This window comes from Cervus canadensis, chromosome 21, assembly GCF_019320065.1.
Source record: "Cervus canadensis isolate Bull #8, Minnesota chromosome 21, ASM1932006v1, whole genome shotgun sequence".
Classification (NCBI taxonomy): Eukaryota; Metazoa; Chordata; class Mammalia; order Artiodactyla; family Cervidae; genus Cervus; species Cervus canadensis.
Window position 1 is genome coordinate 18,514,403 of NC_057406.1, and position 102,244 is coordinate 18,616,646.

The window sequence follows — 102,244 nt, forward strand, 5'->3', positions numbered from 1 at the left end:
TTTTACATAACCAAGAAGAGTTCAAAATACTCAGTGCAGCAGTGGAATAATAAAATTTTTCCAAATTTTTCCCCTTGTATTCTTTTGCATAGCAAAGCTGAGTATTGTAAAGGTAAAGTTACAAAGCCACAGAGCATGTTAAAAGGAACACAGCCATGTGAACACACATTCATAGTCAGCCATGTGTCCTGCCTTGGCTCTGTTACAATGAGCTGTGTTCCTTAAGCAAGTCCCTTAACCTCTTTATGTCCCTGTTTCCTCTGAAGAAAAGCAACAATCCAGACTGGGTACTTTCTAGTATTTTTTGTTCATATAGTGTTCTGTTAATCCTAAATAATTCATAAGGCAGAGTATTAATGGATATATGGGCTTTACAGTTAGGGTTAGGTTACCATCATGAAGCTATAAACATCCTCTGCTTGGCTGGGTGATACTGGAGAGCCCATGAGTTCATCAGTAGGGGTATTATGAAGATCAGGCCTGATACAGTGTTCTCAGTCTTCTTCCCACTGAGTGAAGCTCTGAATGAAGTCTGTCATGTCCCTCCCAGGTAGCAGATTATATATCTATAAAAAAGGGGGAAAAAAGGAGAAAAATTTATTCTTTCTTGAGTGATACCCATCAAAAAAAAAAAGAACCATTGTGATCACTACCAATCATTTCTTGAGTGTCCATGATCTATAAAAGAGATTTTGTATACATTTTGTTTTGAATAGTGTTTTGCTCTAAAGCTGTATATTCAAGAAAAGACTAAAAATATTCCAAGTACCTAAGACTAACAGGAGCATTAAGAGAGCACTCAGGACTTCCTTGATGGCACAGTGGATAAAACTCCACCTGCCAATGTAGGAGACATGGGTTGGATCACTGGTCTGGGAAGATTCCACATGCTGAGAAGTAGCTAAGCCTGTGCCCCACAACTACTGAGCCCACGTGCTACAGCTCCTGAAGGCTGCATGCCTGGAGCCTGTGTTCCACAGTGAGAAGCCACCACAGTTAGAAGCCCACGTACTGCAACCAAGAGTAGCCCCTGCCCATCACAACTAGAGAAAGCATGTGCAAAGCAACAAAGACCCAGTGCAGCCAAAAATAAATAAAATTGAAAAAAATGGAGAGAACTCAAAGACAAATTCTAGATCTTATGTTTGAGAGAATATTTATAATTTGATATAAAATATATATTAAACTTAATATATGCTTACAATATAGTAGCAATCTCAATAATAAAACTTTGCTACATGAAAGAATAAAATTAGTTTTGTAGGTCTCACTCTCAAGGTGCAGATCAGTTCATTTGTGTTTGTAATCTAAATAGGCAGTGGGTATCTTACCACTGGGCTTCTGTGGTAGCTCAGACGGTAAAGCATCTGCCTACCATGCAGGAGACCTGGGTTCAATCCCTGGGTTGGGAAGATCCGCTGGAGAAGGAAATGGCAACCCACTCCAGTATCCTTGCTTGGAAAATCCCATGGACTGAGGAGCCTGGTAGCTCACCTCCTTTTACCTTTCATGTAAAGCAGTAATTTTCTCAAGGTCCCTTCAAATGTGTAGCTATTTGTTGAATAACTTTTGAGTTATGCAAACCAAACCAACCAACCAAAAATTTTCTTGCTTTTCACATATTTCACTAAACAGTCTAGTTTGTGATCCATTAGTGTTATATAAACTTCCCAAGTGCAAAGAATAGTTGAAATTGTTCGCATTTCTACTTTTGAAAGCTGCAATGTCTACAAGTGTCTCTTTATATGATCTTTTTATTAGAAAATAGACATTTAAGATTCAAAGTATTTTATTCTTGTGAGGTGTAAGAAATTAGACTGTTAAAATAAAAATGAAAATCTCAAGAAACAAAACATTCAAAATAGATTACCTCCCATGCCTTTTTTTTCTCAGAAAGTTACTAAACAGGAGGAAGGAAACTAAGAAACAAGTCATGGGATCCAGGACATAGTGAATCAAACCAGGAGGGTTTTGAGCAACTGGCCTGGAGAACGGACAGTCCGGTAGAGAGCAAGAAGATGGAGGGCTCCAAAGAGAAAAGGAAGTGGAGTTAATAGAACTGAGTTGAAAACTGTTTACAGAATCATTAGAGGTGTAAAGACAGACAGAAAATGGGAGAACAAAAACCCTAAGCAAATATGAAAATAAGGCAATGATTAAACTCCAAGAAAAATAAAAACAAGCAAGAGGGGAAATATAATAATACACAATTTGGTTTAGTGATGAACTACATATGTTTATGTATATACAGTTACAATAAGGAAAATTGACAAAGGATTTAAGCTAAATTATCATGTAACTGTATCGGTAAGATGAGGTGAGGAGAAGAAATGAATAATGAGAGTTAAATGCTACTTTATTATAGTAAGAATCAACCCATGCATGCTCAGTCCTGTCCAACTGTGACACTGTGGACTGTAGCCCACCAGGCTCCTCTGCTCATGGGATTTCCCAAGCAAGAATACTGGAGCGGGTTGCCATCTCTCCTCCACAGGATTTTCCTGACCCAGGGATTAAGCTCGAGTCTCTTGCATCACCTGCACTGGCAGGAGGATTTGTTAACACTGTGCCATCTGGGAAGCCATGTTGTTGTTCAGTTGCTCAGTCATGTCTGACTCTTTTCGACCCCATGGACTGCAACACGCCAGGCTTTGCTGTCCTTCACTATCTCCCGGAGTTATAGATATCAATAGAAAATGTTAGAAAAAGACAAAGGATGAACAATCGTTGGAAAATTTTCTTATTTGGAAATATGGAAGTAAATATCAGAGGAAAAAACCAGAATGGTTGACTGTATGTGCCTCCAAGGAATGTAATGAAGAAAGGTGATGGGGAGACAGAAAACTGTTATATTTTTTTGGTTGTAACTCTTCTAACACTAACTACACTTTTAAACTAAGTGCTTATATGTATGTCTCAGATAAAAATAATTGCTCAAGAGATATCTTGTTATAAGGATATTTTGATGAAGTGAAAATATAATGGCAAAACTTTTTTAGTAATATTTTTTCAAAGAATTTGCTACATATGAGACATTCTTGTTATTTAAACTATAGTTTAAGTTAAGCACTAATTTAATTTAAACATCATTTAAATTAAACATGATAAGTTCCTAGCCTTATTCTGGCTAAATAATTCTGTAAATAATTAAATAGCTTTTAATAAGTAAAAAAATTAAATGAAATGCAATAAAGTTAAAAATTTATGTACAAACTCTGTTTTAAATCATGCTGCCAAATAATAATAATTCTTAAATTTCTTTAAAATTACAGCTGTCATACAGCTGGGCTTCCCTGGTGGCTCAGTGGTAAAGAATTCACCTGCCAATGCAGGAGACTCAAGAGACTTGGGTTTGTTCCCTGGGTCAGGAAGATCCCCTGGAGAAGGAAATGGCAACCTACGCCAGTATTCTTGTCTGGAAAATCCCACGGACAGAGAAGCCTGGTGGGCTACAGTTCATGGGGTCACAAAGAGTCAGATGTGACTGAGCACACATATATAGCTATTCTTCATAATTGTTGTTTTAACCCAATATGAAAAGTAAATGTAAAAACCAAGAGGGTTTACATTTTTGTTTGTTTGATTTTGGCTATGCCTCATGGCTTGTGGGATCTTAATTCTTCCTCCAGGGATTAAATTCAGGCCATGACAGTGAAAGCACTGAGTTCTGACTACTGGACTTTCAGGGAATTCTCCAGACTTTATGTTTTAATTAGCCTAAGTAAATAAGTGTTAGTTGCTCAGTCATGTCCGACTCTTTGCAACCCCATGGACTGTAGACTGCTGGGTTCCTCTGTCCATGGGATTCTCCACACAAGAATACTGGAGTGGGTTGCCATTCCCTTCTCCAGGAGATCTTCCAAACCCAGGGATTGAACTCAGGTCTCCTGCATTGCAGGCAGGCTCTTTACCATCTCAGTCACCTGGGAAGCCCTTTAATTAGCCTAGGTAAGACCACTGCAGTTAGTTCATGACTTCATTTGTGCTTTGAGAATTTTGAAAAGAATTTGAGAACCTCCTTTATTTTTATTTATTTATCTTTAATTTCATTTTCTCCCTAGTTTAGGAGCTCTTGAAATTTAGAAGGATCTGTTTTTATAAAAAGTTAACTTTGGTACCCAAAGACTAATGTTACTCTGATAGGCTCTATGCTGAGTATCTTAAGGGCAAAAGTAATTAAAATATACATTTGAGTCATGATGAACATAACAGTGATATAATAGGGGATCTTCCCTACCCAGGAATCAAACCAGGGTCTCCTGTATTGCAGGCAGATTCTTTACCAGCTGAGCTACAAGGGAAGCCCACATGGCAGGTATATAGACAAATGGCTTCTCTTGGAGCATGGGCTCTAGGGCATGCAGGCTTCAGTAGTTGCAGCTCTCAGGCTCTAGAGCACAGTCTCAATAGTTGTGGTGCACAGGCTTAGTTGCCTATGGCATGGCATGTGGGATCTTCCTGGATCAGGGGTTGAACCCATGTCTCCTGCATTGGCAGGTGAATTCTTTACCACTGAACAACTAGGGAAGTCCTAAAAATTACTTCGGAGTGAAAAAATTACATAGAATTATATAATATTAAAGTTGAAAGGGGTTGAGATTTTAGGGGAAAAATGGTAATGGAGAAATATGAGATAGAGAAAGATGGAAAAAAGAAATGATGAAATAGGGCCTTGCGTGGTACTCACAGTTTCCCCTAGACAGAGACAGCGGCAGGCAGGAGAGCAGCAAGGATTAGAGCAAGACCCGGTGGAGCAGGTCTGCCTTCCCCATGGTGTCGGGAGAAAGAGCAGGAGACCAGGGAATATGGTGTCCTCCTCCATGCACTCTGCCTGGCCTCAGAAACTCCCCAATCCACAGAAGTTTATTTATGACAGTGCTCTGTGCACATAGCAAGCCCCACTCCAAGGCTTCCTAACACTGTGTAGAATTTGGCAAGAATTCCTCAAAGGGGTCATTGCTCTCATGTCACTTAAAGGATCAATCTCAGTGGGCTCAGAAATGGTGTCAGCAGCATGGGGAGGAAAGGGTGGGATGAATTGCAAGAGGAGTGTTGGCATATATCCACTACCACGCGTAAAACAGATAGCTAGAGGGAAGCTGTTGTATAACACAGGGAGCTCAGCTTGGTGCTCTGTGATGACCTAGAGGAGTGGACTGGGTGGTGGGGGGAGGGAGGCTCAAGACAGAGGAGATATATGTATGTTTATAGCTGATTCACACCACAACCAACACATTGTAAAACAAATATCTCCCAAATTAAGAAATGATGACTCTTAAAGCAAAATGATAATGCAATAAATCATAAGCTCTCCCTTCCCCCCCAGAAAAGAAGTGATGTCAGAGTAGGTGTTGGTGGTAAAGAACACGACCACCAACACGTGAGTGGAAGCCCACATTATAGTTAGAATCCGCTTCCTTTGCCTGGGAACAGAGGCTCTGGACCTCAAAACTTTTGCCAGTGTGGAGCAAATAAATTTGTATTGTAGAGGTTTTGTCTTGTGATGGTGGGCTTCCCAGGTGGCTCAGTGAGAAAGGTTCCTACTGTATTGCAGGAGTCACAGGAGATGTGGGTTTGATCCCTGGGTTGGGAAAATCGCCTGGAGGAGGGCATGGCAACCCGCGCCAGTATTCTTGCCTGGAGAATCCTATGGACAGAGGAGTCTGGCGGGCTACACTCCATAAGGTCACAAAGAGTAGGACATGACTGAAAGCGACTTAGCATGCAACATTCTTGCTTATACCCACTGATGCCAATGGCATTTTCTCAGTTGTGACAACTGAAAATGTCTCCTCTTTCCTGGTTGAGAATCACTGGCTTATAAAGTTCTGGTAAGAGATTTTCAGCTTTCCTGCACAGACTCCAAAACTGTTACTAGCTACATGGCACTGCTTTCAACTTCCTCGTTAGAACAGTAAACCTCAAACTTTTTCACATTGCGGCACACATGGAAAATAATATTTGCACAGTATACTGGGAAGTCAAAGAGATTTCTTGCAGCTAAAGGTGACCTCTTGAGGGCTGAGGGGAATAATATTTGGGACATACCTTAATTCTCTCTGTATCACATTACTGTACTGGCTGGGAAGTGCCTCAGTGTTTTTCTTGTAGATAATGTGGGCTCTTAGTTTTTGCAGAGAACCTGTGAAAATACTCCTGGGAGAGAAGAAATAACATAAGCTAATATCAACTATAATCTTGAGGTATTAATCAAGCAATATTGGTAAAAGAAAGACAATGCTGGGGGAGTCTATGGTGGGAGTCAAGAGGATGGAAGAGTAAATAAAACTTTCTGTTGTTCATAGTTTTGCCTCTAAAAGCTCCAATCTCTCATTGGTAAGGAATGTCTTACCAATTCCTGAACTTGTCATTTGTCTCCAACTTGGGCTTCCCTGATAGCTCAGTTGGTAAAGAATCGGCCTGCAATGCAGGAGACCCCAGTTTGATTCCTGGGTTGGGAAGACCCTTTGGAGAAGGGATAGGCTATCCACTCCAGTATTCTTGGGCTTCCCTTGTGGCTTAGCTGGTAAAGAATCCACCTGCAGTGCAGGAGACCTGGGTTCGATCCCTGGGTTGGGAAGATCCCCAAAAGAAGGGAAAGGGTACCCACTCCAGTATTCTGGCCTAGAGAATTCCATGGACTGAGTTGGACAGGACTGAGTGACTTTTACTTTCAGCTCTTACAATAATTATATTTGTTCACCCATTCATTCAACAAATACTTATTGGGGGGGTGGGGGTGGTCCTAAGATGGCAGAGAAATAGGATTGGGAGACCACTTTTTTCCCCACAAATTCATTGAAAGAACATTTGAATGCTGAGCAGATTCCACAAAACAACTTCTGAATCCTGGCAGAGGACATCAGGCACCCAGAAAAGCAGCCCATTGTCTTCGAAAGGAGGTAGGACAAAATATAAAAGATAAAAAGAGAGACAAAAGAGGTAGGGACAGAGATCCGTCCCAGGAAGGGAGTCTTAAAAAAGAGAGAAGTTTCCAAACACCAGGAAACACTCTCTCCAGCGGTCTCCAGCGGTTCTGTGGCGAGCCTTGGAATCTCAGAGGGCAAAATAATTGGGAGGAAAAATAAATAAATAATTAAAACCCACAGATTACATGCCTAACAGCAACTCCCAGCGGAACAGCAGCCCAGATGCTCACATCGCCCACTTGCAAGCGGGGGCCGGACAGGGAGGCGTGGGCTGCATTGCTTTGGGTAAGGACTGGGCCTGAATGCCCTGAGGGCAATCTGAGGGAACTAGCTTGAGATAGCAACCCAGACTGTGGGATAGCTATCCTGCAAAAAGCCTTTACCTAAGACACCACCAGGCCTGCTCAAAGAACAAAGGACTGAGCAGAGCTAGCTGGCTGTGGACCAGCCCATCCCCCACTGGAGACAGGCAGGCGAGGGCAGCCAGAGCCAGAAGGGGGCAATCGCGGCCCCAGAGAGGCATCCTATACCACCACACTCCAGGTAGGCTTCGTTACTAACCAAGATTTATTGGAATTCTGGACGGTCGACATTCGCTGGGAGGGTTGCAGCCAGAGATCAGCTCCCCAGAAGAGACACATGGCACACCTGAGAAGGGGCGCTCGTTGTACACCTAGAAAACCCAGTGGCTGGAACGGGGGAGGCAATAAGTCACAGCCTTCAACTGGGGGCGACTGCACTCGCCAAGCACCTGGTTACCTGAGCTGCTCGGACCTGGGACAGGCACAAAACGCAGTCCCAACCAACTCTGCGCCTTTGTGGAGTACCCGAGAACCTGAACCTGAGTGGCTTAGACCTGGGAAAGGCATGCAACCCAGAGCCCGCCTCAGAGAGTTCCCAGAAGAGCAACCTAGAGCCTGAGCAGTGTAGACTGGGAAAGCACACATGCCGTGAGCAGGGGCAAACCCAGTGTGGCTGAATCACTGTCAGCACACGCCAGTGACATTTGTTTGCAGTGTTCCTCCCTCCCCACAGCATGACTGAACAAGCCTAAAAAAGTGACCACCATGGCTCCCCTTGTGTCAGGGTGGAAATTAGACACTGAAGAGACCAGCAAACAGAAGCTAAAATAAACAGAACTGCTTTGGAAGTGACAGGTGCAATAGATTAAAACCCTGTAGTTTGCACTGAATACATATAAAGGGGCTTATAGACCTTGAGAAGTACAAGCCAGACCAAGGAACTATCTGAAAATGAACTGACCCCACACTGTCCACAACAGCTCCAGAGAAAGTCCTAGATATATTTTTACTATTGTCATTTTTTAAATTATAAAAAATAAAAAAAAATTTTAAGCCCCCTATTACTCCTTTAATTTTCATTTTTATAACCTACTATTACCTTGCAAAAAAAAGAAAGACCCTATTTTTAAAGCAAACTTCATATATATATTACAATTTTTGTGACTGTGTGTGTGTGTTTTGTATTTTTAAGAATCTAACCTCTACTCTCGATTTTTAATCTTTGCTTTTTGGTATTTGTTATCAGCTTTGTACCTTTAAGAACCCAATCTTCAGTACCCATTTTTACTAGGGAACGAGATCACTGGCCTGATTGCTCTCTCCCCCTTTTGACTCTCTTTTTTCTGAACCAGGTTGCCTCTATCTCCCCCCCCCCACCCCCTTTTTTTTCCCTCTACCCAACTCTGTGAATCTTTGTGTGTTCCGGGCTGTGGAGAACACTTAGGGAACGGATTACTGGCTGGATCTGCTCTCTCTCCTTTTGATTCCCCCTTTTATCCTCCTGGCCACCTCTGTCTCCTTCCTCTCTCTTCTCTTCTCCGTGTAACTCTGTGGGATCCAGACTGTGGAGAGCACATAGGAAAGTGATTACTGGCTAGCTTGCACTCTCCCCTTGTGATTCCCCCTCTTCTCCTCCTGTTCACCTCTATCTCCCTCCTCCCTCTTCTCTTCTCCATGTAACTCTATGTACCTCTCTGGGTGTCGCTCACTGTGGGGAAACTTTTCATCATTAACCTAGATATTTTATCATTGGTGCTGTATAGATGGGGAAGTCTTGAGGCTGCTGTAAGAATAAGACTGAAAACCAGAGGCAGGAGGCTTAAGTCCAAATCCTGAGAACACCAGAGAACTCCTGAATCCAGGGAGCATTAATTGATAGGAGCTCATCAAACACCTCCATACCTACACTGAAACCAACCACCACCCAAGGGCCAACAAGCTCCAGAGTAAGACATACCACGCAAATTCTCCAGCAACACAGGAACATAGCCCTGAGCTTCAATATACAGGCTGCCCAAAGTCACACCATACCCTATGACATCTCAAAACTCATTACTGGACACTTAATTGCACTCCAGAGAGAGGAAATCCAGCTCCATCCACCAGAACACCGACACAAGCTTCCCTAACCAGGAAACCTTGACAAGCCAACTGTAAAACCACACCCACAGTGAGGAACCTCCACAATAAAGAGGAACCACAAACTGCTAGAATAAAGAAAGGCCACCCCAAACATAGCAATATAAACAAGATGAAAAGGCAGAGAAATACCCAGCAGGGAAAGGAATAGGATAAATGCCCACCAAACCAAACAAAAGAGGAAGAGATAGGGAATCTGCCTGATAAAGAATTTAGAATAATGATAGTGAAAATGAACCAAAATCTTGAAAACAAATTGGGGTTACAGATAAACAGCCTGGAGACAAGGATCAGGAAGATGCAAGAAAGGTTTAACAAGGACATGGAAGAATTAAAAAAGAGTCATTATATAATGATTAATGCAATAAATGAGATCAAAAACACTCTGGAGGGAGCCAACAGTAGAATAACAGAGGCAGAAGATAGGATAAGTGAGGTAGAAGATAGAATTGTAGAAATAAATGAAACAGAGGGGAAAAAAGAATTAAAAGAAATGAAGACAACCTCAGAGACCTCTGGAACAATGTTAAACACCCCAACATTTGAATCATAGGAGTCCCAGAAGAAGACAAAAAGAAAGACCATGAGAAAATACTTGAGATAATAGCTGAAAACTTCCCTAAAATGGGGAAGGAAATAATCACCCAAGTCCAAGAAACCCAGAGTCCCAAACAGGATAAACCCAAAGTGAAACACCCAAAGACACATATTAATCAAATTAACAAAGATCAAGCACAAAGAACAAATATTAAAAGCAGCAAGGGAAAAACAACAAATAACACACAAGGGGATTCCCATAAGGATAACAGCTGATCTTTCAATAGAAACTCTTCAGGCCAGAAGGGAATGGCAGGACGTACTTAAAGTGATGAAAGAAAATAACCTACAGCCCTGATTACTGTACCCAGCAAGGATCTCATTCAAATATGAAGGAGAAATCAAAAGCTTTACAGACAAGCAAAAGCTGAGAGAATTCAGCACCACCAAACCAGCTCTCCAACAAATGCTAAAGGGTCTTCTCCAGATAGGAAACACAGAAAGGGTTATAAACTCGAACCCAAAACAACAAAGTAAATGGCAATGGGATCATACTTATCAATAATTACCTTAAATGTAAATGGGTTGAATGCCCCAACCAAAAGACAAAGACTGGCTGAATGGATACAAAAACAAGACCCCTATATATGTTGTCCACAAGAGACCCACCTTGAAACAAGGGACACATACTGACTGAAAGTGAAGGGCTGGAAAAAGATATTCCATGCAAATAGAGACCAAAAGAAAGCAGGAGTAGCAATACTCATATCAGATAAAATAGACTTTAAAACAAAGGCTGTGAAAAGAGACAAAGATGGACACTACATAATGATCAAAGGATCAATCCAAGAAGAAGATATAACAATTATAACTATATATGCACCCAACATAGGAGCACTGCAATATGTAAGGCAAATGCTAACAAGTATGAAAGGGGAAGTTAACAATAACACAATAATAGTGGGAGACTTTAATACTCCTCTCACATCTATGGATAGATCAACTAAACAGAAAATTAACAAGGAAACACAAACTTTAAATGATACAGTAGACCAGTTAGACCTAATTGATATCTATAGGACATTTCACCCCAAAGCAATCAATTTCACCTTTTTCTCAAGTGCACACAGAACCTTCACCAGGATAGATCACATCCTGGGCCATAAATCTAGCCTTGGTAAATTCAAAAAAATTGAAATCATTCCAAGCCTCTTTTCTGGCCACAATGCAGTAAGATTAGATGTGAATTACAGGAGAAAAACTGTTAAAAATTCCAACATATGGAGGCTGAACAATACGTTGCTGAATAACCAACAAATCACAGAAGAAATCAAAAAAGAAATAAAAATATACATAGAAACCAATGAAAATGGAAACACAACAATCCAAAACCTATGGGACACTGTAAAAGCAGTGTTAAGGGGAAGGTTCATAGCAATACAGGCTTCCCTCAAGAAACAGAAAAAAGTGAAATAAATAACCTAACTCTACACCTGAAGCAACTAGAGAAGGAAGAAATGAAGAACCCCAGGGTTAGTAGAAGGAAAGAAATCTTAAAAATTAGGGCAGAAATAAATGCAAAAGAAACAAAAGAGACCATAGCAAAAATCAACAAAGCTAAAAGCTGGTTTTTTGAAAAGATAAACAAAATTGACAAACTGTTAGCAAAGCTCATTAAGAAACAAAGGGAGAAAAACCAAATCAACAAAATTAGAAATGAAAATGGAGAGATCACAACAGACAACACTGAAATACAAAGGATCATAAGAGACTATTATCAGCAACTATATGCAAATAAAATGGACAACTTGGAAGAAATGGAAAAATTCTTAGAGAAGTGCAACTTTCCAAAACTGAACCAGGAAGAAATAGAAAATCTTAACAGACCCATCACAAACACAGAAATTGAAACTGTAACCAGAAATCTTCCAACAAACAAAAGCCCAGGACCATATGGCTTCACAGCTGAATTCTACCAAAAATTTAGAGAAGAGCTAACACCTATCCTACTCAAACTCTTCCAGAAAATTGCAGAGGAAGGTAAACTTCCAAACTCATTCTATGAGGCCACCATGGCCCTAATACCAAAACCAGACAAAGATGCCACAAAAAAAGAAAACTACAGGCCAATATCACTGATGAACTTAGGTGCAAAAATCCTTAACAAAATTCTAGCAAACAGAATCCAAAAACATATTAAAAAGATCATACATCATGACCAAGTGGGCTTTATCCCAGGGATGCAAGGATTCTTTATTATCTGCAAATCAATCAGTGTAATACACCAGAGTAACAAATTGAAAAATAAAAACCATATGATTATCTCAATAGATGCAGAGAAAGCCTTTGACAAAATTCAACATCCATTTATGATAAAAACCCTTCAGAAAGCAGGAATAGAAGGAACATACCTCAACATAATAAAAGCTATATATGACAAATCCACACCAAACATTATCCTCAATGGTGAAAAATTGAAAGCATTTCCCCTAAAGCCAGGAACAAGACCAGGGTGCCCACTTTCACCTCTACTATTCAACATAGGTTTGGAAGTTTTGGCCACAGGAATCACAGCAGAAAAAGAAATAAAAGGAATCCAGATTGGAAAAGAAGAAGTAAAATCTCACTGTCTGCAGACAACATGATCCTCTACATAGAAAAAAACCCTAAAGACTCTACCAGAAAATTACTAGAGCTAATCAGTGAATATAGTAAAGTTGCAAGATATAAAATCAACACACAGAAATCCCTTGCATTCCTATACACTAACAATGAGAAAACAAAGAGAAATTAAGGAAAAAATTTCATTCATCATTGCAACGAAAAGAATAAAATATTTAGGAATATATCTACCTAAAGAAACAAAAGACCTATATATAGAAAACTATAAAACACTGGTGAAATAAATCAAAGAGGACACAAAAGATGGAGAAATATACCGTGTTCATGGATTTGGAGAAATCAATATAGTGAAAATCAGTAGACTACCCAAAGCAATCTATAGATTCAATGCAATCCCTATCAAGCTACCAATGGCATTTTTCAGAGAACTAGAACAAAAAATTTCACAATTTATATGGAAATACAAAAAAAAACAAAAAAAGCCAAAGCAATCTTGAGAAAAAAAGAATGGAACAGGAGGAATCAACCTGCCTGACTTCAGGCTCTACTACAAAGCCGCAGTCATCAAGAGAGTATGGTACTGGCACAAAGACAGAAATATAGATCAATGGAACAGAATAGAAAGCCCAGAGATAAATCCATGCATCTATGGACACCTTATCTTTGACAAAGGTGGCAAGAATATACAATGGAAAAAAGACAACCTCTTTAACAAGTGGTGCTGGGAAAACTGGTCAACCACTTGTAAAAGAATGAAACTAGAACACTTTCTAACACCATACACAAAAATAAACTCAAAATGGATTAAAGATCTAAATGTAAGACCAGAAACTATAAAACTCCTAGAGAAAAACTTAGGCAAAACACTCTCTGACATAAACCACAGCAGGATCCTCTATGACTGACCTCCCAGAATATTGGAAGTAAAAGCAAAAATAAACAAATGGGACCTAATTAAAATTAAAAGCTTTTGCACAACAAAGGAAACTATAAGCAAGGTGAAAAGACAGCCTTCAGGATGGGAGAAAATAACAGCAAATGAAGCAATGGACAAAGAATTAATCTAAAAAATATACAAGCAACTCCTGCAGCTCAATTCCAGAAAAATAAATGACCCAATCAAAGAGTGGGCCAAAGAACTAAACAGACATTTCTCCAAAGAAGACATACAGATGGCTAACAAACACATGAAAAGATGCTCAACATCACTCATTATTAGAGAAATGCAAATCAAAACCACAATGAGGTACCATTACACGCCAGTCAGAATGGCTGCTATCCAAAAGTCTACAAGCAATAAATGCTGGAGAGGGTGTGGAGAAAAGGGAACCCTCTTACACTGTTGGTGGGAATGCAAACTAGTACAGCCACTATGGAGAACAGTGTGGAGATTCCTTATAAAACTGGAAATAGAACTGCCATATGACCCAGCAATCCCACTCCTGGGCATACACACCGAGGAAACCAGAACTGAAAGAGACACGTGTACCCCAGTGTTCATTGCAGCACTGTTTATAATAGCCAGGACATGGAAGCAACCTAGATGTCCATCAGCAGATGAATGGATAAGAAAGCTGTGGTACATACACACAGTAGAATATTACTCGGCCATTAAAAAGAATACATTTGAATCAGTTCTAATGAGGTGGATGAAACTGGAGCCTATTATACAGAGTGAAATAAGCCAGAAAGAAAAACACCAATACAGTATACTAACACATATATATGGAGTTTAGAAAGATGGTAACTGCGAGACAGCAAAAGAGACACAGACGTATAGAACAGTCTTTTGGGGTCTGTGGGAGAGGGAGAGGGCGGGATGATATGGTAGAATGGCATTGAAACATGTAAATTATCATATGTGAAAGGAATCACCAGTCCAGGTTCGATGCATGATACAGGGTGCTTGGGGCTGGCTGGTGCACTGAGATGACCCAGAGGGAAGAGATGGGGAGGGAGGTGGGAGGGGGGTTCAGGATGAGGAACACATGTACACCCCTGTCGGATTCATGTCAATGTATGGCAAAGCCAATATAATATTGTAAAGTAAAACAAAATAAATAAAACTGAAACAACAACAACAACAACAAATACTTATTGGACAATACTAAGATCAATACACTGCACTGGCCATTGAGAATACATCAATGAACAATATGGACATTGTTTGAGTCTAAACAGGGGTCCTAAATTTCTGGAATGTAATGCCTGATGATCTGAGGTGGAGCTTATGCAATAATAATAGAACTAAAGTGGACAATAAATGTAATGCCCTTGAATAATCCCCAAATGACCCTCCTACCCTGGTCCATGGAAAAATTGTCTTCCACAAAACAAGAACTTTGGGGACCGCTTTTGTTGGGAGTAATGGATACCGAGCCTTGAACAAGACAGTGTAGTGAATAAAAACAGAGGACGTGTAGAGCTTCCTAAAAAGCACTGAGGTGGGTGTGTAATCCAGGCTTCAAAACTAAAGGGAAGACTTCTTTTAGGATGCTAGAAAAAGCTGGGCTATAATGAATGACTTAAAATTCTTCAGCTGGGTGGGCTGCAGTTCTTGGCTTAGGAAATACAAAACAACAGCAGGCTTAAACATAAAAGAAAGCTTGGTATAGTCTGAGAATGGGAAGTATTTCATGAAAATAAGGATGTGGGGTGAAGTTAGGACTTGAACATAAAGAGGCTTGTGGGAAGGAGTTTAGATCATATCCCAGGAGAAATGAGGAGTCCTGAGGAAATTTAAGCAACACAGTGGTATAATCAGGTTTGCATTTAGAAGGGCTACTCGTATGATGATTTGGAAGAAGGCTGGTGTGGTTATCTAGATATGCTGTGATGGTGTCCTGAACTAAGTAAGAGAGGGGTCATAAGAACAGAGAAGATGAAGGATTCATGAGATATTTAGAAGAAAAATCAATGTTGCTTGGTGATTGACTGCATGTTTAGGATGGAGAAGTTAAGGGTGAGATCCAGGTGTCTGCTTTAGTTAGTTGGGTGAATTATTAAACTTTTTGCTAAGAAGCACAGCAAGGAGATAGTGTGTGTGTGTGTGTGTGTGTGTGTGTGTGTGTGATTATGAATGTGGCTTAGACATGATGTGCCTATAGGTATCTACTATTGAGTTGGACATGAAACTCTAAGTCACAGATACACATTTTGGAATTTTCATGATATTTTGAGGATTTTTAGCAGTGGGAATAGATGAAAGCCCCCATGTAGAGAACATAGAACAAGAAGAGGTGTAGAAAGGGGTTCTGAGAAGCAAGTACATTTAAGGAGACCCAGAGGAAGGAGTCAGAGCAGTAGGAGAAAAATCAGGATAATGTAGTATCATGAAAAAGAAAAAACAAGGCATGAAAGTTTAAGAGGTATAAAAATATATAAAGATCTTTACAACATTGGGCAATTGTAAAATTTGTTTTATTTTCAGTTTGGGTCAGATTTAATGAAGGATTATTTACATATAGAAACTTAGTCCTTTAGCATATAGTTCTGTGTCACTCAGTTGTGTCTGACTCTCACGCAACCCCATGGACTGTAGCTTGCCAGGCTCTGCTGTCCATGGGATTCTCTGGGCTAGAATACTGGAGTGGGTAGCATTCCCTTCTCCAGGGGTGCTGGGAGCCAACACACGAGACCCTACCCTTGACAAGGTCATGAAGCAGAAAACCTGACCAGCAAGGCGGATCAGGTTTTCAGGGGTTTCGAAAAGGCCAGCTCACGAGATCCCACCCATGACAAGGTCACGAGGAGAAAGCCTGACAGGCAAGGAAGATCAGGTTTTCAGGGATTCCGAAAAGCTGCCCTTGGCGCTCACCTTAAAGATGATATCTGTCTTTCTGATGCCTGCCTCAATAGACTACTCCCTAATTTCTGTGACACAGGCAGAAGGCCTTCCCCGATCTCTTCCCAAATAAGAATCAATTTAGAACTTTAATCAATAAGTTTCCCAGGTGGTGGTATTTTATGAGATTATCCAGGGTGAAAGGAGTGTTTTAATTTAAACTCCTTTGCTGGTATTTTAGTTTGTTTGGCAAATGAGTCTATGCCCTTAGTACTAATATGCATGATTGCTTATAATACCCTAATCATAAAACAGCATAAGAACCTGATCATATAAAGGCCCTAATAGACATAGAGCCCTTCGGGGAGTGAGGAAGCCCTATTAAGAAAACACAAGAAAAATTATTCTAAAAGTAGCTATTGGGTTAACATTTGCTTGCTGTGTTTTGCTTGCTGTGTTTTTGCTTTTAATGTGCTAAGGTTGTGTTATAGAAACCATTGTTAATATAGTTAAAGATCTAGAGAAATAAGAGCTTAGCCCTAGTGTGGTAACAATGAGATGGTTGTTAATTGTCAGCCAGGAGTGCTAGGCAGAGGCTGCCTCACCAAAGTCGCAGAGTCAGTCTGGGGTAAACTTCTTAGATAAACACAACTGACAACTTCTGCAGAAGGATTAATTTTTATGTTAATAAGGTGATACTTCTACTCTGTACTGTTGCCCTATGAGACTGCTACCTTTCAGTTAAGGTCACCATAGAAACAGAAAATAGGTTTACATTCACCTGACTTGCATAAAATGTTAATAGGCCCCAAGGTCAGAAGATAATGTACAAGACCCTCATAAACAAAGAAGTATGCAGAAAACACCCTGGTTTTGTGAAGAACAAGCTGATGGAATGCTAAACTATCTTCCCCTTAGAAATGTACTAACTTAGGTTATAAAAGCCATGGTAAAAAATAAAGGATTGCCAGACTCTGCCAGACCCTGCAAACACCCCCGTCTGGTCATTATCTCTCTTTCTCTCTCTCTCCCTCGCAGACTTGGCCCTATCAAGGCTGGTCTCATGTGTCCTCTCTCTCTCTCTCTCTCGCCAACGCCCTTCATCCTGAGGGTACCCCCTGGATCCTGCCGAGGCTGGACCCTGGCACAGGGGAGCTTCCTGACCCAGGGAGCAAATCCAGGTCTCCTTCATTGCAGGAGGATTCTTCACCATCTGAGCCACCATAGGTCTTTTAATTTTTAATTCTTCTAATGCTTATAATTATTGTTACTTATTATTTTGGTAAAATATCATAAACTTTCTTGAAACAGGAAATTTCCTTGCCTGGAATATTGCTCTACCAAGTCAGACCTTCTCCTCCTTGGGGTGGAATACACACTGCTCTGAGTACCACACTGAACTGCAAGTCCAAATGGAGTTCTAGTCCTGTTTTTGCACTGGAAGGCTAATGTTTATTGAGCTCTTATGGTATGTTAAGCTGGTGTTACCTAATTTAACCCTTACAATTACTTCACCAAGTGGGTCTTATTATTGCCCCCACTTTAGAGATGGAGTACCCAGAGATTAGGTCACCCACTGGGGATTCATAGCTACTAAGCGCAGTGAGAAAATCTGAACTCAGGTGTAGTCTGGGCCCAGGGCCCCAGCTCTGCCTCACCATGATGTGGCATTGCCTCTTTCACGTGCTTCTGATGAAGTCACCTTTGCTTCTCACCTAAGCTACAGCTTTCTGAGCACTAACACTGGGATAAGGAGATTTTCATGAGAAGAAGCCTAAGAAAGAACACTGAAGAGTTCAAGACTCACATGATGATTGAGAATGTCTGGAGTTAGAATGCCAGGATTCAAATCCTGAGTTCTCTGGTTTACTTAAGATCTCAAAGCCTCACTTTTACAATCTTAAAATGTGGATACTAATAGTATCTGCTCATAGGATTACTGTGAGAGTGCAGAAAGAAAGCCGTGTAATATGTTCATGACAGGGCAGGATGCAAGGTGAGCAGGGTAAGTGTTAGGACACCTCCCTTTCCACACCCTTAATAATAATAATAATAATACCAATAACAATGATAATAATTACTATTCCCAAGATGTGTTAAGGGAAACAGTTATAAGTCTGCTACTTATGTGAATGATATAGGGAAGCAATTTACTAATCTTTAGACAATACAGCTATTAGCTTATCTTTGTAAAGATTCTGTGAGGAACAGAGCTGCTATGACTTTAATACAGATTCTACAGCTTTTCAATACTTATTTCATCATGTAGTTTCTGTAGATCAAAGACAAGGCAGGGAAGCCAGAGACAGGAAAATGCACACTATTTTTTCACTTTTTACAAGTTGCTGTGTAAAAGTGAGCCTCTCCTGGAGGCTTACCTGTTTAGAGCTGTAATCACTTTCCACTCATACTCACACCTTCTTCCCCTGCTTTGTTTCCCATAGTGGGAAACGTTTCTTATATGCAATTTGGCTTCCTCATTTATCTTGCTTTTTATCTTTCTCCTCACTCTAGAGCATATGCTCTCAGTTGTTCAGTTGCTAAGTCTGTCTGACTTTTTGTGACATCAGGCTTCCCTGTCCTTCACTCTCTCTTGGAGTTTGCTCAGATTCACATCCATTGAGTCAGTGATCTTATCTAACCATCTCATCCTCTGTCATCCCCTTCTCCTGCCCTCAATCTTTCCCAGCATCTCTGGATCCTTTCCAATGAGTCCGCTCTTACATCAGGTGGCCAAAGTATTGGAACTTCAGCTTCAACATCAGTCCTTCCAATGAATATTCAGGGTTGATTTCCTTCAGGATTGACTGGTTTGATCTCCTTGCAGTCCAAGGGACTCTCAAGTCTTCTCCAGCACTATCATTTGAAAGCATCAATTCTTTAGCGCTCAGCCTCCTTTATGGTCCAACTCTCACATTCATACATGACGACTGGAAAAACCATAGCTTTGACTGGACAGACCTTTGCTTGCAAAGTGATGCCTTTTCTTTTTAATATGTTGTCTAGGTTTGTCATAGCTTAAGTGCTTTAATTAAGCTTTCTGTTTTACTTCCTAGTGGGCCAGAGTGTAGTTGCTCAATAAATAATGGTTGAATGATTGATGGACATGAAGCAGAAAGCAAAAGAGTATTTGCAATTGGAGACAAAATAGGGATGATGAGCTAGAAGCCATGAACCAATTATATAAAATGTTAATTTCCCATAACAGTTACTGTATAACTGAAGAACTCACCTGTCTTCCCTTTACATCCCACAAGTCTTCTTCTTGTATTTGCACTCTATCCAAATAAGTTACACAAGAGTACATTTAGCTGCACTTTGCCTGAGTCCCACACCTGCTGACGACATTTCTTTTGCTTAAATATTAACCTGCTTCAAGTACAGGAAACCCACTTACTGGATATGACCAATTTTTTCTTCTCGGAATTCTGAGCCCCACTGTTTTGACATAACTCTTTTTACTAGTTTTTAATTAGAAACTATGGACATGGATTTGGGTGGATTCCGGGAGTTGGTGATGGACAGGGAGGCCTGGTGTGCTGCGGTTCATGGAGTTGCCAAGAGTCGGACACGACTGAGCAACTGAACTGAACTGAACTGAACTGAAGGGGTTATATGGGCTTCCCTTGTGGCTCAGCTGGTAAAGAATTCACCTGCAACGTGGGAGACCTGGGTTCGATTCCTGGTTTCAGAAGATCCCCTGGAGAAGGGAAAGGCTACCCACTCCAGTATTCTGGCCTGGAGAAATCCACGCACTGTATAGTTCATGGGGTCGCAAAGAGTCAGACATGACTGAGTGACTTTGATTACTTTCACTAAGGGGTTATATAAACTTCCACTGATTTTGCTGCAATTTTCTCCTTCCTTGACCCAACTGGGTAAAATCTGCCATTTATCTGTAAAAGATTAAGAATTTTATCTAGTGAAAGAAGAGTTTCTGTATGTTTTAATTCAGAGCCTGTTAATTTATTTTATCTGCTCTATAGTACTGTATTGCATAATATCACATTTTACACACTATTTTATTATTCAAACTGTGGTTTCTAGATTTTTCTGGTAACAATGCTGTAATGAATGTTCTTGCATAGGCTCCTTATTTACATGTGGGGTATTTCTTTATGGTAGATACGCAGAAGTGGAATTGTTACCAGTGTATTTATATTTTAGAATTCTAACAAATTACCCTTCAAGGTACATAATCCCCTTCTGCAAACTTGCCCAAGTTAATAGTACCAAACTTAAAAATGTTTCCTGATGTGTATAAATAATGTTTTAATTTGTGTGTTTCTGATTACTAAAGAGGCTAGGTAACTCCTGTGTTTACCAACCACTTCTATTTCCTTTAGTCTTTTGTCCATTTTTCTATTGATTTGTCTTGTTCATGATGTTTTATAGCTTTTAAAAGATATATTCTAGACAGTAATATTTTTAAAATTGAAATATAGTTGATTTACAATGTTGTGTTAATTTCTGCTGTACAAAGTGATTCAGTTATATATAGTTTATATGTGTGTGTGTGTGTATATCTGGAGAAAGGCATGGCAACTCACGCCAGTATTCTTGCCTGGTGAATCCCATGGACAGAGGAGCCTGGCGGGCTACAGAATATAGGGGTGCAAAGAGTCAGACATGATTAAGGTGATTAGCAGGCAGGCGCGCGCACACGCGCACACACACACACACACACACACACACACACACATATGTGTTCTTTTTCATTATGGTTTTATCCCAAGAGGTTGGATATAGTTCCTTGTGCTGTAGAGTAGGACCTTATTGTTTATCCATTCTGTATTTGTAATAGCTACATCTAGTAATCCCGAACTCCCACTCCATCCCTCTACCATCATATCTCCTTTGGCAACCACAAGTCTGTTCTCTGTTAGAGACTAATACTTAATTGTTTATTTGAATTAAAAATATCCTCTCCCAGTCTGTCTTTTGTTTACCTAAAATTTTTTTGACTCTTGTTTGTAAGTGATGATTAATCTAGGTATATATTTTTAGATTTGAAGATATTTTTTCTCAATGTTTTGAGATATTTTGATGTCTTCTGGCTTCAATTATTGCTTTTGAATTGCTGTTCATTCTAACACATGTTCTTTGTCTTTTTTCACTCTGATGTGCCTAACATTGGATTTTTGTTTGTGTGGTTTTACTATAGTGAAGTATATAAAGTATAAAAAGTCATTTCAACCATTATTTAAATTCATAATTCAGTGGCTTTAAGTATATATGCACTGTTGTATAATCATCACTATTTTATCTCCAAAACCTTTTTGTCATTCTTAAGAGAAGCTTTGTACTCACTGAGCAATAGCTCCCCAGTCTTCCACTTACCCCCCTATCCCTGTTATCCTCTAGTCTACTTTCTGTTTCTAAGACTACTTCTCTTCTAGATATTTCATGTAAGTGGAATCATACAATATTTTCCTTTTGTTTCTGGCTTATTTCACTTAGCATAATGTTTTCAAGTTTCATCCATGTTGTAGAAATGTCAGAACTATATCCTTTTTTTATGGCCAAATAATTTTCCACTGAGGGTACATACCACCACTTATATGTACATTCATCATCTGTTGATGGACTTTTGATTACCAACTTATTATGACTAATGATGCTGTGAACAATGGCATATGAGTATCTGGTTGAGTTCTCTTTTCCAGTTCTTTGGAGGTATATTCTTAGGAGTGGAACTGTCAAATCATATAGTAATTTTATGTTTAACTTTTTGAGGCTCCACCACACTTTTTCACAGTGGCTGCACCATTTGACATTCCCAGTAACTGTACAAAGGCTATAATTTCTCTACATCCTTGACAACACTTGTTAATTTTTAAAACAATTATAGCCATTTTTGTAGGTATAAAGTGGTAGCTCACTATGATCTCAATTTGTGTTTCTCTAATCAGTAATAGTATTGAGGTTCTTTCAGGTCAGTCAGTTAGTTCAGTCACTCAGTCGTGTCTGCTCTTTGCTATCCCATGGACTGCAGCACACCAGGCTTCCCTGTCCGTCACCAACTCCTGGAGCTTGCTCAAACTCATGTTCATCAAGTCGGTGATGCCATCCAACCATCTCATCCTCTGTCATCCCCTTCTCCTCCTGCTTTTAAAATCTTTCCCAGCATCAGGGTCTTTCCCAATGAGTCAGTTCTTCACATCAGGTGGCCAAAGTATTGTAGTTTCAGCTTCAGCATCAGTCCTTCCAATGAATATTCAGGACTGATTTCCTTTAGGATGGACTGGTTAGATATCCTTGCAATCCAAGTGTCTCTCAAGAGTCTTCTCCAGCACCACAGTTCAAAAACATCAGTTCTTCAGGGCTCAGCTTTTTTTATAATCCAACTCTCACATCCATACATAACAATTGGAAAAACCATAGCTTTGACTAAATGGACCTTTGTTGGCAAAGTAATGTCTCTGCTTTTTAATATGCTGTCTAGGTTCGTCATAGCTTTTCTTCCAAGGAGCAAGCATCTTTGAATTTCATGGCTGCAATCACTATCTGCAGTGATTTGGGAGCCCCCAAAGATAGTCTTACACTGTTTCCACTCTATCTCCATCTATTTGCTGTGAAGTGATGGGACCAGATGCCATGATCTTAGTTTTTGGAATGTTGAGTTTTAAGTCTACTTTTTCATTCTCCTCTTTCACTTTCATCAAGAGGCTCTTTAGTTCTTCTTCCCTTTCTGCCATAAGGGTGGTGTCATCTGCATATTTGAGGTTATTGATATTTCTTCTGGAAATCTTGATTACAGCTTGTGCTTCATCCAGCCTGGTATTTTGCATGATATACTCTGCATGTAAGTTAAATAAGCAGAGTGACAATATACAGCCTTGATGTACTCCTTTCCCGATTTGGAGCCAGTCTGTTGTTCTATGCCCAGTTCTAACTGTTGCTTCTTGACTAGCATACAGATTTCTCAGGAGGCAGGTAAGGTTGTCTTGGTATTCCCATATCTTTAAGAATTTTCCACAGTTTGTTTTCTTTCAGGTACTTATATGTCATTTATATATCTTTGGAGAAATGCCTATTCAAGTGCTTTGACATGTTTTAACAAGTCTTCTAGGTAATTCTGATGCACACTTAACTTTTAAAAATCAAGTGACTAGAAACTAATAAACTACTACCACAAACAACATATTAACATAATTGAAACCAACTGGAATAAAAGTGTTAGGTTTTTTTTAAAAAAAAAAAATTATTTATTTGTGCTGAGTGTTAGTTGTGGCACGTGGGATCTAGTTCCCGGATCAGGGCTTTGAACCTGGGCCCCCTGAATTGGAGCTCATAGTCTTAAGCACTGGATCACCAGGGAAGTCCCAAGTGTTAGGGTTTTGTTGTAAGATTATTTAATAAATCATGGTGAATATGTGCTATTCAATTTTCAAAAGCTTGTCTCTTGTCTTCTTAAGTAGACAAAGGCTGGGGAGAAATAGGTAAACATTTGGGGAAAGGAAGAGGAGAAATCGAAGAAGTGGAGGATAAACAGAAGCAAGAGCAGGAAAATACTTTCCACAAAACCAGATATGTGGATTATTTAAGACCAAATGAAGATTATGAGGTAAGATATCTTTAATTGTACTTTATACAGTAAGTATTCTTTTTTCTTGTACAGAAGGGCAGGTACTGAATTCAAGGACTTCCTTGTAGCTCAAATGGTAAAGAATCTGCCTGCGATGCAGGAGACCAGGGTTTGATCCCTGGGCTGGAAGATCCTCTGGAGAGGGGAATGGCACTCCACTCCAGTATTTTTGCCTGGAGAATTCCATGGACAAAGAAGCCTGGCGGGCTACAGTTTGTGGGGTCACAAAGAGTCAGACACTGCTTAGCGACTAACACACACCGTAGACTTAAGCTTCTTGTTCACCGGATTTTAATTTAATTTTTAGAGTAGTAAATACTCTCATGTGGTTCAATAGTCAAATAATTTTAAATGGTACTCACTAAGTGTCTCTTCCTATCCTTGAGAACCTCTGCTTACTTTTTCCTATTCCTGTAGGAAGGTAAGTACTTCCCTTTTTGACTGTGCTGGGTCTTCATTGTGATGCATAGGCCTCTCTAGTCAGGGTACTCAGGCTTAGTTGCCGGGTGGCATGTGGGATCCTAGTTCTCTGACTAGGGATTGAACTCGTTTCCCCTACATTGGAAGGTGGATTCTTAACCATTGGACCATTGGGCAAATCCCAGGTAAATACTTTTTTAGTAGCTTTTTTTTTTTTTTTACTTTCTGGTGGGCATCATTCTAGTCTTAGTTTATGTAAGTGCAAAAAAAAGGACACGTTATTTCCTTCCCCTCCCCTTATTATTTAAGAGCCTGTATTATGTAGCCTGTCCTTTGGTCTATTGTTTTCTCATAACAGTATAATCCTGGAGATATTTCTGTATTGATGTGTACAGTGTGCTCTCATGTTTCCGGCCACATATTTTGCCATTGTTTGATGTTTCCTAATATATTCTGAATTCTTGTGACCTCTTTCATGCAGTAAACTGTTATACTCTCACCTCCCAGTATTAACTTTTGATTTATCAGTGGAGTTTACATGAATATAAAAGACATTTATTCTTGCAAGGTAGATCAAGTATTCTATTTCTTTCTCTTTGAATTCCTGACATAACCACCCAATCAGCCTCCAACCTTTCTATCTCATTTACTGTCGTGTCTCCAGATACCGTTACAGAAAGAATAAATCTCAGTTGACGAAATTTGATGTCAAGATATGTCATTCTTTAAAAGTTTACTGAATTTTAATTCCAAGATTCCCAACCAGTAGGCTGGTGGCAGATCTACTTTCAACTATAATTAGATCCTTTCTTCAGGATAAAGAACAGGATGTAAAAATTCACGACTCAAGAGTGTCCAGGTCTCTCTGGTTACAAAAATAGTGTTCAAGATCCTCTTACAATGAAAAGAAAAGTGAAGCTAATTATAAAAGAATTCATACAGAGTGCCAGGTAATTACCAGAATATCAGAATTTGAATGTAGTATGTCAAAACTTGAGAAGCTCATTGTGTCTGGAGTCCATCCTAGTAATGAATTGTTTGCAATATTTATCATGCAGTATTGCAATAAGCCAAATATCAATCTGTTTCTTTTATTCTTCAGTGTAATTTCTCTAAGGAAGGAATCCCAATGGGATCATAGCATGGAATATAGTGCCTGACACACTGGAATGAATGAATAAATGTTTCTTGAGTGAGTCTTCTTGGTCCAAGGAGATGCAGTGATTGATTTGCAACAAGCATACCCTTCAAGTACATTTGCAGTCATGACTTCCATAAGAACAAAGGAAAAAGGACTAGACTAAGTGATAGAATTTGTTATAATCCTGTTAGTTTATTTCCTTTAGTCATACCCCTAGGAGAAGGAAATGGCAACCCACTCCAGTATTCTTGCCTGGACAATCCCAGGGACAGAGGGGCCTGGTGGGCTGCCGTCTATGGGGTTGCACAGAGTCGAATATGACTGAAGTGACTTACCAGCAGCAGCAGTCATACCCCTAATTTCTTTTATATTTCATGCCTTAGATGGATGCTTAATTGATCTAATTATAACATTTATTCAGCTCTGAAATGGTTTTTTCTTGGCCTTGTTGTCTGGTGTGTGTTGGAGAAGCAGTATGGTTTGAGGTTATGAGTGTAGACTTGGAAGCCAGACTTCTTGATAGTGAATTCTGGTTTAGCAATTTACTACCTGAGTAACTTGGGGAAATTACACCTCTCTGTGCCTCAATGTCCTCACTTGTTATGAAACTGAAAGTGTTAGTCACTCAGTTGTGCCCCTAACTCTTTGTGACCCTGTGGACTGTAGCCCGCCAGGCTCCTCTGTCCATGGGATTCTCCAGGCAAGAATACTTGAGTGGGTTGCCATTTCCTCTTCCAGGGGATTTTCCCAACCCTAGTCTCCTGCCTTGCAGGCAGATTTGTTTACTGTCTGAGCCACCAGGTAAGCCTCAATTGTTATAATAATACATGTTTCATAGGGTTGATATATTAATACCTATGAAGTGCTTAGAGTAGAATCTAGCACAAAGGCGATTAACTTTCTTTCTTAAAGATGTTTTTGATGTGGACCATGTTAAATGTCTTTATTGAATTCGTTATAATATTGCTTCTGTTTTATATTTTTTGGCTATGAGGCACATATGATCTTAGCTCCCTGACCAGGGATTGAACCCACACCCCCTGCATTGGAAGGCAGTGTTAACCACTGGATGGCCAGGGAAGTTCCAGGGTGATAGCTTTTAGCTTTTACTTTTGCCTAGCCTGGAGACAGAGCTAAGGGTGCTTGAACTTCAAAGACCTTCACAGTTCTTAGTTTATAGCATCCAGGCTCTGTCTGAATCAACCAAATGAAGACTAGGACTCCTAGGACTTTCCAGGGATCTTCTCTTCACACTCTGGAAGCTTCTACTCCTCCATCCATATGATGGATGATTTAATGCATATGAGTACCTCCTTGAGTTTATATTCATCCTTTGGTTCTGGGTCAAAGTTCCAAAAAAAAAAAAAAAAAAAGATGTTTCAATGTAACACTCTTATTTAGGCTTTGAGTCCTATGTATTCTTTCTTCTAGGAAAACTCACTTCTCTTTGAATCACCTCTTCAGTATTTTCAATCTGTCATCCTTCACTGAATCTGATACCCAAGGTTAACTAACTGATCACATGTATTGGTCAATGGCAGATTTGGTTCTCAGGACACATAACTTCCAATTTAAATCAAGTCCCAATTAATATGCTGCCTCCCTATGTTGGACAGTCAACTTTCTATTTCATTACTTCCCTTTAATATGGAAAGTCTTTCTTTCTCCGGGAAGCCATTTGTTCTCTCATAAATCCACTCTTTCACTTTTTCTTAGGGTATTGCCATAACCAAACACACTTTTCATACTCCTAGTATATAATCCAATACTTTCTTCTTTTCTCTGGAACGTTTAAAGGAATCCTACTCAGACTACCATCTCTGTAATATTTCTCAATTTTGAAATCCCTTAGCCCTTGGCTTTTTAAACAGTAATTTTATTTATTTATTTTTGACTTTGCTGGGTCTTTATTGCTGCACAAGGGCTTTCTCTAGTTGTGGTGAGTGGGGGCTACTCTCTAGTTGCAGTGTGTGGGCTTCTCATTGCGGTGGCTTCTCCTGTTGCAGAACATGGGCTCTAGTGTGTGGAGGCTTCAGTAGTTGCAGCACGTGGGCTTAGTAGTTGCAGCTCCTGAGTGCTAGAGCACAGGCTCAATAGCTGTTGCACATGGGCTTGGTTGCTCCACAGGATATCGTATCTTTCCTGATCAAACCCATGTCTCCAGCATTGGCAGGTGGATTCTTTAGCCAGTACAGAAACCCCTTGCTGTGAATTTTTATCTCAGGAGTCTATTGGGAATCACATAGAAGTGTAATAAACATTTATTGAGTAAATGAGGAAACAGTGATAGAGATGGACCAGAAAAAAAAAAGGTTTATTCAACAAGCCTTCAGAGATGTTAAAAATTATCTTTCTTCCATGGAGATCTGAGTCTGTGGAACAGGGACTCCAGCAAAGCAGTTTTCATCGACATGGTCTTTAAGCATTTCCAGTATCTGTGATAGTGGAAAGGATAGAAAGTTAAGATGGACATGGGTTTCTGAAGCAGTGAAAATTCCTTCCCTGAGATCTGGGTAGTATATTGTCTGAGGAAATCCAGTTAGTATAGTGGAAATGAGATTCATTACTTAAAATGATCCAACTTGCAGTTCTACGAACTGAGATTTGACTATCAGGGGCTCCTTTTCAATAAAGGTATTTTTCTACAATAAGTTGCACTTTGAGCAGTATGATATCCATGAAAAATATTTAGCCAGAATTTTATGGAGGAGATTTGAGAGGAGACAAAGGGGTTCTCACTCCATCTGGAAGGAGTTTTGCTTACCTTTGCTGCAAGGAGCACTGTACTCAGCAACTGCAAACTCATCTGAATAAAAACAAAAACAGTCAAGCAAAGTGAGAGGGAAAGCAAACATCAATGGGATACAGGTTAGTGAAATAATCTTTATTGTGGGAAGAATTGTATTAGGAACACCAGCATCATTCACTTGATGTGTTCTTACTACCTTCTGTCTTCAAATACTGTAGATTATGCTTTCCTTTACCCTAAACTCTTGAAGGGCAGCAGTTTAGATATTATACTTATTTAAATTTCATATTGTCTTATAGTTGATTTTATCTGAAGAAAAGAGAACTAGATATCCTACAAGTGCTTTGTATTAGGAATAGTACATTTACACAATAGGTAATTTCTACAATGTTTGTGTAGAAGACAAAGACAGGAGAAGCAGACTTGGTGGAGACAAAATGAACTGATGAGAGCAGTTAGTTTAATGAACTGGCCCAACATATCTCTCACAAATAAATCTCTGTGATCAAGATTTTAATTTCTGTGTGAACATTGCTCTCACTCACCTGTCTCATAATAGTCATAGACTTTCACTATGGCCGGTTTCAGATCCCTTACTGGGATGTCTTGCAGAACTGTGAAGGTCAAGGTCAGGGTCTCATTTGTCACCTATAAAGCAAAAGGGAATTAAATGATACTCCAGGGAGCTTCTGTCTTTTTCTTTGAGTGAGTTTAAGTATTCATCTATTTTGGGGAAAAACTTTTGTCAACTAAGAGGGTCCTTAAATTGGGTTAAAAGCTCTCAAAGTAGAAGAAAACTTCCCCAAACTGTTTCTTAAATAACTAAAACTATTCATACACTCCCATTAATGTGAGTTCATGGCTCTGTTCATAGGGGTGAATGATGTATGCCTTTTATTGTTTGAATACCTATGTATATTTTTAAGTATCAGAATTCAATATTTTCACTTCTCTATCTTGCAGAAATACTTGTTAACTTAAAATACGTGTCTATATATATATGGCTGAGTACTTTCGCTCTTCACCTGAAACTGACATAGTATTATTAATCGGCTAATGTGTGCAAGCTAAGTTGCTTCAGTTGTGTCTGACTCTTTGCGACCCTATAGATGATAGTTCACCAGGCTTCTCTGTCCATGGGATTTCCCAGGCAAGAATACTGCAGTGGGTTGCCATGCTCTCCTCCAGGGGATCTTCCTGAATGAGGGACTGAACCCTTGTCTGTTATGTCTCCTGCATTGGAAGGTAGGTTTTTTACCACTGGGCCATCTGGGAAGCCCAATTGTCTATACCCCTGTACAAAACAAAAAGTTTAAAAAAAAGGAATATAAAAGGCAGATCGCTGCAGACTTAAGTTTCATAAAATTGTGAGCTATAATATCCATCAATATATACTATGGGAATGAATAAACTATGCAACAACACACAACTATAACATCAGATTGGTTTATTGGTGGACTGACCTTATATTTTATGGTCTAAGTCCTTTCTGAGATTGATAGTATATTACCCTTTTGTTTTACTGATGTGATGCTGAAATGTGTGTGTGCTCAGTCACGTCCAACCCTTAGCGACGCCAAGGACTGTAGCCCACCAGGCTCCTCTGTCCATGGGATTTCCCAGGCAAGAATACTGGAGTGGGTTGCCATTTCCACCTCTAGGGGATATTCCTGACCTGGGGAACAAAACCCCTGTCTCTTGAGTCTCCTGCATTGGCAGGTGGATTCTTTACCATTGATGTCACCTGGGATGTTGATATAATAATTGACTAACCCCAATGGTTGCTTCCTTCTATTATGCAGTATTTGCAAAATAACTTGTGCACATAAACCAGCACCTTTTATGGAGAATTTATTGCTTTTGGGGGGTCCTAGAAATATTCATATCCCAATATTATATATAACAAGCCATTTCTTCTCATAGCCCCAGATGAAATTATAAATAGAGGAGAGGAGAATATTCATCGGAACTAATGCTAGAATGCTCAAATTTTTAGTATGGAGGTGATGTCTCCAAAAATGTCTTAATTCATTTCCTAAGTAGCTCACTATCTGTATTTTTTTGCAGATAGATTGGTAGGGTGCTCACCTTATCCAGATAAATCAAAACATGGTTGTTGCTAACTTCTGTTCGGCTCACATCAGATCTTTCAAGCTGAAGAAAATCAAGACATTGTAAATGTTAATAAACAGATGAAAGCCCTGGGGAACCAGAGAAAAGAATGTTTATTACCAAACTAAGCCTGAGGGTGAAATTTCTTGAAATGCTTCTTATAAGCAAAGACAATAATGTGGCAAAATTAAAAAGGAAAGGTAATTGGGATTCAGGGTTTAGTATTAGTATGATATAGGACCTATGTATAAAGTTGATTTATTTGAGGAACAGGGAACAAAAAGACTTAGAAATTACCCATATTTCAAGGTTCAATTCACATTCCATTCCTTTATGGAGGCTTTTTTTTTTTTTTTACTTTTTCTTATTCTCAGTTTTCTCTGTACTTCTGTAATAGTTCTAGTTTATGTCAGTCTTTTTCATATTTTTTCACTAGTTCATGTGCTTATGCTTTATTTTCTGAAGATTATAAGCTCCATTAAAGTAGGAGCTTGCCAACACTTTTTTCCTAGTAGATGTGGCTCCCAGCATAGTGCTGTTCATGACAGGAGACAGACTGTTGCTGTGTCACTAAAGCAGTGGACAGTAAGGATGCTGGAGCTGGCAAGGTCACCAGATCTGCCCAGGAAGTTCAGAAGACTAAATTAATATGATCTCTAATACCTGCCACCCCAGTATGATCCATGGTGAAAGAACAGTCTCAAAATTGTCTGAATTGACCACTGAAGTTAGTAGTGAAAGACTAGTTAATGATAACAATGCTTCATTAAACTAGAAGAAAATGAGAACGTTTTACAGACCATTTGTTTTTCATGGGTGGCAGTTTAAAATTAATATTTCAAATTAATATCTTAATGGAAACATGACCATCACAAAATTTTGAGACCCATTAAAGCAAAGTTTAATGAGAAAACAAACAAGCAACTCCCCACACAAACATGCTAAATTATATTTCTGCATTTGGTGAAAGTAATGTCTTTGGTAAGAGTTGATTTAATAGTATTTTATATTAATGTCTTAATCTAGAGATATATAAAACATTACATAAAATAGAGTCTCCTGGGCTTATTGTAAACCTACCATTTTCACTGTTGGTTTCAAGGGAATGAAGCCAGATACCATCTTCACGTCAACAATTGCCATGTTGGAGGCTGGACGGCTTCCGATATAACTAAAGATCCAGGGAAGAAAGGAGTTAGGATTTTCTGTGTCATTAAATATTCTTTTTCTATGTCCAGTAAGCACATAAGAGCCCTGAAAGGTGCCAGAAATCTTCCTAAATTTCTTATCAAGTAGCTCAAAAAACTGGCTGTGCATTAGAATCTTCAGGGGAGCCTGTTGAAGCCACAGAGACCAGGCCTTACTCCAGACCACATGAATCAGAATTTCATGGGTGTGACCTCTGAGCATCTGCCTTTTAAGAAAGCTCTATAAGTGATGCATAGTTGGGCAGTTCAGTTCAGTCGCTCAGTCATGTCCGACTCTTTGCGACTCCATGAACTGCAGCATGGCAGGCCTTCCTGTCCATCACCAACTCCCGGAGTTTGCTCAAACTCATGTCCATCGAGTTGGTGATGCCATCCAACCATCTCATCCTCTGTCATCCCCTTCTCCTTGTGCCTTCAGTCTTTCCCAGCGTCAGGGTCTTTTCATATGAGTCAGTTCTTCACATCAGGTGGCCAAAGTATTGGAGTTTCAGCTTCAGCATCAGTCCTTCCAATGAATATTCAGGACTGATTTCCTTTAGGATGGACTGGTTGGATCTCCTTGCAGTCCAAGGGACTAAGTCTTCTCCAACACCACAGTTCAAAAGCATAGATGGGCATGAGACTGCTAACCTATCCAGTTATTTGTTACATGTCCTTTGTCTTTTTTTCCTGAATAATATCCCCAACCAGGTTATAATATTCTTCTTGTTGTTGTTCAGTCGCTAAGTCGGGTCTGACTCTTTGCGACCCCATAGACTACAGAATGCCAGGTTCCCTTGTCCTTCACTCTCTGCCAGAGTTTGCTCATAATATTCTTGTGGACAGATACAAATAGCCCCGTAGTTATTTGAAACTGGCTGCATATGTATGTATTTCCCCTAGATTGATTATTTTATATATAATCTGAGATTTAATTATCACCAGTAGGAATTCTAACTAGAGAGTCACTACTCCCTTCTATTCATACTTTTCAAGAGGTCTCCACTTTTGTCCTGGATAAAGCAAGAATAATATCAGATTTCATGACAATAGAATGAAATCAGGATGAATCATTACATTAGAATAAAGTCAGGAATTCAAGTTAGAGGCAAGGGGTCAGGTTAGAGGCAAGGGGTAATGTTCTTTATGTAATTATTATTGAGGGGGATTAATAAGCTGTAAATAAGGAGATTAGACACTAACAGATCCTGCAGTGGGTGATATACAATGTAAATGCCATCACTGAGAAATTCTGTGTCAACATGGGAACAGGTTGCTTTTTCAATAAATGCAGAACAGACGTTCACCGTCACGCTGCTCTGCTTAATGCGGAGTTCTAGTGAGAAGATTGACTGTTATACCCAGAACTACATGATGCAGTCAGAGGTCTTACCTGACACTCAGTGAGATCTGGAAGCTGGTGTGGGCTTTGGGTCCATCACAAGTTTGGGGCAGAGTCTGTACCTCCAAAGCAAATGGGAACTCGTCTTTTTTCGGGAGAACATTGTATTTCAAAGATGTCTGTGGAACAGATAAAAATCTGTGATTTTCCCTTCTCCAGGACTCCTCCCAGCTTCCCCAACTCTTTCATTTGCCCCATCATTTGCCGAGTTAGGACTTTTCAGTGACCATGGTGACTCTGGACCTTCTGTCCGCAGAATCTCACCTGGAGGTAAACACATCCTTCTCCTGTGACTGATATGCTGTACTCTCCAGGCACCTCTGGCAATGAAACCTGCTGTAGTAACAGGCGGTTGCTGTTTTCCACTTGGAATTTTGTGGAAAATGTCCCTGAAGACTGGATGGTCACCTGTGCAGCCTTCCCAGTCCTGGTGAAAGTGGCTGCTCCGTATCTGGACAAGGCGTGGAGAGCTACCACTGTGTCCTAGAAGAGACAGGTGAGAGGACCCACTTAGGCATGACAACCCTTGGAAGACCCAAAAGCCCATGTTAGTGAATAGTGAAAGTCGCTCAGTTGTGTCTGACTCTGTGACCCCATGGACTGTAGCCCGCCAGGCTCCTCTGTCCGTGGAATTCTCCAGGCAAGAATACTGGAATGGGTAGCTGTTCCCTTCTCCAGGGTATCTTCCCAACCCAGGGACTGAATCCAGATCTCCTGCATTGCAGGCAGATTCTTTACTGTCTGAGCCACCAACGGAGCCCAAGAATACTAGAGTGGGTAGCCTATCCCTTCTCCTGGGGAACTTCCCAACCCAGGGATAGAACTAGGGTCTCCTGCATTGCAGGAGGATTCTTTACCAGCTAAGTTACCAGGGAAACCCACAATCTATGTTAGTTGTCACAAAAGGAGCTTTGGTTTCCTATTTCCTGTTCCCCTCACTATTTCAGTAGTAGAATCCTCATTTTAATATTGATTTTACTCCTTAGATAGATGACAGAACCATATCCTTTGCATATCTGCCTTGGAATGTATGGTTCTGTCATATATCTATCCTTATTTTTCACCATTCTCAAATACTAACATTTTTCCTCATTTCAAGTTATTCTTATCTTCATTTTTTTCTTCTCATACGGGTTTGTATCTTCTTCAAACATTTTGCTATCTGAAGGCAAAGTGAAAGGTTCTGGCTAAGCACAGACCTGGGTGGAGGAGAAGCCCCCCTGGGAATTCTGCTGCTTTGAGATCCACTTCACGATGCTCGTGGCATGGGTGAGGTCCTCCAAGGTCGGGGCAGGCTGGGCCGTGAGGTAAGTGAGGAGCACGTAGGCTGTCATCTCCACCTCTGCAGACGGAGCCCTGGGTTGGTAAACATCCTCTGTGAGCACCCTGGGTTTCTGAGGTCGTGTCCAGTGGATGGAATTATCTGGAGGTATGAAAAAGATTTGTAAGTGACCACATACTCATATTCAACTTCAAGTAAAAGTACAGGAGCCAGACCTGAAGTGAGGGCTGCCTTCCAACGATAGTCTGTTAAACCTTATCTAGATGCTTTTCCTTCTATGAAAAGCTGAACTTGACTTCTCATAGAACTTGGGCTAAGGTGGTCATGTTGCTGGAGTCCAAAGCCTACAGCCACCCAAGTTGTCAAATGGTTGCTGCAGTTGTGTTTGTGGAAGAAATAGCTGAGCAAGTTCTCTGATTGGTTGTAGTAATTTCCTGTATCTAATGTTATTCTGAACTTGTCTAGGGTTTGTTCAATTTTCTATAAAGCCTGTCTTTGGAGATTTCTTATGAGGATCACAAATCACATGAGATAATGGAGTTTTCATTCATTAGATTAAAAAAAAATAGAGTAATTCTCAAAATACCAAAGGCTGACAGGGTATGAAATAACAGGAGCTGATTTATACTTCTGTGGGAAGTAAATAACTCTTTGGAGAGTAATTTGGCAGTAATCCGGCAAAGAGGAAAATGTACTGAGCTCATGAATCCAGCAGTTATGTTTTCCAAGTTCAAATTAGACAAACTCAGGTACTACCCCCTCAAGGAGAATATGAGTATTCATTGCAGCATGGTTTGCAATAGAAGTAAATAAACAAGAAAAGATCCATGAGAAGAGACACTCTAAGTTATGACCTTTTAGTATATTGTAATGTATTATGCAGTAGTGAAAATTAACACACCCATACAAGGGACTCCTTTCAGCCTAATGTTGAACTTAAAATACAAAAGGCAAGTAGACAGACAAGAATCAAGTAGAAATATTTAGAAGGATGATAGTTCTTATCTAAAGATGAAAAATGTAAGCATTCTGAATATTATTTAGGATTACACATGCAATAAAATGATAAATCCATGGAGATTTTAATGACAAATTCTGGATCAACTACTTTTTAGAGTAGAAATGGCACCCCAGGGGTTTTTCCAGCATTGGTAATATTTTGTTTCTTAAGCTGAAAGGGAGGTATTAAAGGTATTTTCTAATTATTCTGTATGCATTTTTGTATATCTGAAATATTTCTCAGTGCATTATAAGAATAAACAACTAATAGCACTGTCAAGGGAGAAAGGCAGGATATGTTTTATTGTATATCTTATTATTTGCATCTTATTTATATTTCTTCTACCTCTCATACAGGCCATTATATACATAGAAATATTGTGTGGATAATGAATAGACTTGTCCAACATCATCAGTCTTGTGAACTGAGCATAAAATACTAGAATTTATTCGTGGGATTACTTCCTTCAGTCTTGTTTTTTTTTTCCTTTATTTATTTATTTATTTTTTCAGTGGATTTTGTCATACATTGATATGAATCAGCCATAGGATAAAGAACTTCCTTCAGTCTTATGTTTAAAATGATATGATACAGCCGCCTGGCTAGCTCAGTTGGTAGAGCATGAGACTCTTAAAATGATATGATACACTGGTTGAGGGTGGGGCATATATTGAGAACTGATATCTTAATCAATAGCTAATACTTGTATAGCACTTGCTCTGGGCCATATACTTTTTTAGCACTAGTCTTCAGAGGCCAAGCTTCTTACTATTACATGTACTGCCTTTTATCTTTGGATGTCTAACTTGAGTAAGAAACTTCAAGTCTGTAATGATACAGAGGGACTTCCTTGGTGGCCCAGTGGTTAAGACCCAGCAATCCCACTCCTGGGCATACACACCGAGGAAACCAGATCTGAAAGAGACACGTGCACCCCAATGTTCATCGCAGCACTGTTTATAATAGCCAGGACATGGAAGCAACCTAGATGCCCATCAGCAGATGAATGGATAAGGAAGCTGTGGTACATATACACCATGGAATATTACTCAGCCGTCAAAAAGAATTCATTTGAACCAGTCCTAATGAGATGGATGAAACTGGAGCCCCTTATACAGAGTGAAGTAAGCCAGAAAGATAAAGAACATTACAGCATACTAACACATATATATGGAATTTAGAAAGATGGTAACGATAACCCTATATGCAAAACAGAAAAAGAGACACAGAAATACAGAACAGACTTTTGAACTCTGTGGGAGAAGGTGAGGGTGGGATGTTTCGAGAGAACAGCATGTATATTATCTATGGTGAAACAGGTCACCAGCCCAGGTGGGATGCATGAGACAAGTGCTCGGGCCTGGTGCACTGGGAAGACCCAGAGGAATCGGGTGGAGAGGGAGGTGGGAGGGGGGATCGGGATGGGGAATACGTGTAAATCTATGGCTGATTCATATCAATGTATGACAAAACCCACTGAAATGTTGTGAAGTAATTAGCCTCCAACTAATAAAAAAATTAAAAAAAAAAAAAAAGACTCAGCCTTCCAATGCAAGTGGTGTGGGTTTGATCTCTGGTCGGGGAACTAAGATACCACATGCTGCGTAGTGTGGCCAAAAATTAAAAAATAAACAAAATGTAAATATAATGATATAGTTAAAAGAAGAGAGGGAAAGGGATCCTGAGAGGGAGTCATGGGAGACTTTTGGTGTGGAATTCTTGATCCCGAGAACGTGGGGTGGGAGAAAGTTCCCAGGTGTGCTCTCACCTTCCTTCACGGCTTCCTTATCCAGTGACGTGAGTACCTCTGTCCTCCTTTCCTGGTTACCCGCCAGGGCAAAGGCATAGGCCAACAGTGCCTTGGTGTAGACGTGGCTTCCTTGGGATCCTTCCTTGGCTGACTTCCACGCTGAGTCCAGGCAGAACAGGGCATTGCGGACGACAGGGTGCTGGTGAGGGAGAACAGGAAGGAAGTGAGCTGTGTGAACAGGGGGGCTGGGGCCCCCAGGTAAACACAGACCACAGTAGAGAGGTCAAGAAGTTGTTCAGAAGCATTTGTCCCTCTAGCCTTGTTCTTACGGATGGAGAGAATAGTATTTTTTTAAAGTAATTAATTAATTAATTTTACTTATCAATATTGTATTGGTTTTGCCATACATTGACTAGTATTTTTTAATCTGTTAGTCTACATTCATAATGCAATAATATAATCCATATCTTTAGAATTCATTCTATGTGTGTGTGGTGCTGGTAGTGAGGTTGCTATGGAAGAAATAGACTAGGGCCATCACTGGGAAAGTGTAAATGTTTCTTAGTGGTTTGATCAAACTCTCTATCGATCTGGGAAGCATTGGCATTGCATAGAGGGAAAGCTGAGTAAGGTGACATTTCAGACAATAAGTCAGCAGTTTCATTGCATCCAGAGCAATGCTTTAGCCAGGACACTTACTGTGACAGGGAGAGGCATCTCTAGAAGGGCGATGGTGATGTAGGCAGAGAGGGTCACTTCATCGTCCACCCCACCCTGTAAACATGAGACAGAGAGAGATTTGAGAAAGAAGGACATTTATAGTCATACAGCTTACCTTAGGAAACAAGAAAAATGTCAAATAAACAATTTAATCTTATGCCTGAAGCAATTAGAGCAAGAAGAACAAACAAAACCCAAAGTGTGTAGAAGGAAAGAAATCATAAAGATCAGAGCAGAAATAAATGAAATAGAAACTAAAAATTAAAAAACGGTCAATGAAACTAAAAGCTGGTTCTTTGAAAAGATAGACAAAGTTGATAAACCTTTCACTGGACTTGTCATGAAAAAAAAAAAAAAGGGAGCAGGCAGGCCCAAATCAATAAAATCAGAAGTGAAAAAAGGAGAAGTTACAACCGACACCACAGACATACAGAGGAGTATAAGAGAGCCTACCAGCAACTATATGTCAGTAAAATGGACAATCTAGAAGTGGACAAATTCATAGAAGGTGCCATCTCCCAAGACTGAACCAGGAAGGAAAAGAACGTTTGAACAGACCAATTACCAGTACTGAACTTGACTCAGTAATTTAAAAACTCCCAGTAACTTCTGAGAATGCTCTTCATCAGCTCCTTGTATTCTGCTGTCATGGGATTTGTCCTAATCCACATTCATCACCGTGGGGCAAAGTATCATAGTTACCCTAAGTTCCATCCCATCTTTCTGATGCTGCTATCCAGGTTTTATTTTCATCTGATACCTTCCTTAAGGAATCCCTAGGTTATCAATTCCTTTCCTTATCCTTGTGGACAGTATAATGGACAAACAGAAAACCAGTTCTGGGAACACTTCACCTTGATGGCATTGTTAAGCAGAGAACCAGAACTTCTGAAACAGCCATTGCTCTTCTGCTTTTGGGCCAACCAGGTGAGAGCTTCGGTAATATGTGCTTCATCAATGAAGATATAGCCTCGAGCCTGGGCAAAACTCTTCAGTACAAAGGCCGTGAGCCTGCAGGGGAGAGGAAGTGAAGATCACATCTATGTTGGTACAGCGATTTCATAACCACTTCACAGCAGCAGCCTGTATAGGACACGTCTCACACTGATGTGAGTCATCTAACAGACATACTTAAGTACTTAGAGCTTCCATTGTCTTTACTTGATGAGTCTGCTGGATTTAGTACAGTTGACTCTTGAACAGCATGGTTTGAACTGCACTAGTCAACTTACTCAATGGATTTTTTTTTTTTTTTAAACAAATATATACTAGAGTACTACATGATCCCCAGTTGGTTGAATCTGTAAATGGACAAATAGTGTAGAATTCTCCACTGCTGAAGGTCAGCACCCATAACCTGCATGTTTTTCAAGGGTCAGCTGTACTCCTAATGTTACTTTTTTTTTTCTATTTATTTGATTAAGGCTTTAAATCTTTAGTGATTTTCTTTTGCAGATGGTAGCATCTTCTCATACATAGGTCTTACATGCGGTACCTTCTGACACTGTTTTGCCTGAGGTATTTCTTTTTTGTTTTTTTCTGATGTGGGCCATTTTAAAAGTCTTTATTGAATTTGTTACAATACTGCTTTTGTTTTATAAGACTTGTGGGATCTCAGCTTCCCAACCAGAGATCGAACCTGCACTGCCTGTGTTAGAAGGCAGTCTTCACTTCTGGACTGCTGGGGAAGTTCCTACCTTAGAGATTTTAAAATAATGTTTGATATCACTGGGACCATCTCATTTCTTTCCTCCTATTGGTGAGTTTATTAGTGATCAAAGTGAATCTGATCTAAAAAACATAAACTGAAGTTAACACAATTTATCTGAAAGTTATGTGATATGGTCACTGGCTATCTCATTTAAAAAGTCTAACATATGTGTATTCAAATCTCAGCTTTTTTGCTTGTTACCTTGCTAGTCTTGTATATTTATCCAGTATAGCCAACTATAGGCTTAATGATAATATCTGATAGGGTTACTGGGAATATAATTTTGACTATATATGTGAGAGAGCTGACACAAAAATAGAAGCTCAGAAAAGCTGTCTTTCCCTTACCAGGTATTGCCCTCACTGTTGCTATGATGGTCCCCAAAGGTGCTGTAAGAGCCGTCGAAGTGCTTGTAGAGCAGCTGTCTCTGGTAACCTGGAGTGGAAGGTTAACGAAGCAACATGACAGATTGTACATTGCATGGCCGGATAAATCATCAAAATGCCCTGGCATCTGGTGCTATTCCCTAAATTTTGCTGCAGTGTGTGGATGGTTTTGAGTCCTAAACATTTTATTGGAGGTTGGACACCAGATAGGTCCCATGAAATTAACTGTCATAGTATTCTTATTATTGTAAATATCCTAAAATGACATATTTACATATCACAGAATGGATAAGTAACTCAAGCCTACTGGAGAATCCAATCTGTTGTTAAAAATTTAACACTGCAAAGTTTTCATGCACTTATTCAGTCACTCACCAGTGTTGAGGTAGAGGATAGCCTTGGACTTGAGCTCTGCAGTCAGCTGCTGTGTCTCATTTAGATAATCCAGAACATAGATGTTAGGGGCAAAGAGGGCCATATTCTGTTCTCCACAACCATACGGCATTTGGAGGAGATTTTGTGTGTTTCGCATGGCAGAGCCTAATATGTCTCCTAGGAAATGGGAGAGGTGGGAAGTCATAAAACTTATAGATTATAGTGTATCAGAATCATTAGGAAGAAATGAATAATTATCTAAGGTAAAGAAAGGAGCATTTTTAGGAAGGGTGAGTCTTTCAAGAACAGAGGTATGATTAAAAGCAATAAATAAGTCCAAAGGAGAAGAGAACAAAGAAATTAAAATTAGAGCTGTTATTTTGAGAAAATATTTATGGAAAAAACAGTAGATATTGTCTAATACAGTACACCAGTCCCCTATAGTCCCCTAGGGCTGGAGACTCACCCAAAACTGAGAAGGAGGCTCGGGCAGATTCTTCCACCACATTTGGTGGCAGCTTCAGAGATAATGGTTCAGACACCTTGGCACCTAGAGAAAGAAACAAATCAGCCATAATGAAAACGACTTATACTGTATATCTTTCTAAAGAGCCCCAAGACCCAGAGGCCAGAACTATGTCTTGAATCTAAACTTCTTCTGAAAAGTCATCCCTCTTTTAATATTCCAATTTTTTAATATCTTCAACATAAATGAATGGGATTCTGAGATTTCTAGAACCTTTCCTTTCCCAGCCTCCTTGTGTGTGGAATTGTAGCCAAAAGAAGGCTACACATTGACTAGTGCCTTTTACGTCGTGATTCTGTGTAATTCCCCACAAGGGAAGCCCAAAATCCAGTTTTTGGGGGCTTTCCTGATAGCTCAGTTGGTAAAGAATCTGCCTGCAATGCCTGAGACCTTGGTTTGACTCCTGGGTTGGAAAGATCCGCTGGAGGAGGGATAAGCTACCCACTCCAGTATTCTTGGGCTTCTCTAGTGACTCAGCTGATCAAGAATCTGCCTGCAGTGCGGGAGACCTTGGTTCAATCCCTGGGTTGGGAAGATACCCTGGAGAAGGGAGAGGTTACCCACTCAAGTATTCTGGCCTGGAGAATTCCATGGACTATGTAGTCCATTGGGTTGCAAAGAGTCGAACATGACTCAGTGAGTTTCATTAAGACCAAACTATGGTCGGAATATCTTGGTGGTGGTTTCAGCTGTCACTGAAAAGTTCCTGAATTCTACCTTAATGCTCAGTCTTTACTTCCATCAAATTTCACCAGATATGAAGATGGTATTTTTATGGAAACCCTAGACAGGGGGAAAGGGGTGAAGATGAGCAGTATTTGACTCACTGAAAAGAAATTAATAGTTGCTGATAAGCATACATTTGCTGGCATTTTAATACTGGTGAATGACATGAAGAAGAAAAGAAAAAAATGATTTATCATCATACCGCATCCCATCTTTATAGACTAATAATGAAACTTTTGTCAAAGGGCACAAAGGGCATCTTGTATCAGTTATACAAGATGAATAAATTCAAGAGGTCTATTGTAAAGTATAGTGCTTAGAGTTAATAATACTGTTACAAATTAATAATAACAAGTTAATAATACTGATACAAATTTATCAATGTATTACTTAAAAATGTACATGGATAATCATTAAAGTATTGAAAAAGATTGCAAGGTGGTGACAATAGCCTTTAAAATGAGGTTTTGGTTTTTTTAAGGTGAAAGTATTTTTGTATACCTAAATATTTGCTAATAGGATATATCTTATATTACAAAAACATAATAAGAGAGTGAGAGGAAACTGTTGGAAGTGATGGATAAGTTTATGGTATATAGATTGTGGTGACAGTTTCACAAGTGTATACTTCCTCCAAACTCATTAAGTAGGATACATCAATTATGTATGTACTATCAATTATATTAATTACATAGTCATGTAGTTAAATTTAATCCTGTAGTTAAATATATAATTGTGTGCTAAATATACAGTTATATTAATTATATATTACTTGTATGTCAAAAAATTCTCTTACATTCAAAAAACTTTTTGTAAGAAAACAGATGACATAAGCAAAACAAAAAGACAAATTACCAAATGAAAGGAAATATTTACTACAAATTACTCAATAGATAAAGAATCAATGTATACAACTGAATCCAAAAAAACCCAGACTATTCCAACATATTGAAAATGGTCAAAGGATATGAAAGCAATTCATAAGTGTGCAAAAATAAAGTCATCCTAATTTTCAACTAGAGAAATGTAAATTAAAGCAACAATACTTTTTTTTCATCCAGATTTTTGGTTAAAATTTAAAAACTTTGATGGTGACAAATGCTGGTGATCATGCAGGAAAATATAAACTGGTGGAAATAGAAGCATGTTTAGGTAATAGACTTTGTTCAGTTCTGTTAAGACTAAGAATATACATTACTGGCTCTTAATTAGGGGCTTCACGTTTTAGTATCTACCTTAGATATACTTGCATATATAAACAAGGAGGCATCTATCTATCTATCTAGTCCAGCAAACAGTTGGAAAAACCAATTCAGGAAATGCTATAAAACCAAGCAGAACTGTGATAGTTTGAAATTAAAAGGAATTATCTAAATATATAATTTAACATGGAGAGATTTCTAACATAAGTCCTTGAGTGAAAAAGAAAGCAAGTTATATGATTAAACTTATCCATTTATGTAAATCACTGTACAGAAATAAATTTATCAATGTATTATTTAAAAATGTACATGGATAATCATTAAAGTATTAAAAAAGACTGCAAGGTAGTGACAATAACCTTTAAAATGAGGTTTTGTTTTTTTTAAGGAGAAAGTATTTTTGTATTATGTGAGTAATTAAAATTAATTTCAATAAAACTCTGATGATTAGCTCTAGACACATGAGAGAGAGGTCAAAATGAAAAACTCAGAAATGGAGGAAAATCCATGTTGGATTTGGTAGTAAGCAGTAAGTTCACTTAAATGCAGAAACAAGGCTAAATAATAAGGCAATTATGTTTTTTAGAGTACATTTCACATATTAATTGTTAAGTCCTGACATGACAAAAATATAATAAAGAGAAGTGAGTATGAAGAGAAAGGCAAGAAATGGTGTTTTTCTTTCTGGCTTACTTCACTCTGTGTAATAGACTCAAGTTTCATCCACCTCATTAGAACTGATTCAAATGTATTCTTTTTAATGGCTGAGTAATATTCCATCATGTATATGTACCACAGCTTCCTTATCCATTCGTCTGCTGATGGACATCTAGGCTGCTTCCATGTCCTGGCTATTATAAACAGTGCTGCGATGAACATTGGGGATATACACCATGGAATATTACTCAGCCATTAAAAAGAATTCATTTGAATCAGTTCTAATGAGATGGATGAAACTGGAGCCCATTATACAGAGTGAAGTAATCCAGAAAGACAAAGACCAATACAGTATACTAAAGCATATATATGGAATTTAGAAAGATGGTAATGATAACCCTATGTGCAAAACAGAAAAAGAGACACAGATGTACAGAACAGACTTTTGGACTCTGTGGGAGAAGGCGAGGGTGGGATGTTTAGAGAGAACAGCATCGAAACATGTATATTATCAAGGGTGAAACAGATCACCAGCCCAGTTTGGATGCATGAGACAAGTGCTCGGGGCTGGTGCGCTGGGAAGAGCCAGAGGGATCGGGTGGAGAGGGAGGTGGGAGGGGGGATCAGGATGGGGAATACATGTAAGTCTGTGGCTGATTCATGTCAATGTATGGCAAAACCCACTACAATATCGTAAAGTAATTAGCCTCCAACTAATAAAAATAAATGGAAAAAAAGAACACATTGTATTGATAAATTTCTTAGTGTACTGTTTCTATAAATATTTTTGTCTAGATGAGAAAATTTTCCACAAAGATAAAGCTATATCTTTTACTGTAAGCTTCTTTAGTTCCCTCTTGAGTGACTGATAGATGTTAGAATCGACACCAAACAAATAGTGACGGACAAATGGTACAGGCTGTGGCAACCTTTTCTCAGGAAGTACCATGGCCTCATTCTCTAATGTGGTTAGCTATGGAAAACTCGGTGTTGCAGTGGCTTGAATTCAGCAGTTCAGCTACTCGTTCTGTATTGTATATTATAATTATATTACACATATGCTACCCATGTTGTATCCAAGAAAATATCCTCTTTGGCAATTTTCTTTTTGAATCTACCCACTTTCTTTCTTTTTTTTTTTTTGTGAGTTATTTATTTATTTATTTATTTTTCAGTGGGTTTTGTCATACATTGATATGAATCAGCCATAGATTTACACGTATTCCCCATCCCGATCCCCCCTCCCACCTCCCTCTCCACCCGATTCCTCTGGGTCTTCCCAGTGCACCAGGCCCGAGCACTTGTCTCATGCATCCCACCTGGGCTGGTGATCTGTTTCACCATAGATAGTATACATGCTGTTCTTTTGAAACATCCCACCCTCACCTTCTCCCACAGAGTTCAAAAGTCTGTTCTGTATTTCTGTGTCTCTTTTTCTGTTTTGCATATAGGGTTATTGTTACCATCTTTCTAAATTCCATATATATGTGTTAGTATGCTGTAATGTTCTTTAGCTTTCTGGCTTACTTCACTCTGTATAATGGGCTCCAGTTTCATCCATCTCATTAGAACTGATTCAAATGAATTCTGTTTAACGGCTGAGTAATATTCCATGGTGTATATGTACCACAGCTTCCTTATCCATTCATCTGCTGATGGGCATCTAGGTTGCTTCCATGTCCTGGCTATTATAAACAGTGCTGCGATGAACATTGGGGTGCACGTGTCTCTTTCAGATCTGGTTTCCTCAGTGTGTATGCCCAGAAGTGGGATTGCTGGGTCATATGTAACCACATCATACACTAGTCAGAAGGTCATTTTGATAGTTGGACAGGTGCTTAAGAAATAAAGACTCAGAATTCATGGGATAAGGATAGTTTCCTGATCAAATTACTTGGCTTCTTTAAGAACCAGTTTCCTCACTTACAAATGGGTTGATGGTTCTTCGGATCTTACCTCACAGGGAAAGTGTAGGAAGGGTATATATAAAATACCTTGAACTTCAAACATTATACTCTAGTCAATGTCATTTTAACTATGATGGCTGAGTCTTACCTGATGAACAAATCAGGGAGTTGAATGTTACTTCCTTCTCTAGTCCTTCAGGCTTTAGGAGGAAAGAAAAAAGTTAGAAATGAGAGACTTTCAGGACATAGGGGAACTACAGGTTTCTTGATGAAGAAAAGTATTGGAATGATTTTCAAATGTATTATATAAACAAATTGTTTAAGTGTAAGCAATATACAGAGACAAGTTGATAGATGGGAAAGGGAGGGGAATTATAAAGTTAAATCAAGAGAGACAGAGACGAGAGAGAGACAGAGAGAATAATATTGTGAAATATCACATGATCATATATTATTTAGTTCTTCTTACCCAAAAGCTGGAACTCCAACTGGGTTCACCACTGTTTTTCTTGACTCATTGTGAGCCATCAAAAAAAAAAAAAGAAAGAAAAGCAGGCTTACTTACTTCAACCAGCAGGGGCTTGATGATAGTGTCTTTCCTTCCATGCTCAGGGACCACAGGCACCTCATTTCCACACAGCTCTTGAGACTCCACTGCCTCTGCGCTCACTGTGAAATTCACATTCCCTAGAAAATGGGGACCAGTAGAGATGAGCGCCATCTCTGTCTTCTTCAGTGACTCCAAACCCCAAGGTTTATACATGTTTAATGCTCTGTGACTTTTTATTTTGGCCTATAAAAATATAGGAGCAGGAATAGAAGTAGCATAGACTAGAGGCTAATGATACTGAGAATCCAAGGTGGAGATGGAGGTGAGGGAAAGGGGGTATCCTTCTAGACATCCTAGAATTAAAGAAGGAAAAATATTCTACCATCTGGTGGAGTGGGGGGCACATTCTTTGCCTGGATATAAGGATCCCATAGATATCTTCAATTTTTAGGTAGAGAACTGCCTATAAGAGACTGTCTCTCACCTAAGGACTTTGGGGTCACCGCCCAGGACACGGTCTGCCGGCCATTCCCACAGATGCAGTGAGTCTCTTGTTCCTTGTCTTCTGGAATAGCTAGGAATGCAGGAGAGGCTTCTAGGTGCACACTGACCTGAAACCATGGGTGAGACAAAGAGACAAATGAACCAGAGGAAAAGGGAACCAAAGAGGGAATGGCTTAAAGTAAAGCACATTGGGGGATTAAGTAGATTTCAGGTTGCCTAACACTGAAGATAATTTAAATGAAGACTGAGCATCTTATGGGTGGATCTGACACCTAAATCTTAGTATGTGGGGGTAATCTGCTCTTTCACGTGGTAGGAGCAGAGGTGAAGAAAAGTCGTGACAGTAGGTTTGTTGCCTGTGGAAGCTCTACTCCTTTGGCTTAGGTTTTTTTAAATTTATTTTTAATTGGAGGATAATTGCTTTACAGTGTTGTGTTGGTTTCTGCCATACAGCAATACAAATAAGCCATAATTGTACACATATCCTCTTCCTCCTGAACCTCCTTCCCACTCTCTTGGCTTAGGATATCAACCACACCTTCAGGTCTCCCAGCAGAGTATATAAGATTTATAAACAGTTATGGCGAGATGTAAAAATTAAGTTTAATATAATTAATCCTATATGAAAAGTTAAATATTATGGGAATTCAGAGGTTGAAATCTTGGAGAACAGAAGACATGAGGATTATGATAAGGTCAGAACCTTGTTTTACATTGTCGTTTGGTATTTGGAGATATCAGAAACTGTGGTCATATAACATCCGAATATTTCTGACAGTATTCTCTCCTGGTGAACCCACTTTATACATAGGAAGTTTGTCAGTATTCCCAGGAATGCAGTTTTTAATTTACTGGATGGTTACTCGTGTTCAATTTAAGAAAAAGAGGTCATTACCCGGATGCATTTGGGAAGGTAGTTTAACACTGTGGCCTTGAGTGTGAAGGCCTCTCCACGGATCACAGAGTAGGGCATCGTAAGCTCCACAAAGAAGGGCTGGAAGACTCGGAGAGAGGCAGTCGGAGAGAGACCAAGTCCAGTGTCACTGGACAGGCAGAGGGCCCCTGCCTTCCACTCAGTGATGGTATCAGGGACTGTTACTTCTACTTCATGCACACCTGAGGAGCTGGGGAGGATGGCCATGTGAAGAACAAAAAGCAAGCAGTTAAAATACAGGCCTTGTTGTTGTTTAGTTGCTAAGTTGTGTCCAACTCTTTGAGACTGTATGGACTAGAGCCCACCAGGGTCCTCTGTCCATGGAATCCTTGAGGCAAAAACACTGGCGTGGGTTGCCATTCCCTTCCTCAGGGGATCTTCCTGACTCAGGGATTGAACCCATGTCTCCTGCATTGGCAGGCAGATTCTTTACACTGAGCCACCAGGGAAGCCCAAATACAGGCATACTTTGTTTTATTGTGCTTTACAGTTCTGTGTTTTTTAACAAATTGTTTGTGGCAATCCTGTGTCAAATGAGTCTGTTTGTGTCATTTTTCTACCAGCATTTGCTCACTTCAGGTCTCTGTGTCACATTTTGGTAATTCTCTCAATATTTCAAACTTTTACATTATTATTATATTTGTTGTGGTGATCTGTGATCAGTAATTTTTAGTGTTACTATTTTAATTGTTTTGGGGTGCCATGAACTGCACTCATGTAAGACAGCAAACTTGATAGATAAATGCTGTGTGTGTCTGACTGCTCCACTGACCAGCCATTCATTCCCCTAACTCTCTTCCTCTTCTCAGGCTTCCCTTTCCCTGAGACACAACAATACTGAAATTAGGCCAATAAATAATCCTAGGATGGCCTGTAAGTGTTCAATGAAAGGAAGAATTGCACCCCTCTCAATTTAATAAACCAAAAGCTAGAAATAAGGTTTCCCTGTTGTTTCAGTGGTTAAGAATTCACCTGCCAATGCGGGGGACATGGGTTTGATCCTGGTCTGGGAAGATCCCACATGCCCCAGGGCAACTAAGCCAGTGCACAACTACTTGAGCCCATGCTCTAGAGCCCATGTTCCACAATAAGAGTAGCCATTGCAATAAGAAGCCCACATACCACAACAAAGAGTAGACTCCACTCTCTGCAACTAGAGAAAACCTGCATGAAGCAACAAAGACCCAGTACAGCCAAAAATAAATAAATGCAATTTTTAAAAAAGCTAGAAATGATTAAGCTTTGTGGGGAATTCAAGTTGGAAGCTAGGCCTCTTGTACCAGTTAGCCAAGTTATGAATGCTCAGGAAAGTTCTTAAAGGAAATTAAAAGTACTACTTGGGTAAACACTTAGATGATAAGATAGAAAATCAGCCTTACTGCTTGACATAGAGAAAATTTGTGTGATTTGGAGAGAAGACCAAACCAGCCACAACATTTCCTGAAGCCGAAGCCTCATCCAGAGCAAGGCCCCAACTCTCTTCGGTTCAACTCTCTTCAGTTCTTTGTGGGGTGAGAGAATAAGGGAGCTGCAGAAGAGGTTGAAGCTGGCAGAGAATGGTTCATGAGGCTTAAGGGAAGAAGTCAACGCTATAACATAAAAGCTCAAGGTGATGTAGCAAGTGCTCATATAGAAGCTGCTGCAAGTTATCCAGAGGAAAATTAGTGAAGGTGATTACACTAAATTACAGATTTTTAAATGTAGATGAGACAGCCTTATATTGAAAGAACATGCCAACTAGGCCTTTCATAGCTGGAGAGGAAAAGTCAATGTCTGACTTCCAATCTTCAAAGAACAGGCAGACTCCCTAGTTAGGGGCTAATGCAGCTAGTGACTTGAAGTTGAAACCAGTGCTCATTTATCATTCTGAATATTGTGGGGCCCTTCAGAATTATGCTAAATCTACTCTGCCTGTGCTCTATAAATGGAACTACAGAGCCTGTATGATAAAACATCTGTTTACAACATGGTTTACTAAATATTTTAAGCCCACTGTTGAAACCTACTGCTTAGAAAGAAAAGATCCCTTTCAAAATACTACTGCTCATTGACAATGTACCTGGTTTCCCAAGAGCTCTGATGGAGATGCTCAATGAGATTAATGTTGTCATCATGCCTGCTAACACAATAATCATTGAAGTCCCTGGATCAAGAAGTAGTTTTGACTTCCAAGTCTCATTCTTTAAGGAATGTATGTTGTAAGGCTTTAGCTGCCATATATGGTTGAGTCCTCTATGGATCTGGACAAAGTCAATTGAAAACCTTTTGGAAAGGATTCACCATTCTAGGTGCCATTGAGAACATTCATGATTCAAAGGAAGAGGTCAGACTATTAACACTAAGAAGAGTGTGAAAAAAGTGGATTCCAACTCTCATGGATGACTTTGAGGGGTTAAGACTTCAGTGGAGGAAGTAACTGCAGATGTGGTGTAAATAGCGAGAGAACCAGAACTAGAAGTGCAGCCTCCCGATGTGACCAAATTGCTGCAATCTCCTGTTCAAACTTGAATGGATAAGGAGCTGCTTTTTGTGGATGAGCAGAGAAAGTGGTTTCCTGAGATGGAGACTACTCCTGTGGAAGATACTGTAAATTGTTGAAATGACAACAAGAGAGTTAGAATATTACATAAACTTAGTTGCCAAAGCCATGGCAGAGTTTGAGAGGACTGACTCCAATTTTGAAAGATATTCTACAATGGGTACGTGCTATCAGACAGCAGAGGAATTGCTCATGCACAGCAAGGAAGACCCAGCGGAGTCAATAATAAATAATAAATGAAAAGTGAAAATAAAATAAATACAAAATAAATAAGTAATTTAAAAGAAGTTGCTTACCTTACAACCACCAAGTCCCAGATCCATGTCTCAGGGAAGTACTTTCGTACAGTCTCTGTGGGAGGCTCTGCAGTATCCTCAAGATGCATAAAATCACCATGTCTTCCCATTTCAGCTACGACTGTGGAGCAAACAGTAACAATAACTATAAAGAAAAAGCTTATGAAAGATTGTAATAAGTGCTACAAAAGAAATAGGGTGATGAAAAAGATAGGAACTGGGAAAGGACACTTGGGTTAAAGGAAAGCTTCTTGGAGGAGGTGATATTTTTAGGTGAATTCTGAAGTATTATAGTAAGCTATAAGTGAGCTGGGGGAAGTGAGCCCCAGTCAGAGAACAGTGAGACCCAGAGGCAGAAAGAACCTTGGATAAACATTGGGGAACACGTGCCTCTTTCAATTCTGGTTTCCTTGGTGTGTATGCCCAACAGTGGGATTGTCATCACAGCACTGTTTATAATAGCCAGGACATGGAAGCAACCTAGATGTCCATCAGCAGACGAATGGATAAGAAAGCTGTGGTACATATACACCATGGACTATTACTCAGCCATTAAAAAGAATACATTTGAATCAGTTCTAATGGGGTGGATGAAACTTGAGTCTATTATACAGAGTGAAGTAAGCCAGAAAGAAAAACACCAATACAGTATACTAACACATATATATGGAATTTAGAAACATGGTAATGATAACCCTGTATGCGAGACAGCAAAAGAGACACAGATGTATAGAAGAGTCTTTTGGACTCTGTGGGAGAGGGCGAGGGTGGGATGATTTGGGGGAATGGCATTGAAACATGTATAATATCATATGTGAAACGAATCACCAGTCCAGGTTCTATGCATGATAAAGGGTACTCAGGGCTGGTGCACTGGGATGACCCAGAGGGATGGGATGGGGAGGGAGGTGGGAGGGGGGTTCAGGATGGGGAACATATGTACACACCTGGTGGATTCATGTCAATGTATGGCAAAACCACTACAATATTGTTAAGTAATTAGCCTCCAATTAAAATAAATAAATTTATATTAAAAAAAAGAACCTTGGAGAGTCTGTGAAAGGAGACCTAGAGGCAGAAAGGAGGCTCTGCAGTACTGCATGTTGTACTAAGTGGTAAGGGTTATGACTTGAAGTCTGGATTTGGTCTGCTCCTCTGCAGGAGCAAAGAAAAACCATACTCAGACATTATGACAGTGGCTTTGAGAAATAGTTTATAGGAGTGAGAGGATCAAGAATTTAAAAAGCTCTTCATTCCCCAATTTTTATCCATCCTATATATAATAGTTTGCATCTACTGACCCTAAACTGCCAGTTCACCCCTCTCCAACCCTTCCTTCCCTCTTGGCAACCCAAATCTGCTGTCCATGTCTTGAATCACAAGTTCTTTTTGGTTAATTTCATCACATTTTATCTTTTTTAAAGAATTGTTTTATTTGGTTCAATATATCAGGCAATTAGTTAATTTTTACCTGGAGAAGCTAACAGTCTTTGAGGCTGTATTCTATATTGTTCAGGCTGTGGACATATCTTGGGTTTATGAATCTTTGAGTTGGTGAATGCCTTCAAGCCCATATCCTGTAAAGGAAGTCATAACCGAATCAGTACATCAATATTTTAAAATATGTATATACCCATTCTTCTTTTCATAGAATTTAACAATCTAACTAGGTTAATATTAAACTTTTAATGTTCACATGAGTAAAAAGGGAATTGATAAAGAGATAATTTTATTCTGGCTTTAAACCTCTTTCAAAGGTAATTATTTTACATGTATGATATTTATAAATATCACAAGGCAATGAATTTCAGTAAAAAGACAAAACAAAATTCGCTGAGTAGTCCCAGAAGTTCCAGTCTTAGTTATGTTGCTCTCGCAGATCTGCTACTATTAGTAGACGTTGGAGAAGTTACTTGACCTCTCTATGTTCCATTGCCCTCAACTATGATACGGAAGCATTAAAATAAATATTCTTTCCATGGATAATATTTTGTGAACCTTAAGAAGTGACCATCAGCAGTATAAGGGACTTACCTGTAGGAAGCTATACATATCTTTTTCATTTGTATTTGCTACTGGGGAATACATGATTCCATTGATATAGACATTGTCACGACTGATGCAGTCTTCATTGTCTTCCTCCTGTTTATTTACACTTGAGGGGAAACTGCTGAGGTCCTTGACTGGTAGCAGGTTATAAACCTGTACAAATGCAAAGGACAAAAGGACAAAATTAGACTTCCGTGGAGGCCCAGTGGTTAAGAGTCCACGCTTCCAAAGCAGGGGGCTCGAGTTTGATCCCTGGTTGGGGAGCTAAGAACCCACGTGCTGTGCAGTGTGGGGGGCACCATCCCCTCAAAAAGGGTTAAACAATTAAAAAAGCCAAAATTATTTGTGGCTTATTTTTCTTAAGTTCAAGGAGAAAAGAAAAGACTAATCACTGCCAGATTTTCTTTGGGTGGCTCTGTTGCTTAGATAATTTATGGAGAAGATGATTTTGAAGATGTTTAACAGTGTTAGGGAAAAAAAAAATTCCTATCCAAGTCCCCAAAGATCATAATCCTTTGTTACAAAACTCAGAGACAAACCCTAGACTCTATGTTGGAATGAAATAAAATTTAATTAAGAGAAATTGAGGTTTGCTGTACTTGGGAGATTGTGTAACACTTTGGGATGAGAGAATTAAGTAATAGTTTTGTCTCTACCTGGTGGTTAGCAACAGACTCAGTGTATAACAAAGTAAATGGATGCATGTTCTAAAGAGGCACATGGATAAGCCTGTATCCTCTCTATAGGTCAGGATGGTATTTTATTAGTATTAATGATGGGAACAAAATGCTCCATATCTTTATAAAATACATGAACTTGATTGTAGAATACTGAAAATGATACTTGCAAACTCATTTCAACAGGAAGAATAAAAATCCTGTCAAAATTGTTTGACAAGATTAGATGAGCCCAATGAAAGTGAGTAGCACAATGAAATGAAACTCTCAAAGGCAGCTCCCTCTTAGCATCTCTGTCTCCTTGCTCTGCTTTATTTTTCTTGAAAGCATATAATGAAATTATTGTCTGTCTCACCTACAAAAATGTAAGATCCATGAGTGCATAGATTTTTTTCTTTCTAGTAGTTCACTATTGAGATCCCCAGAATTTAGGCATACAGTAGGCATACCCAGAACACAGTAGGCACTAAATAAGTTTGTGTGGACTGAATGACTTATGCTACTAGCTGCCCACATTTCATTACTGAAACATTATCACAGATTGAGAGGAACTCTTGTTCTAACCCAGGTCTGCTCCTAAATACCTGAAAGTGTCTGTTTTGTTATTAACAAACTAGTAGAATCTTCTGCCTTATCTATCCACTGAGGTTGTTATAGTTAAAAAATTTTTTTGAGAACTATGAAATTATGTTATATAAGCAAAAAACATTAATTTGCCCACATATTTCTTGCTTCCATTATGCATTTAAAATTAAGAAATGGGTAAATTACTATTAGGACACATTAAGTAGTTTCTTGTTGTTACACTCAGCATGTTCTTTTGTTATTTTTCCTATTAGGCCAATATTTTATTTCATTTAACTTATTTATCTATGTATTATTATTATTTTTTAGGATTTATTTATTTAGCTGTGTTGGGTCTCAGTTGCGCATGAGGGAATCTAGTTTCTGACCAGGGATCAAACCCCAGACCCCTGCTTTGGGAGGTCGGAGTTTTAGCCACTGGACCACCAGGGAAGTCCCCTAACCCAATATTTTAAAAGGTTTCATTTAATAATGTCATTTGTCACACAGCAATTAATTTTTCCTAATTTTTATTCATCAGAGACAATCTAGATCTTCCTTCAGAAACTGTGTTCATCATGGGAAATGCAATGTTACAACTGATACAATCTTATAAAAATTTGATATTTCGTTTAGCCTGTGCAGTCTTAGTGCAGGTATAAGTACCACTTCTGTTAGACTTTTTGAAATATTGAAACTAGTTTGAAAACTCTTATTATTGGGTTCATAGAGCTCTTTGATATCAGGGATTTGGGATGGTGCATCATTTATACCCATATATTCATATGTAATATCTTCCTTACCAAAAAAAAGTGCACATGAAAGAGCTCAAAATGATTAACTCCTAGATAAATATAACTTTAATAGAACCCACCCCACTGTCCTTGCTCTGAGTCCCCTGTGGGCCCTTCCTGGCCCCTGGGGCTCACAGAACTCACCGTGGCTGCTGAGAGCTCGGCTTCAGGCCTCATGAGCAGCACACTTTGGTCCACGGCACGGAGGGCACAGAGGGACTGAGGGGAAGCGGTGACTCGAAGGTGGGCCTGGGAAGCCGGGAAACTTTGTCTGGGGCTGAAGTTCAAACCCACCTGTGGAATTGGGGACAAGGTCAGAAGAACAAATTTCCTGATTGATCCATGGATTCACCAGCCTTTCCTGGGTGTTCCTCAAATTTGGTGCAAAATCACTCTGACTTTGTTGATATTTGACGCCATGTGAGTCTTGAGGCTTTTGATTCCCTATTTGTCATTCTGATATTCATCAGTTGAGCTATTATAATGATATCTATTTTTAAATTTCAGACTCCACTTTCCACCTTTGATCCATAATGAGGTGTTCTTTAACTGTGGCTGGAATACAAATGGTTCTAGACACTCTTGCATTTTTCTTTGGCGCTTTCGTAGTCTTATCAACTTGGTTACATATGTCCCAACACTTCACCGTAAAAGAAGGGAACAAGGTACTGTGAACTGTATTATATGGTAAGAGGTAATGCATGGGAATTTTGTCCTAGCAGTCAAGTGACATGGCTTCTTTCTTTTCTTTTTTTTCTTTAATTGCGTATAGTTCCTTTACAATGTTGTATTAGAGTCTGTTGTGCAATGAAGGGACTCAGTGATATGTATACATATATCCCCTCCCTCGTGGGCCTCCCTCCCACCCCCCTCCCCCAACACCCATCCTGGTCATCACAGAGCACCAAGCTGAGCGCCCTGTACCTTACAGCAGCTTCCCACTAGCTGTTTTACACATGCTGGTGCATATACATCAATGCTAATCTCCCAATTTATCCCACCCTCCTTACCCCCTCCTTGTTCACACATCTGTTCTCTACATCTGCGTCTCTATTCCTGCCCTACAAATAGTTCATCTGTACCATTTTCCTAGATTTCAAAAATATGTGTTAACATATGATATTTGTTTTTCTCTTGGCTTCTTAGTGTGATCTGCTGTTACCCTGCTGAAAATTTCTGGAGGATTCATTTAACCCCTTTGGCCCCAATGCTCAAGTGTAGAAAAGAATTGATAGTGACAGTAACTTCTAGTTTTAAATGTTGAAAATTTTACCATATAAAGCACTCACCTTGTTGGTCAGACAGTGTTCAACCTCATATCTTGCAGAATCCCCTATCACTTCCCCGTCAGGTAAAATGGCATAGATGAGCAGCCTAGCGACAGGAGCGATGTCTGACTCCACGGGGACTGACACGGAAAAATGGCCTTGCACTGGAGCACAGAGACAATAAGGAAGTGATCATGGGTTAGAGTTCAAGGTTAAAATAATGCTTTTCTGTTGTATCAGTATAAAGTCATTTCAGGAGCCTGGTTTGTTCAATGACTCTATTAGTAATGTAGTGTTGTTTAGTCACTAAGTCCTCTCTGACTCACTGCAACCCCATGAACTGTAGCCCACCAGGCTTCTCTGTCCATGGGATTTCCCAGGCAAGAATACTGGAGCGGGTTGCCATTTCCTTCTCCAGGGAATCTTCCTGACCCAGGGATCGAACCCGAGTCTCCTGTTTGACAGGTGGATTCTTTACCACAGAGCCACCAGCAAAGCCCAGTAGGTGTAGCAGATATAAGAAACAGATGCAATAAATGGATGACCACCTTTAAGAACCCTGGCTTAAAAAGAACTTTATCAAAGTCTTCTCGTCTCTGAAAATGATCCTCCACAGTTTTAAGCTTGAGTTCATCTGTATAAAATTTTGATGCTATCTAAAGATGTGGCTTGGCTTCCATTTGATTTAGACTTCACAGTGGAGAAAGGAAATAGAACTTGCAGTTGTGAGATATAATAGTAAGAGTTTAATGCATTGTATTTACCCTTATATCCTCTGTAACTTTCTATGAACCAAATATTCTATTTTTCATTCTTAAGAGGAGTACTGAGCTCCTTTGAAAGTTGTTTCTTGACACATACATAGATTTGTTAGAATCAAGCTTCTCCAAGTCTACTGTAGCACTTCTGCATTGCTACAAAGAAGCAACAAAAGAGTAGTTCATGGTAGTTCACCTATAATTTTCTAGTAAGGGATCTTTTAGATTCCCTTAGGATAAGCAAAAAGTTCAGAGATTATATTGTTTCACATTTGTTTCTGTGGAAAGTCTGATTCAATGTTGGAAAAACTCAATTTATTTCTTCATAAGTCATAAATATCTTCAAAAGGGAAATATAATGTGAAAATGTAAATGACCCAGCACAGGACCAATATATAAAAGACATTGCAAAAAAAAAAAATAAAAAAATAAAAAAAAATAAAAGACACTGCAAAGTTTTAGCTTCTTTCCATTGTCTAAAACAATTTTGAAATGTCATTTTGAGAAGGTTCATGAGTATTTATTTTGGAAAATTTGGAGTAAGCATAGATTATGAACCAACTCAATATTTTAAGTTTGAACAGATTAACCTGAAGGAAAAGAAAATAAACATTTGATAAAGGGTTTTTAAATAAAGAAACATTATTGCTTCCCCCTTTCAACTTCTCTTTTTTTCTTTCAAAGATTTTTTTTTTGATGCTTACCATTTTTAATGTCTTTACTGTCTATTACAATATTGCTTCTGTTTTATGCTTTGGTTTTTTTGGCCACGAGGCATGTGGGATCTTTGCTCCCCGATCAGGGATCGAACCTAAACCCTCCACATTGGGAGCATGGAGTCTTAACCACTGGACTGCCAGATAAGTCTCCCTTTTCAACTTTTTTTTTTGAAGGTGGGATGAACAGTCTCTCTCTATTTGAGACTATTCCTGGTATCTTTGCAGCGTAAGGCTGCATGTGACAGAGGAGGGCAAACATGAGAAATTATAGAAATACTCACTGTCTCCCTGCTCCACGGGCAGTGTGTGAGTCCCAGATCGGACAATGCCTCCTTTTGCCATTATCTGTAAACAAGGACATGAAACGGGATTTAATTTGCCTGAAAGAAATCTTAGCCCAAGTTCTTGCCCTCCATGTAATATGCCTGTTTCTTTAAGCCCCTACTGGCAATAATTAGCCTGGAGAGAAGTCAAACTTTCAAAAGGAACATGGGTAAGAGATCAAAGAAGTGATGTGTGAAAGTGGAAGTTGCTCAGTTGTGTCCGACTCTATGCGACCCCATGGACTGTAGCCTGCCAGGCTCCTCTGTCCGTGGAATTCTCCAGGCAAGAATACTGGAGTGGGTTGCCATGCCCTCCTCCAGGGGATCTTCCTGACCCAGAGATCAAACCTGGGTCTCCCTCATTGCAGACAGATTCTTTACTGTCTGAGCCTTCAGGGAAAGAATGTAAAGAGCTTCATAAATGCTTGCCCACACAGTGCTTTTATCTACAGACAGTGAAGGTGGCCCTCCTTCTCACCAGGTAATAGAACACGAGTTCCTTTAGCTCCTTTAGGACCTGTCCCTTCAGCACATAATGTGCCTGGACTGTCTGAGTTTGGCCACAGGGCAGTTCACGAGGCAAGGGCTCAAGGTAGACAAAGCTGTTGCTTTGGGAGAACACAAGATTAGCATTGTGATAAGCGTCTTCATGTTCTTCTGACAGCCACTGGTAGCCGTAACAGGGGCTGTGATCCTTGTATTTGACCTGATGAATTAGAAAACCAGGATTAGTCTACGGCCATACCACCCTGAACACGCCCGATCTCGTCAGAAAACCAGGATTAGCTTATAGATTAAATATCAGAGAGAATGGCAGTGTGCTCACAGAGTTGTAGTTTAGTATCCTACCTTAACTAGTGTACCTAGAAATCTTTTGTTCCACACTAAGAAGTGAGAGAGAAGTGCCCCTTATTTTGTTCATCTGTATTGCAGACCCTTTACATGGCAGAGGCTTCCTGGGTTGGTATTTATATTTCTGAAGAGCATATGAGGAGACATCCTCGACTCTGATTAGCTCCCTTGTGTTTCTGTAGCCACTTTATGTATTTAGACAGAGACACTGGAGCTATGAAACCTTACTGGGGAGACTAGCTGATCCTCAGAAACTGAAGAATTGCATTTCGGAGAGGAGATGCCTCATTTAGGATGGGTTTCAAATGGATATTATGAATAAATGTAATATATATTGCAAACTTAGAGGTCTGAGAACACTTTCTGTAACTAGCATTTGTTCAAGAGTTGAGTTTATGTTTGTATATGTTCAGTAACTCAGTCACGTCCAACTCTTTGCAACCCCATGGACTGCAGCACGCCAGGCCTCCCTGTCCTTCACCATCTCCCAGAGCTTGCTCAAACTCATGTCTATTGAGTCAGTGATCCCATCCAACCATCTCATCCTCTGTTGTCCCCTTCTCCTCCTGCCTTCAATCTTTCCCAGCATCAGGGTCTTTTCCAGTGAGTCACCTCTGCGTATCAGGTGGCCATAGTATTGGAGCTTCAGCTTCAGCATCAGTCCTTCCAATGAATATTCAGGGTTGATTTCCTTTAGGATTGACTGGTTTGATTTCCTTGCTGTCCAAGGGACTCTCAAGAGTCTTCTATAGCACCACAATTTGAAAGCATCAATTCTTCGAGTGAAGTAATTGATGCCTGCCTCTCCCAGGCTGTCTTAGGCTGCATGTATAGAACCATCCCACTTTAACCACAACTCTGTGCTGCCTCCTTTTTAATCAACTGTTTTAAAATTGACCTTAAATTAGTTTCTAATTTCTCATTTTTTCCCCTGTCTTCTTTAAGACTAAACACAACTTGGAAATGCCATCACTTTTCAGTTGCAACCTTTTTTTCTAAGACTTCTTCATGTCACTGGTAACTTCCTTACAAACTTACCCTGATACTGAGGGAGGTGCCCTTGATGTTGGTGGTGGTGATGGAGAACTCTGCCAGGCCGTGCTCATCAGTGGTGGCATTAGATTTGTGGTTGGCTTCATTTGCTGTGATAAAGATGACTTTATTTGGCATGGGGACACCTTTCCCGTCCACTAGGAGCACCTGAAGATAAAAGCTGCAGATCAGTTATATGGCTAATATCCAACAGGCAGCAAACATTCATTTTAGCACAGATATTTATTATGTCCAATATGTTGAACATGGTTCCAGGCATTGAGGCTACAGCAGTGAACAAAACAACATTTCTTCTGTCTTCGAGCACCTAGTCCAGGAAAAGAGATAGCTGCTAAATAAATGCGTAAGTAATGGGTTTCCCTGGTAGCTAGGCTTCCCTGGTGGTTCAGTGGTAAACAGCCCGCCTGCTAATGAAGAAGACATGGGTTCAATTCCTGGGTCAGGAAGATCCCCTGGAGAAGGAAATGGCAACCCACTCCAGTATTCTTGCCTGGAGAATTCCATGGACAAAGGAGCCTGGTGCGCTATAGTCCATGGGGTCACAAAGAGTCATACACAACTGAGAAACTAACACTTTCAATTTCCACAAAATCTGACTTTGCCAATGAAATGTCAGTTGCACGTATGAAGACCAGAACACCAAAATTCTTTCTCTTTTGATTGGAAATGGGACTAATGGGATAGTTATTTAGCAGGAATAAAATCTCAAAAAGTACAATATATCTCTGAGAAATCTGAAAAAGTGAACTTTCATTTTAGGAAGTGACCAAAGTTTCTGAACATGTGTGCTGTCATAACATAATCAAAACATCCTAAATATCCACTATCTAAACAATCAAAACATCCACCACTCCTCTATAGCCTGATCCTTCTGTCTTTTACACGCTCCACAGCTGACACAGCGTTTCTGTTGAAGACGAGATGCATGGTGATTATACTTGGAGGTACATGTGACTGTTATCTTAGACTTCTGGAGTCTGGAAACTCCATTAGCACTTTTGCATATAATAGAAAAATAACAGGAGAAGACTTTTTTTTTTTGTAGATTTGAGAGAAAAAATTTGTATCTTTAAAATCTTGTGAAAGTGAAAGCATTCGTCACTCAGTCGTGTCTGACTCTTTGCAACCCCATGGATTGTAGCCCCCGCCAGGCTCCTCTGTCCATGGAATTCTCTAGGCAAGAATACTGGAGTGGGTTGCCATTCTCTTCTCCAGGGTGTATTCCTGATCCAGAGATTGAACCCGGTTCTCTTGCATTGAAGGCAGATGCTTTATCTTCTGAGCCACATAAGCAAATATTTTATAATATTTCATTAAGTCCAGGGGATCTTCCCAACCCAGGGATTGAACCTGGGTCTCTTGCATCTCCTGCATTGGCAGGCAGATTCTTTACCACTGGCACCACCTGGGAGGGGTAAACCTTAATAGCAGTATTTTATTCCTCCTATGTACTGTTTTTAAAATATAATTGTTATTAAAGAAAAAGTAACATAAATACAAAATCCATGAAAGAAACAACAGGTACAGTGATTGCCATGTGCTCAGTCATGTCCGACTCTTTGCAACTCCATGCATGGACTGTAGCCTGGCAGGCTCCTCTGTCCATGGGATTCTCTAGGCAAGAATACTGGAGTGGGTTGTCATTTCCTCCTCCAGGGAAGCTTCCTGACTCAGAAATCTAACCCCGATCTCCTCCTGCATTGCAGGTGGACTCTTTACTTGCTGAGCCATCTACTGTTTTAGTAGAACCTCTTATATTTCAAAATAAAAACAAAAGCCACCTACCCATCATTTCCATGCAAAATTAATGTAGGAAAGATAATATAATTGGCCAGCATGAATTTTGAGATGCTTATGGAAAAAATATAAAAATCTGAGACTGCATGGTAAGCCATGGGAAAGAGTTTGAATGATAACACACAGGGCTGTTTTAAAAACCTTCTAATTTTAGCGTGGTTTTTATATATTTGATATACAAATTTACCGAGGAACAAATCTATTTTATGCAGTTTTACACCTTTGACTGGGGGCTTCCCAGGTGGTGCTAGTAAAGAACCCACCTGCCAATGCAGGAGACATAAAAGAAGCAGGTTCGATCCCTGGGTTGGGGAGATCCCATGGAGGAGGGGATGACTACCACTCCAGTATTCTTACCTGGAGAATCCCCATGGACAGAGGAGCCTGACAGGCTACAGTCCACAGGGTCGCAAAGAGTTGGACACAACTGAAGTGACTGAGCACAAACGCACACATGTTTTTGATTATATTAATCAACAGATAATACCAGCCAAATGTGGTTTTAGCAAAATATGTTGTGCATATTAGGGGAGAGTATGTTTTGACATGTGAATTGAAAAATACTTCACCTGCCCAGTGAAAGGAATCCCTCGTCTAAGGTTTGAGTCCACTGTGACAAATGAGAGTTTGGTGATGGTTGTTGTTATTTCAGTGGCCCCCTTTCCAGTTAATTCCACCTCTGAAAAAGAAGGAAAAAATAAGTTCTCATTTGGAAGAATTCTCTCCCTGAACTTACACCGCCACCTCCCTCTCATAATTTGGCAAAGGAGCTAAATCAGTGTCTGTTGTTCTTTTCCCATACCCGGGAGGTATACACACCTGTTCCTTTTTCTTGAATCTTGGCTTCCACTTCGATTTTCATTTCAAACTCTTGTCTCTTCATCTGGAAGATCTTGGTGTTTACTTGCTGAGAGAAGCAGCCGTCAGTGTTCAGCTAGGAGGGGATGAAATAAAACACACAAACATAAGACTGGACAAATGGGTGGTCAGGCAGTCTGGTGGGATTTTTTTTTTTTTTTGAGGCAACAAGACTTAGGAATTTTGCACGATAACACAATAAATATTCTCTAGGAATTAATTATTATTATATCTCACAACAATCTCTGGCTTATAACTGACAGGTGTATTCCTTAGTAGCTGATAATCCCTAGAGTGAATAAGGTATAGAAATTTAAACTGTTAAAATGGGAGTTTGATCCCTGGGTCAGGAAGATCCCCTGGAGAAGGAAATGGCAACTCAGTTCAGGATTCTTGCCAGGAAATCCCATGGACAGAGAAGCCTGGTGGGCTACAGTCCATGGGGTTGTGAGAGTTAGACTCGGCTTAGAAACTAAAGGTAACAACAGTCTTAGTGTAGGAGGCAGCTAACTCTTCACTGAAATCTGGCTTCCCTTAGTTTACAGCTGTGGCTGGAAAGTAGCTGCCCATGTGGGGACTGTGTTTCCTCAGGTGGGGCCATGTGACAAACTCTTGCTCATAGAAAGGGGGAAGAACTGAAGCCCTTCCCAGCCAAGGTGGTTAACATGGGTATATTTTGTCTCCTTCCTTCCTGTAGATACTCAAAGGGGCTTTAGATATCAGGTTCTGGGTCCTTGGTGCACAAAGAATACCTACAATTGACAAGAAATAATTCCTATTAGGCTAAGTCACTGATTTTTATCAATAAAAATATTATAGCTAGCGTAGAACTCTTTTATAGATTGGCTTGTTCTTGAATTATCACCATGTTATAACTCACTGCTTGTCAATGGTGCCTAGGCTGTTAGTCCCTAGGAGTGGCTTCCCACGTACCTGCCCACTGAACTTCTCACAGACAGCATTGGATTCTTCACCATAACAGTTAGAAGGGTTCCTGTACTTTCTGCACACGTTCATAGTCACATGTCCTGGGACAGGCTTCCCATAAGTGTATCTGTTATAAGAGCATTGCCACATGGATCAAATCAGACATTGAACACCCTCATTTTCGACCTGTTTATATTTCCCCTTGAGCTATAGCATATTTTTACTCTCTGTATTTCCTTCTAACTTCTGCAGGGCTCATGCAGTGTTGAGGGCAAGTAAACTAACTGGTATGAGCCCCCTAACATACATAACAGCAAATTCCCACTGGCTATCTATTTCATATATGGTAATGTAATTGTTTCCATGCTACTGTCTCAATTTGTCCAAGTCTGTTAAAACCTTCTCCTTTAGAAATTTACAGTGCAGCATGCTGAAATTTACTACCGTCTTCTTTTACTATGTCTTTTTCCCCCCTGATATCTAATTTTCAGTTTCACCTTTTAAAAAATATTTTTCTTATTGTCAAACCTACACCAGATCTTAAGAGAAACAACCATACCAACAAAACAAAACAAGAAACGAGTGCTTCAATTCTACCTGGGAATATAAACCATCAGTATGATGGTGTCTTTCCTTCTGCCATCCTCTTCCTATGGGGAGCTATCTCTGTTTATGTCGAATTTTACTTGTTTACTTTTTACAACAACTGGTGTTTAAACTGTGGTGTTAGAGAAGACTCTTGAGAGTCCCTTGGACTGCAAGGAGATCCAACAAATCCATCCTAAAGGAAATCAGTCCTGAATATTCATTGGAAGGACTGATGTTGAAGCTGAAACTCCAATACTTCGGCCACCTGATGCAAAGAGTTGACTCATTTGAAAAGACCCTGATGCTGGGAAAAATTGAAGGCAGGAGGAGAAGGGGACAACAGAGGATGAAACGGCTGGATGGCATCACCGACTCAATGGACATGAGTTTGAGTAAACTCTAGGAGTTGGTGATGGACAGGGAGGCCTGGCGTGCTGCAGTCCATGGGGTTGCAAAGAGTCAGACACGACTGAGCGACTGAACTGAACTGAACTGAGCTTTTTACAAAAATGGGATTGTGCCACAAATATGTCATTGGTAATTGCTGTGGTTTTGAGAGTGTTTTCTTCCTAATTTAAATATCCTCAGTACTTCCCAGATGGTATAGTGGTTAAGAATCCACCTTCTAGACATAAAGATGGCTAACAAATACATGAAAATATGCTCAACATTGCTTATTATTAGAGAAATGCAAATCAGAACTACAGTTGAGTATCACCTCACTTTGGTCAGAATGGCCATCATCAAAAAATCTACAAAAAATAAAAGCTGGAGAGGGTGTGGGGAAAAGGGAACCCTCTTCCACTGTTGGTAGAAATGCAAATTGATACAGCCATTATGGAGAACATTATGGAGATTCCTCAAAAAACTAGGAATAAAACTATCATATGACCCAACAATCCCACTACAGGGCATATAACCTGAGGAAACCATAATTGAAAAAGACACATATACCCAGCGTGCACTGCAGTGCTATTTACAATAGCCAGGACATGGAAGCAACCTAGATGTCCCTCGACACATGAATGGGTAAAAAATCTGTGGTGCATATATACAATTGAATATTACTCAGCCATAAAAAAGAACACATTTGAGTTTTATATATATCCTTTTCCTATTATACAGAGTGAAGTAAGTCAGGAAGAGAAAAATAAATATCACATATTCATGCATATATATGAAATCTGGAAAGGTGGTACTGATGACCCTATTTGCAGGGCAACAAAGGAGATGCAGGCACAGAGAACAGATTTGTGGACCTAGTTGTGGAAGGAGAGTGTGGGACAAATCGGGAGAGTAGCATGGAAACAACTACATTACCATATATAAAATAGATAGCCAGCGGGAATTCGCTGCATGGCTTAGAGAGCTCAAACCAGTACTCTGACACCCTAAAGGGGTGGGATGGGGTGGGAGGTGGAAGGGAGATTCAAGAGGGAGGAGACACATGTAAACTGATGGCTGATTCATGCTGATGTATGGCAAAAACCAACACAATATTGTATAGCAATTATCCTCCAGTTAAAAATAAGTAAATTAAAAAAATAGATTCTGCCTTCTAACGCAGGGGATGTCGGTTTGATCCCTGGTCAGGGAACTAAAATCCCACATGCCTCAGGGCAGCTAAACCTGTATGCCACAACTACAGAAACCTGGAAGGAAGGCCCAGTGTAGCCAAAAAAAAAAAAAAATCCTCTATCTCTGTATTTGTAGGAGTGTTGGTTCATTAGCTCTGTGGATCAGGAGCTTGGTGGCCTTCCTCTGAGACAGTGCTGGGCAGGGACCCAGCTGAACAGTTAGTATATTACAAGTGTGGTCTTTAGGCAGGACTTGTTGCTTCACTCTGCCTGTTCTTTCTGTTACTGCTGCTGCTGGGCTACTGAAGATGGGAGCACAAGATCCTAGTAACATTAGTTCTGAAGGTTGGAAAAGCCTGACTAAGAGATCATGTCCAGTCTCATCAGTGACAATGGCAGTGACAAGAAGTATGTGAATTGCCTTAGGGATGGATGAGTTAGATGAGATTTCTGTAACATGCCTATCTCTACAAATTCCAAATCTAAGTTATTTTTCCACTATGTCTGCAAGGTCAGGTAAATGATCTGTTGATGATTGAATTTCCTTTACAACCTGATAAAGGGAAAGTCATTACCCTTCAACACTCTCTTATTTGTGTGCCTATGTGTGCGTGAGTAGCTTTATTACTTTCAGAATCAACCCTACTAACATAGCTTCTCTAGAAACAGTTGCCTATCCCGTGATAGTTACAATAATTCTAGTAAGGACAGGAAAGAAATTAAGAAGGAAAATAGAAAAGCAACAGGAAAGTTTTAGAGATGGGAATGTTCCCATGTATTTAAGGGGTTTGTGCAGCACTCCTCATAGACAAGCTAGCTAGATATCCCAAAGGGTGAGTCTCTTTTAAATAATACACCCAGCCCCAAAAGAAGATTTTTGGAGAGTATAAACTCACAGGCCGCACACTGACATGTTCATCTCTTCTTCCAAAATGGTGATTATCTTTGGCATTCTTACTTGCACTTCAAACTTAGGAAGCACTGTTGATTGGAGAAAAGGAAGTTGATGATTGGTTTTCAACTTTTGGGGAATTGGCATTTCCAGATTCTCAATAACAATTTCCTAATAATATTTTAGGGCTCTGAAAAGGTAGCCCTCTTCTCCAGTGTATTCACCTTCCTCTCAAATGGAAATCTTGGTTGAAGGACTATGATGGATCAGTGTAATCCTGGTGAATTATGGGAGACCCCACTAGACTATGATTGTTTTACATTTTTTAAGATTAAAATTGTTACAAAAAAGGCTATATCCTATTCACAAACCACTGATGGTCCTCATTGGATTTAGGTATAATTTGCTCCACTCCAAGTCTAATCTCACCCATGGCAAATAGAGGGATTCCAGAGAAACTTGAATTCTAGGCCCTAGAAGTTCAAATATGAAAAAAAGAACTGGTTGGTGATTTTTCTTAATGGCGTACCGAATTCCTCCACGGTGAAGGGGTGCTCTGCAGTTCCACCTGATCCCTTCTGTACCACCACCTTATAAGAACCCTGAAAGGGCTCTGACGAGAGGGGAAAGGTCAACTGCTGGAGGCCATTCTCTACTTCGAGGTTCTGCCACTGTGCGATGCGATTTCCTTTGGGGTCCTACAGACACGATAATCGTAATTTACAAAAGAGCCTAGAGCATTAGATACAGTACAGGAAATCTATGGGGACTCCGATGTTATCCACAAAGAGGGATTCCAATGTTATCCACAAAGATGGGTGGGAGGAGATGACTTGGAACAAACTAGTGTTACATGAGTTTGAATGCTTCTTCCGTAATGATGAATTTCTGAAATATTGTAAGAACATTTCCCCTACGTTTATTATAATTATGGAATGTTTCACATTGCTTACCTCTATATATACTAGTGGAACCTGAAAGACAAAAGGATAGTAAGCAGTTTAGAACTGTTCTCACATAGCCTCAATTCTGATTTATAACCAAATAGTTTTACACAGAATAGTTTTGTCTGTAGTAAAACACAGAAAAATTCTAGAGTTTTACAGAACTTTACTCCATTACAAGCAATTAATGAGTAATGTTAAGTACTTACGGGGCTGTCGGCAACAAATGCATGTGTGCCATTCTTTAGGAGTGGTATTCACTAATATCACTTAAATGCTTATAGCATCCCAGTGAAGAATATTCCTTTGCTATGCTATTTTACAGATTAAGAAATAAACAGCAGTGAAACAGTAAGTAACCATGTTCAGATCCAAATGTTAAGGTGGACCACAGAATTCTTAAGGAGTTCTAAGAATAAGAAGGAGTGGAAATAAATCCTCTACTATCAATGCATATTCATTTTAAAAACTGACATTTATTAAGTGCCTCCCAGGTGCTGTGTACAATCTTAGTGTAAAGAACCCACCTACCAATGCAGGAGATGTAAAGACATGGGCTGGAGCTCTGGATCGGGAATATCCCCTGGGGGAGGGCATGGCAACCCACTCCAGTATTCTTGCCTGGAGAATCCCCATGGACAGAGGAGACTGGCAGGCCATAGTCCATGGGGTTGCAAAGAGTTGGACAGGACGGAAGTGACTTAGCGAGTACATTAAGTGCCTGCCAAATGCTGTGTATCATCCTAGGTGCTATAAATACAGCACTCCACAAAAAAACAATAGACCTGTTTCTCATGGAGCTTGCATTCTAAAAGGGTGGATATATAAGAAACATAGACATATAGGCAATATATATTTTTGATACCTATAGATACACATTTGATATATGTTTGGTATATGAGATACATATATTTGGTATATATATATTTAAGGTATATATGTATTTAAGTTATATATATATATATGTTTGAGGTAGTGTCAAGAAATGAAAATAAAATAGTTCAGCTGACAGAGTGATGGATGAAGTGTTTGATTTTAGATAGAGAAGTGTAAGTAGAAACCAGGAGACCCATTTCAAGGCTACTGCAATAGTATTATTCAGAGGTGATATTGGTCAGAACAAAGTTGTAGCAGTTCAGGTGGTAAAGCAGAGTCTGGATATATTTTAAGCTAACATGATTTTCTGATAAAATAGGATGTGGCTGTGAGAGAAAGACATGAAGGATTATGCCTTAATCTTTTGCTTTAGGAGCTAGAAGAAAAAAACTTGCTCCCTCCCCTCGAGTTCTTTCCCCGCTCCTTCTGACAACCGCCCCCCTCCCACCCACCATTCCCCAGCAGAGATGGATTTAGTCAGGATCAGCAGGGAATTGCAACCCACTATGGCCTGGGAAAGAGAGTGTTTTTAAGAGAGGAAAAGGAAGTTGGGAGGGGGAGGGACTATAGTAAACAGAGTCTGTGGCTTTTAATTGAAAAGTGTCTCTTTCCAAGATAAAAAAATGTGGTTGAGGACTAGATTTGGGAGAGAAAAATTAAGACTTTGGTTTCTTGTCTACGTTAAAATTGAGTGTTAGTCTTGAGGAACAAACATTGATTATACTCTCCTTCCTTTATAGGAGAGGTTTTGGTAGGTGTGTTTAGAAAAATTTTGAATCTTTGAGAAGTTATTTAAACCTAAGTTTTTTGAGAGTTTATTTCTTATTTAGTGTATCTTTCTAGTTTGCCTAACTGAGAATTTTTCAAAGAGTAAGTTTAATTGTGTGACAGTCAAGTACCAGTAACAAGAAAGAATCAATAACTCTCTTGACCCAGGGTACTGTTTTAAATGAGGATTTTGCACAATGGCTATGCCAGAAAATATTGTTATCAGCAGTAGATTCTTCCTTTCTCTGGCCCTCCTTCAACACCAAAAACAGACTCCCAGCCTGTTTATACAGATAATAATAATTCTAGATAGATATTAGGAGACTTACCAACTCATTCAGGGGGTGAAAACTTTCATCCAACAAGACAATACGAAATTTCACTGAAACAGAAATATTTTCCATGAGTCCCTGAAACCTTAGGCCAGGTCTGTAGGTTAGTAAGACAAGCTATTAAGGAACCAGGATTCCTTTGACTGGGAAACATGCAAGAGAGGAAGATCTTTCTTTTGGGAAGTTGTCCTGACTACAGGCCTCTGTACCTGTCTGCTCTGGTTTATAGATGGGTTTGTCTGTCTGGACAAAGACCAGGCTCTCTTCATTTTTAACCAACACTGTGGTCCGCTTCTTGAATTCTTGGGTTGATCCTTTCACTTGGATGGTGAGGAACATTACCTCTTGACTGGTTGGAGATCTTGGGAGCTGAAATAGAGGAGAGACCCTGAAAACCCACTCATTTCCCATTTCCCCTCCAAGTCCCTCTCCCACTTCTCCCTAGGGGTCTTGCCCCTTTTAATTTCACTGGTCCATTCTCATCAGAGAAAGTTGGCATGGACAGAAATTCATGGACAGAATGACCTCTGTCATTTGTGAATGGGAAGACAGAACAAAAGATGGAGGAAAACATAACAGTGAGTGAGGTCATAAATGAGATTCACATCTCCTTACAGATCAGCCAGAACAGTTTTTAAAAAAATATTTTTGCTCTATTTATTGTTTTTAATTTTTATTTTATATTGGAGTATAGTTGATCAACAATTTTGTGTTAGTTTCGGGTACAGAGCAAAGTGAGTCAGTTATTCATATACATGTATCTATTCTTTTTCAAGTGCTTTTTCCGTTTAGGTTATTACAGGATTTTGAGCAGACTTCCCTATGCTATATAGTAGATCCTTGTTGGTTATCTATTTTAAATATAGCAGTGTGTACATGTCAATCTCAAACTCCTAATCTATCCCTCTGCCTGTAAGTCTGTGAGTCTGTTTCTGCTTTGTAAATAAGTTTATTTATATGATTTTTTTTTTTTAAGATTCCACATGTAAGCGATATCATATGATATTTGGCTTTCTCTGTCTGGCTTTCTTCACTTAGTATGATTATCTCCAGGTCCATCCATGTTGCTGCAAATCAGCTAGTACAACTTTGATTCATTTATACACCGAATGTTACCTAACTGCTGTTATGTGATAAATGAGCATGGTATTATAGAAGCATCTCTTAATACTACGAGAAAGGAAACTGCAATATTTTATTGGCCATATGCTGTAAGGATCTATACAACTCTGAAGAGATATTGGCTGTACATTCATGGTGATTTCCACAATTTCACGCTTAGAAAGAGTATGGACTGATGTGTTCTGTGTTCCAGTCAGCCCACCACTGGAGCTTATCTTGAACATTGGTTTAGTATGCTTTATTAGTCTTTTTTCCATTTTCATTTTAAGGAGAAGTCACACTTTCCCTCTGTCTAGTTCCTACTGTTCTTCTTCTTTTTTTTTTTTTTTTGGCTAAGAGGAATTTTCTCTGATTATTAAGCTCATTTTAATATCTCTATAAATATTTGTCTACCATGGTTGGAAATTCACACATTGCTTCTTAATTTCTAATCTTAGTCACTACATTTAGATTCCTTCATGAAGTCCATGCCAGCCTCTCAAGGTCTTGATTGAATTCTAGATCCCTGTGTTCCTGACATAGAAACAAATGTATTAAGTCAAACAGTCATACTCACAGTAAAGGAGACACAGTGGAATAAGTCCTTTTCTGCCACCACGTCAGTGAAGAGGCTCCTGTTCTCTCTGACGGACTCCAAGGAGGCGCTGACGGTCACCGTCTCATTCAGGTGGCTCAGAAGGAGGCAGCCCTTCTCAGGGGTCCCAGTATGGAGCAGGGAGGGGACCAGCACCATGTATTGCCTGGGTTTGGGGGAGTCCAGTTAAAGGAGAGTGTAGGAGGTGAGGCATTGTTATCAGCAGCACTATTTTCTGCTATAATTTTTGTTACTATCCGTAGATCTATGCCAAGACAAGACATATTGATAAGCAGGAAATTGATCCCTGCCACTGAAAAGCATGCAAGAGAATCATTCCCCTTTCCATAGTCAGTGCCATGTCAGTGAACATTTTACTTGAAGTGAGCCTTAATGAGGTGAACATTTGCAGGCATATCTCACGCTGAGGAACTCAAATCTGTGAGCATCTGAATTCAAATAAAGACATGATAATTATAGTTAGTCAAGCTGTCAATCTATTTTACATTAGGATTGCTGAGGAAAGCAAGCAATTCTCATGTGAGACATTACAAAAGCCAATCCACTTATAGAACTTTTCACTGAATACATAGCAAGCCTGTAAAAATGGAATGGTATGTTCTTGCTTTCCACTTTACAGATATGGAGCCTGAGGCTTAAAGAAAGTCATTAGTTTAAAGTCTAATAATGAAGCAAATAATGTGTGTGTTAAGCAAATAATGAAATCTTGGTGTGTTACCTAACCCTGAATGTTTGTATGTTAAATATTTGTCTTTCAACTCATGGCTGGACAAAAATGGTCTACTCAAGAATGGTCTTCTAAAGATTGAATTTGGAATCCTGGTAACTCATGAGCAGAACAGAAATTTTCCCAACACCTTCATATATAATTTTATTGACTCTCAAATTTTCAAATATTTTTGCTCACAAAATCCTTAACATAATTCTTAGACACTATGCACTCCTTACATATACTCAGGTAAACACCTGTTTTTTCACAAATTTAAGTAGTAGTAAAATATATTATTTTTGATGATACTTTAAAATAAAACCTGGATATAGCTCAGTTGGTAGAGAATCTGCCTGCAATTCAAGAGACCTGGGTTTGATTCGTGGGTTGGGAAGAGCCTCTGGAGAAGGAAATGGCAACCCACTCCAGTATTCTTGCCTGGAGAATCCCATGGACAGAGGAGCCTGACTGGCTACAGACCATGAGGTCGCAAGAGTCAGACATGACTTACCGCCTAAAGCAAACTACCACCACCACATTACTTTTTTGGAACTCTCCCATGGAATCTTAAATATCATATTGATAATATATCCAATATGATCTATTTAAAAAATACACCAAAATGTTCTTTTTGAAATGATCAGAAATTTAGCAGCTTTCTCCTTTTCCCTCTTTAGCTTGAATTTTCATGCCACTTACCACACAGAAGTCTGTCCTAATGTTTCAATGCTTCAAAATATTTTATGGATCACTCTAGTGTCTTTATTTTGTATGTATATACATATGCATGTATGCATATGTATGTGTATGCATATGTACTATTTGCATATGTACATGTATGCATGTAGTATTATATGTGGGTATATAAATTGAATTTTAACTCTTAAATTTAATGTGATCATAAAGCTGTAAATGTTAAACATTTTCTTCTGAATTGTTTTCAAAAGTCTTAGTAGTATACAACAGATCAAAACAAAATAAATATATTGCAAGCTATGATTCATGTATTTTACATATTAATATAAAGTCAAAATACTTTTGAAGCACATCTTTGATGAAAATGATGAGCTGTCCTTATATATTCATAGACGAATATTCCCTACTGCAAGAATTAAACAAAGGTCTACCATGAATTCTGTTGCTAGTTTTGGTTTGTGTAGACGCAGTGCTGTGAAAAATTGTTCACATGAAAGTAAATAAATTATATCATTTTTTATCAGCTCTTGTAACTTCTGCGTTACGTGCCAAAAACCACAGTGCCCTATTATCAAGAGTTGCTTCTTATCATCTATCAACTGGTATTTCCCTTAGATCCTCCTTCAATTCTGTTGAAACAAAGAATTCATCACCACACGATCTGCAAAATAATTTTCTCTTCTGTCATTTGAGTCTTTTGTTTTCTCAATATCAACATCAGTTTTTCAAATTTCTCCTTTATTTGGAACTCTAGAGATTTTTATATTCCTTAACAATGTTCCACAGTAACAACTGATTGAGGGAGGTTTGTCTCTTTTAAAGTGGAAGATAGGAAATTAAAAAAGGGGAGGTAAGAAAGGATAGATAGCATGGTCTCAAGCTGATCTGTATGAATGTGAGAATCTAAAAGTTGATTCTTTTAAAAGTATCAATTTCCAGTGCCCTTTAGAAAGTCTTTGTATATTTCCAGAGAATTTAGAGATTCAGAGATCCAGAAAGTTGGAAAGAAATGTTTAAGAATAAGTGAAGATTTGTAAAATCTCATTATTGAAAGAGACCTTAAAGATAAGAAGGTGACAGTTTCATAGGGAAAGCAAATGAATGGTAAGCATTTAAAATAAAGGAAAGGACTCTTCGAGTTTAAGTTTTATGTGAAACTCACGGTTTCCCAGAGGCTGAAGCATCTGTCGGCAGCAAAAGCAGAAGAAGGAGAATAAGACTTGGATGAAGGAGTTTGTTCTTCCCCATGCTGCAGGGAGAAGGGACTGGAGGAGACCAGACTGTGTTGCACCTTTCTCCCTGCAGTTGGTCTGGTCCCAAACTTTCCTCCGAGCAACTAGGCTTTATGCTGCTCTCTGTGTAAACAGGAAGTTCCACCCACACAAGGTGTCTAAACAAAGTAGAGGTCTCTGAACATTCTCTGGAAGGGTCATTGCTCTAAGGGACTTAATTACAGTCAGGGTTAATTCTTGGCAAGCTAAATAGGATTCCTGGAGGGATAAAATCCACATTCCCATTAGTGCTCATTTTCCCTGGTTTTCCCGTAAAGTAGCTAGTCGGCTTTTCAATCCCTTCTCGCTCTTGCTCCCTCCTTCTGCTTCCTCATAGTGCCTTTTATGGCTTTCCTCTCATCTCTTGCATGAATAGCTGGCAGGGGAAGCTATAATTTAAGCAACACTGGGAGGCTCAAAATAGATATTTCACTACAAGTCAGTCTCCTGCAAGTCCTCCATCAGATATGTCTACTCAATATTGAAGCAGTTTCAGAATTTAGCTGTCCTCTATGGAAATGACAGTGGATTAAAAGAACAGCTTTTTGTCTTGGAGGATACTGCTGGATTGCAGATAAAGAGCTAGGTTCTGGAAGAATGATAATAGATATATTTCCCTGTATTAAGGAAGTGAAAAGATGAAAGGAGAAGTAGCAAGACCTCAAAAACAAGCTTTGACTTACTCTGCCCAAGAAAGATCTTAATTGTCTTTACCATCTACTTATGTGAACATGAACACATTTTGTTACTGCCTTCTAAATATGCAAATCCCTTTCAATCTTTAATCATATTAACTATTTTATCCATCTATCCATCCATCCATTCATCCACCCATCCATTCATCCAATTGATTGATTGTTTTGTAAGTTTTATTGAGCCCAGTTGGTCTAGGTATCATACAAAATCATGGAGATGGAATGGTCAAATATATAGAAACAGATTGCACATTCTTGAGGGTATGAAAGCAGACAAATAAACAAGCAATAAAAATACAGTAGCCAGACATTATTATTGGAGAAGTTCAGGTGCTCTGGGAGCACAGGACAGGGGCACACAATTTAAACTTGGGTCTTGGAAAAGAAATCTAAGGGAAAGAGAAAAGCAAATTAAATTCTGGAGTGTGGGTGGTGGCTAGCCAGGGAAAAGAGGAGATGTAAAGTGCATTTGAAGCACATAAGGAATGACATAAACAAAGACACAGGGGGCGATAACCATCATGACACATTAGTGATAAACATCATGACAGTAAAATGAAAAATGTTTGAAATGGAGAAAATGCTTGTCCACTTAGAAAAGGGGTGAAGTAAACTTGCTTCAAATAAAAAAGAAACTTGCTGGCACTACTAGAGTACTTGGGGAATAATCAATGAAATGACTTCTCCAAATTTGTTTCTTGGAAAGGTCACATTCACTGAAATTTGGGAGAGTGATGGGAAGGAGGTAATCCAGGAAGCAGGTGGGAGTTGGCACAATTATATGGATGAGAAATGATGGTATTTGGCTAAGGTTGGGGCTTCCCAAATGGCACTAGTGGTAAAGAACCACCTACCAAGGCAGGAGACATAAGAGATGTGGATGCAATCCCTGGATTGGAAAGATCCCTGGAGGACGGCGTGACAACCCACTCCAGTATTCTTGCCTGGAGAATCCCCATGTACAGAGGAGCCTGGTGGGCTACAGTCCATGGGGTCGCAAAGAGTTGGACACAACTGAAGTGACTTATTGCATGCATGCATGCATGTATGCATTTATAATGACGAATAGAGGTTGACAGATTTATATTATATTTAAGCGGTAAAATTATAGTACACAGTGAGCACATGAATGTGATAGTAAAGGAAAATGTGCCTTCCAATTTTCCTGGCTATTCACTGAATGACTTGTGTTGCTTTTAAGTGATTGAGTGAAACACAGAACACGGTGAGAACAGAGGGCTGAGAGTTGGGAAGATAAAGAGTCTCCTTTTAGAAAGTGCTTGTGCTTTAAATAGTAATGTTTGAGGGAGTTTAACATTAGCTTTTGAACTGTGGTATTGGAGAAGACTCTTGAAAATCCCTTGGACTGCAAGAAGATCCAACCAGTCCATCCTAAAGGAAATCAGTCCTGAATATTCATTGGAAGGACTGATGCTGAAGCTGAAACTCCAATACTTTGGCCACCTGATGCAAAGAGTTGACTCATTTGAAAAGACTCTGATGCTGTGAAAGATTGAGAGTGGGAGGAGAAGGGGAGACAGAGGATGAGATGGTTGGATGGCATCACCAACTCAATGGACATGAGTTTGAGTAAACTCTGGGAGTTGGTGATGGACAGGAAGGCCTGGCATGCTGCAAAACATGGGGTCACAGAGTTGGATGCGACTGAGCAACTGAACTGAACTGAACTAACATTAGCATCTAGAACTTAGAGCATTGTTGTCTAGAACAAATGTAAGTGAGCCTCCTAAGGAATTTTACATTTTCCACATTGAAAAACAAAAAGTAACAGATTAAATTAATTTTATTTTTTACACTGGTTTTTATCATTTTTATTTTTAAATGAATTTTTATTGGAGTATAGTTGCTTTACAATGTTTTGTTATATTCTACTGTAGAGTGAAATGAATCAGTCGTATATATACATGTATCCCCTTCCCTTTGGACTTCCTTCCCGTTTAGGTCACCACAGTGAATTAAGCAGAGTTCCCTGTGATGTACAGTGTGTTCTTATTAGTTATATATTTTAAAATTTATTTCAAAAATACCATTTACTTACCTCAGTATTGCCAAATTATTATCATTTCAACATTTGATCATTATAAAAATTGTTAATGAGATACTCTAAATTTGTTTTTCATACTAAGTCTTTGAAATCTAGTGTGGATTCTACACTTACAAGAAATATCAATTTAGAACAGCCACATTTCAAATGTTCAACAGCCCATGTGGCTACTGGTTACCATATTAGACATAGCAGGCTTAAAGAAATGTTTTTCAAATTATGGGTCACCATCTGTAATGTGTTACAGTGTCATGATCAGTGAGTCATGACCAAGATTTTTTTTTTTTAAGATTTTTTAAAATGTAATAGAATACAGTAAAGTAGAAAGCATAGTGTACCAAACAGAATATGTGAAACTAATGAATTTGGAAATATTTATTTCACTGTTGTGCAGCAGAAACTTTGGTTATGTCCTATTACCCCTTTTCTGACGCTACCTTTATTACTCAAACACCTGAGTTCTTGCTGGGCATACACCATCTCATTGAAAACTTTTATTTCCTGGTCTTCTCCTTGGAGGCCGGGTATGGTATACGGCTAAATTCTGGCAACTGGAGTGTGAGTGCAAGTGCAGTGTGCAACTTTCAGTTCATGACTTGGAAGGATTAGGTTCTGTCCTTCCCTTTTCTTCCTTACTAATGTCTGGAATCTGACGTGTTGATGGTAGCCAGATCTTTCATTGTAGGTAATAAGATGGAAGCCATGTGTCAAGGGAGGCAGAACAAGAAATAAGACATCAAATGAACCCCTAAGTCATCCAAAGGCCATTTTAGCTGGCACTTTCATGTAAGAGAAAAACATTTTCTCTTATTTAAAGGTCTTTGCACTTTGAGATATCTTTGTTCAAGCTAAAACTTATATCTTAACTCATATAATTTCTCTTTCTTTCTTATATCTCTATCATCTCTAAGTGTCACAGTGTAAAAGTTACATTGTGAAATGTGATTTCATTGTTATCTTGCAAACTATCTAGTGAAAATATACAAAATTTCTTATTGTAGGCTAAAGTTAAAGCAATCTGAACACTACCAGTTAACAGAGAGCTGGCCTATTTATTACAGATTAGAGATTTATCGATTTATAGGGAGAGCTGATGCCATGGAAATAGATGATATGGGATGAAAATAGAAAAGAGTCCACGACAGAGCTCCAAGAAACACTAGTATATAGGTGATGAACACCTAAGTGGAACTGAAAAGAGAAACATGGGAGAGAGTGGGATTTCTGAGCCCCAAAGAAGGGACATTTTAAAAAAATAGTCAAAAGAAGATTTTTACTAGTCAGAGTGACTGGGGCTTTATAACAAAACATCAAGGCTTGTGATTGGGCTTCCTTGGTGGCTGAGATGGTAAAGAATCTGCCCACAATGTGGGAGACCTGGATTTGATCCCTGGGTCGGGAAGATCCCCTGGAGAAGGAAATGGCAACCCACTCCAATATTCTTGCCTGGAGAATCCCATGGACAGAGGAGCCTGTAAGGCTACAGCCCATAGGGTCTCAAAGAGTCAAACACAACTGAGTGACTAACACTTTCACTTTCTCTCATGAAATGACCCTGTGCTTGTACACACATATGCACGCACACACACACACACACACATTCTTCATTCACCAAAGGAAAACTAACCCTGCAACATATTCCCTGCTGAGTCTCATATTCAAAAATAAACTATATAGAGTTAAAGACAAAAATATAAAGCATAAATATTTAAATTAGGAAAAATGTGTAGGAGAATAATTTTACAATTTGGGGGGTAAAAAATGACTTCCTAATCAGAAAATAAAACCCCAAGACAAAGTTAAAGTATAAGCAGCAGAGTTACTACAAGTAACTGATATAATACATTACTAGTAATCACACATTTGAAAAAGAAAAAAAAGATATGTCATGCAACATTCCCTATCAGACTGGGAAATTTTTTAAAGGCGTGGGGAAAATGTAGTCTTAGGCATTGCTGGCAGAAGATAATTGGCAGTCAGTTTAGAAAGGTAATGTGTAAATCTATTGCTGATTCATGTCAATGTATGACAAAACCCACTGAAAAAAAATAAATAAATAAATTAAAAAAAAAAAAGAAAGGTAATGTGATAGGATGTACACTCTGACATAGCAAATTTACAGACAAGTTCATCATACAAAACAACAAAAAAATCAAGTAACTGAATTTTAAAAAAATGAGCAAAAATATAAGCATGTACAGCTGGCTGCTAAGAGTAGGTTGAGTGGTCTTGGCACCATTGTTGAAGATCATTTCATCATATACATGAGGAGTTTCTCTCTGGGCTCTCTATTCTCTTCCATTGATCTATTTGTCTGTCTTTATGCCAGTACCATTCTATTTTGATTACTGCAACTTTGTAATGTTTTGAAAATAAGAGGTGAGAACCTTCCAGCTTTATTATTATTTTTTTAATTGTTTGGCCATTCAGGGTCCCTCAAGATTCTACACGAATTTTAGTGTGGGTTTTCTTTCAAAAGTGTGATTTTACTATACCATACATTTTGCTCTGCAATTTCCCCCTTAAAGTATACATTGTATTGAAGATAGTTTTCATGTCGGCATAAGGATCTATATTAAAAGAGATATATTCTCTTGAATAATTACCTTATATATACATGCTGTGATTAGTCAATACCATATAGATAACCAATCAGTTTTTTGTTTTCTAGATATTGTGTCAATGAACATACTTGTCTTGGCAGAGTATCCATACTCTGGGAGTAATTACTCGAAGTAGAAATATTGGATCAAAAGGGCAGGCTGGGATGAAAGTTTCACAAAGGAAAGGATTTTGTCATTGTTGTATCCCCAGTGCCTAGAACAGGGTCTGGTGTGTGAAGTGAAGTTGCTCAGTCGTGTCCGACTTTTTGCGACCCCATGGACTGCAGCCTCCCAGGCTCCTGCATCCATGGGATTTTCCAGGCAAGAATACAGGAGTGGGTTGCCATTTCCTGGTGTGTACTAGGTGCTAAATAAACAGTAAATAAACAGTAAACCCAACAAGCAAACAAATAAACAGATAAGATAACTCTTGACCTATGTGTCAAAAATTAAGAAGATATTTGCCGAACTGTGCTCAGGGCTCATTGGCTTAACTACTCACACAGCATCTTTCTCCCTAACCATCTTCAAACTATGGGTAGCTGTTTGATCTAGTCTGGCCAGTGACATATAAATGGAAGACTTCTGGGTGGGGCTTGTGGAAAACTTTTGGTTTCTTAACAAAAAGAGAAAGTTTCAGAAGACACAGCAATGAATGTTTTTATTTATTCTTTCTGCATGGAAAATGAATGTAACACTTTAAGTTTCAATGGCCATCTTGAGTTAAGAAAGCAGCGAATAGGATGATCAGGTCTGCATGCTAAGCAGGTCCAAACAATAGAAGGGGCCTTGATCTCTGTCAGTGTTATTGGGTAATTGTGTCAACCTTGGAATGTCAACCTCTGGACTTCTTCCCTATTTGTTCAGCAATTGCTAGTTGCTTTTCTGTTATTTATTGCCAGAGGAATCCCTAGCTGATTCACAGACAGGTGCAAAATGCATTTTAAATATATAGAGAAAATTAGAACTTAAAGTAACATTGCAACAGTGGGGAGAGGGTGAAAAATGTGGATTTTAAGTGTATTGGACATGACAATTGCTAGTTTAATACTGATGAACGTACTACAGAGAAAAGTTACAGTACTCCCTTTTACCTTATTTGATGCACTATTGATATAAAGGACACCATTATTTAATATATTACTTAAAGAAAAAACTCTTCCAATTAAATTATGTAAAATATGTCATGATATGAAAAGATACGTATGTTGTAATCACTGAATGCCAGAAATAGCTAATATTTGTAGGTACTATATGTTAGGCATTGTGTTAAGCACTTTATTTCATTTATTTTGCTCAAAAATGCATAAACTAGTTATGGACTTTTCCATTTTGGAGATGATAAATAGAGAATGACTCTAGTTTTCTCACTGGGGCTGTCGTGGGTGATCTTGCTATTAGATAGGAAACTGTCAGGTAGAATCTTAGGTATGTTGGCTTTGAGGCTTTCTTGTGAAATTCAGGGAAGCTGTGCAGTAGGGAGTTGGGGGTAAATTTCAGAAGTGAAGGGAAAAAAAAGAGATTGATTAATTGGCTCCTTTGTCTGTTCAGTCAATATTTAAGCCTACTATGAACCAGGCTCTGTATTAAGTACTGGGGATATTGTGAAGCAAAGCAGTCAAGTGGAGAAGATGGATATTATTTAGTCAGTCCACATATATTCTAATGCATATTTTGTACCAGACACTGTCCTGTTGTTAACAAAAACCATGTTTCTGCCATTGGAGTTTACATTCCTTTGCATCAAAATTAAGAAGGTGACTGGTGAAACATATGTGAGCATGCCAACAGATCCACTTTAAATTCACGACTGCAGACTTAGGTGCAAACACACACAGCCTCCATGCAGTGCTGCTGCATTGCTCAAGTGATTTTATTTTCTCACTCTCCCAGGTCATCGTTTCTGTAAACAATGCCTTTCTTTTCTCTCTGCTGATGACATTGCTTCTTATTTCACTGAGAGAATAGAAATGATCACAAGTAAAATTCTGATCATCTGTCTCCAATTCTGAAATGGCCAGCTCATCTACATCTGCACCTATGGACTCTGTATTCTCTTGTGTTGCACCAGATAAACTTGTGTGCATCTAAATGCAAGCCACCATTAAAAAAAATTTTTTTTAGTGTAACGTACTCTTTTCACATACTCAAAAACTTTTTTACTAATTTAATTTACCTCTCTCTGTGCTGTGCTTAATACTCAGTCACATCTGACTGTGACCTCATGGACTGTAGCCTGACAGGCTCTTCTGTCTGCGGGATTCTCCAGGTAAGAATACTGGAGTGGGTTGCCACGTCCTCCTCCAGGGGATCTTCCCAACCCAGGGATCGAACCCAGGTCTCCCACATTGCAGGAAGATTCTTTACCATCTGAGCTACCAGGGAAGCCCTTAGCTCTCTCTACTACAGCAAAAAATCTCTCCACTAAACATCATTATTCTCATCAGCATATAAATATATACTTCACCTGTGAAAAAAACCAAATTCTTGACTACACATATCCTTCTATCTATCCTCCCCCTCCCCCGTTTTTTGATTCCTTTTCCCACAAATCTCCTATCAATATTTGTTCAAACTCACTACTTCCACTTCTTCTCCCTTTATTTCATTAACTCACTCCTAACAGGCTTTGAGATAAAGCCTATTAGTCTTTGTCTGTCAGTCACCAGCGATCTCCATGTTGCCAATTTCAGTGGTCAGTTCTCAGTTTTCATTTTATTATGTCTTTCAGAAGCAACTGACTTAGCTGCACACTCTGTTCTTGAAATCCTTCCAGAAGCCATTTCTTCACTTGAGTTTCAACACACTGCCTTTCTTTGATTCTGTCAATCATTTTCAGAATCCTTTACTATTTGTTTTCCTGACACTTAAACATTGCAGTGTCTCAAAGTCCAGTCTTCCAACTTCATCTCTTTTCAAGTCATATTGTCTCTAAAGGGATCTCCTTTTGTCCTAGGGTTTTAAATGCTGTATTTAGAGAGTATTTAAACTCTCATTCTCAAACAATTTCTCATTGCAAAGTATCTATCCCTGCTTGCTCCCTTCTGATTGAGAATTGTATTTATAACTGCTTTCTCTGACTACTGAAGTTTTACCAGCACTTCAAATTCAACACATTCAGGATTAAGCATCTGATTCCTCTTCCCCTCCTAGGACTTTTCCTCTCAGTAAGTGGTGTCTCCATTAAACCAATTGCTTGGGCCAAAAATATGTGGATTCATCCTTGGTTTCTTTCTTTCTATTTCCAGTGTAAAATTTAGCAACAATCAGAATATATCTTTAGTATGCTGATGTTATTTCATCTACCACCGTCTAGTCTAAACCACGGTCATCTTTTGTCAGTCCCAGTGCAAGACTAGTTTAACTTGTCTTCTTGATTCTTCCACTGCTGTCTTACAATCCACTGTCTCACACAAAAGTCAAAATAAATCCTTTAAAGGAAAAATCTAATTATGTCATGCCCCGGGAAACTCCTCTAACAGCTCCCCATGTTCCTGAAAATAAATAAATCCAGATTTTTTACCAAAGTCTAGAAGATGTCCAGGACTTGGTGATTCCCTCCCATGGTCTGATCTCATTTTTATGGCTTCACCCATCCTGTTCACTCTGCTGCAGTCACGCTGCTCTCTTTCCTTTTCCTAGAATACACAAAGTCTGTTTTTGCTTCAGGGCCATGACACTCCCTGTTTGCTCTTCCTGGGGCACTTGGAATATGCATATGACTTTCTCTTCTACTTCATTCATTTCTCTGTTCCACCTCACAAAGACCTTTCTTGACCATTCTACCAGAATAGCAGTCCTCCACATATTATCCTCTGTTTCCTTATTGTTCCTAGCGTATTTCATTACACAGATATATGTGACCATATGACATTACTTAAAAATATAAATGACCCCTGGTGGCTCAGATGATAAAGAATCTGCCTGCAATGCAGGAGACTCGGGTTCGATCCCTGGGTTGGGATGATCCCCTGGAGAAGAGAATGGCAACCCACTCCAGTGTTCTTGCCTGGAGAATCCCATGGACAGCATGGACAGAGGAGCCTGGCGAGCTACAGTCTATGGGGTTGCAAAGAGTTGGACACAACTGAGCAACTAACACAAGGTGTACATATGACATAAAATATATTACATGTAACCATATGATACTATGTATATGTACATATAATTTATACAGTATATATACACATTAATGCCCAGAACAGTGCCCATTTGTTCATATTAGGTGCTCAATAAATAGCTGTTGAAAGAACAAAGGATTAAAATCAGTATATACAATTTTTCAAATGTGATTCCAGTGTTCATAGAGTTGTCTTTCCCAGTACTGTTATTTACAAAATTGATAAGCATTCTTTTTTAAAAATTATTTTTATTTATTTATTATTTTTTGCTCTGCTGGGTGTTGGTTGCAATGCAAAGGCTCTTCGATGCTGGGAAGGGTTTTCTCTAGTTGTGAGGAGTGGGGGCTGCTCTCTAATTGCAGCTTGTGGACTTAGTTGCTCCGCGACATGTGGAATCTTCCTGGATCAGGGATCAAACCCATGTCTCCTGCATTGGCAGGTGGACTCTTAACCACTGGACCACCAGGCAAGTCCCTGATAAACACTCCATTTGTGACAGAACATGAAGGGCTGAATAGGCTAAGAATTAAAGACTTGAGGTGTTCTAAGAATATTTTCCAAGTTAAAATGTATTTATTTGCATTCTAGGTATGGTAATTTGACTGTGAGTGAAGCTATGAATTTATTCACAACTATGCAACTCACATTTTTTAAAAAAAGTATTTATTTATTTATTTGGCTGTGCTGGGTCTTCTCATGACACTTGAGATCTTTAGTTGTGACATGTGGGATCCAGTTCCCTAACCAGGGATCAAGCCCAGACCCCTTGCATTGGGAACTTGGGAGTCTTAGCCACTGGACCAGCAGGGAAGTACCTCTCTATTTTTTTTTTTCCTATTCAATTTGCAACTAATAAAAATAAATGAAAAAAAAAATAAAATAAAAAAGAAAAAGAAAACCCTCTCTACTTTTTATAAAGGCACTTTCTACCCTCCTCTGCCTTTGTCAGAGGTGCCATCATTGTCACTGCTCTCATTGCCTCCGGGATCATGGGTACCTTGCTGCTCCGGCATCACTGGCATCACCACTTGGGGCACCAGGATGACAGGTGCCTGAGCCACATCTTGGGCCTCCTGGGGTGTAGGCTCTGGTGCTGTGTGTTGTAGGGGTGGGGGGAGAATCCAGACTCATGAGTGTCTCCACCATGACCGGGGTTGTTGGGTCATGGGTGCTGCCACTGTGCGTGTGTGTCCAAGGTGGAGTACCTTTGCGGTACTCTGTGGCTGGAGGGATAGGACCTCAGGCCCTGCTACCATGCCGTTCGGCTCCCTGTGGCCGCAGGCGCATCTGCACCCAGAAGGTCAGTGTTATGTGCACTTGTTCTCCCGAGGCTGCCAGCTTGTGTGGGGCTGCGGGCTCAGCCACCAAGTCTGGTGACCCAGAATTGCAGCCCCGGCTACCAGTGTTCTCCTGGCTTTGCCTCCACTATGCGTGTCCCAGCCCACCCACCTTTAACGGACAGCTGTGTGAAATCCTCTGACGTCCTGGTGTGTTGGACGGAGGCCCCTTTGCTGAGATGCAGATGTTTTCCTGGTGGTAGACTGAAGGGGAGAGATAAACAGAGCATCTCAACCACCATGATGCTGACGTCACACCAAAAAGATTCTTCTTGCAGTGGTGGCAGACAGTGGCACTTCAGATTAGGATTTAGAAGGCGATAGGGAGAGCATATTTAGCTGAGTGATGATAATGCCATTGCCAAGATAGTTCATACGTGAGGAGAGGAAAAGTGAGGAGGTGACAAGAGTTTGACGTGGTTGTAAGACATCCAAGTAGATGTGCCCAGAAGACATGTACATCTTCGGATGTGGTATCCCAGGGTGGTGCTGTGTTCTTATTGTAACCCTGTCAGATAGCACATGGTTCATTTCCTTCCATTCTGGGCATTGTTAAATCCAATCACTTGGTTAAGGTGTCATGTGCCATACTTCTTGTCTGCGAGTTTATTTTTTGCTTTATAACTAATATTTTACGGGGATACTATCAGACTGTATAAATGTCCTGCTGTGTGCTTAGTCACTCAGTCATGTCTGACTCTTTGCCACCTACCTACTTTCTTCTCAGGGACAGAGAAGCCTGGCAGGCTACAGTCCATTGGGTCACCAATAGTCAGACATAATTGAGCGACTAATATACATACCTACTTCTCATCAAAATTTCAATGTGTTTGTTTGTTTCTGCCAAGTATAGTCATGTTTTCCTCCTTTGATTAATGGGTTATAATCTATTATTTCATTATTTATTTTGATGCTCAAATAGTCTCAGATTTGGCCAGTAAAAATCCATTTAAGCTGACTTCTGGGTCCTATTGGCATGCCCTCATTAATCCTGGGCAACTACTTATCTTCTGACCCAAGATATTTCAGGCTCATCTTATAATTTTCCTTCTCTATGTGCTTTTTTTTTTCTTTTAGCGAATGACACTAGAAATCAAGAACTGGGGTGTAGTATATGCCCTTTATTTTTAGGGTGTCTCTACTCCTAGACTTTCTTAGCAAAAGAGCTAGGGAGTTATGTATGTGTAAACATACATACATATGTAGATAAATTGATACGTACTCTGTTAGGCTTCTGATGCCCCACACGTAGACCAACCAAGATGAGGACAGCCACCTCATCTCCAACTCTAATATCACAACTAATATCACAGGAGTGATATTTTATTTCCTTTTATTGTCTTATTGCATTAGTTAGAACTTCTAATATGCTATCGAGCCAGGCTACTTTCTTTGTGAACATTCTTCTCACTCTTTTTGAAGTTATACACCCCACTGTTTTCTATCTTAACTCTCTTCGACTCAGTGTGACATCTGTCTTACCTATCTCTATCTAGTGGTGTTGGGCTGACTTATTCAGAAAACAAAGGAAGAGGTAGAGACTTGATTTTCATTGGCCAATCCAATACTTCTTTAGTGGTTTGCTACATTTTTCAACTTTACTTAGGAACCAGTGCTGCTTATAAAATAAACACAATTAAGGAAAAATAAACAGACAAGTCTAGACAGATGAATAGGATTATCTTGCTAAAATGATATTTATTCTGTGAGGAAATTAAGTTTAATTCCTTCAGGGATTGCTTAATTAGTAGTATATCTAGTTAAAATAAATAAACAAGGTATGTTTGTGGCTTGTCTTCTCATTTTCTTGATAGAGTCTTTCACAGAGCAGATTTTTAATCATAATGAAGTTCAGCTTATCAATTATTTCTTTCATGGATAATGCCTTTGCTTTGTATCAAAAAAGGTCATCACTATAACTAATGTAACCTAGATTTTCTCCTGTGTTGTCTTCTAGGGTTTTGAAGTTTTGTATTTTACATTTAGGTCTATGATGCATTTTGAGTTAATTTTTTTTAAAAGTGTGTAGATTCCTTCATTTTCTTTCTTTTTTATTTTTTTTGGCATGTGGATGTCCAGTGGTTCTAGCATATGTATTTATTTTGTTAAGTTTATACCTATATGTTTCATTTTGGGGGGTTGTTAATGTAAATGGTATTGTGCTTTTAAATTCTGAATTTTACTTGTTCATTTCTGGTATATAGGAGAGCAATTGACTTTTTATATTAACTTTGTATCCTGCAACTTTATTACCTGCAACCTTATTATTACTGCTGTGTGTAGTGATCTGAAAGAATTAACAAAAGAACTGTGACTCATATCACAGGAGTGATATTTATTCTTTCTCATGAGTAATTTTAATTTCCTTTTATTGTCTTATTGCATTAGTTAGAACTTCTAATATGATGTTGGAAAGAAGTGGTAAGAGGAAATATACTTCCTTTGTTCCTCTTAGTGGGAAAATTTTAGTTTTGCACCAATAAGTGTGATATAAGTTGTAAGTTTCTAGTAAATATATATATTTTTTATCATGTTGAGGAAGTTCTCCTCTCTTTCTGTTTTGCTGAGTGGTTTTGTTTTTTAGGGCTTCCCTGATAGCTCAGTTGGTAAAGAATCTGCCTGCAATACAGGAGACGCTGGTTTGATTCCTGGGTCAGGAAGATGTGCTGGAGAAGGGATAGGCTACCCACTCCAGTATTCTTGGGCTTCCCTTGTGGCTCAACTGGTAAAGAATCCACCTGCAATGAGGGAGACCTGGGTTGGGACGATCCCCTGAAGAAGGGAAAGGCTGCCCGTTCCAGTATTCTAGCCTAAAGAATTCCATGGACAGTCCATGGGGTTGCAAAGAGTTGGATGCGATGGAGCGACTTTCACTTTTGTTTTTTTTTATCATGAATGGGTGTTAGATTTTGTTAACTGCTTTTTTCTTTATCTACTGATACCATGAAGAAATATCAATTTCTTCTTTAACCTATTTATGTAAAAGGGTTACTTTAATTGATTTTCAAATATTGAACCAGATTTGCATAACTGCAATAAAACCCACTTGGTCATTGTGTATAATTTTTTTATACACTGTTGGATGTGACCTACTATTTTTTTTTTAAAAGATTTTTGCACTTATGCCCATGAGAAATATTGTTCTGTAGCTTTATTTTATTGTATTGCCTTGGTACAGTTCTAGTATTATGTTAATGCTGGGCTTATAAAGTGAGTTAGAAAATATTTCCTTGTCTATCTTTTGAAAGAGACTGAAGAGAATTGGTATAACTCTTTCCTTAGATGTTTGATAAATTCACCAATGAACCTATCTGGGCCTGATGGTTTCTGTTTTGCAAGGTTATTAATTATTGATTCAATTTCTTCAATAGATGTAGATCAGTTTGAATTGTCTATTTCTTCTTGTGGGAGTTTTGGCAAAAGTGGCCTTTCAAGAAGTCAGTCCATTTCATTTAGATTATTAAATTTGTGGGCATAGCATTGTTCACATTATTCCTTTGTTATCATTTTACTGCCCTTATGATCCAGCATTTCCATTCCTGAGTATTTATCCGTAGAAAACAAAACCACTAATTTGAAAAGATATATGCTCCCTTATGTTCATTGCAGTGTTATATACAATAGTCAAGATATGGAAGCAACCCAAGTGTCCATTGACAGGTGATTGGATAAACAAGATGTGACATACAAATACAATGGACTATTATTCAGCCATAATAAAGAATGAAATATTACTATTTGCAACAACATGGATGGACCTGGAGGATGTTATGCTAAGTAGAATGGGTCAGACAGAGAAAGACAAATGCCATGTGATTTCACTTACACGTGGAATTTAAAAAAAGAGAGAAGTGAACAAACATAAGAAATCTGAAACAAACTCATAGATTCAGAGAGCAAACAAGCAGTTGCTAGGGAAGGGGAATAAGGGGAATTAATGAAGCAAGTGTGGGAGGTTAAGAGGCACAAACTTCTAGTGAGAAAAGAGATGAGTCTTGTGGATGAAATGTATAACATTTATGGGGAATATAGTCAATAATATTGTAATAGTTTTTTATGGTGACAGATGGCAAGTAGACTTATTGTGGTGATCATTTTGTATAGAAATATCAAATCACTATTTTGTGTGTCTGGAACTAACATAGTGTTGTAGGTCAATTGCACTTCAATTAAAAAAAGAAATACAACATTGCTTTACTTTCTTTGTGCATGTGTGCTAAGTTGCTTCAGTTGTGTTCAACTCTTTGCGAACCTACAGATTATAGCCCACCAGGCTCCTCTGTCTGGGATTCTCCTGGCAAGAATACTGGAGTGGGTTGCTGTGCCCTCCTCCAGGGGATCTTCTTGAACCAAGGATCAAACCCGTGTCTCTTAAGTCTCCTGTGTTGGCAGGCAAGCTCTTTACCACTAGTGCCACTTGGGAATCGAATTAAATCTGACTCCGCTTTCATTCTTCTAAAATTCTTAGTGAGACTTAATCTTCATTTTTATTAGAGCCTTCCCCACACTGGGGTTTGTAAAGCAAAATATTTGGGAAGCTGCTTTTGTCTTTGCTTGAAACTGGTTACTCCTCATATGACCATGCCATTGTCCAGCCCTTCAGCCACGTTGAAGCCTGGCTAATTGGCTACTTCTATGCTCTATCCGGGCACGGGAATATTTCCTGAGACTGGGAGCTCTGTGGTCCAGAATGTGCCTCACACAGTTACTTAGCTCAGAGGTCCTGTCTATTACCCTGAGCACAATTATGAAGGTGACCCAGTGCCCACTATCCTGGGTGCCATAAGCCTCCACCCACCTCCTGGTTTTGATTTCTTCCTGTCAGTGGGGCTTCTCTCTCTCTCTCCTTTAGGGCTTCTCTGTCTCTCTCTTTTATGAGAAAATCTTTTGATTTTGTATTGGGATATAGCCAGTTAACAATGTTGTGGGAGTTGCAGGTGAACAGCAAAGGGACTCAGTCACACACAGACATGTATCCATTCTCCTGCAAACTCCCCTCCATCCTCGCTGCAGTGGGGCTTCTCTCAAACCTCTCTGCGAAAGATTTCTTTTTCTTCCTCCTCAGGAGCACCTAGAGTGATTTGCCCAAGTGCCAGGGCTTTTGAAAAGCTATCTTTAAGCAACCTCTGCTTCTAACCTTGAAATTTCTTAAGGCGAAAGGACACAAGGACCTCGCCACACTTTTGAAATAGGGAAGGGAAACAAATACCAGAGGATAAGAATCAGCACAGATCACAATCTTTTCAAATCCTTTTTCAGTCTTGAAGCCAAAATAATCTTTAATATTTTAGTAAATTTTTCTTCTACACTAGGAGGGAGAAAATGCTGGAAAAGCTGAGAGGTATTTTGCTTATTTTGGGAAAAGAAATGTGAACTTGTATGGTTTCAGTTAAGATTTGTCCGTGTAATTGTTTGGGGGGAAAAGAGAAAAAAAAAAAAAAAGATAAAGAAAAGGAGAAAAGCAGGCTGATCTTGTTATTATTTGAGAAATTCCTGTTTTCATATATATATTCCCATAACCTCATATTATTGAATAAAAACTAATGTAGAGGCTTCTGCTGATCTGTGTGATTTTCTTATACAATAGTAAATAAAATGACCCTTCTTCCAATTTCTTCTTTGGTTCTTGTTTGGTAGTCCCACACACATATCTTTCCTGCTTCTGCAAGCAAACATATGGTTCTAGAAATCTGGAATTTTAATCCCAGGATTCAATAAAGAGCACTAGTACTGAAACCTAACTATTCCCCCTCCCACCACCACCCGGGGAGTAGTGAGATGTTGGGAGAATGTGTCTATCTTTGATTCCCATTTCTACGATTTCTACCATTCCTCATGAAAAAATACATGAGCAATATTTCACCTTATGAGAAAGGGATCAAAATGCATAGTAGTAAGTGGTACTAAATGCATCATTTGAGGAAAAGGACCAGTACACAGCTTCTTCTTCTCTCTTTGGAAAATATGAAGATGAAATTTAAAAAGTGGTCTGGATTAGGGAGAGAGCTCTTAGACTTCTGACTCCCCTGCCCTCCTATCCTATCTCCTGTTGGCCTGTGTATTCTCTATGATTGAGAAATCCCTTGTTTGATACAAAATTCTTTCTCACATTCTAAGTCAGATCTTTTGGATCATCTTCAAAGTTTTATTTCAAGTTTTCCATTGTGAATCTCTGTGTCTTGTAATCATGGTCTACAATATGGCCAGGAGAACAGTTTCTCATGCTGCTTCTGGCTTTTTCTCTGGGACAGTTTAGAAAAAAAAATGAGATGTATAGAAACATCTCTGAGATGTTTAAAATACCATGCAAATATAAAATTATATCAATATTTTATTTTCCTACCAAAAAAAGAAATAAAAAGAGAAGACCCCACATAAAAATAAAAAACGAATGGACAAAATTCTTTAACAAGTATATTGTGTAGGTTAAGAATTCTCTGACCAAAAGGACTGCAATGGAAACAAAACTGAGTTTCTGAATCAAGTAAAACTTCTTTCCTTTTCTTAATGACTCATTTAAAGGATGCTGAAAACAGAGATGGACTTCCCCAGTGGTTCAGCAGTACAGAATCCACCTGCAATGTAGGAGCCACAGGAAACTCTGGTTTGATCCCTGGGTCAGGAAGATCCCCTAGAGGAGGGCATGGCAAACGACTCCAGTATTCTTGCCTGGAGAATCCCATGGACAGAGGAGCCTGGCGGGCTACAGTCCAAGTGTCACAAAGAGTCAGACACAACTGAAGCGACTTGGCATGCATGCATGAAAATAGAAACCCACAGTAGGGCTGAAAAGGAGACACAACCAGCTCAGGTTGATGGATGGTTCTTGCAAATTAAATGCAATTAATGAGGAATTATACATACACATGGATGAAACAGCAGGGGGCGTAGCAGCCCAGACCACTGAGATGTAGACATTGAAGCCATTATTTTAGAGCGAAATAGATTCTAATCCTCTTTTTCTCTTTCTGGTGCCCAGCCCCTATTCTGAAGCTATCCAGGAGCCCACCAACAGTTGCCTCTTTAGAAGAAAAAACCTCTTATCTAAAAAATCCCAACGGATTTAGGAGCTCTGTGTCAGGAACTTGGGTCAAAGAGCAAAACTTCAAATAAAAGATGCTCTAAGTACTCTTATCACTTAGGAAATTCCAAGGGGATTTTTAGGAGTGCTATGCCAGGAACCAGGAGCAGACAGATAAACCCACAGGCAGACAGACACACATATATGAAATGTCACCTATCTTAATGTTTTTTTTTTTTAATGTGAATTTTAGAATTAGCATCTCTGATCCTAATGGTTTTTGAGCTAAGATTACATAAAATGTAAATAAATTTAGGGAGCATTGACATTTGACATTTTCATGATGCTAACTTTTAACCTATCCAAAAATATAGGATGCTTTATTAAATAACATTTGTTCAAGTCCTTTTTTTGTGTTCTTCATTGCTATTTAAAAATTTTTTCTTATATATATTTTAAACATTTCTTTCACATTTATTCCTGGGTATCATGAGAAAAATCAAACCCAAAATAAAATCAAAGTAGAGAATCAATGTACTTTGGGATAAAAATAAAGTCAAAGTTTTGACTGTAGTATCTGACATTAAGGTTCAGAACTAAATAAAGGTATGCCTAGCAGTTACTTTTAAATAGAAAAAAAAATGATTTCTGAGAAATTTAGGGGTATTCCTCTCTGACTGTATTTGCTAGACAATAGGAATTCTAATAATCTAGTTCACAGGAACCTTGTAGGTGACCTAAGGCAGAGATGTGCCTTTTGGAGAGGTTTGTGGGTATTGGTTTTGTCTCATGGAATAAATCTCATTAAAACTGATATGAAACCATGACATTTAAAAGGAAAATTGTACTAACAGAAGCACTTCCAGATGGGACTTCAAAGGACAGAGATGGTTCAAAGGGAAAAGGAGATTTCAGAGCCCTCAAACATATCAGCTGAGCATATCTCAGCTGAAAATATATGCCTTTTCTCATGGGAAGTAAAGGATGAATTAGAGTGTAGAATGGATTCCAGAGCCACAGAGAAGCACTCTGAGGAAGCAAGACTGAACCCTAATCAGAGAACTGGTGACAACTGCCTGGTCAGATTTCAGAGTGGCTATGGACCGTGAACTGGAGTGGCCTCCCATGCTCCACCTTTTTGAATAGAAGTGTCTGTCACAGTTGTCCTGTGATTGTCCCCGGCAGAGTGGCGGTGGATAACTTTGCTGTTTAGTTCACAGATCTTCAGAATGAGAGCTACACTAAAGGAACTGACGTTGAGCAGATGACCCCAAGGAGTCTCATCTATACTCGGACCTAATTTAGATGCTGGATTTCTTGGAATCCAAGAAATTTGTCTGCTCCAAATCCTGAGCCATTTGGAGAGGACATGTGTCAACACTCTGGGCAGCATTTCTAGATGGGCCACCAGGTGATGGCCAGCACGCACTGCATGCCATCTGAGGAGCCATCTTGGATACCCAGTCCAGTTGAATCTTCAGAGGACCAAAGCCCTAGCCAACATCTGACTTCAACTGCAAGACAGAACCGAAGCAAATAATGCCCTGCTGGGTGAACCTGGTCAAACCATAAAACCATGAGAGAAAAATGATAAAGTATTGTTTTAATTCATTACACTCTAGGTAGATAACTGGAACACACAGCAACATAGACACACATACCCACACACACACCTGGTTTGTAGCAGAGACTGGCTAGTTCTGCACTGAGTTTCTTTGCTTTTCCTCCTGAATACATAGAAAAACTGTCTCATCATGCAACTGAGTTCTGGCTAATGGAGCATAAGGAAATGTGATGTATGTCATATCCAGGTTTGCTGTATTAAAACTTCCTGTGGGCACCTTTATCTCACTGTTTCATGGGTAAGTATTTGGAAGTGACACACACAAAAATGGCAAAGTTATTGTGCTTTGTCACTGAGTTTTAGGGTTTACTGTTTTAGCAGCTAGTGTAAAATCAACTAAAGACACAGCTGTAACAAACTGGCAGTATTTTATTTTGCATTTTGCTTCTATGTCCATACACGAGATTGATATTTAATTTTCTTTTTTTGTGTGATTCTTGTGATATTAAATGTAAAATGATTTATATAAATATTCTTTTTCTGCTCTCTAAATATTGTTTTTAGGATTGGGATTATCATTTCCTTGAAAGTGTGATGAAATTTTTCTGTAAAATATTGTTATGCTGTCTTTTGTAAGTGAAGGATTATTTTTTACTCCTAATTCACTTTCATTTCTGGTTTATTCAATTTTTCAAAATATCCTGTCCTCAGTTTTGATAATTTGTATAATTTTTATTCCTCTAGAATATTATATTTTTCATTGAGGATTTCCAAATTTACCAAATATATGTTTCATTAATCTTTAGAATATGGACTTTTGTTTTCTTGATTCTATAATTTTGTTGACTTTTATTTTATTTAACTTCTGTTTTTCACAATTTTGCTATCAATGCTCTTTATATATTGCTTTTTTCCCCATTTTTCTAGCTCATTTCATTCATTTAACAATCTTGATTTTTTAATTCATATAATGTTTAAGTTTTATAAAATGTACTTCTATGTGTACTAGATATTTAAACAAATAAATTAGGTATTTTGACATAAAATGTTTTAATTTTCGTTCAATTCTAAATGTTTTGTAACTTTCATTGTTTCTTCCTTTTAATTTTAAGGTTTTTATAATGGAGCATTTCAAACATACATAAAATTAGACAAAATAATAAATGAATCCAAATATACCCACAATATTATTATTTTCATAATATGTTTTTAATAGGCTTTTATCCTGCTCTCCTGACATATGTTCCACTCAGAAAAATAGTAGTCTTTAAAAGTAGTAGTATTAGTAATAGTCTTAAAAAAGCATCATTTGAACAGAAATGCTAAAGTTACCCTCAAAAATAACCCTAATGATTGGCTACCAGTCACCCATGACCACACTGAAAATCTTTCTGGTTTGTAATATATCTGCAAGGCACTTTTATATGTAAAGTGAGAAATCACCAATCCTGTGTAAATTTTAATCCAGAATATTTTTTGTAAATATATAAAATGCTACATGTATATATGTACACATATTCTTTATCTGTTTATCTAACTGTTATAAATCTACTGAAAGTCTATATCCACAATATTATATTAATATAACGAACTACTAGGCTCTCAATACCCAGTTCTAATGTCCAAGAACATCTACGTGCACTCTTGCCTTAGCTATACCATATCCACATTCCGTTTACATTCACCTCCGTACCTCCTCACCTTTCCCATTATCATTTTGAAGCAAAACCCCAAAATATTTCAGCATGTATTTCCAGAAGGAAAGGGTTATTTTTAAACAAAAACATGCTACCTTATCATACATAAACATTTAGCAAAAATTTTTAATATCATCCATATTTAAATATTCAGCCAGTGCAAATTTATAATTCCTTATTAAAATGTCATGTTTTAAAAAAAAAGTCATGTTTTTTATTGGAGTAAATTACTCTACAGTGTTGCATTAGTTTTTGTTGTACAACAACGTGAATCTGCCAAATGTATACATATAACCCCTCCTTCTTGAGCCTCCCTCCCACGCCCCCATCCCACCCCTCCAGGTCATCACAGATGCCATTATGTTTTAAAAGATGTCTTTGAAATCATTATCAAAATTAGGTCTATACATTGTAATTGATTAATTGATTGATATGCCCTTTAAATCTTTCTAATTTTATAGGTGGTCTCTGCTTCTCATTCTGAGACAATTTATTTGTTGGAGAAATCAAATTGTCAGTTTTCCACAGTATGAATTTTGCAAATTATATGCTTGTGATATAATTTAACACATTCATTACCTTCTGTGCACATATAATCTACAATATGAGTTTACTCCCAACTGTACATTTTAAATATTTTTATTGTCAATACCTTTCACCTGAAAGAATGATTCTGTGAGGGTGGGGTCTGAGGTTTGTCATGCTTCCTAATGACTACTTATTGTGTTTATGACTATTATTGACCCCATGAAAAACATGACTTCAAGAATGTTGAATAAGTGAAAGAAAAAATATATTGCTTTCTTATAATTTTAAGGTATCTTAAGGAATGGAAGGGTAGCAATTACTAGGAAAGGCAAATCCTGTTATTTTCTTATTACTTTCTTATAATTTTAAGGTATCTTAAGAAATGGAAGGGTAGAAATTACTAGGAAAGGCAAAGCAAAGGTGTAAGGGAGAGACTGAATTAAAAAACAGACTCTTGAGGAAGAGACGTTGGGTGAGACTTACGGTTCCACAGAATCCGAGGCGCTGGTAGAAAACCAAATGAGGAGAAATAGCAGGAGACATGAATGAAGAAGCTTGCCTTCCCCCATAGTGAGGGACAAACTGTAGGTATCGTGCCCAGCTCCTGCCTTCAGCCTGGTCCTTGAGACCTTTCAAATTTAGCAGACTTTATATGCTATTTGCAAACAAGCTCCACCTAGTGCCTCCAAATGGAGTTCATGTTTGGACACAGATTCCCCGAAAGGGTTGATGCTCTCAGCGATTGCTTCATTAGTCTCAAGGCTAAACTCTGTCTGACAGGCTCTGAGTCATTTCCAGACAATAAAAATTTATGTTCCAGTGAGAATTAACCTTCTTTAACTTTGACAGCAAAGCTCCTGAGGAGGAACTTTCAACCCATCCTTCTTCTTGCAAGTAGGTGTCAAACAGAGCTACCTTTGAGGGTCATGGGATGTGTCGTTATACCAGTAACTCATTCAGTGACTTTAAGGGGACTTCTTGACAGAGGATTGAGTAAGCTGCTCTGGAGAAAGTAATTCAAAAGAAATGCCCGTGCTTGACTAAAATTGCAGATGTTCTCCCTGCCTTCTTCATCCCCATCACCTCATCATGACCCACCGATCTAGCACTCTCTCCTAGCCTTCCTGAAGCTGCAGCCAAGCCCTGCTCCCAACACCCTTCCCCTATATCACTAACACTGTGGATCCACCCCACCCTCAACACTCTCCTGCAGCCTTTCTAAGGCTGGGCAGTAGACACAGTTCACACAGGACACCTTTTGATCACCTGGTGCTGGTGGTCAGAGGGACTAACCTCCCCAGGCCCCACAGGTCTGTAATGATTGGAAAGATAGTTCTAGGCAGGCTGTCACACCCAGGGCATTGCACAGATAGCAGAAAAAAAATTATCCATAGTCTGCCTGTGAAAAAGACATTTACTTGTCCTGGAGCTTCAACATTAGGGATAGGCTTCAGCATTGCTGCTCATCTAGAGGTGGCAGATGCACTTGTAGGGAACATAGGCAGGAAGATGCAGTCTTTGTACCCTCCCATTGTTGCATCCTCCCCTGGCCTTGGCATGACTTGCTGGGATCTTCCAGCAATGAGCTTATACACTCATAGGAAGGCTTAGTTCTGGCAGCTATTGCCCAGAAACACTCCCAAATCTCCTGGTCTGGAGGTCAGCAGGGATTGCAGACCCACAGGACTATTTACGTATTTTAACAGCTGTTGCCTGAGGATCTGGCTTTCAATCTGTCTGAAACTAGGCACTGACTCTGGGAGCAAGCTTTTTGGAACACTGACAGATCTTAAAACACCCTCAACAACTGGGACCCGTCAAGAACAAATCAGGCTGCTTAACACTGATTTGAGACAACCAAGAACTAGGGTGAGGATAAATGATAAGTTTCATCTCGTAGTCAGGACACTCCTTCAATGGGAAAGTGGGCTGTTTTACTTAGTATGCAGACTCAAACACAGAGAGTCAAGCAAAATGAGGAAATGGGGGAAGATGCTTCAAATGAAAGAACAAAACAAAACCTCAGAAAAAAAATCTTAACAAAATGGAGATACCTATGGCTGATTCATGTTGATGTATGACAAAAATCATCACAATATTGTAAAGTAATTATCCTCCAATTAAAATAAATAAATTAATTTTTAAAAATGGAGATACATAAATTATCTGAAAAAAAAAAAACAGTTCAAAAGAATAGTTGAAAAATGCTCACTGAACTTGAGGAAGAATGGATGAACACAGTGAGAGGTTCAGCAAAGATAAATAAGAAAGTGCTGAACAGAAGTCATAGAGCTGAAGAATATAATAACTGAACTGAAAATAGGCTCGAGGGGTTCAACGGAAGATGAAGTGGAGCAGAAGACAGGATCAGTGACCTGAAAGAGCAATGGAACTCATCCAAATAGAGCAGCAAAGAGAAAAGAGAATGTTGAAAGAGTGGAGGCAGGTAGAGTTCCTATGGGACAACATCAAGCAGAATAACATTCACATTAAAGGAGTCCCAGAAGGAGAAGACAGAGAGAAAGAGTCTGAAAATTTGAGAAATAATGGCTGAAAACGTCCCTAACAAAGGGGAAGAAACAGATACTCAGGTACAAGAAGCACAGAGTTCCTTATGAGAGGAACCAAAGAGATCTCTACCAAGGTATGTTATAATTAAAATCAAAAGTTCAAGAGAGAATCTTAAAAACAGCAAGAGAAGAAAAAAAAAGACGTTGTTATGTACAAGGGAACTTCCACTGGACTATCATCTGAGTTTTCAGCAGAAACTCTGCAGGTCAGAAGGGAGTATCAGGATATATTTAAAGTTGTGAAGGAAAAAACTTCTCAGTAAGAATCTACCCAGAAAGGCCACCATTTAGAACTGAAGGAAAGAGAAAAAGTGAGGGTTAGCAAAAGCTAAAGGAGTTTATCACCACAAAACCTGCTTTACAGGAAATGTTCAAGGGACTTCTTTAAGCTGACAAGATACTAACAACTTGAAAACGTATGTAAATAAAAATCTAACTGGTAAAGGCAAGTAAATAGTAAAGACAGTGGTTAACTGTGGGTTATTTGTACTAGCGGCTCAAGACAGGTTTTTTTATGACATTTTTAACTTTAAAAGCAAATATACTTCGTGAAAAAGAATGCTTCGCCTAAGATCAAGCAGAATAAGAATTACTAGGGCTGAATGAACAAGGAGGGAAATTAAAATGTAGATATTTATTTAGAATATGATAGGCCTTTATCCCCCTGGAGGAGGAAACAGCAACCCATTGCAGTATTCTTTTTTATTTATTTATTTAATTTTATTTTTTCATTGCAGTATTCTTGCCTGAAAAATCCCATGGACAGAGGTGCCTGGCAGGCTACAGTCCAAAATCGTTAGACACAAGTGAGCAACTCAACACACACACACACACACACACACACATACACACAAAGGTATTTTTTAAATGTATTATTAACAAATATAGGGAAAAGGTCTTCCTCTTTCTTTTTTAAAAAAACTTTATTTATTTATTTTTGGCTGTGCTATGTGGGCTTCTCTTTAGTTTCAATGAGCGGGGGCTGCTCTCTAGTTGAGGTGCTCAGACTTCTCTTGTTGTGGAGCACAGGCTCTCAGGCATGTAGGCTTCAGTAGTTGTGGCTCCAGGATTTCAGAACACAGGCTCAGTAGTTGTGGCACACAGGCTTAGTTGTTCCTCAGCATGTTGGATCTTCCCGGACCAGGAACTGAACCCGCGTCTCCTGCATTGGCAGGCAGATTCTTTACCCCTGAGCCACCAGGGAAGCCCTTCCTTTTTTTGCTGTATATCTAGCACCCAATTTAGTAGATTCTGTTTCTGTAGATGGAGACAAAGCATTTAAAAATGGTATCTGATTTGCACTAACTCTCTTAAAATTCAGAACAAAAGCTTACTGAAAAAGTAAAAATATCTCCATAATTTTCATGGCAACATAGTTAATTGCATTAGTTTAATACGAATCTGTCTTTTTTTTTTTTTTTAAATCTAGACATAATTGGACAGATTGATTGTGTAATTAAGGCCTACCAGAAAAATAATTTTTGAAAATAATTCTTATTTAATCAGTTATGACAAGCTCACAATAGAGAAATATGGGTGGAGTCAATATTTTCAGAGTCTTCCAAAGGAAACTGACATGGTATGACATATAGGGTACCAGCCTCATACATAGAGAAAATTGTTTCCTGGCAGGCCAAGGATCTTGGGAATTTGGGCGGGGGAGGCTCCTAGAGGAGAGGAATTCCTCTGACTTTGTAGTTACTGCAGGTAATAAACAAGTTTTCAGTTCAGTCATTCAGTCGTGTCCAACTCTTTGTGACCCCATGGACTGCAGCACGCCAGGCTTCCCTGTCCATCACCAACTTCCGGAGCGTGCGCAAACTCATGTCCATAGAGTCAATGATGCCATCCAACCATCTCATTCTCTGCCGTTCCCTTCTCCTCCTGCCTTCAATCTTTCCCAGCATAAGAGTCTTTTCCAGTGAGTCAGTTCTTCGCATCAGGTGGCCAAAGTATTGGAGCTTTGGTTTCAGCATCAGTCTTTCCAATGAAAATTCAGGACTGATTTCCTTTAGGATTGACTGGTTTGATCTCCTTGCAGTCCAAGGGATTCTTGAGAGTCTTCTCCAACACCACAGTTCAAGAGCATCAGTTCTTTGGTGCTCAGCTTTCTTTAGGGTCCAACTCTCACACCCATGTATGACTACTAGAAAAACCATAGCTTTGACTAGACGGACCTTTGTCGACAAAGTAATGTCTCTGCTTTTTAACATGCTTTTAATCTGCTTTTTGAATATGACATAGCTTTTCTTTATTTCAAGGAGCAAGAGTCTTACAGTTTCATGGCTGCAGTCACCATCTGCAGTGATTTTAAAGCCCAAGAAAATAAACTCTGTCACTGTTTTCAAGTTTTAGAGGTTCTTAAAAGTTTAAACCAAAACACTAATTTGCAAAGATATATCCACCCTAATGTTCACTTCAGCATTATTTACTATAGCTAATTATGGATGTAATCTAAATGTCCATTGATAGATAAATGGCTAAAGAATGGCATATTACTTGGCAGAAGAAAAAAAGAAATCTTGCCATTTTGACAACATGAGTGAACTTAGATGTATTATGCTAAGTGAAATAAATCAGACAAAGAAAAACAAACACTGTATGATCTTATATGTGTGTGTTTGTTGTTCAGTCATGTCTGACTCTTTGTGACCCAGTGGACTTGAGCCTACAAGGCTCCTCTGTCCGTGGGTATTCTCCTGGCAAGAATACTGGAGTGGGTTGCCAATTCCTTCTCCAGGGCATCTTCCCAACCCAGGAATCAAACCCAGGTCTCCCACATTGCAGGCAGATTCTTTATTGTCTGAGCCACCAGGGTCAATCCAACTTGTATGAGGAATCTAAAAACTCATAAATACAGAGAGCAAACTGGTGGTTGCCAGAGGAAGGGTGGGTGGGGGGTTGGGTGAAACAGGTGAAGGAGGTTAAGAGGTACAAAACTGGTTATAAAATAAATGTCATGGGGCTGTAATACATAGCATAAGGAAGATAGTCAATAATGCTGTAATAATTTTGTATGGTAACAGATGGTTGTGAGACTTACTGTGGTGATCATTTTAAAATGCCAAATCATTATATATACCTGAAACTAACATAATATTATATATATATAATATATACCTGAAACTAACATAATATTGCACATCGATTATACTTCAATTAAAAAAGAAAGATTTTCAGCAATACTTCTGCTTTGTATTAAATACTAATAAACATTCTTTGAAAAACTGTACTAGAGCAGATTAAAATCTATAAAGCAGTCTTTTTACCCACATTTGCATTGAAGTCTAGCAATATTCATGATTCATAGATTTATTAATTTATATCATGAATTATTTTATTTTCTGGAGTGGGTTGCCATTTCCTCTTCCATGGGATTTTCCTGACCCAGGGATCAAACCCGTGTCTCCTTTGTCTCCTGCATTAGCAGATGAATTCTTTACTACTGAGTCACCTGGGAAGCTGGCAAATTTTGCTTCAAGTCCTAATAAATAACCAAAATTCCTTCTTCTTATTTCTCTGACTTTGGAAAAGTATGAAAATCTGTTTTATATGTTTGTGAAACAGTAAGCAATTCAAGTCAGGTTTGAGTGAAGATAATCTTTCTGGCTCATTTTCTCTACTGGTATGTGCTAAAACCTTTGCATTATTCCATTTCTCCTCTATCTGTCTGCTTGTGGGAATGTGCTCACTCAGCACTGACCCATTTTTTTCACTGTCTACTACATTCCCAGAACTGTGTTGGGTGAACAAGCGGCAGACATGATAAAGATACAGGTCTGAATTTCAAAGAGGTCTGACTATACAGAAGAGGGGGAAAAATAATTTTTTAAGGTGTGAAATTGTACAAGTCAAAAGAGATATTTGTGTTAAGCCATCAGAAGCATGAAAAGAGAACAGTTCTGCACAAAGATCAGAAAAAAAGTTGCTTTCTTTTTTCTGCCATTGCCTAGAAGATGGACTACCTATAGTACAACTCTGAAATAATTCTCCTTTCAAAAACCTTTCAGTGGTTTTCATAAACAAATGACAATTATTGTTCTAGTCTTTACTTATTTTGTAGTTTTATTTTTGCCCTTATCTTTTAACTTGTCTATTTGCATACATTTTGTCGGGTTCCCCAGATGGCGCTAGTGGTAAAGAACCCACCTGCCAATGCAAGAGACATAAGAGATGAGGGTTCAATCCCTGGGTCAGGAAGATCCCCTGGAGGAGGGCATGGCAACCTACTCCAGTATTCTTGGCTGGGAAATCCCATGGACAGAGGAACCTGGCAGGCTAGGGTCCACAGGGTTGCAAAGAGTCAGACATGACTGAGGGAACTTAAGCACACATGCATGCATACATTTTATTATTCTTTCAACTTATTTTTGCTCTTCATGCCCATGAAATTAATCTTTAATTTTCATTTTGTAGTTCAGTCCAAATTCAGAAATTAAGTCCGAATTAGAATTCACTTCTTGTGAGTTGAATAAATGAAGATAAAATGTGTCTGACTAAGGAAGGCTAAATATTGTAAAAAAAACTGACATTCATAATCATTATACATTTGTTTATATTCAGTGAATCGCCAGACAATTCCCAATGTGACTATAGGGATAATTCATATCATAAAAAATCAAAATTTTACCTGGAATAAATGGTAAGCTTAGTATTGAAAAGAAAAGGTGAGAACTGACCAGCTGAATAATTACAACATTTCATTCAGCCACAGTAATTCAAATATTTTAGTATGTATGAAAGAATAAACTGGTTTATCAGTTAAATAGAATAAATCACTTAGAAACAAATTTTAAAATATATAATTTAATTTGTGAAAAGGAGTCACTTTTTATTAGCAGGGAAATATTGAATTGGTTAATAAATGATAATGGGACTATTAGAAGGCTACATAAGTGAGAAAAACAGTCAATTTAGATATCAACTCATATAGCACACAATAGACAACAAAATAATTTGAGATGGAATTAAATGTAAAAATTCAAACCAGGACTTTTGCTTCCACACATGCAGGATTTCTTCAGCACAAAGGTCTCTCTAATGTAATCCCTTTATAA

General features: G+C 39.0%; 1 protein-coding gene across 2 annotated transcripts; it reads right to left on the reverse strand.

Annotated features, from left to right (window-relative positions):
* Positions 1–27,707: 27,707 nt before the first annotated feature.
* Positions 27,708–95,249, reverse strand: LOC122423438 (alpha-2-macroglobulin). 2 transcript variants are annotated; one of them, XM_043440508.1, is made up of 36 exons: positions 95,101–95,249; positions 70,272–70,455; positions 68,803–68,962; positions 68,591–68,643; positions 66,627–66,647; positions 66,203–66,371; positions 65,678–65,762; positions 62,623–62,743; positions 61,651–61,765; positions 61,401–61,510; positions 59,020–59,181; positions 57,608–57,835; positions 57,088–57,151; positions 55,351–55,493; positions 54,206–54,355; positions 52,012–52,179; positions 51,449–51,554; positions 49,978–50,098; positions 47,104–47,332; positions 46,189–46,315; positions 45,720–45,841; positions 45,303–45,354; positions 40,603–40,686; positions 40,137–40,313; positions 39,723–39,810; positions 38,519–38,675; positions 37,644–37,718; positions 36,963–37,143; positions 34,112–34,335; positions 33,177–33,395; positions 32,904–33,031; positions 31,404–31,494; positions 30,300–30,365; positions 28,757–28,859; positions 28,227–28,268; positions 27,708–27,897 (listed from the first exon to the last, which is right to left on the reverse strand). In XM_043440508.1, exons 1-36 carry the CDS (start codon positions 95,184–95,186, stop codon positions 27,881–27,883), a joined length of 4,428 nt encoding a protein of 1,475 aa, XP_043296443.1. In that variant the 5' UTR covers positions 95,187–95,249; the 3' UTR covers positions 27,708–27,880. The 2 variants fall into 2 exon arrangements, with proteins under 2 accessions (XP_043296443.1, XP_043296445.1); XM_043440510.1 differs by lacking the exon at positions 95,101–95,249 and adding an exon at positions 72,878–73,278.
* Positions 95,250–102,244: the final 6,995 nt, after the last annotated feature.

Bases quoted from the DNA above. Each gene is read 5' to 3' on its own strand.
- LOC122423438 (XM_043440508.1), bottom strand. From the start codon at position 95,186: ATGGGGGAAGGCAAGCTTCTTCATTCATGTCTCCTGCTATTTCTCCTC. The intron at 68,644-68,802 runs GTACAGAGGCCT...TTTCTGTTTCAG, and splicing joins CTATAAACCAGAGCAGACAG to TGAAATTTCGTATTGTCTTG. The intron at 57,152-57,607 runs GTGAGAAGGAGG...CCTTGTTTACAG, and splicing joins AACTCGTGTTCTATTACCTG to ATAATGGCAAAAGGAGGCAT.